The sequence below is a fragment of the Perognathus longimembris genome, chromosome 28, assembly GCF_023159225.1.
Source record: "Perognathus longimembris pacificus isolate PPM17 chromosome 28, ASM2315922v1, whole genome shotgun sequence".
NCBI lineage: Eukaryota > Metazoa > Chordata > Mammalia > Rodentia > Heteromyidae > Perognathus > Perognathus longimembris.
This window is the reverse complement of record NC_063188.1, coordinates 105,153,874-105,298,052: the sequence shown is the minus strand read 5'-3', so window position 1 is coordinate 105,298,052 and position 144,179 is coordinate 105,153,874. Positions and strand designations below refer to the sequence as shown.

The window sequence follows — 144,179 nt, the reverse complement described above, 5'->3', positions numbered from 1 at the left end:
AGTCCAAGGCCCAGGACTGGCCCAAAAAAAAAAAAAAAAAAAAAAAAAAAAAGAGTTCCAGAGAACTGAAAAAAGGTATAAGCAAGAAACTAAAGTGAAGCAAACTGAAGCTGTAGGACAGGTAATGTTTTCTTCCTTATACAAAAATGAAAGGCAAGGCAGTGCTGAGCTGCTGGAAACTTGCAAACAACTGAACAAGCTAATATACTACCCTGTTCATGTGGTAGCCCCATTTCCTCTTAGTACAACCAAGGCGGTATCTCAATACTTGAGGAGCTTCTGTTGCTGGTTTGGAGGCAGTTTACTTTGAATCTTAGAGACAGGAAGCCGTAGAAGCTTTCATTTGGTACTCAGTGCCTCCTCTCCCCTAAAGCAGCATCTGTCACTGAAGCAGTTTTGACCAGGAAACACTTAAGAATGTCTAAGGATCCTAGGGTATCATAAATGGAGAGTGTCACATGCTGTATCTAATAGGTCAACGCCATAGATGTTGATAAGCATCCTTGAGCACGCATGCGCACATGCACACGCACACACACACACACACACACACACACACACACACACACACACACACACACACATACTGCTTACCCCAGTGAAGAATGGTTGGCAAATCCTCTTTAGATGAAATAATATACTGAACACCTCTTTTCAAAGATGGGAACATATTGATGAACATAAAAGGAAAAGTCTTGCCAGCTGTTCATAGCTCAGTCCTGTAGCTATTCCAGAGGCTGAGATCTGAGGATTGTGGTTTGAAGACAGCCTGGGCAGGAAAGTCCTTGCGACTCTTATCTCTAATTAACTGGAAAATATGGAAATGGAGATATTGTTCAAATGATGGAGTACTAACCTTGAGCAGAAAAGCTAAGGGACAGTGCCCAGGCCCTGAGTTCAAGCTCCAGTACTGGTCATTTGGTGAAATGGGCTCTTCAAAATAGCCAAAAAGATGGCTCAATGGAGTTCTGAATTGATTCCTATCTTAAATTACTGGGTTTAAATATCTCCTAGAAAAATCAGACATTTGGCTCATAGCTAGAGCCAATAACTGAGTCTCATGCCATGAAATTTAGAAACTAAACAACCTTTCTTCCCCTGCCCGTAATGTCCTCAATCAACAATTAGGATCACTGAGCACTTTGCAATATGTCTGGACATCTATATTTTGGTTCTAAGTAGATACAGAAATATGGAAAACCTGAGGTGCTTCATTATTCAGCAACTAAATTGATTTGCTGAGAACCCACTAGCGTAGCCACTTTAACTGAACAGGTGCATTAGTATAATTTGAACTGCATAATAGCAAACGCAAAAAGCCATGCAATCATTGACTGATATAAGTAAGCCCAAGAAATTAAAAAAAGAACAGCCTGCCAGGAATACAACTTAAATATATATTGAAGAAATGAAATAGTATTCCTGAAAAAAACAGTGTTTTTGTCATTACAAGGATTTGAATTCAGGACTTTGCACTGGCTCTATTTGTATGCGCAGCTAGTGCTTTAGCACTTGAACAACACCTCCAGCTAAGTTTGTGTGGGTTGTTTTGAAGATTGAGTTTTGTTCACTTTTCTGCTCACTCTGGCTTCTAACAGTGATACTCCAGATCTTAACCTCCTAGGTAGCTAGGATTACAAGCATGAGTACCCAGTAGAAGGAACACAATTTTTGAAGACTGAGCAATTCTATAGTGTGCCAAGTAGCAGAATACCCCTGACCCTTAAATCATAAAATAAAAAGATTGGCCGGGTACAGGTGGCTCATGCCTGTAATTCTTGCTACTCAGGTGGCTGAGATCTGAGGATCATGGTTCAAAGCTAGCCTCAGGAAGGAAAGTCAATGAGACTCTTACCTCCAATTAACTACCAGAAAACTGGAAGTGGGTGCTGTGGCTTTAGGGGTAGAGCACAAGCCTTGAGCTGAAGAGCTCAGGGACAGCTCCCAGGCCCAGAGTTCAAGCCTCATAATAGACAAAAAAAAAAAAAAATAGAAGGTTGGATCTCTTATTTAAAAGTAAATGCTAAAGGAGAAGCAGGTCAGAGAGGCCACCCTTCAAAGAAAATTCCAGAATTTGCCTTCTGCATGAAGAAGAAAAAGGACAAAGGGATAAATATTTGTTTAGCGACCCACCTATGTACCAGACATTTTAAGGGTATAGTCAATTCTCATTATTTGGTGTAGTTATATTCTATAACATTACCATAAACACAAAATCAGAAAATATTGGGCCATTGTTCCTAGAGAAAGTATGCCATTAAGTTCCTGCACAAATCTGTTCACATTTTTATCAGCAAATCAACACACAGCCCTGTTCGGAATGTCACTCTTTAAAGACCTTGCTTATACTTAATAAATATTGTTGACTTAGTAACACTAACTTTATGATTCATAGTTCTATTAACTCATGCTTGAATGGTTTATGTAGCATATTTGTTTTCTTTGTGAGTCATATACTAAACCTTCTTGTATTTAGGTACACTAGACAACACTTTAGTACTATACTTCGGGGCCATTTTAAAAAGGAAAATAACCAATAAAATGGACCTAATAACCGACTTTGTTTATAAGAGCTGTAACGAGAAGGTAGTGCAGCGAAGAGTCATAAGTTTTAGTTTTGGAGTTACAAATAACTTTCTCAGGATTACAAAATTAATAACTGGTCAATCTGTTGATGAAGAATGACTGAGTTTTCATCACGCTGTGCTAGGACTTGAAGTACACTGAAGGTTATCCAATAGCAGCCGTCAGGCAAAGTGAAAAGGATGGGTGATGGAGCCCAAGAAGGCATCAGAAGGGCTAGGTTTGCTTGTATATACCAAAAGCTCTAGGGATTCTCTGAGCTTTTCCTCGAGTAACAGGAGGAAGTTGAGGAAATCATTGATTTTTGTCAATCCTGGGTGTGGGGTGAAGAGATACTGCTTTATAGCCACTATTTTGAGCTCTCATTTTACCACCAGGCCTAATGAAATGAGGGTCATGTGTACGAGGCCAGTAATAAGCTCTCCTGGATAACCCAGGAAGGTGTTTATTTATACTAAATGCAATAGAGAACCATTTCTTTTCAAGGCCCTCCAAGACACTATGTTTGTGTTCATCTGGGCAGAGTTCTCTGATTGATAAATTCTCATGGAAACCAGTTGGGGATTTAAGATTATAATGCATGGCTTTATTTCAGGGAAATGGAAAACAATTCATATTAGTTCATATCTGATGCCTACATTTCAAATGAGCCTTTTTTTAAAATCAAAGCAGTGGTAGTTTAAAGGAAATTGAGACTAAAGGAGATGACAGATGAAAGCAGATGCATTCAAAACCATTCTTTTTAAAATTAATTTATTTTACTATCTTTAATTGTACAAAGGGGTTGCTAATTAAAGCAATTTATAAATATAATACATCTTGATGAATGCCACCCTTTCAGCGTTCTCACCCATCCCTCCGGTACTTGTTTAAATTTTGTAGGATATATATTGTACTCTCAACTTCATTTTGCCACCTTCTCTTTATCAGTCTACCTCTCTCCTCTTGGTCCCATTCAATCCCTTACAAGTACCAATGTCGTGGTGCTTATTTTGTTACACTTTGACTTTACCTTTCTGAGGAATTATACTATTTGAGCTCTGCCTCGAATCTATCATATTCCAGTTAATACATTTGTAAACACTCATACATCACCTAATGTGTTCACTTATAGGTTTATAGGCTAATTCTAGTTTCTACATAAAGGGAAAACATGCAACCTTGTCTCTCTGGGCCTGACTTACTTCACTTAATATGATTTTTCCTAACTCTTTCCATTTCTTTACAAATGGTACAATATTGTTTTTCTAATGGATGATTAAAATTCTATTATGTATATATACAACATTTTACTGATCCATTCCTCCACTGAGGGACGTCTGGGATGATTCCATACCTTGGCTATGGTGACTAGTGCTGCAATGAATATTGCTGTGCTGGTGGTCTTATTGCAATGTTTTTCATATATTCTTGTTTGACACCTGACTTGGGACACGTTCTAATTTTTTATTATAGACTATATAACTTAGGAGAGTTAAAACTTTCCATAAATACTTAGTCCATATCTTTAAGAATGCTATGGAATAACTTCAGTAAAAATACATTTAGAAGGAACTAAATAAATCTTATTTGTTCAAATGGTGATTCTTACGAGATTACTATCTAGAGGTCTAAGCTCAAGAAATAAAGCAAAATATTTAAGAAAAGAAGTTTTACTTCTGAATTCTTTTTTTTTTTTTGGCCAGTCCTGGGCCTTGGACTCAGGGCCTGAGCACTGTCCCTGGCTTCTTCCCGCTCAAGGCTAGCACTCTGCCACTTGAGCCACAGCGCCGCTTCTGGCCGTTTTCTGTATATGTGGTGCTGGGGAATCGAACCTAGGGCCTCGTGTATCCGAGGCAGGCACTCTTGCCACTAGGCTATATCCCCAGCCCCTACTTCTGAATTCTTAAACCTATTGTGAATGGGAATACTAATGAGATATTTAAAACATATGTCTAGATTTAAGTACTACCTAACAGTTTTACATAATACATAGTGGTTCTTCTTATTTATCCTCTTTTGAAGAAGTGTTATAATTGAGATCACAATTAAACAAACGACTTTAAAAACTAAGCAACTAAGCCAGCTTTAATATCCTAAGGAGCCTTCATGCTTTTGTTTAGATACCTGCCTGTGAGATATTTAGGTCCATTCCTAACTGTTGTAATCAGTACAGAGAGAGTGTGTTCCTTTTTTGTCAAAGCTAAGTTGTAAAACAGCGAGTAATGTAGACTAGTTAGCCTGAAGACAAATCACAGGAAGCTCTGATTCTGCTACTACCTATTGACTCAGCAAACATTGCAGAACTCTTGTATCTAATTGGCTAAGAGCTGGGTCTTAAGGGTACATATGAATAAGCAATGAGCATCCCTATAAACACTTTTAGTCTAGGAATCATAAACATCTGTGTAAACAAATAGCACTATGATGAGAAACTTAAGCTATGATGAATGAACGTTCAATGTACAGTGGGACCCAAAGGAATCCATCATCAATTCTGTTTAGAGGATTAAAGCTTTTGAGAGAACATGAAAATTGAACAAAGCCTTGAGTAATGAATTGGTATCAAGGTAGCTGAAGCCCTTACAGTGAAGTACATTCTTCAAACTTGAGTGATACAAAGATAAAGGGGAGGGGTGTGGAAATGCACATCCATAAAACTATAAGTAAAATCTCTATGCTTTTATTCTATTAAAAATGAAGACAAATTTACAAATTAAATATCAAAACTACAATGCCAGTAGAATCTAAATCAGCCCCATTTCATTTCATGTAATGAATGATACTATTTTCTCATAACCAAATCGCTAAGATTGCTGATGGTGCACCTTGCCTTTCTTTGGCTTATCAAACAAATATGTGTAAAATAATTAAAAACCAAACAGGCATGGAAGAGCTTATGGTGAAAAACTATAGTTGCCTTTCCTAGAAAAGCTGTGGTTTCTACTTTTATTCCTCTGATAGTATGTATCTGTCAATAAATTATTTATACTGATAGTTTGACTTACGTATCAACCTTAAGCTTTTCTAATGACTTCTTGATTTTCAAATGTAGTTGGTCAACTTACCATCACTCCTCACTTCCCTTCTGTTTTACTCTTACAAGTGACAAAAGTGGTCACCTGTGTAACATTAAACGACATTTTAAACTTTTCTGTCTGAGATTATCAACCATCTATAGAAAATTTTCTTCTCTAATTTCTTTGCAAATTTATGCTTTCCAGTTTTCCTGTATTTTATTTTTTTGTGACAGTCCTGAGGCTTGAATTCAGGGCCTAAGCACTGTCCAGGAACATTTTTGCTCATGGTTAATGGTCTACCACTCGAGCCATATCTCACTTCTGAGTTTTTGGTAGTTAACTAAAGATAAGTCTCATACCTTTCCTACTTGGGTTGGTGTCAAACCACAATCCTCAGATCTCAACCTCCTAATTAGCTAGGATAACAAGTGTAAACCCACCAGATTTCAGCTATATAGTCTCACTTTCTTTCATTTCTAAATTTCTGACTTAGTTTACTGAGAACATACTTAGCTACTCACCAAAACAAGGGAATGCAGGAGGAAGAGGAATACAGTAAGGAAGTCAATTTTGGACAAATGCATTGCCAGTGGGCCAGGCCAACAAAGATAAAGACAATGCTTTCTATACTCACAAAAGATTTCTTCTCCTTTTATAAATCTTTAAGAAATAGGAGAGTGACCTAATCAAAGTTTTCCTGGAAAATTATAGTAATTTATTAATTATAATAATTTCTTGACAAATTATATGACTCCTATTGGTCAATATATGGCTATTCAATTACACAAAAAGTCTGCATATGTTAGTATTTTCCTAATATCTAGAATAATGAAATAGTAATATTCCTGGTATAGAAAATTTGGTATTCATTCCAAAGGCACAAAACTGGAGAATCAAACTGAAGGAGATTTTTTTTTTTTTGGACAGTCCTGGGCCTTGGACTCAGGGCCTGAGCACTGTCCCTGGCTTCTTTTTGCTCAAGGCTAGCATTCTACCACTTGAGCCACAGCGCCCCTGCTGGCCATTTTCTATATATGTGGTGCTGGGGAATTAATTGAACTCAGGGCTTCATGTATATGAGGCAAGCGCTCTTGCCACTAAGCTATATCCCCAGCCCCTGAAGAAGATGTTTAAAAGTCATGTCCCTTCCATACTTTTCCCCTCCTGTTCTAGCCTCATAATCACGCTTTATTGTAACCTTTTAGCCTGCCTTACAACATTCCAGCTACCTTGCAAAGTTTCAAATAGAGTATAAAAACATTCCAAGGTCATAAGACTTTTGTAGGTTATTATACCACTTGAAAGAGAGAAGTGGCTTGATACAATGAAATGTTGAAATGCCTTTCCTGAGACTCTACTGGAATTCTGTGGCCACAAGGGCACAAAAATGTTCTCTTTTACTAGAGTAAACTGGAGCTTTGGAGGACCCTAGTGGTTAAAACTTTAGCCCACAGGCATTTTAAGAGAATTCCTAAGGGCCTCTCCTTAGTATCCTTCGTACATTCCAAGTATTTCTTGTGTGACTTAGTGTTGCCATATCAATATACACACACCAGAATGTTTAAACAGGCTCCAGTTTGGCCAAGGAATCTATGGGCATTAAGAGATCCTAAAAATGAGCGGATTCAAAAGATGCTTGAGAATTAGCGGGGGACACTTGTAGCAGAACACCATCTATCTTGCATGAGATTGAATTGCTGAACCACAAGAAAGAAAAAATACATCGGTACCTAGGAAAAATAAGCTTTCCTTTGTGTGATAGAAAAGCAGTCTCTTATTATAGATGTGCATACTTGAAGAATGTTGTGTGGAACAGTGTGATGTCCTTCCTTACATCCCCATCTGCTGGGAGTATTATTGACCATTAGCCTTCATCAGGTAATCTCAACTGATTGCATCTAGTGCCTAATACACTAGGTTATGGCCAAACCTCATCAAGTGATAGTCTATTTAGGAGGAATAAAGGCTCAGAACCTGAGGTTGTCCTGGTTTATCTACAGCTTCCCTGGGACTACATGTCATGGGTCTGCTTGCTCCTAGTCCAGTCCTGCTTCCTTCCATAGACTTGCCTCTCAAAAATTCCTAATAATTACCTCTGGCCTGAACTCCATGCTCTCTCCAAGTCTGTTTCCTAGGCGACATAACTGGTAACAAATGGGAAGAGCTAATGTGTGTGCTTTGTCCAAGTGCATCCTGGTAACTTCAAATCTATGCAGACAACTTCTTAATGTTTGTGGGCATTTCCAAGTTTATTGAGTGCATTCCTCTCCTAAGAGTCTCTGATGCATGTTGCTGGTTAGCTGGAGATAGTGTCACGTGGATTTTCTCTGCCCAGCTGGCTTTGAACCAAGATTGTCAGTTCTCAAACTCATGGGCAGCTAGGATTACTGGTATGAGTATCACAAGCAAGCCAGGCCTCCCCCCCCCCCCCCCCCGGCCCCGTCTCTCTCTCCCTCTCCCTCTCCCCTCTCTCCCTGCTCCCTCTCCTCTCTCCTCTCTCCTCTCTCCCCTCTCTCTCTCCTTCTTCCTCTCCCTCTCTCTTCTCTCTCCCCCCTCTCTCCTCTCTCTCCTCTCTTCTCTGTCTCCTCTGTCCTCTCTCTCCCTCTCTCTCTCCCTCTCCCTCTCCTCCTCTCTCTCTCTCCCCCCTCCCTCCCTCCCTCCTTCTCTGTTTATGCCTGTAATTCCAGCTATTTCGAAGACAGAAATTAAGAGACTTCTAGTCCATGCTGGCTGGAGGGGGGGGGGGGGGGGGGGAAGAGACCCTAAGTGAAAACTAAAGCACAGGGGGATTGGAGGAGTGGCTCAAGTACTAAGAGCATCTGCCTAGCAAGTCCAAGGTTATGAGTTCAAACGCTAAGACCACCCAAGAAAACCAGGTTGAATGACTGGAGGCCTGAGCCTGATCCGATGAACCAGGAATGGGGCTGGGCAGGTGAAGACTCCCCTGGACCCCTCCTGTCTGTTCACTTGGTTCCGTCCCGGCTGAACCAGGCTATGGCCCAGCCCGCAGGGAGCAGCTCATCCACGGGCTCCGGGTCAGGCAGCCTCGGTGAAGTACTTCCGGGGTCGCCGGGCTTCTCGCGGCAGCAGCGGTAAAGGCCTAGTAGCCGACCATGGCCCCGTTTGCCATGGAGGAGCTCGATGACTTGAATGGGATGGGGCAGGCGCCGGCGGTGGCACTCGGTGGCTTCGGGGATGGCCCGGTACGCTGCTTGCCACGCCGCGGCCGCCATGGCTCCCCACCGCCATGGCCTCCGCGGGCTCCGAGCTCTCAAGCGCAGCCGCCGCGGAATCTCGCGACACTTCCCCGCTGCCGCCATCCTCTTTGAAAGAATCTTCCCTTTTGATTCTAGCTGAGGAACGTTATTTGTTGATCAGGATTTGTGGGATTCCTTTAGATCCACCAGAATAATCCCGGCTACTATTTTAAACTTCCATTTCCAGAACGAAATCCCTTCTGGATGAAGCTCCGTCATGGCGATAGCCAGGTTACTTTGGAATAGCCAGGATATCTAGAAACTTCTTTGGAATTCAGACCATGACATCTGATGACTTTTTCATATCTAAAGCAAATAGCCATCCCAAGACCCAGGAAGCAGGGGTGTGTCAGATCCATTTGGTCCTTCAAACTTTAGGTGCTGCTTCTAGATCACGACACTATAGTACACCAACACAATTACACACTGATGTTTACACCCAGCCCATTCCATCTCTTTTGTGATAACCTGAGGGGGCAGAATGTCCCCCGCTCCACACTGTCCCTCCCCACCCCATCCCCCACCCCCACTAGGGGAGTCAAAGGGGATCCGCCCCATGCTGAGGTCACCACCCCACTCTCCTGTTGGGGATCTGGAAGTGGATATAAGAAGATGGGGGTTCTGGTGGAGAGAGAGGCTGGGAGCAAGGAAGGCGGGCAGAGGCACCTCGTGGAGCTGAGCAGTGTCAGGACTCTCCTCAGGCCCAAGCCAGGGCCTGCAGACAAGAGAGGCCTGAGCCCTGGGCCTTCACAGCTGAGAGGCCCAAGTGTGGACCTGGGGAAAACAGAGGCCTGAGGCTTGACCTGTAGAGAGGCCTGAGGCTTGACCCGTAGAGAGGCCTGTGGAAAGGAAGAAAGGAAAAAACCTCGACCCACTGGAGCCTGCAGCTGCTCCTCATTCCAGGGTACCCGGGTAAGGCAGTTGCAGATTGACTAATAAAACTCATTTGTCAAGGCTGAAGACCAGGCTGAAGAAGGAGAGCTCTGATCTGTGTGAATTTGGATGCGCAGCTGAAGGATCTGGTGCTGAAGTTTGTGGTGGAGGCTGAGTGGCTGGTGGCTGGCAAGCTCAAGAAAGACATAAATGTGGTTGATGAGCAAGTATTAGATTCTGTGAAGATGAAGATCATTTTGCCTGAGGAGGCCAAGAACATCTAGGTGGACAGCCCCTAGGATATCAGCTAGGCCCTAGACACTTACTTGGACTCCTTTGGTCACCCCAGTGACTGTTGCCTACAAGAAGAATCTGCTTGAACAATCTCTGGCTATCTCCACTCTCAATAGTGGCAAGAAGAGCCTAGAGGTCTGAGCACAAAAGCTGTGATCAGTGAGATTTTCCATCTGGAGGTATTGGGCCTTACCCCCCTGGGAAAGCCCCTTTAGGGCCCCATGGTCTTTCTGCCACTCTGAAAGCCAGCTTGTGTCTTGGAGTCACTCAGAAATCTTCTCTAAATACGTCTCTGTCTTGTCTTCTGTCTGCATGTTTTCTGTATCTGTTTGGAACAGTGGAGATCAAGGGGGAGTTGGACACACTGAGTGGGAGTAGCAGATCCACTCCACAGACTCAGAATCCTACTAAGGATGAGCTGGGGGCCCACTAGGCCCCAACTCAGCCTTTGGTTTTTGTCTTTTTTTGTTTTGTTTTTAGGATTGGCACCAGTTTTAAACGTGGATCTGTATTTTTGTCCTTCATTTGGATATCTCTGGGGGAATCAAAATTCTAGCCTCTGTCTGGGCCCAGTCACAGGCCTGCTATGTCCCCCTCCCTGTGTGGTGGCAGTCAAGAGGAGGGGGGCAGGGGGTTGCAGGCCTGACTTGGTCCTCTAGCAATCTGGCTAGAGAGATGGCTGTGGGCCTGGTTCAGACATTTGGCTGGTCCTGGCAGTGTAAGAAGTTGTGAAGTGCTAGACAGGCTACACGGGAGTCCAGAAAGGTCTGTGCAGTTGTTAATTGTTAAGTGTTGTAGATATACTCCTGTTTGGAGTAAAATGTTGTTCTTAAGGACACTTAATTCTGGTAACCCCTTGGTAAATTAGGCTAAGGTTATAGGTTCCTGGTAAAGTAGGGTCAGCACCCCTGAGTCAACTTGAAGAAGTGAGAGAAGATGGATGATCTTCACCCATCAACCCCCTTTTAAAATCAAGGGACCAGAGTAAAATTCAGCAGGATAAAACAGGCTCAAGCCTTCTATGCCTATCTGTATATGGTTGTCACCCTGATAAATTGCACCCGGCCACTGCCTAGAACTCCCTTGAGAACCAGAGGAGCCTCAGCTTTCCAAGCCTAGGTAATATATCCTTAACCAGCTTATGTAGAAAAGTTGCAGGCAAACAGCATTGGATCCATCACTCTCAAGTGAAACCGGCAATGGGACAGTATCCAGAGCAAGAGGCCTGCAGAGAGGCTTGAGGAAAGGAGAAGCCTGTGGAAAGGAAGAAAGGAAAACAACTCAACCCCTTGGAGGCCGCAGCTGCTCCTGGTTTCAGGGGACCCCAGGGGTAAGGCAGTTGCAGACCAACTAATAAAACTCATTTGTCACTTTTACCCGTGCTTCGGTGGATGCTCTCTCTCCCAGATCATTATATCCTTCAGTGATGTCTCTTTACAAATCAAGTATCATCAACAGTTCCTCATGGGCAAAGTTTCCTAAATATTCTTAATGACACCACTCACCTATTTGCCACGATTCTTTCCATAGATCCTCATGCGCTGCATCTGAGATGTGAACCCATACATTCATATTTTTTGAAGTACCTCCAAGTCACCTTATCCTGTGATAAGTGGAATTTTTTTCACAAGGCTCAGGCTCTCTCCTACCACTAAGCCTCGGTATTGAGTTCTCTCTTTCCGGGTTGTAACTCCTCTTATTCTTTGCAACTTTGTCTTCTCCATCTTTCAAGTCTGTCTTCATGATTTTCTCTCTCAAAAGACCCTTCTCCGACCATCTTATCTACTTGAGACTGTCCCCTCCCTAATCATATCTCAGCCCTCATTTCCTATATGCTGCCGATCATAATCTGCACATATTTTGTTAAAGCATTTACTTGTCCCTGATATACCTCCCAAACCAGCATGTGATATGATATTGCACAGGACAGAGATACTTTTGTATCCATCTCTTTCTTATTAAGCTACTTGATGCTCCTTAAGTTTTCACTGAATGAATGAATGAATGAACAAACTGTAGCAAACTCATGATTTTGCCAAAGCTCATGAGAGCACAAATGTTCTCTAATGGTTCATCTGCTGATCTCTCTCCACTTCCCCAATAAAAATTTGTGAATAAATAACTTTGTCTAATTTGAATAAACTTTTGCAACGTACATTCAATAGTTATTGAACTTAGAAATGATTTGTGTAATGATAATGCAAAAGAAGCCATCTCATTTCATTTCATGAAGTTACTATTCAACCATATTACTATTCAACCATATGGTAACTGATTATCACAGTTCTTTGCTTAAATATGTACTCAGATGGGTGTGTGCATCCATGTAAACATCAGAGGAAAATCTAAATGTTGGACTAAAATCTCTTTCAGCAGCTTTTCTCTTGGTTATTGTAAGTTCTTTGGAGGACTCAGAGCTTCCATAAAACTGAGTCTGTTCGTGTACATTATAGGATTGATTCATGAGTGAGTGAACCAAGGAAGTAAGTTCCTGTTCTTCCAGTCCTCTGTGCCCCAGGAAGCTGAGTACTACGGGCTACAACAAGTGACCCTTTCTACCTCTGGCATCTTGTTGTTTTCATCTAATAGGAGGTAGTCAAGAGTGAGCAGGCCACAAGGGATTTTAAAAGATCAAAGTAACTATTCCCTTGGCTTTCTTCTAGCTCTATACTATTCTTCCGTGATCAAAGTTGCTTTTGATGGCCCCTCTTCCATGGGCCTACCTATCACTGGGCCCTAGTAGGTCTGTTCTCCTTTGTCTCATAACTTGAGGGTGCTAGCAGCTTCCTTAGGTTAGTATGCATTGTTGCCCAACATCCCTTAAATAATTGCTTAATTCTATCTACACCTCAAAATCATTCCTTCAGCAAAAAACATCTCTTCAAAATGTCCAGATGAGTATACTGTTTCCTGTATGATTATGATCTGTATACTCATTTTTCTTGTCCAGATTTCCATTTCTCTTGGAAATAAGAATGCAGAAGCTGAGAGAGCATACCTAAGATTGTCTCTTGCCTGCTATTTATGACCATCCAGGATGATAAGCAAATGTTTTCCACCCATCGTTTTCTCTGTCTTCATACTTTTGATTATTTAAAAGAGTGAAAAATACAATAGTTCATAATTGGACAAGGATTTTCTTTTCTGCTTAAGAGCTAAGAGTTTAAACCTAATTTGAATTTCTTTAAATGAGAAATTCCAGTATGAATACTTACTTTTGAAAGCTTAATTGTTCAGCTTTGGAACATTTTAATTTATTCTTGAATGATAATAAATCATGGAGCAGCCTGTTTTGCTTATAAAATGCTTCATTTGGCTGTATTTCAAGAAATTCAACATACAAAACAGTACTTGTACTATACATGGATCCGAAAACAAACAAAGATTGGATAAAGTCTCCATTCTTTGAATCACTATAAATGGGCCCTAACACTTGAACAAAACTCAGCAGATAAGTATTTACCCTTTTGCCTAATTGTAAAGAGGTCATTTTTGTATAAATGAGTTACAAAATGCCTTATACGTATTAATGTATTTCAGTTTTCACAGTAAAATTTTATAAAATGAGGTATTACATGGACAATTCTTTAGATTATAGGTGGAAATGAAATACCTTATGGTGGAAACACTAACATATACTTAGCAATGTCACATTCTAGAAATAAAAATTTCAACAAGTTACTTCACTTAATCATGATTCAGATTTCTCATCTTTAAGGCAATAGTAATAAGAGCTTCTGACGTTATACATATTGAAAGAGTTTGTATTTCTGATAAAGGAGAGCCTAAGACAAGGACTAGAGAAACAGGTAGTTTCCTTGGGAGGTAGCCCCAGAAAGCAGGAATAAGAGATCATGGTGAGTGAGTTAGGAGAGGAGAAAAACAGAATTAATTGTTCTTGGATGAGCTTGTTACTGATAGTAGCAGTTAGCCATGGGGCTATGCAGAGGAAACTTAAAATGGAGGATTCTTCAAGGCCTCCAGTCCTTGAGATGGAAAATATATTAGTTACCAGGTGCATGTATGTGATAACCACAAGAGGCAGAGATCACAAGGTCTCTGAGAGACTTACAGGTGACCAGCCTCTGTTAAGACCAAATTACCCTACCAAGGTCATATGATATCAAAAGGGTTTTTGAGTGTCATACCCACATGCAGATTAAGGAAGGGCTTTATTCAAGCCCAAGGTGGGTTGACAACAAGCAGTGCCTAAAACCATATATCATTAACTTCACAAAGCAGACACCCAGGCAGGTAACCTAGGCATTAGGTGGACCAGATACAAATTTAGATATTATAAATCTGTAAACTTTCTCTATACTCATGACACCTTGACCTCTGCCTGGTGGGCTAGTCCTGGTTAGGGACCAAATATTCCAAGTCTCTTCCACTTTAATAATAACCTGTGTCAGGGCAAAAATGGTCTTCTTTCTCTCCATACAAGTAACACACTCTCCGGCTATTGAAAGTATATTATTCTTTCCTAATAAACTTGCCTATGATTTTCATTGTATTTTGTGTCTTGCCTCTCACTCATCAAAAATATCTATATAGATGCACTGACCTTCCAGTAATCTTTTATTTTCACTATGGATAATGTGAATTCATATCTACCAGAGACTCCGAGCATCCATGAAGAATGTTCCTCAGAATAATTGTTTTGAAGCAATATGGGGGTGGGGGGTAGTGCTAGTGACTAAAACATTTTTCCAGAGACTTTGATTTCTTGAACATTACTATCAGATGTTACCTCCCTAGAACTCCATCAGTCCTTATCCAAGGGGGTCCTTTGGGACTACCTTGAATTTAGAGATTTTTTTTTTTTTTGCCAGTCCTGGGGCTTGAACTCGGGGCCTGGGGAATTGAACCCAGGGCTTCATGTATACAAGGCAAGCACTCTACCACTAGGCCATATTCCCATTCCCCAATTATAACAGCTTTTTTTTTTGCCAGTCCTGGGACTTGGACTCAGGGCCTGAGCACTGTCCCTGGCTTCTTTTTGCTCAAGGCTAGCACTCTACCACTTGAGCCACAGTGCCACCTCTGGCCGTTTTCTATATATGTGGTGCTGGGGAATCGAACCCAGGGCTTCATGCATAGGAGGCAAACACTCTTGCCACTAGGCCATAGTCCCAGCCCTTGAATTTAGGATATTGAAAACTGTCAACCCCCAGAAGTGTTGACACCAGGGGAATATAATATGGGAAGATGTGTACGTTACAGGAAATTTATTTTATTTTTGTTGGTTATGGGGCTTGAACTCAGGGCCTGAGAGCTGTCCCTGAGCTCTTTTGCTCAAGGCTAATACTTTGAACCACAGCACCACTTAAAGTTTTCTGATAGTTAAGTGAAGATAAGAGTCTCCCAGACTTTCCTGCCTGGGATGGCTTTGAACTGCAATTCTCAGATCTCAGCCTCCTGAGTAGCTAGGATTACAGGCATGAGGCACCAGCACCCAGCTCAGGAAATACATTTTAAGTGCTTTTAGATCTAAACTAAGACAGATGTGGTAGGGAAGAGGACAAAGTTTTCCAGAGACATCTGGGGTGGAAAATGACAAAGTTTATGGTGTTAAAAAAATGAACTGAACTTTATAATTTTAGTTAGTGCACAATCAACCAAGCTTGCTTTTTCATAGCAGAGGAGGTAGTAAGAGGAATCAGTGAAGAAGTTCCCCTGCTGAATGATATTTTTCTCAAGTAGAAAGACATCCATGAGTGGAGTCCTCCTGGCTTCCCCATCTGAGAATGGCTTCCCTGTTTGGCATGGGATAATGAATAGGCTTGCATACCCTATTCTTCCCTCATCCTCCTTTCTTAAGTTACTCTGCCTTCAGTGAGTATAGCATTTGAATCATTCTTATTAGATATCTTTGTAGTAGAAGCCAGTGGTTTTCAGAAACACTGATCACTTCATACATTAAACCTGTTAAGTTCTAGAGATCAGTGTTAAGAAGTCCACTTGTCTACAAACATAAATGACACTCTCCACTATCCTGTAGTTAGCTTTTTCTGTGGCTTTAGAACCTCAATATATTCTTGGTACTTCTTCAACCACTGAAGACCATGTACAAAGTACTACACATAAACTACAGCTCATTCTAGAAAGGTCAACAGACAGACATAGTAATTACTTATGAATTGGATAGGCTTTGGAAATGGATAAATAAGAGAATATTAAAAAAGGAACAAGCAGAAATCTGGACAGTGACCTTGACTGACCAAACATGACTATGATTATATTATAAATGTGTATATATATGATATATGTATATAATTGCAGTGCATAGATAGACTACAGTAGAATATTGTGAATACAAAGTGGTTAAAAAAAAGACAAGATATTTCTCATTAGAACAGAATGCTTTTATAGGCCATCAAATCCACTAAAAGGGTCAGTATTTTCTAGCTGCTTCTCTTTAAGGGTCAGACAACCAATTTTCCCTGTAAGCAAGCATCTTGACAGAATTACTGTCTCTTTGTGCTTGAAAGGTCTTTAGGTAATTAATCCAGCTCCCTTATTTTCTGTCCATCTAAACCAGAGTGGACAAAGCTTTTCATAAAGGGTCAGATTGTAAATATTTGGGGCACCATGGTGTTTCTGTCACAATTCAACTCTGTCATTCTAGCAATGAAAACGGTCATAGACATTATCCTAAGAGATTGAGTGTGTCTGTGTACCAAGAAAATATGATTTTAAAATATAGGCACTGTACTAGTTTGCTAACTTTTCTCTTAATATAGCTATTAGGTCTGGGAGGCTTTAGTCTGTGCATGAGGTGAATTCTTAGAAGTCACTAAGAGTTAGAATGACAAGCAAAGAGGTAATCAAGTTCTATTCACTTCTGAGCCAGGAACTGAACCAGACACCATAGTGTTGCCCCCCATGGGGCAGCTGGAGGTTTAAAGGGCTTTTGTGAGGCACGATTGTAGGAATGTATGTAGGTGGGAGGGGAAGGTGTGGAAGAGAAAGATCCCTTTGAAAGATAGTGTAGTGTGTAGCCCTGATTATGTTTGCATGCTGACCAAGGTGATATGTGATCCAGAGACATATCTTCAAAGTTTCCAAGTACTGTGATACTCTCAGAATAGATCATAGGAGTTACTCGCTGTGTCTGGAAAAGATAAGCAAGGTTAGGCAGGGATCCTGCCCAAAATGGAATCTTCCTATAAAATGGAGTTACTTAGGCCCATGTTTATTGGCCTTACATAGTCCACTGACTGGTACTTGTCCAATACAAATGTCTATTATTAGTCCATAGTGAGATAGGTCTAAAATTGATAGTAAGCATTTAAAAAGTCACACTTCAGTTTCACATTGTTGACATCTAAGCACATGAAACTTTTTTAGTAATCTTTCTTCCTGTATTTACCGAGTATTTGTTGATGATAAATCCAAAGTAAAATACTTAGACCTTCCTGGATACTGTTTCAGAATCAACTCTAAATCCCAAACTTGTCATCCTTTCCTTAGGTAGGCTAGGAGATTCAGAATATGTATCTGTTATCTAAGTCAGTTATAGGCAGTCAGAATTTAAAACGAATTTTCTTAGTTACTAGACCAGTAATATTTTCCCATGTGGCACAGATTTCACAAAACTTTTTGATAGTGACTTCAGCTTTTTAGCCTTCCTGCAATGCCATAATTATATTCTTGAGCGCTTTTAAACTTGCTTAGAATAATATACTATGTGATCTTGTCAAGGGGGTAGTAGAGCTCTTTAGCTTCTAAAGTCCAACTCCTATGCCTGCAATTTGGGCCCAGATGGTCACTCCATGCTATTCTGCCCTTTCCCAGCCTTAAGGCTAAATAGATATGAGAAAAAAAAACTAAAAATACATTCCAACTATTCCTTTTCATCTCTACTTCGTGCAAAATTGGTGGGTTGTAAGGAGAATATTATGGCTTGTAATTAAACAAAAAGCATATCGTTCCAAATACTATGTTTCCCTCTTATTCCCTATTATCCACCTAGAAGACTTTCAACCCTCAGTTACATGGAAAAAGTAGCTACTTATTATATACCCAAAGGAAGTCCAGCTAAATATTAAAAGCACAACAAGTAATGAAAGGGAAAATTTCACTAGATGCAATTTCAGTAGATGATAGAACAACTGACATAATTTGAAGAGGGCTCTAAGTGGCCTACAATGTAAATGATATCCAAAATTCATTGACTGTGTCAGCAAGATCAGCTTAAAGAATGGTTACTTTAAAATAAATGAAAAGATCGATTCAGAAATTAAAAAGATGAGCTGGCTGATATAAGTCAGCTGTAAGAGAAAATGGCTTTCCCATGATAGGTCAAGGATTGGTTTTAGACATAACTGATTCAGTTTTACTTAGAAGACATTTAGAAGCTTAGTAGTCACAATTTCAGATTTCACTGATTTAGTGTCATTGGTGACTGCTATAAGGCTAGGAGCAAATTTGGTATATGCCAAATGAATTCTGCATATATTGGAAACAATTAGATATTCATTATGGACTTAACACATACATATGGCCTTTTTTTCTTTCTGTTTGCCTTTCTATTTTTCTTTATTGTTTCTTGTAATGGGGTTTGAACTGAGGGCCTTGTACTTGCTTGCATTGCTTGCTCACAACTGGAACTCTACCACTTAAATTAATCCTCTACTTGGACTTTTTACGAGTTATTTTGGAGGAAGAGTTACTCAGACTTTTCTATTTAGACTAGCTTTGAACTGAGATCCTCTGAATCTCAGCCTCCCGATTATCTAGGATATTATGTGTGAGCCACTGGCTTTATACACCTATTTCTACTTCTATACCATTTTTGTTTTCCTTAAGTAGATCCCTGAAGAGGCTTTTCTAGGTGACATGACAAGTTGTTTTTATTTTGTTTCTCAATATGTACCTGAAATAAAAGGCTTTATTTTAAAGTCTCCCAAAATGTGAATATTGTTATGGTTGTGATGAGCCTTTTCATCTAATCAATCCAGATTTCCATTGATTAGGACTTTTTAAATCCCTGTATTGTTGATTTATTTAGGGAAATGAGAATATGTAGGCTTATACTTATTCAAATATATTCATCTTAAAAGTAGAGGTGTGGCTCAAGTGGTAGAGCACCATCCTTAAGTGGAAAACACAAGGCAACAGCATGTGTGAAGCCCTGAGTTCAAGCCCTACTATTGGCACATGCACACAAACACATCCCCCCTAAGATCCAAAATTACTCATAAACAGGCAACAAAAACAAAGGTATCATTCCTCTAAACAATATAGAAGGATCCCTTTCACCAAATTGAAAAGATCAGTATAATGTGATCCAACAATATCAATTGAGGATGTATCCAAAATAATTAGAAAAGGATTCTCATATTAATTTGAGTATTAGTCACAATAGCAAGATGTTAAGGCAATGCAAATTTCCATTTATGGATGAATGGATAAAGAAAATGCAGTTAATATATATGACAGAATATTTTTATCCTCAAAAAATGAAATCTTGTCACATGGCACAACATGGATGAATCTTAAAACTATAATGCTGAGTGAGATAAGCCCATCACAAAGAGACAACTAGTCTATTATTTCCCTTATGTAGAGTATCTATTACAGTAAAACTTAAAGGAGCAAAAAGTAGAATGGTCATTACTTGGGACTAGGAGGAGTAAGAAATTAGATATAAAGTTTCAATTAATATAGTTTCAATTTTGTAAGAATAAAAGTATTAGCTATTGATTTCACAGCAATGTAAATATAATTAGCACTATGAATCTATACATTTAAAAATGGCTAAAATGGCAAGTGTGTTTTCTATGCTAATTTTAGAAAGTAGACACCAAGCTTTTACACATGCACTCATAGAGGATTAGGAGGTAGTGTGTGGAGACATCACAGACAATAACATTGATAGACTAAGATTCAAATCTAGCCCTGACATTTAAAAGCTTTATTGCATCAAGTGAGGTGAAGTAAGCATAAGCTTCAGCTCCTTTACTTATGATACACTCATCTTGCAAGGATGTTGCTCCTATAAAAAGAGATCATCAGTAGAAAGGTTTTGGTGTGCTCCAAACACTAACAGAAGAAGGAGAAGGAGAAGAAGGAGGAGGAGGTGGGAGAGAAGGAGGAGGAGGAAGAAAGAAGGAAGAAGAGAGGAGGAGGAGGAGGAGGAGATGATGGTGATCCCAATCATTATTAATGATGATGACAATTTCAACCTTTGTGGGCCACACTATCTGTACCCAATTATTCAACTCCACCATTAAAAAGCAAAAACAGCCATTGACAATATAACAATAAATTCATGTTGAGGTATTTATAGACATTGAAATATGTTCAAGAAATGCCATATAGACACCAAAATATGAATTTCATTTTTAATTATTATTAAATATTCTGTTGAGAGTTTTTATTTAACACTTTTGAAAATATAACTTTCATTCTTAGCCAGAGATAGGCCAGATCTGAATTTTAGGCTATAGGTTCCTGATACCTGATCTAGGTTAATTGCCCTTTGAAATGTTGTCAGTATCAAAAAGATATCAGAAACATCTGTAAAATAAGATCCAAACATTTTTAAATAGCAAGATGTTTGTTATCTGGCCTGAAACTTTTCTGCCACTACCATGCTCCAGCCATCCTTTATCCACATGTATCTTTTTCCCATCATTCTAATTGCTATTTCACCATGAATTTTTCCCTTCCTTTCCCCCACCATGTGTACCTGGTAAAAGCTCACTCATACCCTAAGGTGCAATGGCAGTGCTATATTCTCATGAAAAGTTCCTTTGTGTCCTTCTTCCCCCATAAAATTTTCATATCCTTCTAGTTTATAGTTCTTTTTTAGAACTCTCCTATGACATACATACATACATGTCGTACTCTTTTACTATTTTTGCCTATATTCTCCTCAGATGGTCATCACTATGATGGCAGATAATGTGGCTCAGTAACAGTTAAGTATTTTTATAGAGAAAACTGAATTTCATGAGTTATTTTAAGCTGTACTCACTTTAACTACTTTTCAGATCATAAAATAAAAATTCACAAATCAACTGTAACCCTCCATAATACAACACAATAAGGCCCTCATTCCCCGCCTCCCCACCCAGTTACGTATTTTTAAACAATCAATTCTTAACCTAATGTAGTATTTGTTCAATAATAATTTGTTGCTGGACAGATTCAAGTAGTCAGACATCTAATTGAGAAGTTCTCTAAGCTGTGCATTTAAGTCCTTATATCCTTAATAGGATGAGGGCTGGAGGAGAGCTTTCCTCTGAAAAGTCAAAAATTCACGAGAAGCTGCCATTTTGTGCTACTTGTAATCTTAGACCTTACTTATGCTGGTGACAGTTTTTATGGCTTCTGAAATATGACTCACATTGCAAGGGAAATCTCTCAAGGAGAGATATAAGACCATCACCCAATTCCACTAGTCTTTAAGATGGAGCTCAGAGAGATTGCAGAATTTAATGAAACCACTCAGAGCTTGATCAAATTGCACTTGATTGAATATTTATTTTCATTCCTTCATGATAAACACTTAGAAGTGGAATTTGGGGGTTCCAAGTAGATGTATGAGGACTAGAGAGTGTGGCTCAAGTGATAGGGGCCTGCCTAGCAAGCACAAGGCCCTGAATATCAATACATAAATAAACAAACAAATAGAGATGTGTCTATAATTTTATATCTAAACTACATTTTCCCAGGTAGTTGGGTCATGGCACATTCTCTCTAGTAATGTATGAGAGATTCAGTTTGTCCATGCTATCCATACCCAGTCTGCTCAGTGCTGCATTTTTAGCCATTCCAGTGGGTCTGTAGTGTTATCTTATTTAGCTTTAACTTGCATTTTCCTGAAGATGAAGGATATTGAAAACTTTTTTGTGTGCTTCCTGGCCATTCATACACTGTCCTCAGTGAGGTGTCTGCTCAAGTCCTGTGGGTGGTTTTCATTAAGCTCTCTGTCTTTTCACTGGACTATCAAAGTGTCTGTTATGTTTTTAAAAGGCTCTTATGAATAGTTTTCAGAACATTTGACCAAAGTAAATATATTTTGGTTCACAAAATGCCATTAATGCCTTGCCCATATATACTATTTATACCCATCATCATGCTCCTAAGTAGCAGTACTATTTATATTTCTTTGCTCAGAAAAATGACATGTACTTCCCCCCTGCAGCTGAGTCACACAATTTCTGCCACTGATTGCCACAAGGAGCCACAATATTCCATTCTAATATACGAAAATAGATGTGGAGTATATTCAATTTCACATATTGTTATCAAGCCTGTTGACTGAAAGCTACTGGATTCATGAAGCCCTTCCTGAGTAGATAGGTCAGTGTTTATTTCCATGGATTTTGCTGTTCTAAATCAAATCAACTAGCCAACAAGCCTTTATTGAGTGCTCTAAGTCATCTCTGTAAGACATTACATATTAAATCCCAGTTCACAAATCCAATTCCTCTTTTTTGGCCCTAAGTTTTATTTGCTTTCTTTTTGAAAGCCTGTCTTAAGCCCTTTCATCATTTTTAGCAGCAAGACAGCAAATGGAGAAATCAAATTATTTCCTAGAAACTTGACACCATCATAATTCCAATATAAGTAACAATCATCATCATATTAATAAGATATTAACTTTTCATAATAATTCATAGCATAGGCATACAATTCAATTACACTTAACGACTACCCCCACAGAGCAGAAATTACCTTTCTGTTTCACTTACAAGGAAATTATTTCAAGAACTTAAAAAAAACTCATTTGAGGAAGACTTGAAGCAAGAAGGCATCTGAGTAAGATCCTCCAACAATTGATCATTTTCCTCATAACACACTAGTTAGTCACAAACCAAACTACACTCACAAGAGCTAAGAAAGCCAGATTAAATAATATAATGCCAGGTTTTCATGTAATAAAAGGAAAGGACGCGTTGAAGAATGCAAGAAAGAAAGAGCGGCGATAACTCCCCTCCCTTGACTCCGCTGAGTGGACAGAGTTACTTCTCACTTGAAGGAGGGAGAAGGAACTAAGTCTGGACCTTAGATTTGAAGCCTAGTACCAGACCTGTCATGGTGAAGCCAGGAGCAGGGTAGAGCCCTACAGCCGCTACCCCTATGCTAATACTCACGGACTGAGCCACTCAAACTGTGTTAGCTAAGCCATTGACAACCTCCACCATCCATCTCTCCCTGAGCATCAGGCAGCAAGGAGACTCATTAGAAGGCGTAAAGCTATCACAGGGCTTTGTCGTGGAGCTCAGTACGACAACTGCCATTGTAAGACTCAAGAGGAGGCAGAACCTAGTGGCCCGGCACATGGGCTAGAACTTGCAGACTGAGCTTCTAGACCTGCCTTTCCACCATGCACCAGTGGAACAAATGAGTTCGGGCCTTCAGCACTGCTAGCTTCAAGTGGTCCTAGAATATACTCCTTAACCCCCCAGACCCCCAAAACTGCAACGATTTCTGTAGCTGTGAAAATTAGATGTGACCAGGCTTAACATCACCTTCATAAAGGACAGGTATCCCTCAAGACATCTGACAATCAACCTCTTAAAGATAAAACAGGAGATGTTTGAGGCAATGAGAGAAAAGAAACATATAACACATAAGGATGTCTCAATTCACAGGAGGGGAGAAAGTACCATAAGGATTTCACGGTACTGAAGACCAAAAAAAGAAAAAAAAAGAGCTCTGTTAACTGAGAATACACTATCCAACCAACTCAGCCTTTGCAAATGAGGAAGACATAAAGACATTCCCAAATAAAAGCCCAAAGTATATAGCTCTATTAGACTTATCCTACAAGAAATGCTAAACAGAGTTCTTCAAACTGAAGGAATCATGTGTGAATGAGTGAAAAGAAAACACCAGAATGTCTAATATTCACTGGTAGGAGTAACTATTTAGACAAATTCATACTGCTCTAATATTGTAAAAATGATACACAAGCCATCCATTTTTTAATATGAATACTAAAGAAAAAGGAAGAAAACTATTAACTTCAATATTGTGTTAAATGATAGACAATACAGGGAAATATGAACTTGACATTAAAATTCATAATGTAGAGAAGAAATGGAATGCAACTATAGAATTTTTGTTCATATGTTTTCTGTTCCTCTTTGTCCCTTTCCTAGCTTTACAATTATGTTAAATTGCTATAATTTCATAAGAGCTTATTATAATCAAAAGATGTTACTTGTAAGCTTCATTGTATCCACCAAGGATAAATATATAATAGACAAACCAAAAATAATAAGCAAGGAATCAAAACACACAAGAAACTGTAAGAGAAGGAAATAGAAAGGAACTGTAATAAAAGTAAATATTGAAGATAAGAATCACACTTTCCTGCCGGGGGTGGCTTTAAACCTTGATCCTCAGATCTCAGCCTCCTGAGTAGCTAGGATTACAGGCCTGAGCCACTGGTGCCCCGCTCAAAGTTTTTAATATGTGCATATTGGTGATAATAATGTCTGATAGATTTCAAAATCACTAAAATGGGGTTTAACTATTCTCATTACCAAAAATAAAATAATGCCAGTAGTTCATGTCTATACTCCTACCTACTCAGGAGGCTGAAATCTGAGGACTAAGGTTCAAAGCCTGCCCAGAAGAAAAGTCAGAGAGACTCTTAACTTCCATTGAACAACAAAAAGGTAGATGTAAAGTTAAAAAAAAAAAAACTCTTTTTAACGATACTGGAACTTGAATTCAGGACCTTTTGTTCTTACATGGCTTACTTTCTGTTAGCAAATCTGGCTATTCACTGGCTGTTTGAAGATAAGAGTTTTTCAGACTTTCCTGCCTAGGGTGGCTTTGAACCACAACCAGCCTCCTGAGTATCTCAGATTACAGGCACAAACCATGAGCACACAGCTTATTTTTTACTTTTGTCTTTGTTATTACTTAGCTTTTGTTTAGAAGTTTACAGATATGTATCTTATTTTAAGTTTCAATTTTGATAAGTATAAATTTCATCTCTCTGAAGTCTTGTTATTTAATTTTTAAAACCTAAACCAGAACAATAGCTTGGAACAAATTCATGGAAGATAAGAGAAAATTCCCTCTCCTCTCATTCTCCAAATTTATTTTGCCTTGATATTTATCTGCTTCTGTGATTTTTTGACCCAAGTAATTATATTAAAAACGTTTATATCATTGTGCCAGGTAAAGTTAGATTTATCCTTGAGCTAGAAAATCCCAAATGGCTTAAACAAATAATGCTCACCCATTGACACCTCCCCCTGACCGGGTCTTGCCCTCAAAACTTCCAGCATTCATCACCAATAAGCCTGTCCCAGCCTTAAATCCAAAAAAGATGTCATTGACTCTAAAATCGTTTAGCAACATTGACTAATTTCATTATTCTCTAGAGACTTTGTTCAGAAGATACAGTTTTTTAAATAGAGATTTTAATGTTTTGTTAATTTCTTTCTTTGGTCTTTTCTGCCTTCACTCCCTCGAAGATAAAGTACACCTCAATTACATATTGGAAGAAAACTTTCAGCATTTTGTTCTACACTCTAAAGAGGGAAAACAAGACAATCAATTTTCAACAACATCTTTTCTCATTCTCTGCTAGAGCCAGAGGCACGTTACCATGAAAACTGTGTTGTCTCTATGAAAACAAAAATATGTATTCCATCAATGGACACAAGGGAGAAACTAATTAGCTTGCAACAGAAAACAACTATGTTTAATCTTCTTGGATAAAATTATGTGAACTAAACTCAATCAGTTCAGATTTGCTCAGCAGGCTCCTTGTGAATTTTTTCTTTTCCTTTTTCTTTTTTTTTATCTCATAAGAAGTTTGTTCTTGCTAATCTTTATTTGAAAAAAAATTCCCCAAAGGAATAGGGGCTGACTTCAGAGATGAAATTCTATGCATCCAAATTTGATTGATATTAAAAATATTTCATGATTATTCAGGCATGGGAACAGACTTCTCAGAATGAGAATAGCTGTAACCAATGTGTCCATTTGAGTGAGTAGTAGTCGAAAAGAGATTTCGCCTTATGGGAAGCCTCATCTCAAGAATGAAAGCCACATCTTGAGGCTTTTACCTCTTTTGTCTTTCTTTAAATTCTATGATTCCCTTTCCAGTTGACATTCTGTCACCATTTTAAAACTTCCTGTGCATTGTTAAAGAAAATGAACTGGAAGTTAAGAAATTAGAAGAGGTAGAAAAAGAGGAAATCATTTTAGGCAAGAATCTGAAATCAATTATTTCACAAGGCGTATAGTGATTATCAAAGTTTACTCAGAGTTCAATACCAAAAGACTGAAGAAACAACTGAGCATTCAAGTTTTCCTGAAGCAAAAGCAAAAACAGTTTTTAATGAGAAAAGCTGGGAGTAGGATTTGCTTAGTATCTTGATGCATAATACTGAATAGTGGAAAAGATAATCTCTCCACTTTTGTTGAAAAATAACACTAAGAAAAAATGTGGTATTACTTGTCTTTGTTTATTTTTCAAGACAATACGGTCTATATTTAATAGAACTAGTTTTCTGGGAAGCATTTATGTTTTCCAAACTTGCTTTATGGGCATCTACTTTCTTCTGCTCATAGTTATCAAGGCAACATGCCAACTCTTTTATGGACTCTTATTTGCTACTTAAATTCTCCAAGAAATTCTGTAGCTGTCAATTACCTATATCCCTGATTCTGCATGTATATGCACAAATACATGTAAGATACATGCATCAGTAAAATAATCTCTGTTGCTGTGATTATATGAAATCACTTGATTAAGGAAAAATTTCTCTTATTGAATATGAAACCCAGAGTCTGTGATGAACCAAGTAAATGCAACTCATTAATAAGCAAAATCAGGGTTATAATTAAGTAAAAAGTAGAGTTCTTCAACCTCAAAGGGTATAGACCTTCATCCACTTAAATCTTAGGTATACATTGTAATTGTAACAGATTTTGATTTTATGCCTCTATTGGGTGGGGTTTGAACTCAGAGCCTCCAGCTCTCACTGGGCCTTTCTTGTTCCTGGCCGTAACTCCATCACTTGAACTGTGTCTTCAAGCCTAGAATTTTGCTAGTTGATTGCAAATGGAGTCTTACAGACTTTTCTATCTAAGCTAGCTTTAAGCTTCAGTACTCCAGATCTCAGCCTTCTAAATATCATCATTTTGGCTATTTAGAACAACTTTTAGTGATTGCTCTCTATCTTATGTGTTAGATTTAAGCCTAATTTTGGTTTAGCTCAATTCATCTTCATAACAGCCTTATCAATTCCATACTGTAAGTTACCATTTTATAGATGAGAATACTGAGGCTCAGAAGTTAAAGTGGACCTAGAATGTAGAATTAGTGTGCAATGCTGGTTATCTAGTCCCTCCCAGTTTCAGAGTGCTAAAATGATCTGCTCAAGTCTGAGGATCCAACTTTGTCAGTATGGCACCCCTTTATTCTCCTGTTTATGGCATGACCAATTAGAAAAGGCCTAAAAGTGTATTTTACTTGGCAATCCTTTTTGTTTCTTATTTTTATTAGCATACATTAACTGGATGCAGGGGTTTCATTATAATATTTCCATATATGCATAGAATGCTCCCCAATCAAAACCATCCCCCCCCTTTTTTTTTGCCAGTCCTGGGCCTTGGACTCAGGGCCTGAGCACTGTCCCTGGCTTCTTCCCGCTCAAGGCTAGCACTCTGCCACTTGAGCCACAGCGCCGCTTCTGGCGGTTTTCTGTATATGTGGTGCTGGGGAATCGAACCTAGGGCCTCGTGTATCTAAGGCAGGCACTCTTGCCACTAGGCCATATCCCCAGCCCCAAAACCATCCCTTTTATCACTCTCTTTCTCACTCTCATGTCTTAGAGAAAATTCAACAAGTTTCATTGTTTTATTTTCATGCACATGTATACAAACTTTAACCATATTCACTGCTCCCCCATTCCCTTTCTTTTTCTCCTTTCCATTTCTGCTGTCACACATCTCCAAACAAAAGCTGTTTTAAATTTCTATCCTTCATTTTTAGGGCTACATTCTGCATATAAGAGAACACATATTGTGTGTGTGTGTGTGTGTGTGTGTGTGTGTGTGTGTGTGTGTGTGTGTGTATCAGTTTGGGGGCTTGAACTCAGGGCCTGGGCACTGTCCCTGAGTCTTTTTGTGCTCAAGGCTAGCACTATACCACTTGAGCCACAGCATCACTTCCGGTTTTTGAGTGGTTAATTGGAGATAAGAGTCTCACAGGGACTTTTTCTGCCCAGACTGGCTTTGAACCTTGAGTTTCAGATCTCAGCCCCCTGAGTAGCTAGATTATAGGCCTGAGCCACCAGTGCCTGGCCACATATTATATTTGACTTTTTCACATAGGTTTATTTCACATAACATGGTGATCTCTACTTCCATCCATTTTCCTGCAAGAAACAAAATTGTATTCTTATTTGTGACAGAAGGATACCATTTCGTGTATGTACCCACTTTTTTTATCCATTTATCAGTTGATTATCACATCTGTAGGATTTGAATTAGCAGAGAAAAGAAGGAATGGTCATCTAGAGGCATAAAGTTTAGTACCAGGAATCAAACATGTTAGTATTTAACAAGTGGCCTGGGTGTTCACTTTAAAAATATGATGTTACTGCTTTTCGAATGGTCCTAAGCTTTCTTTTCTCTTTCCAATAATTCTTATCATTTTACCAGCTTGCTGAAAAAACAATAAAGTCATTTTCTTCCCTGAAACAAATACCTGACAATTTAAAACATGGAATACTGTGAATGGTTAAAGAGAGAGAAAACAAAATGGACAACCAAGTCCTGTTCTGAACTCTTGAAGTCAAAACAATAAAAGTCTTCATACACAATCTGCAATAAATTTAGCCTGGAAGCTGAAAAGAATTTAGCATATTACTGTTCTTGATGCAATCAGTCTTATCAATTAGAGCCAGAGCAGCCCTGAGTACCTTGTGAAGAATTGCCAATAAAAATACTAAAATAAGCTTTGCACAAGCTGAGAGTATCATGACATCTGTTTTCCAAATTACTCTGCTGTAATTGTTGAATCTCATTATGGTTGGTAAAAATTGTATTCTTTCACCTGGGATAAGTACTTGTGATTTTTTAATAGCATCACCTCAGAAATGATGGCTGGGAATCCATGGTAATTTCATAGTTGTGCTGGGTTTGCTAAAAGTTGAGAAATCTTACCAAAGATTTGTATCACTCTGGATGCTCATGACAGTGGAGATTCATGAACTTTACATCAAAGATGACTCACACAGGGAGGTAATGTCATGGCTTGGGCAATTGAAAGTCCAAAAGCAAAGGAGCTTCAGCGATTCCACGATACCACTAAAGACTTGGGTTCTTTTATTTCTCTTCTCTGACAGTTCAATTTTTGCAGAAAGAATGAGTATCATGTCCTCAGTCCTGTGGAGTTGGCTTCATACTAAGGCATACTTGCCTTCTTGCTGTAGAACAACTGCAAATGATAACTATATCCCATCTACCCTTATTGATGTTGTCAGTGAAAGGGCGGTTTCTCATGGAATCTCCTAAGACTGAGGAAAGTCTCCATCCAGTTGCTTTCAACAAATTTCTCCTTGATACAAACTGGCTTAGGACTTCTCAGCCTTGAACTAATGATTGGCAAAGAGAATGGAATTTCCATGACTGGCTGGTTTGGAGACTAAATCACTGGGGTAGAATGAATTCTACACAGCTGACTCAAATACTGTAATATTTTAACTTAGTATTAAACCTTCTAAGGTACTAAGGAAGTCTGCTTCGGAAAGCAAAAATAATCCAGAAAGTATGATTTATTTGGGCAGACAGTTAAACTAAACCTGACAGTTTCTGCTGCATCTCAGCCACTAACACTAGAAGTAGGGATGTTTACCATTCCACCACTTTTTGTCATTCCAACCATTTTTTTGGTGATAAAAGAGGACATGTCTTGAGACATAGTCTCCCAAGCAAGAACAAAGGAATCTTCAGGAAGGCATGATGAGATAACAGCACCTAGGACAAAGGATGGGAAGAGGAAATAAAGCAACTAAGAAGGTAGGGTTGCAATTTTACATTGTATGTCTACAAAAATGTGGAATTGAAGTAGAGATACTGAATCTGCTTGGTGTTGTTCACAAGACTCAGCCCAACTTTCAGATGTAATGGATGACCTCAAGTTCAAGTTGCTTTAGCTTATTTATCCCTTTCATTTCCAAGTCCTAAATCTCATCTTCAGCAGCATACGTCTCATGGACTGCTAGATCATGAGACCAATTTTCCAGATGACCAGGCAGCTTTAATTCATTGCAGTGGTCAATTTGCTTATGTATGTTTCTACCAACACTGTGAATTGTGATGGCAGATGACACTCATTTTCTCTTGCTTTCTCCTGTGTTATTCTCAGTCATATACTTGACCTTGGTCTAAGGGGTCCTATAAGAGAGATTGAGACAACAAAGCCAGAAAGTACATCTTTCGCTCTCTCCATCTTCCTAAGCACAACTTTTCCACTCTCTTTACACACACACACACACACACACACACACACACACACACACACACACACACACTGTTTAGGAAGTAGAGAGGGGGTGTCTATTACTTCAAAACATCTTCTGGAGAGACCCCCTGAACTGAGAAAATTCTTGCTTCTCCTTATTAGACGAGCATTGGAGAGAATTATAAATTGGGAATGATTCCATTTCTCTCATCCAGTTGAGTGCCCCTTCCAAAATAAGCATTCCTTTTAAGCATTGATGAGAAATGTTCATCTAGTTTCTGCTTGGACTCCTCTGAGACTGCTCGTTCCATTTCTGAAGGGACAGCAAATTATTTGAGAAGTTCTGTCTTCTTAGCTGGGAACTGGCAACACTGTGTTACTTCCTTGGTCCTTGCTCTAACTTGTTTTTTTTTTCTTTAATTCTACTTGAAACTTCTTCCAAAAGTTAGACAGCTATCACTTTCCCTAAGCTTTCTCATTTCTCAGTGAGGCATGACTATCCTGTTAATGATTCTATGTTGAATATGATTTCTATGCTTAATTATCTTAGTAATCTTAACTGTCATTCTCTTATTTATCAGTATCATTTTCAATTCTTTGCCCAGGACATTACCTACCAAAGTTCAAACATTTGGACAAGTTGCTTCAAAACACTTTGCTAAGTATTAATCCAGGATAAGAATCATTCATGTGTTGTCTTGCTTTCATTCTTATTTAAATAGTCAACTCATACAGACTTTTGTAATACTTTGAGCTAAATAAAACATCTAGGGCCTTTAAAAAATCTTGAGCCTTTTCTTTTCCACAGGAACAGCTATTAAACCAGCCATTCTTCATCCCAGCAAGTCATTTTTGTAGTATAATAATTAAGGTACTTAGACTCAGAAAACATGTATTCAAGTTCTGATGCTTATGTTGACAGTCTTGGTTAAATCACTTTGTCCTATTTGAGCTTTTACTTTTTCGTCTTGAAAACAAAACTGTTCAGAAAATATACTTTATCTAACTGATGGATTTCTTTGGAAAATCAATTGGGACAATTCAAGTTGAAGACGTTTCTTGATTGGAAAGCATGACACAAATTTTAGTAATACCAGATTATTATTCCTTGCCTATATATTCCAGAATCTAGTTACTGAAGACACTAAGTTTACAGTAATGCAGGAAGATTATTTCTTGAACTCAGAAACACAAATGGATTTGTGTTTGAACAAAAGCTCTCACCCAGAATTTATTTAACCCAGAGTTTAATGTAGTTTATTCTAAATAACTTTTAGTATGATCACTCTCTTTTTATACTTATTGTTTTGGTTTTTAGGCTAGTGTTTCAAACAGAATCTAAATCTCAAAAGAGAGAGAGAGAGAGAGAGAGAGAGAGAGAGAGAGAGAGAGATGAAATACATTAAATAACCCAACCAGCAAATGCATAGCTTTGTATTGTTTTTATTTTGAGCATTATACATACATAATAAGTAGAATCTTGTGGATGAAGTTGTAAATCCTCCCTTTTCCTTCTTACTAGTCTTATGTGCAGCCCTTTCTGGGGTCAACTCCAGCATAGAGGATCATACATCTTCCCTGTTCATTTTTTATTTCAGTATAGAAATATCTGTAAACTACATGTCATAGTGCTTAGCATATTAAAATTGTGTGAACGTTGTTATGCCATGTGTATCTTACTGCAAATTTCTCTGCACCATAATGTATTTTAAAAATCTGTGTCTAACCAGTTTATTCTTAGTTTTTCTAACCAGTACACTCAGTCTAAATACAGAACATAATGTATCAGTTTCTTGTTGGCCAATAATCAGGGTGTTTCTTGGTATTTGGTATATTTATTTCTTGGTAGATTGTTTCTTGCAATTACAAATTAAGCTACAGTGCTCATTTTTATAGAGCTCTCCTGTTGCTCCTCTGCTAGATTTTTCTCAAGAGTTTATCCCTCAGAGTAAAAATGTCACGGTTTCAGGCCATGTACATTTTTAACAATAATAAATACTGTCAAATTTACATCCAAAATGCAACAATGAGAAATGATACTTTTCACCCCACATCCTTCCAACCCTTGGCATTGACAGATGTTTTTATGACAATCATTTCAATGGATTTGAAATGACATCTCATTGTAATGTGTCAATTTGAGTGTCTTTTCATGTAGTTACTAGGCATGTATGCTTCTTGTTCACCAAATTGCCCATCCCTCTCTGTATTATTGCCCAACTGCTTCTATAACAAATAACTCCAAACACAGTGGCTTTAAAATGACACAAATTTAATTTAGTCTTGTAATTTTAAAGATTAAGGTCCAAGATGAGTTAAAATGAGGACATTGGCATGGCTGTATTTCTGGCATCCGTTTCCCCTTTCTGGGGAAAGGCAATTTCTGTCTGCTGGCCTGCATATAGTATGTTTGGTAGCATCCCTGGCCTCTACTCATTAAAGCCAGTAACAAACCTCCCTGTTCTAACAACACCAAATGCCTTTAGACATAGATCATATCCCACAAGGGTCAAAATCACCCCTCATAGAGCGTTATGCTCTAATTCACATTCCTCTGTCTCTCATGATCTCACTGTTGGGGATGGAGATGAATGTACAGATAAAAAAGAGAAGATAGGGATGTACTGATAGGAATGCAAGGAGGAATGAGATTTTGAGAATTGGTTAAATGAGATAAACCATCCCAAAAGGCATAAAGGGCAACAGCAGCAACCTCAACAAAAATACAATTTATATTGTGGTCATATTTGAGAACATGAATATGGATATTCTAGTTGATGAACAGAAATGATAATTCCAGAAGTAAGACTTCTTTTATTTTCTAGGTGAACATTTTCTCAATATACTATATATATATATATTTAAAAGGAAATTTTTGCCACTTTCATCTACTCTTATTTTATATTTAACACAATTCATAGTCACATATGATGTATAGAGGACTAAAGTAGGTTTATTCCATCTTTACCATGAACCTGAAAATTGACTGAGAAAATACTTACAAGTCAAACAACAATTTCCATGTAATTATAAGGTCTTTTTTTTTTAATAATCTCTACACATTTTTTTAAAGTAAAAACTGCCTGTCATTGGTGGCTCATGCCTGTAATCCTAGTAACTCAGGAGGCTGAGATAGGAGGATCCTGTTTCGAATCCAATCTGGACAGGAGTCTGTGAGATTCTTATCTTCAATTAACCACCAAAATGCTGGAAGTAGAGATGTGGCTCAAGTAGTAGAGCAGTAGCCTTGAGCTCAAAAACTCAGAGACAATGTCAAGGCCCTGAGTTCAAGCCCCAGTACTTACACAAAACCAAAACAAACAAAAAAAAAACACAACAAATTTCATTTGATTTATCTCATTAAACTGTTCCAAAGACCCCATTACTCATGCAATTACAACTCTTATTTTCAATTGTTTCCTCAATTTCTTTCTTTTTTTTTTGCCAGTCCTGGGGCTTGGGACACAGGTCCTGAGCACTGTCCCTGGCTTCTTTTTGCTCAAGGCTAACACTATCTCTTGAGCCACAGGGACACTTTTAGCCTTTTCTGTTTATGTGGTGCCAAGAAATCAAACCCAGGGCCTTGTGCATGCTAGGCAAGCACTCTACCACTAAGCCACATTCCCAGCCCCCGTTTCCTCAATATTCAAGTAGATCCAACAGACCTAGATTGAGGCTTCTAGATAAATCTTTATTTTCTTGATCAAGCTGATTTTATATTTTATGATTGCAAATGTGTTTAGGTAAACTAGAGTGCACATAATTACATGCATCACTCAGAAACTTTTCTCATTCCTATAGAGCTCAATTCCAGAGGCAGTGGGGGACATGGTGAATAAGCTTGGGCATGCCTATAGGGCTAGAAGGAGAAGGTTGGAAGGAGTCACAGGCATTGTTTTTTGGATGCTGCTAGAATTTCCATCTCCTCCAGGTTTCTACTCCTGAGAAATGACAGAAGAGAGGCTATGGAAAACATGGATTCTAGATTTCATTTAGCTGTGTGCACAGGCCTAGGGGAGGATGAGAGCCCAGGCTGTAAACTCACTCTTGTGCGCCTTCTCTGAAAATAAGAAATGACCCTCATGTCGGGGAGAGTTAAGGGACTGAGAGCCGAACAGATATTTTTGTTGAGTGCTATTTTACTTTCTGATTCTCCAAGGATGGAAAAGCTCTTTAGGAAATGTTAACTCTAAGATTCATATGTCTAAAATGTTCTCCACTGAAAGAAATGATAACTCTCCTAAGGCCCACTTGTATTATCTACTCAGAGCAATAATAATACATGTTAAATATTAATAATGATTCATTTTTCTAAGGCCTCCTGCCCAAGTTCATTACCTGATGGAACTACCCATTCTTCAACCTGCTTAGACAGTTCAAATATACTATGCTGAAGGCTACAAGGGGGTTACAGAAGGAAAAAAGAGATCGGCACGCCTTAAACAAAGTTGAAATAGATATTTTTCATGAAGGAACACAGATAATATAGCTGTAATTGCTCTTGAGAGAAGTTGGAGAAACCCTGTAGGGATGCGGATAGAGATGGGATTGGCGTGACCAGATCAGACCGCTTCCTTAAGATCATAGGCATGGCTGTAAGTAGAGCATAGATTGACCAATCAGGAGATAGAAGCCCAGGTGGGAGCTGAAGGAGGGTATAGAAAGTAATATTCAATGAATGGATTCATGACCTCTCTGCAGAGGAAAAGAAAGGACTGATTGAGGTTGCTACTTACAAACGACCATCTCTGCTCTGACAGTTCTTGCCAGCTAAGCATCAGGCCTCTTTCTACGATGCTTCCGAGAACTCCAGTTATTTGCCCACTGCTATTCCTTTCTGCCTGCAGCTTAAGCTAGGGATGGAGAGTAGGTGTGAAGAGAAAGGCACAGAATGAGGGTCAGAAGCCCTGGTTTTGAACCTAATTTAATTATTCACAGGCTCTGAGTTCTTTGGAAAACAGCTTAGCTTTTCTATTGAAACTCTTTCGCTGCATCTATAAAGTGAATATTTCTCTTTACCTTACAACATAGTCTTTGGTGTGAGAGTTATAGATGATAGTGCTGTAAAACTGATAGAAAATAATCATCAGTTGGGTTCTGCTAATCTTACTTCCTTTTCTCCCTCTCTCTTCTCCATAAGTCTCTCCATACATACAGATACACAGATAAACAAACGATAACATCTGAACCTAAAAGAAAACAATGTGAACCAATCTTATCTTTGTCCCTAACTGGATCTATGATTATGGGCAAGTCATAGTTCCCTTGTTACTTGAATAGCTAATACATTTCCTATGAAGGATTAGAACTAACAACTTCTAAATAAATTCAGAGGGTTTTAACTGATTTGTGTGTCTTATTTAACCCACTCAAGAATCCCATAATGTAGGTACTTTTATTTCTATTCTCGTCTTCTTTATATGGAGAAGACTGAGGCACAGAGAAAGTAAATACCAAGCTCAAACCTACACGGCTGGATAGAGAGGCCAGGACTCTAATTCAAGCAGTCTGTTTCTAGTGCTAACCTCCATCGTTAGGCCTTCCTTCTAGCTATGATTATTATTTGCACATGGGCACTTGATTCTTGTTTAAAGAATTAAGGAGTATTTGTATCCTCCATTTTCATCTTTAACTCCCTTTGACAATTTGAAGCATTTAGATTTATCTCATTAATTTCCTTGGAATAATCTCTACATCAGTATTTCAGAGTTAAGCAAAATTTACAAAGACATATGAGTCATCGCTTCCTATTTCAAATTACTTGGTGCTTTGTGACTTCAACCACTTCTCTAGAGAGCTGAGTTTCTCATTTCATATCCCAGTAATTCCTTGAATGTAACTCATTTCTAGATCCATTCTCTCAATTTCCTTTATCTCTTGTTTGTAAGTAACAGTTATATTTTACCTTTCCTACATGCTCTCAAATATAATCACATAGTCAGTAGTCCCTCATCCTGGGAAACCACACTATTTTCCAATCTCTGCTCTAATATCTAAACATATTTCATTCAGTGAATACTTATTTTTTCCATGCTCTGTCACATGCATAAAATGCATATAATACATTGAATTTAAGCTCTTGAAAAGATTTTGGCTTCTCACTCTCCGCCTCCCTCTCTCTCTTTCTCTCTCTTTCACACACACACACACACGTGCACATATATGCACACAGACATGCACATACACAAGCAAACACACACACACATCAGGGACTGGTAAAAGGTCATCTAAAAGTCAGCAAAGGTGTCTGACAAGAAGTGGCGCTGTGGCTCAAGTGGCAGAGTGCTAGCCTTGAGCGGGAAGAAGCCAGGGACAGTGCTCAGGCCCTGAGTCCAAGGCCCAGGATTGCCAACAACAACAACAACAACAAAACCTCTCAGCAATTTCACAAACCGTGTTTAAATAGTACTTAACCCAGTATGGCACTTCCGGGGACATTTTTAATACCTGGAGACATGATTAGTTCTCACTGCTCTGGAGGAGCATGTGGTTGACATCAAGTGGGTAGAGGCACCAACATGACTAAACTCTTTGCAGCACACTAGTCAGCTCTGTGTGTTTTCTCTGACTCCACATGCCAAAAAACAAGTAGTCCAGCTTAAAATGACAACAAGTTCAAACTCAAGAGACCTTTAAAGGAACTATCAATAGTGATTACAAGTTATACTCGCACAATTCAGTGTCCTAAAGTGTGCTGTTCTAACAATTACATAACATTCGAGCCCACAGACAACTTTGGTGCACTGATGGTTCTCTTCCTATTTCCTTCATTCAGTGAGGATATAAAAACAAACTAGACTTAGGCCTCATATAGCCAGGAAAATCAACCACCCACAGCCCCATTTTTACTAAAATTTCACCTTTTTTTTTTTTTTACCAACAAGCCAACTTAATAAAGCAAGCCAAAGTTCTTTTCATCATTTAATTTCCTACTCTCAGAATATCATGTTTCTAAAGCATCGTGTCATCTAATCTGACTTTTGGCTTCATTTTGTGTTCCAATAAAAGGAGAGGTTATATCAGCCCTCTTGTTATATCAGGCTCCAAATGAGGCTATGTTGTGACATATGACATAGGAAAAAAAATTACACCTTCGGATGACATCCAAATCTGAATAATCAGAGATAAGCTATGCTGGCAAAGCTTGTCTTTTTATTTATACAGAAAAAAATGTGATTTATCCTTCCCAACCTCATTTCCACAATGAGTTACCCTAGGAAGAGAAGGGCGCCCCCGTCGGTTACTGACAGTCGCAGCTCTTTCAACCCAACTTAATGACCCTTGCTTGGCCAAGTGCCTCCAAGGACTGTTGGCTCGCTCCAAAATCAATCCTCTCAGCTCCTCTCTTATTTTCATTTAGTAAATTTAGAATATTATGAAGAGCCCTTCAACCCCTCTCTGGGATGATATCCAGGAGCCACTTTGCCTAAACAAAGTCATTGGTTTTAATGGAACAAATAAGAGAGCCAATTTGTATTGTGTGGCATTCTGACAAAAAAAATGCTAGGATTCATTTGTCCTAAATTCTATCTCTAATTATAATAACAACTCTACAACTGAAGGAGTCTTTCAAAAAATGAATTAGATCATATTACTCTAAGCTTAAACCTCAGCCATAGCTTTCCATTGCTGTTAGGATAAATTCCCAAATCTGTTGTACAGCCTGTAACAGGATTTTCTAATCCCTGCCTTTCTCACTAGTATTTTTTCCTAATTCCTTTTCCCCCGTTCTTTTTACTTTATTTTATTGTAAAGGTGATGTGCATAGGGGTTACTGATACGTAAGTGAGGTAATGAGTGTATTTCTTGTCAAACAGTGTTTCCTCCTCCCTCATTTTCTCCCGCTTTCCCTCCACCCAACTCCCACCCTCCCCCAAGTTGTAAACTTCATTTCCAACATAGTGTCTTGTGATTATAGCTGTTTCATTGCTTTCCCCTTTGTCACACTAGTGTTAATGCAATCCTTTCCCACTAAATTCTGATTCCCTATTTTCTGATTCCTTTTAGCTAGTCTTCTTCTGTCCTGGAAAACTCATACTGTCCACAAGGATTCCCTTGCTTTTGCTTTTGCTACATCTTTTCTTTCACATCTTAGCTTTACTTCATTTTCTCAAAGCAGCCTCTTTGGCTTTGCATTCTGTCTGCTAAAAATTCCATTGGCCAAAATAAGTCACATGGCCAATCCCAAATCAAAAGGTAAGAATACTTATATGCCAAGGCAAGAGTCTGGATAGCCATGCATAGAGGTTTAAAGCTGGAAACCAAGTTACTTGGGAAGCAGAGATCAGAAGGATCATGGTTCAATGCCAGCCTGGTCCCAGGTCAAGTTAGTGAGGCCCCATTTCAAGCAATAAGTATGGCACGCTAGTGTATGTATGTCATCCCAGCTAAGCAAGAAACACAAAGAGGATTACAGTCCAGGTTTGCTCAGGAAAGAACTCTATTTGAAAACAAAGCAAAAAAGTCTGGGGGTATAGCTCAAGTCGTAGAACACCTATCTAGCAAGTTCCAGTCCCCGAATGAATATCTGAGTACCACCAAAACATGTATGAAGGTAGGCAAGGGAAAGAATTGGAGCCAAGAAAGCAGTCACCACACTCCTCTTACGTATGTACAGGTGGTGATTAGACACATAACAGTGTTCATTTAGACATAGTTTATTTACAGATTTGAATGGCTATCTCTTTGCATTCCGTGTCTAGAAATGTCTTTCACCTGAAGACTCAGCACCCCCTACAGTACCCTAGTAAGGTCTACTAAAGTTCCTCTTTTTTTCCAACACATCTCAATGGTCAGTTCTTTCTGTGAAATTCTATTGAAAGTGAATCTGGTAAGGGCAGGTTCTAAAGCTCTCCTAAACAAGAAGGCATCATATGCTTGAGAAAGTAAAACTCAGCCCTTTTGCAGCAACACTGATGTACTACATGGACCATAAGCAACACTCACAAGACCTAAATTATATTCAAATAAAGACACTCTGTGACACAGCTGAAACAAAGCCAGCCCACCACCACAAAAAGGAAACCCATCTCTAGGCTGTTCAGCACTAGTGACTGCTGCTTCTTTAATATTGACGACTCATAGCTTGTGTTAATCCTCCTGCTTCCTGGACAAACATTATTAAGATACACAATCTCCAAATTGCCTCAGTTTCTTGATTAGAGACAAGCTAAAAAGAAGTTTTAATTCCTTAAATCTTCTTAGAGGATTGAACACAAACCCAGGCCCTGTGATGTGCCCCACCCTCCACCCCTTTAGAGGAAGGCCCTTCAGTGTTCTGGAGAGAAGGTATCCCTAATGGCAGCAAGTTTACTAAATCTACTTTGGAGTACTGATGTATTCTTAGGGGTGCAGGCTCTTTCTTTCTTTTTCCTTTCCCTCTTTTATTTCCTTTCTTCTCTCCCTCCTTCCTTCCTTCCTGCCTGCCTGCCTTCTTTTCAGTGCCAGTCCTGGGGCTTGAACTCACAACCTGAGCACTGTCCCTGAGTTTTCATTCTCTAGGCTAGTGTGCAACCACTTGAGCCACAGCTCCACTTCTGGCTTTTTGGTAGTTAATTGGACTTAAGAGTCTCATGGACTCTCCTGGGCTGTCAGGATCTCAGCCTCCTACACAGTTTTACGGGCTTGAGTGACCAGTGCCCAACAATTTATTTCTTCTTAATAGTCATTCGTATTAGCAGAGTTAAGTGCTCTGACATAGGCCTGTTTTAGAACATACTGCATTTCCAGCATAGCTCAGCAAAATAAAGAATCCTTAAATGATATCACCAACTGAATTGAGGATTTACCCAGACTTGGCAATGTGCTAGCTACTAGACAGGTGCACTTTACTGATAAAGCATGATGTTCCTCTTCTACAAATTCTGGGTAGAATAGTCAGTAATATAGTCCGAGTGACTGAATTTATCCTCTCATTAGTGCCTAGACTTCCCACAAGATAAAGGAAGGTTCTGCAGGAGAAAACGTCCCCACATAGTAGCTCCTTATCAAACTCAAATCTGAAGAGAGTAGGCAAGATCAGTTCTTACAGGGAGCTAGAGACCCATTTTTCACAGTTAGTTTGCCCTAAATTCCTGGTTCATTTACCTTTACTCATTTTTCCAGTGAGGATTTTGCCCCTTTTGTACGGCATGGCTTTCCCTTGCAGTCACTGAAAAGTGGAAATGAATAGCCAATTCTCACTTCTATCAGTTGTCTAGATCCTATCAGAGTCATACACTATGTTACTAGGAAACACACCACTGCAGCAATATCATTAATCGTATTATTATCCGTAATTGATAAATTTGGTTGAAATGAATTATTTGGAAATATAGATATATATTCAGCATCTTCTTGAAAACCCAATAAGAAATGTTAAACCCTATTGAAATGTTTTCCCAGGTAGTCAAATGGTTCTAGAAACTGTAACCTATTCTTTTCAGCATTGTCTAATTCATCTCCACACATAAAGATGACTATATTTTAGTCAGTTGAGAAAGGGGAGGGGCGAGTGATTTGCAAACATTGATTATGAGTTTATGAACTTTGTTATCAAAGACTGAGTTCTAGTTTTCTCACTTGGTATTTTTTTTCTTCCTTTTTAAAAAAATTTTTATTGTCAAAGTGATGTACAGAGCAGTTACAGTTTCATATGTTAGGCACTGGATACATTTCTTGTACTGTTTGTTGCCTCCTCCCTCATCCCTCCCTTCCCCTCCCCCTTTCCCTCCCCCCCCCATGAGTTGTTCAGTAGATTTACACTAAACAGTTTTGCAAGTATTGCTTTTGTAATCATTTGTCTTTTTTACCCTGTGTCTCTCGATTTTGGTATTCCCTTACAGTTTCCTAGTTCTAATACCTGTATACACAGTTTCCAATGGACTCAGATAAGATACAGAGAGAGTGCAGGTACAACCACAGGAAGGGGATACAAGAGGATCATCAATAATAGAAGCTATGTGGCATATGTTAGTGCTATTTGAAGATCTTCCTCTGGGCCCATATTCTGCTTATCTTTCCCCGCCCTCTCAAGCTCAGGTGGCTACCAGCTCCACTCTGATGCATGAAAATGCAAAAGATGTTCCATATTCCTTCTCAGAGAAGGGTTTTACATTGCCATTATGAAACTTCCCAGCATTTGATTGCTCGCACTGAGGATGGAGGGGGATTCCTGAGTGCACAGGCCACATCATCGTCCTGAGCCCGAGGATGATGAGATCTAGAGCAGCTCCCCCAGCCAACGCCTGGGGCTCATGTTTAATGTAGAAGGGGGATATAAATATGCATTGCCTAATGGACATTCTTCAGAGCAGTCATCAAGAGCATAGCCTAAGCAACAATAGAAGCCTACAGTTTCACTCTTTTATTAATGAAGTTGTGTAAACCATACAGGGAACTACTGTGGAACATTGTATCCCCTAGTTCTCTGTGGACACTAATATTAAAATGTAAATACAGTGAAAAATTCATTACCTCAGTGACCCTGCTCACTTTTCAACTGCTCAGTGGCCACGGTGGCTGCGGAACTGGAAAGCTCAGATACAGAGGACTCCCCTCGTCATAGAATGTTCTAGAGCACAGCAATGAGAAGCTAAATAGCGGAGTATCCAAGACACTGTCCATTCTCCTCTACCAAACCCACCTCCCCGTGAAGTTATCATTCTTTAGAAAGTTGCTGAATTAGCTCATTATTATAAAGTTTACGAAAAATTGTAATCGCTTCATTTTAATTGTTTTCATCTTTAAGTAGTTGTACAAATGATTCTCATTTCAACATGTCAGTATGTGAGTACAATGCATCTTGATCAATGTCATCCCTTCCTTCATATTCCCTCAGCTTTCCCAGCTCTACCCATCACCTCACGTTATCTGGTTCTATTTTCACGTATATACATTGAATATTATTAGTATGGTCTCCCAACTTTCATCTCTTTGTTCGTGTACCCATTTCCCCTTGACATCACCCTTAATTATCATCCTAGACCTTCATCTACATTTTATTACTTTTTATGGTTTTATGTTAAAGATATAATCCTATCTACCTATTTATATATAAATAGTGCCCCCCATTCCAATTCAACTACCAATATGTCCAGAAGAATATTATATATATGTACATATATATGTGTATTATATTTCACACTTTAACTACTTTTGCCTGTTGGACACTTACATGGCATCTAGAAATATCCTCTCATGACACATTGACTTGGATCTTTCTAATTCTTTGCTCAAGCTTAATATTTTTCTCAGCTTAGAAATGATAGAAACTACATGATAATCAACTTAAATAGCAATAAAGTTTAAATATTATGCCATTTATATTCTGAATCTTCTCTGATATTTTGTACTTTTGCTTTTACATATGGATCTTGAATCCCATTGAGATTTGTCTAGTAAATAAGTAATTTGTATAAATATATAAACATAAAATTATATAAATTTAGTGTCTAAAATATTATTTTCCATATAGATCAAATATGCCAATCTAGGGCTGGGGATATGGCCTAGTGGCAAGAGTGCTTGCCTCGTATACATGAGGCCCTGGGTTCAATTCCCCAGCACCACATATACAGAAAATGGCCAGAAGGGGCGCTGTGGCTCAAGTGGCAGAGTGCTAGCCTTGAGGAAAAAGAAGCCAGGGACAGTGCTCAGGCCCTGAGTTCAAGCCCAGGACTGGCCAAAAAAAAAAAAAAAAAAAAAGGAAAAAAAATATGCCAATCTATTTTTCTGACTTGTCCATCTCTTCCCAGTGAATGTAGATAGCCACTAATTGCAAGGAAATGTGTGTTAGTTCCTGAATTCTTTTTTTCTCTTTATCAATCTTTTTGTATTAAAGTACTGTAAGTTGTAGTTGAAGTCCTAAAGCTTCATAGCTTCATTAGATAATTTATAAAACAACTTATGATATGACAATTATCTTCAATATTCCTTATAAAAACTCAAAAATTATCTTTAAAATTCCTTGTAAAAATGATCTTGGTCCTTTTTCTACACATTTAAATTCTGTGTTGTGGAGAGATTAGATTGTCAATTTCCTTCTAGAAATTTTTACCAAAATTTTGAATTTGTAATTGTTGAACTTATAAATTTGGCAAATGCTTGCATCCATCCATTGAGTTATATCATCCAGGAACATAATATAACTGCATTTTTCAGACATTGTTAAGAATAATGCAATAGAGATTTTTTTTGTTTTCGTCATCTCAGTCTTGTAAACTGTGTTTCAATGTATACTAGTTTTGTTTTTAAATATATTCATTCTACTTTAATTTTAATTATTTTTACTTCCTTCAGGCTTTTCTGTTACTTTTTTATTGAGGCTTGCATCTCAGTGCTAATTTCATCCTCTCTGTGTGTTCATTGCTATATCTTGTTTCAAGTACTTCTTTGGCCATATCTTTCATAGTTTTGTGGGACTTTTTTGTTTTTCTCTTCATCAAAAGAGTAGTTTGGATTGTTTTGGTTATTTTGTCCTTAATTTCATTATGTTTTTATCAGAGAGTATGGCCTTTGTTTTCCGATTTGGAGAGTTGGTCAGAGTGTGTGTGTGTGTGTGTGTGTATGTGTGTGTGTGTGTGTGTGTATACTTAAGGCCTCAGTGCTGTCCCTTAGCTTTTTCACTTAAGATTGATACTCTTCCACTTGAGCTACAGCTCTACTTTTGGCTTTTTGGTTGTTAATTGGATATCAGAATCTCACAGACTTTACTGCCTAGAGTAGTTTTGAACTGTGATCCTCAGATCTCACCCTCCTCGGTGGCTAAGATTACAGATATGAGCCACTGGTGTCTAGCTCTCTTTTTACATGTTTATCTCCCATGTAATATTTAGAATTGAAAACTAATGCTGTATTCTTATAATCATTGTTTTATTGTTGCATCTTTAGTCATGTACAAAAACTAATAGCTCTTTCTGGACTGGCATTTGCTACTGGTATTCTATCACATCTTTCTCAGATTACATTTTCTATTTATTTATTTATGTTTATTTATTTCACAGTTTCAGAGGTGGGAAATCCAAGAGCAGATCACCAGCATCGGTGAGGCCTTCTTGCTGCTTCCTGTTTTGACAAGTGCTCTAGAGCAAGCCTATCTGACACACAATCAGAACAGATTCACTCCCTCCATAAGTCAATGACACATAAATTCCCGAGTCTAGGAATGGAATAATCCACTTATGAAGGCAGATCCAATCATCTTCTAAAGGTCTTACCTCCAGATACCATCAACAAATGAATTTAGGGAAAAAGCTGTTTCAACAATCCAAATTCGAGGCCATGTTCAAACCATATGCATCCTCTCATTCTAACATTACTAGTAGAAAGGCATCATTATAGAGAAGGAATCTCAGGCACAGAAAGAATATTCATCCTACTGTCATGTATTTCTGTTTTAAGGCAGAAATTGGGGGGAAGGGCAGCGGCATGAAGAGGTCATCCTAGACAACTAAGATAGACCTTATCTCAAAATAAAAACTAAATTAAAAGGGATTGGGCTGCAGTCAGGAGTAGAACTCTGCAGAACCCACAGGCTGCCCTACGTTCAGTCCTTAAACAAGGCAAGAGAAATCATGTCCCCAAGATCCATCTCTGTCAGTCAGTCCCCTGGACTCTCAGACCTGAACTTACTAGAAAAACTACAGCCCTGGAGAAAACATGGAACCACTAGGTGTTGGGCGCCCATGGCCCCTCCAGAGCCGGCCCTCCACCGCCAACGAAGTCCTCACGCTGCTCTCAGGCCCGCCTACATTTCACCCCCAGCCAATGGGCACCATCCTAAGCCTCAGACAGCCACCTAGAAACCGGAGGCAGACCTCTGCGGGCCAAGACCCTACTAGTGGCCGACTTGGAGCTCAAGGCCTCCCGGTGACTGGACGGAGGAGACCGGAGGCCGCTGCCCTGCCACGTGCCCCAACGACCTCACCAGCCTTCAGGTTACATTTGCATTGGGCTGCCATGTATCTTTATGGCATGCTTTCACTCTGAGCTTCTGCAGACTCCCCCACCCCCATGCCTTTGTTTTTCTTTTTACTTGAATAGTAGTTTGCCCTGGTTATAGAATTCAAAATTCAAAGTCAGTTCCCTCAGATTGAAAACCAAAAGCTGTATGCCACAAGAAATAGTGGAAGAAAACTACTATTTATCCAGGACCAGGCACTCAGCCAGCTACTTTCAATATCTCATTTCTTTACAATGAGAGCACCCTAAATTATTGGTATTCTTTTGCTCATTACGCGTAAGTGGCAACTGAAACTTAAAAAGGGATACTCCTGCCACAGTTATGAAGCAAAGAAGTGGCAAGGATGCCACTTTGGGTTGGATTGAAATCCAATAGCATTAGTTCTCAGAGCCCATGCTGAGAAGAAAAGACAGAGCATGTGGTGAAATAAGATTCTGCAGTGATGGTCCACCCCTGGAAATACTAATTTCAACAAGTATCTATCCACAAAAATGCCTCCACAAGAACTAAGGAAAAGGGGCTGGGAATATGGTCTAGTGGCAAGAGTGCTTGCCTGGTATACATGAAGCCCTGGGTTTGATTCCCCAGCACCACATATATAGAAAATGGCCAGAAGTGGTGCTGGGGCTCAAGTAAGCAAAAAGAAGCCAGGGACAGTGCTCAGGCCCTGAGCCCAAGGCCCAGGACTGGCCAAAAGAAAAAACAAAAGAAAGAAAGAACTAAGGAAAACTCATGAGGGATCCAAAGTGTTTGCCCAGAATCTAGACACTGCTTTCCAATGGAAATATAATGTGAGCCACCAAGTGATTTCTCATTTAATTTTAATGCATTATTTAGTCAAAGATTTACAAAATATTATCATTTTAACATTCAATCGCCAGCAAAAAAATATTAAGGAAATATTTGGCTCCCCCCTCCCCACTAAGTCTTTGAAACATGATAGTACAGCTAGAGATATGGTTCAAGTGGTAGGATACCAACTGACTAAGCAAGTCCAGTGTCACCGGGCACCCTGCTGTGCTCCTGTAATCCCAGCCACGCAGGAGGCCGAGATCTGAGAATCATGGATTAAAGCTTGATGCCCCCAGCCAAGGCAAATAAAACAGTCCGAGAGACTTATCTCCAGGGAACTTCCCAAACAGCTCCAGAAGTAGAGCTGTGGCTCAAGTGCTAGAACGCCAGTTTTGTGTGAAAAAGCTAAGAAACAGCATCCAGGCTCTAAGTTCAAGCCCTAGGGCTCACATGCACATACACACACACAATAAATGAATGAATAACAAATCTTAAAAAAAAAAAAAGTCCGTGTGAGGCCCTGAGTTCAAATCCTTGTACCAACAAAAAAAATACATGGTTGTATCCCTTTCCTTGAAGCATTCTTAATTCAGACAGATCATATTTCAAGTGCTCTGTAGCTACATGAGGCTACCACCATTTTGTGCAGGGCAGTTTTAGGCTATGCTGTTGTTGAAAGCAAATATTTTAATACTGTTGTTTGTTTTTTTTTGTTGTTGTTTTTAAAGATCCTATGTGGGTGATTTTTTTTTCCAATCCTAGTTTCAAATAAGGAAGTCTAGCTCTTCCTGGAAATAATTTTATCGCTATTTTGTGGTAATTGCAGATACACGATGAATTCCCCCTTGGTTCTCTCCTCATTATGTAGCAAAGCCTCTTCTCCTGATCTATGCAGCCAAGAGTCAGAAATGGCTTCTTGAAGCCAACTATTAATCCATTCAAAAGACAGATTAAACGTTTTCCTTATTTGATGCCAGCTGCATATATATTTCTATACACGCCTGAGTTACATTTCAGACAACTACCTGGCCCGAGTTCAGATAGGGCTTTTGAAATCACTCCTGAGACAGCAATGGGGTTGGGACAAGCATGTGATAGCTTTTCTTTATTCAGTCCCCAAGAGTGGTATGGGAAGGAAATAACATGCACACGCAGCAATTTATTTTAAATCTCTGAAGCATCCACCATTTCAGGTTCTCTTCTGCCAGTATTTCCACAAAAAATTAATCTCCCAGGCCCTTCACAGATGTTCCCTGGAGCCTCACAATTCCAGCAGCGTCAACAACTTAGAGATTGGTGTTTTAAATAATAAAAGATCCTCTCCCTCTTTCTATGGAGAATATAATAGCTTGACAGGCAGGGGCATTGAGGACTGAGTACCAGCATTTGGGAGCTCGAAATTGCAACTTGATTTATATGGCAAAACAGAAAATAGTTAAAAACTCAACCAGTGATCCTTAGGTTCAATATGCTGTAGCCATGTTTCATTTAAGAGCTTCAAGATCTTAGGCAAGGCACCTAATTTTCTAGTCATTTTATCCTTCATCTCAAAACAGAGACCATAATGCCTATTCCATGGATCTTTTAAGAATATGAAAGGATATAATCTATGGAAACTTTCATTATAATCTCTCAGTAACAATTAGTAGAATAAAATAAATTTAATATTTATACTGAAGCAATTATCTTAATGCTTAAGTTCAAATGATAGTTCTACTGTTTATTATTAGATTTTTAGGTATTAGATATGCTTCTTACTTTCCTTTTTTATTGTGATTGCAGAAGTGATATACAGAGAGTTTACAAGTAATGAGTACATTTCTTTTTTATTTTTTCTTCCAGTCCTGGGGCTTGGACTCAGGGCCTGAGCACTGTCCCTGGCTTCTTTTTGCTCAAGGCTAGCACTCTGCCACTTGAGCCACAGCACCACTTCTGGCCGTTTTCTATATATGTGGTGCTGGGGAATCAAACCCAGGGCTTCATGTATATGAGGCAAGCACTCTGGCCACTAGGCCATATGCCCAGCCCATTTCTTTTTGAACCATGTCCCTTCTTGCCTTGCTTTCTCCAAGTTCCCCCCAGCCTGTCTCCACCTACAAGATGTGCAGTTCATTTTCAACATAGTCTACTGAGTACCACTGTCGTATTTGTTCACCCTTTGTTCCACCTTTTCTATGTCTCTTTACCCTCCCAAATACAAACAGGGCAAAAGGAAAACAAAAGCAGCAACGAAAAACTCTCATGTTTCTTTTTCTTGGAGTTCATTTCATAAAACATTATTTTATATGATCATATGCCCATAGCTATTGAGCCTCAGTTCCCATATCTTTTACCTGCTAGGAAAAAGGTCTTGGTCTCACACGATTGTTAGAATTGTCTGTGGCAACATATGTAAAGCATCCTGACTACCACACCCTGAATGCTTTATAAATTGGAGCTCTTGTTGTAATAGCTTGATGTAATATTATGATGACAGTACTTCCATTATAATGTTTTGAGAAGCAAAGATTAAATCTAATTGAAGTTCTAGTTCTAATACAGTGACATACATCAAACTCTTTTTTTTTCATTTTTGTTGGCATTTGTTAGTGTACAGTTTTTACTGTTATATTTCTGTACATGCATGCAGTGTGTCCCCAGCCAAACTCATCCCTTCTATCAACCTCTTCATCCACTTCCCTCATCTTGGAATAATTTAACAGATTTCATTATTCTATTTTCATGCATGAGTATATAATACTCATTCTTTCTTTTTTTTTTTGGTCCTCCCCACTCCTATTGGCACATCTCTCCAAAATAAAATTTGTTTTACAGTCCTGTCCTCCATTTTAGGGCTGGATTTTGCATATGAGAGAACATATTGGTATTTGACTTCCTTAAGTTGGCTAACATATTTCAATTGACATGACAATCTCCAGTTCCACTCATTTGCCTACAAATGACATAATTCCATTCTTCTTTATGGCTGAATAATACTCAGTGTCTCTGTATAGCAAGTTTTCTGGATGGGCATCAAAATTGATTCCACGTATGGCCTATTGTGAATCATGATACAATAAACACGGGTTCACAAATACCAGACATCTCAACTGTTGACCTACAAGCAGACTTCAAATGTTTAAAGATATATATTAATCATCAGCTGTTGGCTGTTGTCGGACATATAGATGTAATTGCATTCCATTTATTTTGAGAGGACCTTATTATAACACTGGCAGAGAACACGCAAAGCCTTTAGGATGGCCTGATAGGAGGACACATACTGTGTGCCACCTGCAAGCAGCCTGCTGGAGTTGTCAGTGTGCCTGACATGCTCCATTCATGCTCTCCATCCTCACGCCTGCCTTTGGCCTCTTTTCCTTTTATGCTGAATGAGTTCTACTCTCATTGTTTAGCTGAACTCTTCCTCTGCTTTCTGCCTGACCCTAGTTGGCCATGAAGAACATATAGGCCCTTGGTGGATTTTCCTTCAGCCTTATGATTTCAAATATTTATTCCAGCAAATGAAAGGAAGTTCATTACCAAGCTATCAGAAAAACCAAATAAAGGGGCTGCAGGTCCAGAGAAATTTCAAGTTTGGGGCTCAAACTAGATCTTATACAACAAATGAGAAAAGGCTAAAATGTGGTAACTGATTTAAAAATCTTCTCTTTTTTCCCATAGTCCCTAGAAGACCCCCAAAAGCCAATGCCATTAGCCATGAAAATGCCTGTAGCAGAGGAGCAGCTTGTAAGAGGACACTGACAGCAGGATGTACATAAAATGCCTGATGAAAGTCAGGCTCCTCAAAACACAGGGCTTCCCCAGGGAAATTAGGGTTGGCAAGCTCAGGACTATACTCCATATGCCTTGTCTACCATCATCAGCCACGGCCACCTGTGACAAAATGTCCCCACCTTCTAATGTGCCTCAGGGCCAGGCTTTCCCCTTCTGTTTACTTCTCTTTTTTTCCTGTCTTCTCACTTGTAATCTCCTTTTTACTTTCTCTTCATCTGCTTCTTGTTCATTTAATTATTCATTTGATAAACATGCCGTTAACATGATGCAAGATCGTGTTCTCTCCACTTCTCAAAATAGTCTTTCTGATCCACCTGCATCACAATCAGGTAGAGACTGGAGCCCTCTCTTGGATGAGGCTCAGGGACTTGAATTAATGATATCCCATGCTAGCACTGTGTTACACAGGTTAGTGTGGAAATCATTTGCATGGAACTAACTTCCTAGCCACGTAATTCTTTTCTGCTTTACCTAGCTTCCTCTTAGCACAATCCTTCCAAGCATCCGTTTGTATTTCTCACATAGTCTTTCATAGCATCTACCAGACAAGCTAGCATTAAGCTACATGAACAGGTATCTCCACTCTGGTTTTGCAGATAAACCCAGTACTGATCTACTTCTTGCTCACTTAACTCTTCAGTGCAAGACAGCTACTCATTCACCTTTTCTCCAAGTGGCAATTAGGGGCCCAGACAACTTCGTCTTATTGTTGCACTGTCTTTAACATCCATAGCCCTAAGTATCCTATAGAAGTGCCCTCCATTCCAACCTGCTAGAAGAGGAAGAAAATGGAGAAACACAGTAGAGGCTTTCATGAACCAGGCCTGGATGTGGCATTGCCTTTCCCACTTCTTCTTGTATTGCACTGGTCATACTGGACCACATGGCTCTAATGAATCTCAAAGGATGCTTAATGGTTGTCTAGCTATATTCCCAAAGAGTGGAGGTTTCATCTATTTATATTTCTTCTGGTACTTTTTTTTTCCTGGAACCAATTGACTGGAGTTGCCAGGTAACAAAAACATACTGCGTCTTTCTTGCTTTGGAAAGACTAGGATGCTGTTTCTCCTATGACCCTGCTGTATCTCTTTGATTTAGAGAGAAGAGGTTTGAAAGAGAAGTTGTCAGTGTGCACTTCCTAGAACTCATTCAAAAACCCTTCAGCACCAGATGACAGTAGTCATAAGCATGCAAACTAGGAGCTATCCAAAGTCAAGAACTTCATTAAAATGCTTTGTGACTGCAAATTGCTGTACTCCTGCCACAGAATATAGACAAATCAATTCATTCCCTCTTCCCTACCCCTTTGCAGACTACTGAGATCACACTGGACACTAAAAGGGAGCTGAAGCCATACTATGATGCCCAGGCTCAGAAATCTCAGGAGTTTTCCAGATGGCTTTTCAAAACTTGCCAACTGAAAGTATGACCGTTGTTAATCCATATGTTGGGCCATCTTACTATTGTCTGGGAGAAGCATTTGAGTAAGGCTTGACTCTCAAAAGTGTGTATAATCAAGAGTCTGTTGCACTGGTAGAAATCATGTAGCAAATGCAAAGCCTAGAACATGGAAGGCTGCGAGAAAATGAGGCAATATTACAACCCAGAAAAAAAATCAAAACCCATTTTATCAATCCCTTCCCTCTGGGGCTATGAAAGGGATAAGAGGAAGACCTTTGGACTCAATTGTAAGGAAGGAAAAAATAGAAAGCAGGGTGATACCAGGCATGATGGGCTACATAGTAAGTCTGAGACCAATCTGGGCTACATATATAGTGAGACTGCTTAAAAAAAATAGTGAGGATTTGTCCTATGTGGCTCTCAACCATAGGAAGAACAGGTTAGTGAGAAAGGTACCAGGGTGCCATTATTTGATAATATTACAAACTAAAGTCTTCCAAGAGGAGTCTGTTTATATTTTTACTGCACTCAGAAAGATACAACAGCTCTATTTTGGCAAGAAATTGGAATAAATGGGCTTTATTTAAACCCCAGCTGCAATGCACATGTGTACAGATTAACAAACCATGCTGAACAGCTACACTGCTGCCAAAAAAGCAGGAACAGCAAAATATAATTAAATCCTCAGTCACCCAAAAATCAGCATTGCCAGTGACTCAATTTCTTGGTCAATCTCTGGTTTAAGACAAAGTGGTCTTTGGCCTTAGAAATATCTGAGCAAAAGAAATATCCCAGACTCCACCTCTGTAATAATAGTTTATGTTGGCAAAGAACTCCACTATTTATATAATACTTTCATTTTATGAACTAGATGGTTGCATGAATGAAATCAGAAAGGTGTGAAGCAAAGGTTCAGCTTCTTCATTACCTTTATTATCATTTGGATCAGAGACATCCACAACCGTGTTTCCATTTCACACATATACTGCTCTTTGCTAATCTTGGCTGGTAATGTCCCTTCTTATTCTCCACTTCATCCTAGACTTTCAGAATTGCATCCATCTTTTTTATCTTTTAATTCATCACGCTATTTCTGTATGTTTACCCTCTCCACCGTATCCTCTTTCCTCCCCTCTTTCCACTCCTCACTTTCAAACAGCATTTGGTGGGTTTCATTACACTGTTTTCATATTAATTTGTTCTGTATCTCCGTTTCCTCCCCTCATCCTCCCTCTTATCCATCTTGCAAGTTTCATCTCAATCGTTATCAATTCCTTCAACACAATTACCTCATAGATATTGTGTGGTTACCTGCTTTTTACTTTGTGAGATTTCGCATTTCTACAATTGGAATAAAATAATGAATGATTGTATAGATGAACAGATGTGTGAAGAGATAGATGGGTGGATAGGATAGATACATGGATAGAATAAATGGACGAAAAGTGACAGAACTGTAGAAAGGCACAAAGATAGGTTATATACTATTGCACTTAAATAATTGGTCTCTGGAGCCACCCTGAGTTCAAAAGGCAGCTGTGCCACTTACTTGCTATGTAACCTAGATTAAGTTATTCAACTACTTACTTAGTTCTTAGTTTCTTCATCTCTGCATTGGGTTAATAATATCCTCTTCTAGGCTTATGAGTAGGATTAAATGGATTAATTCATGTGAAGTGTTTGCTGTAGCACCCATTCAATAAGAGATGCTCTTATTTTGAAAATGAGTTTAAAATAAAATCATATGCTTTTGTTCCCAATCCACCAGACTGCAAGCTGACAAGAATTCACTCATGTTTTGGTGGAACTTTCAAGCACATCTTCTGGCTATGAGTCCCTTAAAACAGTGAATATTTTCTGTTCATCACTTTATAATCAGAACAGTGTCCTATACAGAGAATAAACTGAATAATTTGTTTTTAAAAAAAACAAATGAATGAATGTTATATTTAACTGAGAGACTATAAGAATGCTCTCAAAATTAATAAAAATTGATACCATTTTCAACTCTTCTCCCTTTCCTTCCTTAAGAATAATACTAACAAAACAAATGCCAAGGAATTTATTTGTGGAAATGAACTCCTTTTGCTTTAAGAATTATTAGAACTAGGTAATATCAATCAACCAAGTATCAATATTCTTGTTCTACCTTAAATTTTTTTCTCTCTTAATAGCAGATAAAGTGCCTTGACTTCAACTCTCTAAGAGTGGCGACATGTGAAACTAGTGCTACTTATTTCCCATGGGATACCATCCCATGATCAGAGTTTGTATATGAAGAATTCTGAAGCCAGGACCCAGTACTGACTACTCTTGTCTTCTTTTCTAGAAAACCATGAACTAGGTGTTCAGATGCTCTCCAGCATTGCTTACCCCTCCCCAATCATCTGCACAGGGAGCCACATGCTAACAGAGGAAACTCTGGTATCTATCTTTGAGGAGATTAAATTCAGAGTACCAGGATTATCAGGAGTCAGGAAGGTTTGCCTCACTCAGCTTCCCCAAATATCAGCACCTGAGGCAGGGTACTGCAGAGCTCCTGTCAAAGCAAGAATGAATAAGCAGAAATAATGGGACAGGAATGGAGGAAAAGTCAATCTCAAAGTGTATTACCAAAGGCACTGCTAGACTAGATGGGCATTATATGCTAAGAAACAAGCAGAAAAATGACTTCCCTAAAAAGAAGAAAGTGCAGTGTGTACTCACTGTACACACATCCCTCGTTGAAAGCTCCTGGAGATCCTTTCCTCATGTATGTTTCTCATTTGTGCTCATACATGGGACAAGGTGAGACAAAATGCCATAAGAAAGAAGGCAGGAATCTGTGTGCTTCAGGTGGGCCTAGTAGGATGGGGCATTTTCCTTCACCTCTGGGCCAGGAGTCCCAGAACTTCATCACGGATTTCTTCTTGAGGGAGTGGCTGTTTCCACTTCTTCATCCACCATTTGTTTTCAACTGTCCATGATCATAGGTCACATTCAATGAAGCTAAGTTGTTTGATTGTTGTATTGGTGATAGCCAAATCAGTTAGTCATTAGTTGGTTCTTATATGTTTGGTAATCATATCACATACACATTGTGGGACTAGATATGACTACCTGGAGAAGGGAGGTGTGAGTGGAGAGGGAGAGGAGACAAAGAGCTGAGTTCTTCACAGTTATGAAAAGGCATTAGTAAAATCAGCAAAACACGTTTCAGTTTGATGTCATTTTCTCATCTATGTACAACCTCCCTCCCTTCCCCATTTCTGTCTCCCTCTGAAACTCATGCTTTCACCTTGTCCCTCTGCTACATTATTGTCTACCAACCCATCATACTAATTAAATGATTTTTCTACAGAAAAGTCAGATCATCGTACTCAATTTGCACATTGTTCACTTGGAAGGAAGTATCAAATTTCTAGGCCTATGTTGGACACTCAAGTGATAGTTGTCTTATCTTCTCAAATAAAATAATACAGAAAAGCATGGGCTGAATTGAACATTCTGCGTGCATTGAGTTTCTGACTAAAGGACATGAGTGGGCAAAGTATAAGTTAAGTTGGGCATCTGATGAATTATCAAAAAGTTGTAATGATAAGCTTTGTTACATTACTGAGCTGCTGCAAAGAATGCATTGCTGTCTTATAATTTGTCCTAGAAAAGGCAACATTTATGACCCAGACATAACACACATGTAAGAGCCTGATATACAAGAGTCAGAGGTAAGGTAATAATCTAGTTTACAGTTTAGAAAGGATATGAACACACACACATGCACGCGTGTGCACACACATACACACACACACACACACACACACACACACACACACACACTCCGCCTCTAAGGTACATTCTTGGTCCTTGGCTTCTTTCCTACCTTTCCTCAACATGATACACTTTTTCTTTTTTCTTTTCTCTTGATGGTCTATATTTTGTTTCCTACTTAACTACCTTCACTTGGGCAATGCTTTTCCTACTATCTAAATATTCTATTGTCCCTCTTTCTGTCTGATCAGTTTCTACAATAGCCTTGTTTCTCTGTGCGTCGCCATTGCTGTATATCTCTTATGTAAGCATTGTCTGTTGTAAGAATTTGTTTGTATAGCTCTTCTACTAGACTGAGAACTATTTGGGAGTGGAGGTGTCTCGCCTATGTGCTTCTAGTACAGGTATGGTGTGGTATGCCACTTGATAGGGCTGTATAGTGGATAAAACTGTTAGGCCACACATTTCTAATATTGTGGTATTTTCTACAAATCATCCAACTAAGCCCAAGTATGGTGACTACTCAGAAAAGGTTTTGATAAAGAGATCAAAAGGCTCTTGCTTGCAATTAGAGCCAACCAAATTCTGATGACCATTTGACAGCCAAGAATTTCAGATGCAACCATGCTAAGACGCTTCATAAATGGATCATGTCAGTACTAATATAAACAGTTGGTGCTCTTAAATGAGGAGAAATTGTTTGAATTACAGTGATTGCCTCATTCCTGTGAATTCCCTCAGCAGCAACACAATCTGTTCACCAAAAGGGGGGCTTTTGAAAAACATTCCACATTGCAAGGCAATGCTTGATATGATGAATAAATTCACTGAGAAACATCTGTTAAGGTACAGCTACTACAAGGCAGAAATGATTTCTTTAAGAGTAGTGAAATACATGGAAATATTTCTCTCCAAATATTGTTGGACACTGAAAACCTCACGGTTTCTCTCTAAAATGTATAGCAATAAGAAGGGGAAAAAAGAAGGCAGAACAAGATTAGCATTTACTAAGTGTCTCATATTGGTGCTTAGACCTGGTATTTCCGTGGTGCTTAAATGCATTATTTATATATTCCACAGAACTACTTATAATTTCTTGTATGTGTATTCTCTTTCATGCTTGTGCCATTTGAAATTCACATTTAATCTTCTCCTAGTAGAATGTTGTGTTCTTTTAAGACACAGATCACTTGTAGCTTTTCTAAGAATCCAACTTAGGCTCCCTCCAGAGACCTTGTCTGTGCTCATTCAGCATCCCGTATACACCTCTATTACATTGCTATGTACAATTTTCCAAATCATGTTTGTCTCTTTTATTGAACTAGGGGATCCTTGCAAATAGAGTCAAAATTTTTAGATCTCTGGCAGTTAAAACAACAATTGCTAGGGGGTTTGGAAATGTTTGTGTGACTATATGCAGCTCTTCTGGGTGGTTTTTAGCCAGATAACACATGTCTCCTTTCACACCATGTTCGTGCTATGATGTTTAATTTTATCTCTCTACCTGACTAGAATATTAAATGTCTCCACATTTGGCCAAATGTTATTCTGGGTGTGTCTGTGAGGATGTTGCTTGATGAGATTAGGCTTCAAATCAGTAGAGTGAGTAAAGTAGACTGCCTTTTCTCACATGGACGGACACATCCAATTGTTTGAAGGACTGAACAGAACAAAAAGGCAGATTAAGATGGAATACGACTACCTGCAAAGTGGGTCATCACTGTTTGCCTGAGTTCATACTCAGACTGAAATACCAGTACTTCCTGGGTCTCCCCTTGCTGATCGTTGGACTACACCATTTCCTTTCTTGGGTTTCTAGCTTGATGACTGAAGATCTTGGGATTTATTAGTTTCCACAATCATAACAAATCAATCCTTATGACAAATCAATCAACATATTAATATATCCTTTATTTACTCACCCACCACTCCATCCATCCATTCATCCATTCATCAATCCACCCATCCAATTCTATCCATCCACTTACATACCCATCCATCCAACTTACTGGTTTTTGTTTCTCTAGAAAACCTTGACTAATGTACATACATTTTCTCTGGGTGCATTCTATAATTTTATCTTCAATATTTTACCAAAATTATAGACTCAAAATGAAGATCATTGGTTTGAAAATTCTACCTGAAACTGGACACTGATGATTCATGCTTATAATCATATTAGGAGGCCAGCCCAGGCAGAAAAGTTCCTGAGACCCTATACTAAAAATAATCAGCTGGCTGGGAATATGGCCTAGTGGTAGAGTGCTTGCCTCATATACATGAAGCCCTCAGAACCACATATATAGAAAATGGCCAGAAGTGGTGCTGTGGCTCAAGTGGCAGAGTGCTAGCCTTGAGCAAAAAGAAGCCAGGGACAGTGCTCAGGCTCTGAGTTCAAGGCCCAGGACTGGCAACCGTGTTTACTGGTATTGGAAGTAGGAAATTCAAAGGGAATACCAAATTTGAGAGACACAGGGTAAAAAAAGAGAAACAACTACAAAAGCAATACTTGCAAAACTGTTTGGTGTAAGTGAACTGAACACCTGGGGGGGAGGAATGGAAAGGGGGGGAGGGAGGGGGGTACCAGGGAGAAGGTAACAAACAGTACAAGAAATGTATCCAACGCCTAACGTATGAAACTGTAACCTCCCTGTACATCTGTTTGATAATAAAAATTTGAAAAAAAAATAATAATATTAATAATCAGCCCGTTGGGAATGTGTGGCTCATGCCTTTAATTCTAGAAATTCAGGAAGCTAAGATTTGAAGGGTGTGGTTTGAAACCAGACTCAGTAGAAAAGTCCATGAGACTCTATCTCTAGGTAACCAGCAAAAATGCTGGACCAGAAGTGTGGATCAAGTAGCAGAGCACTAGCAAGGAAGAAAATAGTCAAGCCCTGAGGGTCCTAGCGGCTGGGAAGCTTCTCGAGGGCTCCGGCCCCCAGCGAAAACGATGCCTAAGAGGCAGGTCAGCTTGGCCAAGGGGGCGGCAGTGAAGGACGAGCCCAAGGGGAGGTGGGCCTGCTTGTCGGGGAAGCCCGCTCTGGCTAAGGTGGAACCCAAGCCCCAAAAGCCCCGCGGGAAAGGATGAAGCTTTGGACAAGAAAGTGCAAACAAAAGGAAAACAAGGAGCAAAGGACACACAGGCCCAGGTGACCAGCCAGGACATGAAAGAAGATTTGCCGGGAGAAAATGGAGAAACTAAGAACAAGGAGCATGCAGAAGAGAAGGAAGCCACGTCTGACTAACCATACAGCATGTCTTACTGCTGCCTCCTGTCTTGTACAAACCAGAGGAATATGTTTATCAACTATTTTGTAAATGCAAGTTTTTTAGTAGCTCTAGAAACATTTTTAAGAAAGAGGGAGGGCTGGGGATATAGCCTAGTGGCAAGAGTGCCTGCCTCGGATACACGAGGCCCTAGGTTCGATTCCCCAGCACCACATATACAGAAAACGGCCAGAAGCGGTGCTGTGGCTCAAGTGGCAGAGTGCTAGCCTTGAGCGGGAAGAAGCCAGGGACAGTGCTCAGGCCCTGAGTCCAAGGCCCAGGACTGGCCAAAAAAAAAAAAAAAAAAAAAAAAAGAAAGAGGGAATCCCATCTCATCCCATTTTTAAGTGTAATTTTTTTAAGAAGTGAAATCATTTGCTGGTTGTTTAGTTTTTGGTACAACCAGAAATCAGTGAGCTCAATTATGGGAGGCCTCGGCTGTCTTCCATGCCAGCTTAACATAACAGTCCATAGGTGAGGGGTTAGTTTTCTATACTGCAATACAAAGCATTAGTAAATGGCAATTTTGGAGTCTCAGTTGTGCATTTCATGTCTTGAATATTTGAAATTCTAGTCCCGTGTTGTTTCAAGTAGAACTGTTTTCCTGAAGAAAACCACTCCTTGATCCTTCCTGTCAGAGCTCTGTGCTCTGTCACACCTCTGCTCCTGGTAGTCCAGTTTTCCTAATTGTTACTGTGCTGTGAACATTGGAAAACGTGTGTCGTGCGCACACTGTGTCCTTGTGACGTGACGTGGTGGAAGTTATGTCACAGGACCAACATTTGAAATATGAGTACTTGGTTTCCTCTTCAGGAAAATTCTCTTCCAGGTTTAAAGCTGGAATGTCACTGGAATACTTTTCAAAACAGTTCATGGCTTTCAACAATTGGTACGTGTGCTGAGAATTGTGTGCCCATCGAAATGTCTGTGTACTGATCCTTAACAGAACCAATAAAATTGCAATTATGAAAAAAAGAGTACAAGGCCCTGAGTTCAAGTACACACACACACACACACACACACACACACACATTAACCATCCAGCAAAAAGTAGGGCTGAAGGTGTGGCTCAAGCAATAGGGTACTAGACTAGTCAACAGAAGGCCTTGATTTCAAACCCAAGTAATACCAAAAAGAAAGAAAGAAAGAAATCTGCCCCAAATCTCTTGACAAGTAGTGCAAAATCATTTTATATGGAGAGTCTCAAAGAAATTGCTACCTTAGAATCCTAGCAGCTTAATCACTTGTTCTTCTTATGATTCAGGCATTCAGACTGATAAGACTAGGGTACTGCATTACTTCAAGAAACAGGAGAAACAGGTTTTGGTCCTATCCTCTGAAGAGCTTAACAAATATACTATGTGTTTAAAAGCTGCCTGATTAAAATGGTGTGTGAAACAAACACTACATGATAGACTTAAGAACTGTTGCATAATCAAAAATTCTCGATCTTTACAGTAAATTTTACTTTTCACTTTGCAATAACACATAGTACACAATGCCCAGTATCAGCATCGATGAGAAGTCAGGTAACATAGTCACTATATACATATTAATTAGGTTTCCATGGTTGAGTCATTTTTCCTCCTTTCATTCACTTTCAAGGACTTATAGAGGAATTCAATACATCTACTTTTAAAACGGCAGTGTTTTATATCCATCAGATTGATTCAGGCTGACATCTCTTGGGAGAAAAGAGAGTACTTATCCCCAGTGATCCCCTCCTCTTGAAATGATTTTCACCTTGACATCCAATGTAATGTATTTTAATATTTTGTGTGGTTGGTTATTTTTTTTAATGGTTGTACTGCAGTTTGACCTCAGGGTTATGTGCTTGCTAAGCAGATACTCTCCCACTTGAGCCATGCCTTAAGTTCATTTTGCTCTGGTTATTTTTGAGATGTAACTCTTGCTTTTGTGAATGCTGTGGTATTTGTATGTTGTAGGGTGTGTGTGTGTGTGTGTGTGTGTGTGTGTGTGTGTGTGTGTGTATGTATACACGTGCCAGTCATGGGGCTTGAACTCAAGTCATAGGCATTGTCCTTGAGCTCCATTGCTCAAGGCTAGTGCTTTAACACTTGAGCCACTGCTCTACTTCTGGCTTTTTGGTGGTTAATTGGAGATAATAATCTCACAGACTTTCCTGCCAGGAAATTGAACTCAGCCTCAGATCTCAGCCTACTGAGTAGATAAGATTACAGACACAAGCCACTAACCTGGTTGTCTTTGCTTTTTGCCTATGTCTATGGTCCTCGTAACTATGCATCCTGCCATAATTGTAAAGGACTTTCCATCTCAATTGCAGCAGAAATCAGGTAGGCCTAGCATGGACAGGCATGTACTATAGGCATCTTCCATAAAGGATGGGCAAGAGCCCTTGAACTTCACCAATGATTTCTTCTTGAAAGGGTGGCCATTTCTACTTCTTCATCTACCAATTGTTTCCAACTCCTCAGGGTCATGGTTCAGACTCGGTGAAGCTGAATTGCTATTTGATGACTGTATTGGTGACAAACAAATCAGGTAGTCCTTTGTTAGTTCTTATATGTTTGGGAGTCATTAGTATACAAATCTGTTTACATAATGGGGTTGAATTAGGTCACTTGAGGTTTTACAGATCATAAAGTATGTGGTGCAAGAATAAGTCATATTGATGAAGTGAACAGAGGCAAGGTACAGTCTAGGCAGTGACTGAAAGGATCTTCTAAATACCCATCTGAGCCCTATCATCTCTTCTTCCAACCTACAAAAATATCATTCCTCTGTGCTTTGAGGAGTTTCTTTTTCCCAGGACCTCTAATTACTTTGCTAGGAAATGTCTTGGGCTTTCATGAACAAATATCAGAGCAGGAATAGTTAGCAACCAGTAGACCATGAGATAGGTAGATAAATTGGCCATTGATTCTGTGGTGGGAAAAAATGCCACCAGAGGTGATTAAGGACAGCTACTCGTTACAAGTTTGTCCTACTTCTCAATCTGCTGTTAAGTCTAGCCTGTATGCCATTACCACCTCCAATAACTGTGAAAATGTGCTTCCTTATTTTCCTTCCATCCATTTCCTCATTGCTCCTTAGCTCTCGCTTTCCATAGGCAAGTCAGATTATGGCTAACTCTGACTTTACGTCAGGATTGGACTACTTTTGGAATATTTTTATCACCTAGCCACTCTAGTGTGTGTTATGACTGCATTCAAGGCTTTTGGTGAGTAGACTCTCAAAATAGCCTTAATCGGGAGGAGGAAGGTATCAGTTTGTGCAAGTGTATCATGATTGCTCTAGGAAGGGTCAAATTTAATTGATAGCATATTGATACTGTAATATAAGAATACTTAACTGAAGGAGCTCAAAATGTGGGTGATGCTGTGTCTGGGGTTTTTGGCCTCCCACGCTCTCCTGTCCTGAGGGAGAGAAGGAAAACACGCCCCACCCGGATGAGCCAAGAAGAAGAAAAGAGGACCGACAGACTGCCACCCCAGACCCCCTCTTGACAGAGGACACACAGACAGCCTGGGAGCTAAGACTCGTTTAATGGAGGCAATGAGCTGTTCTTTTAAAGGGGTCAGAGGGCGGTGGAAGGGAAGGGGTATGTGCACCTACATAGGGGCTGTGATTGGACGCCTGAGCTGTCCGTCAAGGGTGGAGCTCCGAGGGACCTCCCTAAGGGGCGGCCTACATCTATGTCATGGCCCACAGGACCGCCTCTGGGTTCACCACCAGCGGCCATCTTGGCTCACAGCAGTTGAGGCTGGGAGTCGGGCTGGTGCAGGGGGAGGGGGGCTACCAGCCACGTGGCCCCAGGGCTGGGAAAAATAGGCAGGCCAGATAGAACCTCCTCTTAAAGCTGCAGGCCGGTGCCCCACAATGCTGGAAAGAAACTTGAGATATTTTTTTCTCTGACATTGGCTGCCTCTTTTGTAACCATATGAGAGATGGAAGCAGAAATGAAACAAGTGATTTTTAAGAAATAATGTGAAGTTTGGATTCGAACTTTGTGTAGAAAATGGGCCCAAAGAGACGAAATGATATGCCTTCTCTTCCTTCTCCTACCTGTCCGCTTCTGTTCCTCCTTTAAAACGCTCATGTATCTCCACAAGCCTGACACTACTGGGCAGTGCTCTGTACCCTTCTGGGGTTGCCCACCCATGGCATTAGTCACATCCTGGGACAGATGGTTCTTTGCTGTGGAAGTTTGCTGGTACATTGCAAGATGCACCCTCTTGGTAATCCAAGATAGCTCCTGACATCATCAAATGTGCCTTGGGAAACTGGGGACCACTAAAGCCTCAAGAAGTCGAGGAACCCCAAAGGACTCAACTTCACTACTCAAAGTGAAAACAACAACAGTACGACTTGGTTACATGCTGGTTATTAGCACCGAATTTGGACCATTGATTTTGTTCCACAACCAAACTAGTAAGTGAAAGAGAAGTGAGGAGGAGGTATTTCTCAGCATATGGGGCATAGTTGAGCAGATTTGTTTGTTTGTTTTTTCCTAAATAGTTCCTTCAGTCAAAGGTACTAAGATTTCTGAATATCTAGGCCCTACAAACACATCTCCGGTTACATAGCAGAGAAGCTTCAGCATTGGTTCTGGTTCCCTGCTGTATTCATACATTTTCTAAAGCTTTCCTTTTATGACAAGTCCATTCCAGTCCATTTGTGACCTGCTAATAGGATGCATTTTTATATTTATGTGCTTCCACGTTATCTGTGGTCTCTTTGGGAATGCTCCCTGATTGCTCTCCAATCATTTCCCACCCCTTTGGAGAAAATTAGGTATTAATTCAGGCTTGTCAAATCTTATATGATATATTCCATTTAGGAGCTAATACCTCATCAACCTTACCTGGCACTAGAAAATTCAATTTCTCAAGATACCAGCTGTTATCCTGGAAACCTTGCATACCTGCATGAAATAACTAGTAGCAAATGTTCTTGCTGAGCTCATCATTTTGCAGCTAATAAAGTTTTATGATTTGTATGTGAAGTATAGCTCAATGAATCTTTAAGCATAAATAAAATGAATAACTTTATGGTATAGTAATGCAAGTGCTTCTTTGCTATCACTACAAATAATAATACATAACAATATAACAGCTATATATAAGTTGTAGGATTTTTATTATATTTTTCTGTGAAGGCTTGATTTTAAAGAGTACAATAAACTGCAGACTGATTTTTCAATAAGATTGGACACACATCATGTTGAATATCAAGCAACGTCAATTTGTTTTTTGTTTAATGGCTGCAAAAATTGAAAAGCCAATCTATAGTGATACATTGTGGCAAATAGAATTAAAATTTCCATAGTTCATTTGGCGAGGCCAATATAATCTCTTGAAGATACCAGAATGTTCTGTGTTAAACATTGGGTATGAAAATATTCAACTCCTCATTTGATCTGGATACAGGAAGACCATGATCACAGCAGGTTAACGACTCCAGAAATTTCTTATTTATTTATTCATTTAATTTTATTGTCAAGGTGATGTACCTAGGGGTTACAGTTACATACATAATGTAACCACTCCAGAAAGTTCAAAGCGATTACCATGAGAGATATTTCAGGATATTTCCAGCAACTGCAATCTGGCATAAAATTTCTATGGTACCTATAAATGACAAGAGTTAAAAATACTACTAAGAAATAGAAAAATGAACTCTAAGTTCACATGGAAGCCTAAAACACCATGAGTAGCTAAAGCAGTCCAGAACAGCAAGAGTAACATTAGAGGAATCACAATACCAAACTTCAAATTATACTACAGAGTCAAAGTAACAAAAACAGCATGGTGATGGCATAAAAATAAACAGAAGACCACAGGAACAGGATTCAAGATCCAGAAATAACACCACACAACTGAAGTCATCTAGTCTTAAATAAAAGAGCTAAAGCATACACTGGAGAAAAGACAGCCTCTTCCCCAAAGAGTGTTGGGAAAATTGGTTATCTACATATAGAACACTGAAATTAGACCCCTCTCTCTTAATCTGTACAAAAAATCCAACTCTGAAAGGATAGACGATCTGGATGCAAGGGGCAGAGAATGTGGCCTAGTGGTAAAGTGCTGCATGCATGAAACCCTGGGTTCAATTCCTCAGCACCACATATACAGAAAATGCCAGAAGTGGTGCTGTGGCTCAAGTGGTAGAGTTCTCACATTGACCAAATAGAAGCCAGGGACAGTACTCAGGCCCTGAGTTCAAGCCCCAAGACTGGCAAAGAAAAAAAAAAGAAGTTAAAAAAAATAAGATAACAGAATGGGAAAAAAATCTTGGACAACTATTCAATGAATAAGGGATTTGTACCCAGAATATAGAAAGAGCTTTAAAAATTTAAATGGAAAAAGAATGATCCATCTGATGAATAGGTAAATGAATTGGACAGATCTCAGAAATACAAATGGCTAACACATTCATGAAGAGAAATATTCAACATTCTTAACCATAAAGGAGATGCATATCGAAACCATAGTCCGATTGCAATCTCACTCTAGGCAAAAAGGCAAACAACAGGGCTCAGGCCTGTAATCCCAGCTGCTTGGGAGGCTCCAATTTAAAGGATCTATGTTCAAAGTCATCCTAGAAAGAAAAGTCTTTGAGACTCCATTTCAAGAAACATTAAAACAGGACTGGAAGTGTGACTCAAGTGGTAGAACTTGAGCCAACTGTAAAGCCCTCGGGCCGGGGGTGGGGGGGGGGCTGTATGGAGCCTGCTGGAGCAGCTTCGGAGGAGGAGATGGCAAGGATGCCAGTGGTTTGGGCTCTGTGGTGATGATTGTCTTGGCTCTAGACGGTGCCAAAGCTGGCAGAGGGCCTGATGCAGGCCAGGGTGGAGGACCAGGGACCAAGTCCTGCAGGTGTTCAGCCATTGAAATTCTCAGATAGTCATGCTGCTAAGATTCACATAGTCACCATTTCTTTATTTATTTATTTTTTTTTTGGCCAGTCCTGGGCCTTGAACTCAGGGCCTGAGCACTGTCCCTGGCTTCTTTTTGCTCAAGGCTAGCACTCTGCCACTTGAGCCACAGCCACACTTCTGGCCGTTTTCTATATATGTGGTGCTGGGGAATTGAACCCAGGGCTTCATGTATACGAGGCAAGCACTCTTGCCACTAGGCCATATTCCCAGCCCCCAAAGTCACCATTTCTAAGGGTCTTTGATGCTTTGTCTCTCCCAGAAGAAACTCCATCGACAGCCTTCTTCTCCTCCAGAATCTACAGGAACCAATGACAACTCCTCACAGTTCTCAAAGGATGAGGAGGGAAGGCCCATACCTCCCTCAGTCATGGCAGCACCAGGCTGCACTGGGGAGACAGGGGAGGAGCTGTCCACCTGGCAGGCAGAAGAGGTGGGGACCCCGAGACACTGCCTCCCCCCCCACCCCTCCCTGCCAGGTACCTACGGCTTACGACTTGCATTGTTAACCACGGGTATTAAGAAGGGGAAAGGCTGGTATTTCAAAAAGCCAAAGATTGACTGAGTAACTTGAGGGCAGAAGGGAGTCCCCCAAGTCTTGGTGTTCTCAGCCCCTGTCGCCTGATGGCCCCTGTGCCACGTACGAGCCTGCCACCGCCACCACTGATTCTGTGGCTGGCTACACATGGACTAAGGGGTCCCCAGGGAGGGGACCAGTACCTGTCACAGACAACACCACAGTCCCCCTGCCACCTGCTGAGTCTGCGTTGGGGGCTGGGGGTGGGCACGCGTTCCTCACCTCTGCCCCCTCCCCCCCACCCTTCCTGTCCCCTGCCACCCGTGAAAGGCCTCGGCACCCTGCGTGTCTACAGCGGCGGCAAGCGCTTTCCTTTCATGGTGGTTTTTGTTTGGAGACTGCTTCTGCCCTTTGGGAGGAGGGCGACCCCTGGTCACTTCTAGTAGTTTTCAGGGTACAGTGCGTGACCTGCAGATTGTCCTGCCCTAGCTATGTGAAGACACTACATGACTTGCTTGATGTGTACATAACTAGTTTTTTTTTTAAACTACATCTGAATTGTTTCATTTCTTGTTTACAGGAGAAATGTATGCCAAATGGTTACTGATTTTTTTAATGTAATATTTAAAGCCAGGCGCCCGTGGCTCACACCCATAATCTAGCTACTCAGGAGGCTGACATCTAAGGATCACAGTTCAAAGCCAGCCTGGGCAGGAAAGTCATGAGACTCTGATCTCCAATGAGCCACCAGAAAACCGGAAGTGGTGCTGTGGCCCAAGTGGTAGAGCGCTAGCCTTGAGCTGAAGAGCTCAGAGACAGCACCCAGGCCCAGAGTTCAAGCCTCACAACTGACAAAAAAAAAAAAACTATCTTAAGATTTTTGTAGCTCTGTAAACACCTTGAGATTGTGACCTACAGTAAAGAATTACAATTTCAAATTTAGAGTTCCTACTTGAAATCGCAATCTGTTCTGTGAGAGTTGATTTTAGCATGCTTGGAGTTTGCCTAAGCTGTTCTTTTGGAAAATGAGATCCATCGATATGACACTAACCCTTGACCAAAGCAAACCTATTTATTAATAGTGCTGCTGTGTAACAGTGAGTGTGAGGAGCTTAGGGGACATTATTTATTGATAACAGTGCCATTGATTATTTGTACTTGATCAGGGTGAGATTCTCTGAGGTCTCAGCTGTTAAGCTTATGTAGTAAGAAAAATGCATATGCAACTAGCAAAAAAAAATAGCTTTACAAAAACATCTAGCCAAGGCTTCATTTGAGGTTTCCTGGTCTCTAGGGATTATATGTACACATCTATGGCTCCTGTTCGGAAAGCAAGAATGGGTTCTGCCATGGCCTTTACATCCTGACCCTTGACCTCTCCAGATTCCTTAAGAGAGCCTTTGACTGCATTGTGTATCTTTATCTTAATGCCCTCAATGTACCCTTTTCCTGTAATAAATGACTGATTTTGAGCATGGTCACTTAGAGTCATTCCTCTTTAGCAATCATGTCCTGTTTAACTGTCACTGTTCTTAGTGTACACTTCCTACCCACAAATCTTCCTTCTCTTTGTCTCTGGTTTACTTGTCTCCGTGGCATTTATCCCTATCTCATATTATATATATATATATATATATAATTACATGTCTATTTGTTATTATTTTGCTTGTAACAGTTTTTATTGTCCTCTTGCTCAAAAATCCATGAGAGGAGCAGGGTTTCTGAATTCCTATTTTTACTGCAGTATCTCCATTGTCTGAAGCATAACAGACTTTCCACAAATATTCAATGAATAAATGAATGAATTAAAGAAAGAGGCAGAATCAAAAATCATTTAGAGTTCAAGGCTGTTTTGGCTCCTCTCTGAGGCTGGAAATCAATACATAGAAGCTTAGAAAGATGGACAACGATAAAGAGTGTGTTCACCTGCTGATTATACACAAATCAATTATCATAAGGGACAGAGATGTTAACTGACAGTCGGCTGCAATAGGAATTGATGCACATAATCTACATTGACTCAAAGACCAAAAACTGATGTCCATGAAGGGCGGCAAGTAGCTCAGGGCTTCACTTTCTGACAGCTATTTCAGCCTCTGTAGGCAATCAGAATCACCCAGGTGTGGCATCTCTTTCAGTTTCCCTAATACTTTCTGAAGCTTTTATTTTGCATGGAGTTGGCTCCAGAGGCTTGAGAACAAAATGGCTGGCACTTGGCGAGCACTGGGGGCTTTGTCAGTCAGTGACATTAGCAGTGAAGTTGGGAGCATCTCGAAGTTTGATGATGAACTGTTTTGATGGGCCACTGCTTCACAAGTTTGACTTCTCATCACTAGAAACACTCATGTGGAAGTGCCCCCATTTTAACTCCTGAGCTAGAAAACACAGATTATCTTTGAGTGCTGCCCAGTTGAACATTAACAAACTCTTTCCTTGCTCTAAAGAAATGATTTCTAAGCCTATGAGAATCATATGAGGAATTTTTTGAAGAACATAGATTTCATGGTCTTGCGATACAGTTCAGGAGTGCAGTAATATTACGTATGTATGTATAGATGAGTACTAATCGATGTGAATATATATATGCACATATATGAATATATACATACATATGAGTATTTGCATGTGTATGTGTATAAATATTCTGCACTCCCCATCCTGATTGAGAATCTAGTTCTGGGTAGAATCTGATGAATCAGTATTTTTCAGATATTTGTGTGTGATTTTACAATTTCACAACATCTGTTCTGAAATTGTATTATTATAAACAATTGGTACATGCAAAAATGATTAATGAGTTCAATGAACAACCTAGATTAATTTCTTTTGAATTATAGGGAAAATTTTTAACAAGCAAAGCAGAAGAGACTACAATTTACTCCAGGCTAGAGGAAATGTGTGCTGACATTTTGTTCCTGTCTTCCATCCATTGTCCCATGTTTAAACTTCCAGAAGACAAGTAGAAAAGGTGAAGACGAAAATATTCAACACTATAGGTTTGTTTTTGAGTTGGTTGGGAAGAAACTTGTACTTGATTGTTATTCATAAATTGTTATGAAGAGGGAGGAAGAGGCAGTTGGCACATGATTTGCCCAAGAATGAAACAGCTAATAACTGAAGAACTCTGGGATAGAAAGGAGCCAGATTTCTCCTCTAATACTCCATGCTCTCATCTCAAGACAGTTTCTCCCACAATTCCGTACTGCTACAATTGAAAAGTGACATGATAGGTCACATACAAATCACCTAGAATGACTAAATGAATTCTCCTCAAATTAAAGATGCTTATCCTCAGTTTGTAAAGGTGAAGGAAAGGGATATGACCAGAAAACCTCCCTCAACTCTTCTGGCCAGCTGGAACTTTTCTGAAGCAGTTGACAGAAGCTAGTCCTGGTACACATGGTCTAGCTAGCCCTAGAAGTCACCTGTGTCTGGAGTCCGCTGCTATTCACTTCTAAATGCTGATTGTGCAAATTCCTTCCTAAATTCTGCATTCAATGTCATCATGTTGGAGGTTAAAATTGGCCACTTTTTGACTCTAGACACTCACACAGTGAGACCAAAGGGTGATAGTCTTAGAAATGGATCACAAAGGTTCAATAGCTATGAGAATGCAATCACATAAAATGATATTTATCAAAATGAACTCCAAAAAAAGGGAAACATGAGGCTTTTTTGTTATTTTGCTTTTTGTTTTTGTTTGTTTTTTCACCTTTGTAGCTGCTTTTGATTTCTGTACCTTTTGTCTTATATGTAAGTTTATCTGTTTCAGGGAGGGTAAACGGGAGCACGGAAATGATGAGACAAAGGGTGAACAAATGCCGCAATGATACTCACTGGACATTGTGTTGAAAATGAACTCTACAACTATTAGGGGAGGAGATTAGGAGAGAAAAACTGGGAGAAACAAGGTAAGAGGCCACGCTGTTCAAAAATAAATGGCACTTATTACCTGACTTACGAAACTGTAACCCCTCTGCATATCACCTTTACAATAACAATAACATTGTAATTTAATATTTTTTTAAATTGAAAAAAAGAAATTCTCCACTATGGGTATATTTCCAACACAGACTTTGACAAACACTACATCAAAGACTGTTTTCCAGAATAAAATAGACAAAAAACCAAAATTACAATGCATTGTTCTATAGTCAGGCTCAATATATATATTTGGTCTTCTATGTTGACAGAGACTTATAAGTTATGCTTTTCATCACTAATAAACTAATTCAGAAAAGCCCACTATTCAGTGGCTTCCTACTTAAAAAGCATTCGTTTTCATCACTTCCTCCAGCACAGTACAGCTGAAAATCTCAAGAGAGAGTAAAATGTTCCTCCCTCCTGAAGTACTTCTCTCCAGTCCTGCCCTAAAAGGAAAATCACCTGAGACAAAAATTCACAGCCCAAGGAAAATGATTGGTCAGCCTCATTTAACAACCAATTTGGCATCACCACCACTGGTGAGGAGCCATTGTAGAACATCTGCCTTCAACCCACAGATCATAGACTAAAGACAGAAAAGTGTTTATTCACTCATCAGAGAGAAAGGTGGTCATCATTGGCCAGGCAAGGAGAGAGAGTACATTTAAAGGCCTAGACTCTCAGACCTCAGGGTTCCCACTGATTTGTTCCAAATTCTGGGTTGAGTCTCTTCCCTGTAGTTGCTATGGGTCCATGCTTGGTTTTTTCCTTTCTTTTTCTATTGAATCCTCCCACAGTACAATGCATTTTCACTAAACCCAGTAACATAGCAAGCCCTGGTGTCAGAGGCTATTGAAGAATCAAATTGCAAAATAATGTTTCCATAGGCTATCTATAGATTTTGCAGGAGGTTTTTTTTTTTCTCCATGTCTTTAATTAATCTGCAATAAAATATAAGCATAGAAATACAATTCTTGACAATATTTTTAGGAGAGATGCAGTGATATGAACTGAGCATATGTCTGACATGATATAAAGCAAGCACTTGCAAAATCTAATGAACTAAGGGATTTGTGTTTTCCTGGAAGTTTTTTGTGTATTTTTTTCATTACCAGCAGTTAGTTCCAAAGCATAACCAAAACACACCTTTGAAATACATTTCTTCTAACCCTACAGACAATGTTGGTTTTAGAAAACACAGGAAGGAAAGTGTACAAGGTGATCCTCTAGTTAATAAAAAAAAAAAAATCCTTCTAAGGAACCACTTTGACACTCGGTGCGGAGGGCGGTCAGCGGTTCCAGACGCTGGAGGAGGTGTTTGTTCGTCGAGGTGCAATGCTTGGCGCTGGTTGTGGGCGGCGGCAAGATCCGCAAGGCAAGCTCTTCCATTCCACAATTGCTGATGAAGGACATGGACTTTGGAGGATAGCAAGATGGTCTGCATTGTGCTTACAAAGACAAAGACCACCGCAGCCAACTGTTGGACTTCCCTTCTAGAATCTGAGTATGTGGCTGATCCCTGGGTACAAGACCAGATGCACAGAAAGCTTATGTTAGAGAGGTTCCAAAAAGAAAATCCTGGCTTTGACTTCAGCAGCGCTGAAATCTCAGGAAACTACACAAAAGGTGGACCAGATTTCTCAAACCTTGAAAAAGAACTGCAATTCTTTTTTTTTTTTTTTTTTTGGCCAGTCCTGGGCCTTGGACTCAGGGCCTGAGCACTGTCCCTGGCTTCTTCCCGCTCAAGGCTAGCACTCTGCCACTTGAGCAACAGCGCCGCTTCTGGCCGTTTTCTGTATATGTGGTGCTGGGGAATCGAACCTAGGGCCTCGTGTATCCGAGGCAGGCACTCTTGCCGCTAGGCTATATCCCCAGCCCAGAACTGCAATTCTTAAACAACAACAAAAAGAACTTTGGGCTTCATTGTATGGATCATAGCAGATACAATTTAATCTAAGCAGCAGATTATGTGATAGAAGAAAAATTCAATAACTACAGTTAACAAATTGCAAAACTATTTAAATATGGTTCTAAAAATTGCATTAAGATATGATTTACATAGAAAACGTGTACCATAGGAAATATTCTGTGGATATATGGTGACTTTTGGGGGCTTGTTTTTGCTCAGCATGATGCTTTATATTCTGCCTTTTACTAATTTCATATTTAATTGTATTTTACTATAAAAATACAAACCATATGAAATGAAGGGTGCCTTCAAGGAAAATTAAGTTTTTCTTAAGTGTGATGCGAGAATAATGTTCAATAAACTTTTCTAAGTAGGAAAAAAAAGAAACCACTTTCATCTCAGATTTTCACTCTTAGCTTTGTCTTGGAGAATTTCTAGATGATCCTTGGGTAGAAAAGGATACCAGTGATCCTTACTATTCAAGTGTGACTGCTTTCTATTAAAGCTTGACCAGTGTATCTATTATAGACTGCACCTATTGACTATTTCAGTTGGGTTCATGCCATCAGTCTTCCAGAGAGTAAAGACTCATTTACATTTGTGACACTCTCTCCATTCCCTCTCATGAGTAAGGGTATAAAGGACTACTGGCCATGTAAACATATTTGAAATGAAGGAATAGAAAAGCCATTAGGGGGCTGGGAATATGGTCTAGTGGCAAGAGTGCTTGCCTCATATACATGAAGCCCTGGGTTCGATTCCCCAGCACCACATATATAGAAAAAGGCCAGAAGTGGCGCTGTGGCTCAAGTGGTAGAGTGCTAGCCTTGAGCAAAAAGAAGCCAGGGACAGTGCTCAGGCCCTGAGTCCAAGGCCCAGGACTGGCAAAAAAAAAAGAAAGAAAGGAAGAAAGAAAAGCCATTAGACCCACTTATGACCAAGAACCTAGTATTCACAGTCTTTGTAGTCATTTGCTTCTAAGGACTAGAATGTACTCAAGCTAAAGGGTCTTGTGGAACAGGAATCCGTATAGATTCCTGTATAGATTCCATGTTGCAGAAAAGCAGAAATAAAGAAGACAGATTCAAGGAACCTAGAGATGATTGAATCTTTACTCTGATTTACCACCAGTGATTTGATTCATTGCTCATTTTCAGGATCACTGTATTGCTTTACTCTGGTTTTCTGGAGAAGGAATATAGTGAATTACTGGTAGACCTACAGATTCACTGTCCGGGGAATATTGTTCATTCTGGTCTCACAGTAGTTAAAACTATGTAGGACAGTTTCCCATTGTCAAGACTAACAGAGAACAATGTAAGATAGAAGAGAAAACTGGCCTTAGGAGACCAATTCCTGTACATCTTTACTTCTTAACAAACCAAAGAGAAGTACCATAGCCATTAGTTGATTTTTTAAGTCAAGTATGATCTAGATTTGTAAGCAATGGAATGGATCTCTGTAAATTTGTAAATTGGGCTGGATTGTATTTAAAATGAATATATATTGATATATATATATGTATATATCCATGCACAAAGCTAAGAGAGTCAGCTATTCATTCATTCCATCATTATGTAAAAAAAAATCAACAGATTCCAAAATGGTTGATCTACTGACCTAGAGTAGACCCAGACTGAAAGGAACAGAGAATATGATATTTGTGTTACAGGAAAAACGATTGTAATATTAATTATACTTGCTTCTCACCATGAGGTTAATGGTTCTGCTCCTCACTGCTAATTCTAGGTCAGGGGTCAGAAAACCATTTTTCTGTAAAGGACTAGATAATATATAATTTAGGTTTTTCAGGCCCTGTAGTCTCTTCCACCACTTACCTCTGCTGTTGTACCCAAGCAGCCATAGACAATAGGCAAACAAATAGATGAGGTTGTGTTTTATGCACAAAAATGAAAGCAAGGATGTACTAAACATTGTTAACCCACCTCTGTCTTAGATCATTTCTTTTCCTCTTTCCTCAGGCACTTACCTTCTTGTAAATACATACCATCAGAAGATGCAGCTTACCACCCCTCTTTGTTGTGCCATTCAAGAAATATCTGATTTTTTAACTCAAGTCTCCATTTTTTCTTCATCTTTTATGCTCAAAACCATTAGTGGAAACTTTTACCTTGTATTTGCCTTGTATGCTAATCTGTGAAGTTCCTTCAAGTCTTACCTTTCAGTGATCTTTTCTTCTGCTCCACTCAGTCCACTCACTTTCTCCTAAATGCTGGCATTTCCCATGACAGCTAGCTCTAAAATCTTGAGTTCATGCTTCTCACTATCAATCCTTCCTTTCATTCTCTCATTTTAGTGCTCCAGATTCCAATAGTTCTTTGACTCATCTAGGCCATTGGGACCTCACATGTATCACCCACTACTTTTTTTTATTCTCATCTACTTTTTTATTGTTCATCGGCCTTGCCCTCCCAAGTTCTCTTATCTCTTTTTGTCCAGTTTAGACACCAACCATACACTTGAACACTTCCTTCATTCCACTTGCTCACACTCCATTCTCCATCTATGCCATAGATATACCTAAAGCACTGAGTGTGGCTGGAAAAAAATGTGACCACAATTCTCATGTGGATACTCAGAATACTTAAGGATCTTACCATATTTTTCTACTCAAGTTAATTTTTCCACTCTTGGAGACAATTGCTTTACATCCTTTCTATCCCCCCAATCACCCTCCCATACTTACTCTTCCTATGTGAAATTATACCTCCTAGATCTCAGTAATATTTGTGTTACCATGAAAGGCTGTGGTTCTCTAAAAGCTGAGTACCTGGGGCTGGGAATATGGCCTAGTGGCAAGGGTGCTTGCCTCCTACACATGAAGCTCTCGGTTCGATTCCCCAGCATCACATATATGGAAAATGGCCAGAAGAGGCACTGTGGATCAGGTGGCAGAGTGCTAGCCTTGAGAGGGAAGAAGCCAGGGAGGGTGCCCAGGCCCTGAGTTCAAGGCCCAGGACTGGCCTAAATAAATAAATAAATAAATAATAAAAAAATAAATAAAAGCTGAGTACCCACTCTCTTAGGTTGATTTTCTGAAATTTACCAAGGGCATTGTGTTAGGGTTTTCCCCAAGCTAAAAGGAAGAGACCATAAACATGAGGGGATCCTAATTCTCCTAGATTGAAAGGGAACTTGGGTTTGGAATAGGTCTCAGAAGATGATTATGTCCTCTTCTCACACAACACCTTGGAAAGGTGTCCTAGGATTAATAGGAAATAGGTATAGAGAGTCTCTCTGAGTCTCAGACATGAGGGCTCCCAATCTCAGTCCAAACATTAGCTTGTATATAACACCGATTGAGTTTCTCCTGCATCCATGGCACATAAGCCTTGACAACCAACTTCATCAATAATCAGAGGGCCCTTCTTGAATGCTATGAGCAACATAAGGCCCTTGAGATCACTGCTTAAACCCTTCAGAAGGTCTGTATTATGACTGAGGTTGAATATCCAGCCATACTGATGGTGTTCAGGATCCATCAATTCAGTTCAGAGAATTAAAATAAAACATTCTTTATACCCTATATTAAAAGGTAAAATGTAAACCCACTACACCTGACTCTGCAAAAGTAAATCAGAGGAATATATTTCTGCTGGTGATTCTCTGAAGTTCATTCTTTTTTAAGTGAAATGCCCAAGATGTGAATTGAATGAAAAGTAAGGTGATAAAGAATAAGGATTTCTTCTGCTATTCAAAGTGGACAGATGCTGATTACAGCAATTCCTTGCTACTATTGCAGCTTCACTGCTGGCGGCCATCACTTTCTCTCGTGAACTGGATGAATGAAGTCTATAGACAAAGCATGTGTGAAAAGAACCTTAAAAATGGCTACTCCTGTGCCCCCTGGTAGCTGCATGTAGGGGGGTGTTTATACTGCTCTAAGTGGTTGCCTCTATGCAAATGAGGGATAGGATAGCCGACCAATCAGAGCAAATCAGTGATGCCATAGATTGGATGTGGCTTTTCTCCTATTATAATTGTTCTGAAGGTGACTTTTTATTGGTCAGGTCCTGTGACACTTTGATTGTTAATTCCCAGTCTGTTCAGTTCTGCAAATTCCTCTCCTCCCATGCTTCCTTCTTCCCACAAGGCCCTAGGTAGACTACATAAACTTGAGCAAGTAGAAGGGACTGGGGAGGCAGAGGCAGGATGTTTTATTTCCTGTTGTGATTTCTTTTGAAACAATTTTGGTTTTTTTGTTGTCTGATCTCAGCTGGCCAGACCAAAATATTCCCAGAGACCCTGGGACCTAACTAATTCACCCTTTCAATATTATTCTCATACTTATGGGTGTGACCCAATGTTTATGATGTAAATATTTAGGCTTCCAACTATGATATAACTGAAGTATCTTCTTTGACCCATGAAACTTAAACACCTAGAATATCACGTTAATATTTCTACATAGACCTATGGAATCATCTGATTTCGGTCTACTCAAAAAAAAAAAAAAGAAAAGAAATTAAAAAAAACCCAAGCTTTTCAAAAGGGCATAGAAAGTTAGAGAATTTCATCCCCGCAGGAGTGAGCAAAGAGGCCTTGGGTGGGGAGGAAAGTGAGCAGAAATCAATTTTACTTGCTTTGGTCTCACATTGGATTTGGCAAAGTAAAGGGTAGAAAATCAATCTTGTCAAATCAGTGAGAATTTATACACTTGAAGGAGTCTAAAGGTCTTAGAGAGCTTATTAGGCAGTAGAACATTCCTGTCCCCTATCACATTGTAGAGGTTATAAAGAGGTTGAATTCTTCTGTACTGAGAAAACAGTGACAAGAAATTTGCCATGTTCCTCATCATGAGGAGACCAAGATAGAAGCCAGATCCAAGACTGATTTCCTCAGTCCCAGCCCAAATACCTTGAAGGATATGCTGGGAACAAGACAAAGCAAGCTCCATGTGTGATAGTTCTTGAGTCACCATAAAAGCTTCCAGATTGTACTGTATAAAGGTCTCCTTATCTTGCCTCTGAAGGTTCATGCATTGGGGCTGGGTCATCTCACTCCTCAGATCACAATCAATGCCAGCAAAAGTAAGACCTAATCATTCCCAGGGATTCACACAGGAAACCAGAGTATGGAAGGTGAACCTTGAACAGAAGGGAAGGCCTGGCCCTCTCTTATTTTCACTCCCCTGGGTATGGAAGAAACATCACAAGTCTGGAAAGGTCAGGAGAGGTAATGGACCTTGTCCTTTGTCTTGGGTTGCTGGTCACTAGCTAGGCCAGTAGGTGGACTTATAGCAGAGCTGCATTTTCGTAAACACATTACTCAGCTTCCCTTTAGCTTCCATAAACTTCAGTGACACTTGTAAAACATCTGGATAATCACAACTGCCCTACTTAAATGTACAGAAGAATCACCATGAAGGCCAGCATGAAAGAGAGCAGCACTTGATGACATACCTAACCTTCTAGGTGGGCATGTCCATGGCCTTATTCTTCTTAAGAGAGCCCCAAAGGAAACTCAATCAAGGCTAAGAAGTACCACTTCCTGATCCCACATGGACCTTCATTATTTAGTGCCAAAATTAATTATCTAGGCTTGACTTGATTAAAAAGAAATTGGAGCCAGAACCAGTGACTAGTTTCTCAAGCTGAAATTTGAAACATCACAATTCAAGATCATTCTAGGCAAAAATATTCTATAGATTCTTTCTCCAAAGTAACCATCAAAAAGTAGGGCTGAAGGTGTGACTCAAGTGGTAAAATACCTGCTTAGCAAGCATGAAGTTCTGAATTCAAACCCTAGTTCTTCCATTTGGTCCCTGACAGAGCTATATGACCTTAAGGATGTTACCTGACTTCTCAGTGCCTCAGCTTATCTAGCTGTAAAATGGGCATAAGCATTTATATCATAAAGTATTACAACAATAATGTGGGTTGATGATTGTAAAAATCCTGCAGCCATGTGCAGCATAAAGTCATCGATAAAGTATTATACAGATATTTCATAAAATAAAAGTAATTATTTTTGTGCTATTATATATTGAGCATCAGATAAAGCAACATAAAATGGATCACTATTTGTCATTAGCAATACAGCAGGACGAATTATAAGATGCCTTCAGATTTTAGGGCTCTGAGATAGATAGATAGATAGATAGATAGATAGACAGATAGATAGGCATGCAGGCAGACAGACAGAGGTATGTATACCAATTATTCAATCAAACATTAACCTAAGTACTTCTTTGAAAGGATTTTGCAGAGGTAATAATGAAGATACATTATCCAGTAGGCCTGAAATAATCAGACAAGCTTTATAGAAGCAAATTTTTCAAGGAAATGCGTTCCGCCTGGCATACTGGACTTTTCTATGCAGAATACTATATGGAAAGAAATGGTGATTTCTAGATGCTGAAGAAGTCCCTGGATGAAAACCAAGAGGAAAAAGGAAACCCCAATCCTTCAAGTTCAAGGCTGATTTCTGTCAACAACCAGTGAGCTTGGAAAAAGACCCACAAGCCCTAGCTAAAAAACATTGCCCAAGCTGGGTGCTGCTGGCTCACACCTATAATCCTAGCTACTCAGGAGACTGAGACCAAAAGATTGTGGTTCAAAGCCAACCAAGGCAGACAACTCTGAAAGATTCCTGTCTCCAATCAACTAGAAAAAGCCTGAAGTGGTGATGTGGCTCAGTGGTTAAAAAAAAATGAGACCCTGAACAGAGAATCACTAACCTCATGCCTAAAATTCTGACCTACTTTTGTTGGTCAGACAAAATTGTGACAGGACCAGTATTGTATCAAGCCACTAAATTTTGTGATAATCTGTTATGTAGCAATAGAAAACTATTACAGGAAGGAAATGCAAAAACAATTCAAACATATACAATAAATAAATGAGAAAACAAAATGTCCAAAACCAAGGCAGCTACTTCACATTACAGGGAAAGATTTTTGTCACTGACAAAGTCTCTCCAAAGTACTCATCATTCAGGAAACAAGATTAAACAATGCCTCCCCCCAAATAAAAACATAAGCAATTGGTTGGTAATGACAAGCTTAGACTTATGGGAAGGTGTTGTTTTATGACTTATCAGACTGACTGAAGGGCAAAGTCTAACTTTCTTATCCCAAGAGGCAACAGATTCAGTGTTGCCCAGACTAGCTTGTGTGATCAGGGATAAAGACTAGGTAATGTCCAGGCTTAACCTTGACACAAGTTTCAAATGTCCCAGTAGGACCTTTGTCATGCAGGATTGGGTCTAAATCTACTTTCCAAGTCTTCTTAGAGAATTAGAAGATTTTAGAACCTGGACTGGAAACCAAAAACTTCAGATTGATTAAAAGAGAAAGCAGAACAAGTAATGGTTAACAGCACTGACTTCTGCATTAACTTCTGATTTTACCATCACAGGTTGACACTTTGCAAGTTCCTTAACTGCAAACATGTCTGTGAAATGGGGATACGAGTTATGAGGATGCCTATGAATCACTAATGCATTATTATACCTAGCTTTTAGTGAGCCCTCTGCAATGACAGTCATTATTTAGTTGCTTTGGATGCTGACTGGATCTTCCACTGAAACCCTAATGCTGGGCTTTTTATCACATTATAAATGCCCAACTCTGTGCTCTAGAATAGAGAGCCGGATACATCTTGGCCTCTTATTTCTGAGCCCTTAATATCTACTTAATGACTGACCACTCCAGCTAGGTACACTGACCATCAGGCCATGTCCATCAGCCCATTACAGACTCAAAGTAGAAAAGCCATTCTTCTCTGACCCCAACTGGCTAGAGTTTTGTTCAATGAAACCAAGGAAAATGTAGTAAAAATGACCAAATAAAGTGAGTCTACACAAATCAGTAAGTTTTCAGTCTAAAAACATGAAATGATCACTATGTTTTAAAGCTAGGCTGTTTGTGTCCATCATTCAGTAAGCTGGTGAGGGGGTCACTGAACCAGCTTTGATGGCAGAATAATAAAGCATTCAAAGACCTATTCCATTTATAATCACATCTATACTGAAGAGACTAGATTCTTCTTTCTGAGCATAGCTAAGTGAGGTAATTTTAAATTATATTAAATCACAACGAAGGAAATGGTGGTACTATTTTTTCTCATTTGTGAGGGTGACTGTCTATTATATGGATTTGCAAATTGGCTAATTGCCTGGAATATTTAAGAAGAAAACTGCTGTTCTGGTAATTCTGTTATGGTTTTGGATTAAACTCACTGGATTTGGCTGAGTGGATTTAACTAAACATAAGCAAGTGTCTGTCATATTTTATATGAGAAACCTGATTATTTTTAACTCACATTTATTTTCAAAAGGAAAGCTACAGCAAAATGGCTACAATTCCTTACTCTCAGGGAAGAGAGTCCTTCACTAGAATGTAAGATACAAGAAGTGAAATATCTTTGCAACACTGGTGCCTAGAATAGTGTCTGGCAAAGACACAGACACTTACTTACTAGGTAACTCCTAAATAAATGAACTCAATGACTTAATGATATGAAGTGAATTAGCAAGTGACTAGACACTGATGTTCATTAACTAAATTCTGAACAGTCAGTGTAAACATGACCACATTACGTCAAAATTAAGCAAGAAGCCAGGTGCCACTGGCTCATATCTGTAATTCTAGCCACTCAGGAGGCTGAGATCTGAGGATCACAATTAGAAGCCAGCCTGGGAAATAAGAGTCTATGAGACTTTTCTCCAATAAGACACAAAAAGCCAGAAGTGGAGCTGTGGCTCAAATGGTAGAGCGCTAGCCTTGTGCAAAAAGCGCTCAGGACAGCACCCAGGCTCCGAGTTCAAGCTCTAGTACCGGCACAAAAAAGAAGAGAAGCAGAAGGTGAGGTTTTGCAGTCATATTTCATTTTAATTACTAGACACCCTAGAATAGAAGGATCCCCAGTGTCCGTGGAATCTATCTCCACAAACTTTTCATTCGTGAATGGAAATTTCCAGACTCTTTTTATAAATCATTTTATGATGGGTCATTTGTGAGACGCAACTCTTTTGTCTGAGTATGTGGCAACAGTGCCATCTTCTGGGAGAAATGGTCAGACATTTTTACAATAACATCCTGTACTTTTTTTTCCTATAGCAAATTAAATTTGGAATCACAGAAAATATTATATTGGAAATATCTTTCGGGATAATCCAGGCCATAATGTCATCTTACAGGTTACGAGTGTCCTTACATAGTTAACAATGTTTTCTTTCTCAATGTAGGGGCCCTTAAAGTCATCTCTCAGAGATTACTGATACTGTAACTATCAACACTAAACCATATCACAGGTTTCCTATAAACCTGGAACTGAAAAGCAGTTAAACTTTATTCTCTGAGCATCTAAAGAATGCTGTCTAAATAGAAGTGGTTATGATCTATATATATGCGGCCAATACACTAAACCAGTAGTCATGTGTGGTTATTAAATACTGGCAGTGTGGCTAATGACAGGAACTGGGTATTTTTATCTCATTGTAACTCACTCAAAAATTTAGACATACGTATGTGGTGTAAGGTTTCTTACCCTAAGCATTATTTGTATTTTGAGCTAGATAATTCTTTCCTATGTATGCGAGACTGTCCTGTCCCTCACTTATTTTTTATTTATTTTTTGCCACCTATCTAGGGCTTGAACTCAGGGTCTGGGTACTGTCCCTGAGCCTCTTTATGCTCATGACTACTGTTCTACCACTTGAGTCACCGCTCTACTTCCAGCCTTTTGTGGCTCCTTGGGAAAAAGTCTCATTGATTCTTCCTGTCCAGACTGGTCTTGAACTGTGATCCTCAGATCTCAACTTCCTGACTAGCTAAGATTGCAGGCATGAGCCACCAGTACCCAGCTCTTCCCTTACTTTTGACAGTCAAAAATGTCCCCTGGGAAGGAAAGGGGCAAAAATCACCCACACTTCACAACCACTTGGACTAGTGACTATTGTATGGGGCAATTTCTTTTTTTTTTTTTTCTTTCTTTTTTTTTTTTTTTTTTTTTTGAATCGGGGTCTCTAGCCTCCCACGCTCTCCTGACCTGCAGGAGAGATGGGGAAACACGCCCCGACTATATGGGACAATTTCTAAAATATGATTCTGATGGAGGAGAAAGTACTTGCCTATGTACTCTATAAAGTAGTAGTGTTGTCCTAAAACCAAGAAATATTAGGAAAATACATGTGATCAGGAGATGTCTTTCTTCTGCTTCCACGTCGTAGAGATGAAGCCAGGATAGCACTATTAGAAAATTCTGCTCAGTCGAAACTCTCCAGTGTAACAGCAAAGACCCTTTATTGCATCTGGTTTCTGTACCATTGATGTGGGTACACTAAACACATTGATCACATTGTGTCTCAGTGTGTTCTCTGGAAAAGGTAGCAAATAGCACTCACCTAAGCACGTTTGTTATCAGGGCTAAATTAAATGATACCCAAAGTGTTCATTGCTTAGTGCATGTCAAATGTGCAGCAGATGTTCAATAGTTGTTATTTTTAAACCTTTTCTGCCAAGCAGGGGAAGGAAAGACAGTCTTTATGCTTTTGAAGTTACAATAGTGAATATCAGTGTGTTTCCATTAAAAATACAAACCCATTAAAACCAACTAGCCAAGCTCCTTTAGGTCTAGCTTTATTTGACGTTCAGGACACAATATTTGGTACTGTTTTCCAGTTGTTTACTAGCCATCGTCGTCACAATTAAATGTGCAAGAGATATTCTTTCAGCTCTTCTGGGAGGAAAAGTGTGGCTATCTTATAATGTTGGTGGCTACAAAAGCATTTCCGAATTCTCAGCCGACACAACTGCATTAAAGAAGGAGGCCCTGGAGAAAGATCATAAGAAAAGTAACACACTCATTTCAGTGATTTATGACTCTATCCTTTTTTAAAGCATACAGGATACAACATTGTTATAAAGCAATAATATGTTTAAGATCATTTCTGGTTTTTTTTTATTGGAGGCATTTATAGGCCATGCTTTCTTCTCTTCTGATATCTAAGTGAAGTAAGCTCACTGGATTTTAATTTAGAACAAAATGAAAGAAATTTAAGGCTTAGCCTCACTAACAGAGGATTAAGGAAAAACTAACTTGGTAATTACACAGCTACATAAAACTTCTAATAATGAAAAATACACACCTAATGATTTTCTTCTCTTTTACCTTAAAAAGAAAGGTCATACTTCTACATGTAAGCATGTTTCTTTTGTAATCTTAGGAGATTTAAGATGGTTAAAGATAATGAACTATCAATGAATCATCAAGTCATATCTGTTTTTATACATTTTATTCAGAGCTTCAGCTCATGGGTAAAAAGTAAACCAATATAAACTTTCCCATAGGGAACACCCAAAAGTTTTATACTTCAAGATGATGGCTCTCACCAAAGGGTAGGTGGGGGATTGAAGGAAGAAAGAGAAAAGATTTTGCCCTCCAGAGTACTTTGGGCACTGAAGTATTTGGGGATGTCACAGTTTAGGGGAAGGTGTTACTGGCATCTAGTGGGTGGAGGGTCAGGAGATGACTAAATACTGTCCAGTGCATAAGACAGTCCCAACTGGCCCAAACTGTCAATAATGCTAAGACTGAGAAACCCCTTTATAGGGTAAAAGTATAAAAAATTACTTTTCACACTTACTTCCACTCCTTATATCAGATTATAATGGAGATGGTCTTTTCATTTTTTTTTATTTTTAAGAAAACTATAAGCCAGGTGCAGGTACCTCATGCCTGTAATACTAGCGACTCAGGAATTTGAGATCTGAGGATCTTGGTTCAAAGCTAACCCCAGGCCAGAAGTAGAGATGTTGTTCAAGTGGTAGAATGCAAGCCTTGAGCAAAAGAAAATGCCAACTCAGAGTAGGAGGCCAGCCCCAGGAACACACACACACACACACACACACACACACACACACACACACACACACACATAGAATCCCCTAAATCAGTGGTCCCGAGTCCAGGCTACAATTCAGAATGGTCTGCACTGTGGGCAGATGCTGAGTCTTGCCCTAGAAATGTTATTTTGATCATTGTAAGCTAGGCCTGTGTACATAGATTTTGTTAACTACATGGGCCCCTTATCATTCTCTTAGGTGGGAGAATACAGTCAAGCAGATAACTTATGCACAAGGCATAAGTAGTTCTATATCTCTTGAGTAAAAGAGAACAGGGGAGGTATAAATAGAGAAACATAACCCAAGAAATGACCATCTGTCGCTAACAGCACTCTCAGAAGGGCTTTATTGGAATTTAGAACACCTTTCAAATTTTGCCCAATGTGCTTAAGGCACATACTAAAGCACTAACAAAAACTACACTATGAGGAAACAATGTTATCTAACTTTACTGAGGAATTGTGAAGGATGTGACTAATAGTGTGTCAAGGGCAACTCTAGGAGGTACTGAGAAAGCATTCTGAAGAACAAGACCTCCCAGCAAGCCTGATGGTTTTGAAAAGTAAGGTGTCATATTAAGCTCACTTTAACTATTGATGCCAAATGAATAGCTGCTATTGATGATGAGAAAGAGCAGTGTGTAACAAGTCCATCTCTAAATGCCTGTCAACACAGCTGAACAGCCTCTGTAGCTTTGCAGCCACTTGCTGCCACCTGAGGGCATGAGATTGCTTTACTTAATAATACAATCAGCAATTATATATGTATGGATTGATATAGTCCTATGAATCTTGATTGCTTTTCTCTCTCAATGGAACATTCATGATACTTCAAGGCCAAAAGTGCATTCAGCGGGGAGGGGCTCTGCTGGGTGGAGCTGGGCCAAAAAAGCAATTTTTAGCTTTCATTGTGTGCCATGAGCAAACACAAGTTTCAGGGCTGAGATGCAGCTCAGTGGCAAAGTGCTTGCCTATCAAGTGCAACGTCCTGGGTTCGATCCCCAGTACCAAAAAGAGAAAAAAAGAAAAGACAAACCCAAGTTTCAGTGATTATTAAAGGTAGGGGAATATTCTGGAAATCCTTTCCTTTCTCCCTCCAGAGAAGGGAAAATGTCTTTCCAAATGATCACATAAAGCATAATGCAAAACATGGCTGGGTTTTACCTAACAGTATCAAGTCACCACACCACTGACAGAGGAAAACAACTTCATTAAGTCACTTCCCTGGGCACAAAGAAACAATTGGTCTAGATTGGCAAGGACACCCACAGCCACTGTGTATGCAGGTCTGATTTACTGTGCTTGCCTGGGACCATTTCGGGTGGGTTTCCAGCCTGCTGAGAAATGAGCTCACTCAGATCCCCAAAGTGACTTATGGTAGTCCAACAAGCAGCAATTTTCTCCTGTGGCAAATGACTCTCTTTTTCTTGTCTTTCCATTTTCTTTTCTTCAGTGATGGGAAATCAACTCCAAGAGCTCATGCATATTAAGCATACACACTGTATTAGTGAACTACACCCCCTGAGACCCTAAATTATACTTTATAAACTACTAGGATCCTTCCTTGGCCACACCATCACTATGCAAAATGTCTTATAAAGGAATTAAAAGTAACCTGGGTTTCTAGAAATATCTCTGGGAAATGAAGTGGAAAGAAAAAGGCAATTTGAAAATCTTATGAGACTATGAAGGGGGAAGAGATATATATATATATATATATACACACATATATATGTATATATCTCCTATGTTATGACTTTAAGGGGTCCTAAGGAACATTTGCCTTGAGGATAACTTTCCCCAATAAAATATGTTTTAAAAATTACATTTTCCAACGGTGTTGGTATAAAAACAAATATAATCCAGGGTGAGTTTTATTCGTTTCCTTCTTCCTTTTGATCTTAAAAAGAAATGAATATATTTCTGTGGGCCCTGAACCACAGCAGAAATGAGGTCCATAGACACACAGACAGAAAGATAGTATTTGGGGACTGTATGCTGGAACCGGAGCTTGATCTAGGTGCCTCACGCTTTCACTCAGCTTGCTTGCTCATGGCTGGCACTTTACCACTTAAACTATGCTTCAGCTCGGTTATTGGAGATAAATGTTCATGATTTTTCTGCCAGGGCTAGCTTCAAACCACGATCTTCTGTTCTTAGTCCCTCGAGTAGCTAAGATTAGAGCTGTGAGCCACCTACTCAAGCAAAATACATTTTTTTGCAAAAAAGAAATCCTCCAAATGTCGGTATAATTGTCCAGTGATCATCCCACTAGTTATCATGAAGAGATCTGCAATGTACTATTCCTTTTGTCTAGCCCTGCTGGCAATGCTAGAGAGTTCAGGTCTCCACAAGTACCCCCGAAGCAGTAGGAGGAGGAAGAATTCTTTGTCCCAGTTTATAGTTCTGCCCAGAGCCAATTCTACATCTCAATACATGGAGAGAGAATAAGCAGATGACACAAGAGCTCTTCTGAAAGGGAGGCCTGTGTCAAAGTCCCACCACCCTATCACAGCCAATACTCAAGAAAGCAAGCAATACTAACATGGCTGCAGGAACTGCGTGCAGACAATGAATATTGCAATCAAGTCTCTCCAAAAACCAAGGGGTCTTTGTTCCCCCAGTCCCAGCCCACACTCTAGAAAACTACCCCCTCTTTCAGGCACATGGCTCAACTACAGTGTTTAGTTTTGGGGGTCAGGAATATCCGTTCTAATTTATGGAGGAGTATGTGCTTTTCACTGGTTAACTTGTAATAGTAAGTACTGGGGTGAATCCCTAAACCCTTAACTGAGGTTTAACCCCGGAAATGTCTAGTAGTTTAATTCATTCACAGTACAACAAGACAGCCTTGAGTACTACACAACAGCAAAAGGCTTTTGCTCTTTTGTTCTCAAATGTACTTCAGAAACCTTAATTTCTTGAGGTATCAGTATTAGAACTTGAGCTCAGTTCCTGGGCACTGTCCCTTAGCTTGTTTGTTCAAGCCTGGCACTCTAGCACTTGAACCACAGGGCTACTTCCAGCTTTTTGCTGGATAACTGGAGATAACAGTCTCACAAAGTTTCCTGTGCATGCTGGTATCAAACCATAATCCTCAGATCTCAGCCTCTGAAGCTAGGATTCTAAGTGTGAGCCACCAGCAGCCAGCTTAATATTAAATTTTTAAATAATATTTTAACCCTTTCAAAACTAGCTTACCCCCTATATGAGTATTAGGTCACCCAAACAATCTGTCTCCAGTGTGCTACTTCCTGACCAGTACTATACCATATTGAATAGCAAACTGACTCGGCCTTGGTGATGGACAGAGAGCATCTGCCTCCTACGAGAGTACAAACGATGTCTACAGATTAAAGTTTAGATATGGACAAAAGAGTAGCACCTTCTCTCTCCATGAATATCTGCGTCACAGGGCTTTCTGGAGGCACCAGATCTGCAGGACGTTTGCCTTCGATGTCTTTGGCTTGCATGTCAGCTCCAAAATCCATAAGCATAGATGTCATCTTCTCATTGGACACTCTGGCCACGACATGAAGAGGGGAATCCAGTCCTCTGCCTAAGTTAACATTGGCTCCTAAAGAGTCATAAGAACAAAAGGGGATTAGCTAAGTACCAGAGTCCAACCATCCTTCCCAAATCATTGAGTCTCAAACTTCCCTAACAAAAAAGGATCCATGTGAGCATGGCAACTCTGTGAAAACAGGAAATAAGTGGACTGCAGTTAATAATATAAGGAAAATGCCATTTAACAATGGGACAGAAAGGACAGCATGGCATGGGGTAATATAGCATAGGAAAATTTTTAAAAAATCACCACTGAGGATTAAATACATTCACATTACATATGTATGTACACATATATATCTATATCTTCTGGTATCATGAATATCATCAAAGCTGCACACTCATTAGTAATAGAGTCTAAGTATTAGCCAGTACAGACTGAGAATGCTAAAATGACGAAATCCTAAATACATTGAAAGCAGCTGGAATCAGATCTAGGACTTCAGACTCTGATCTGGGCTGTGAAGCATAACTACTTCTTCTAGGTTGGAATGTCTAATCCCAAGATCACAGGGAAGGTGGCCAAGTTCTTTTCTTGAGATGTAAGGTAGAATTTTAAGGTCCTCCTCACACCAATTCCACCCCTACACTCTTGGTAAGTTCCTACCAAACCCAGAGCCTAGTGTCAATGGGAAATGTGGAGGCATGCGGCTTTGCTTGAGCTACTCTTCCTCCAGCAAAATAAGAATGTGTCGACTCAACAAATATTAACTGAATTGGTTTTATGTTGTTTTTGAGGTTGTGAGAGAAGCCAAAATGGAAATTTCCTAGCTAGGGGTTTTAAAATGAATAAGAGCTTCCAATCTACTTGGTAATAGAAATAGTGAGACAACAGGGCAAGGGTAAGAGAATGAGAGAAACTAGCAAATTACTGCAAGGAATTAAGAACTATAAGACTAGCTGGGATAGATTCTGGATTCTTGACTATTGAATGGGGTTTCTAGACTTAAAGAGGTGATAAAATGGCGTTCCAGCTGTTCAGAAGGGGACTGGAAATCCTAGGAACATGAAAGAGAATGAGAATCTGTATGCCTTTCCAAGGAAAAGATAACTATTCAAAACAAGCTGGAAATGGGGCAAGCCAATTTCCCTAGTTATAGAGAAATGAAGAAGAGTCCCACATAGGAAGATTACCCTCAGATCCAGCAGTTTTGCAAGTTTTGCAAGACCTCATCACATGATTGGCTAGAAGAACAGAGGCAGAGGGAAAGAGAAGAGAAACTAATGCTCATTGAGGATTACCCTGGGAAGATACCACCATCATCACCACCATCATCATCATCATCGTCATCATCATCATCATCATCGTTACAAGTGAAAAAATTAAGCTTCTAACTGTTAAAACAAACAAACAAAAACTCTTCTTATGGGAACAATCTGCAAACTCTGAGCCCAACACCATTGTCCATGCTCTTCCATCAACTATAATACAAGGGTTTTAAACATACATTTAATTTACTTTTTGTTTTTCTTTCCTTGTTTTGCTTTTTCTTACCTGACTGCAGAAGCCTCTTGGCACAGGCTATCTGCTGATGTTTACAAGCTTGGTAAAGAGGAGTGCCAAGGTGGTTGATGTTGTGGTCAATGTCTCCCCCGTAAGTTATCAAAGATTCTATGCATTCTAAGTGCCCTGTAGCCAGAAACAGGAGAATGAGGTTAGAGCAAAATTCCTTTAGCTAAAGAAGCAACAGTATCTCCATTTCTTGCATGTTTAAATTGGTCAACACATTCAAGTATCAGAAGTCATTACCTTGGAATAGGAAATGATTTTAAATACTGCCCTCAGTTAATGAATTGGCTACACAATGTGATCTCCAACTCTGACAGGAACTATATTGGAGTTCACTACTCATGGTAAGCAACCTTTTTCAAATGCCTGAGGTTTTCTAATTAGTCTGTGTTGAGGAGAGCTATAGAGGAACAGAGATAAATGTATCCCTAAAGAAGAAAGGAAAGGGTATAGGGCCCCATAGGACAAGATGGAAAGTTACAATCTCACCAAGGTAAGGTCTGGGAGACAGAGGTGACAGCCAATACATATAAGGCTTAGAAGGAGATGCTAAATCCAATAGGACCAGGGTCTAGCCCAACAAAAGAGAGTGGGTGAAACTTCTAGTATCCACCTTGGTCCAGAATGGCATCAAGTAAGCATTGCTCCTTTATGTTCCCTTTTACCACTTTAGTGATAGGTATCTAGTAAATATGATGAGTTAGCATGTCAATGACTACGGAGATAATGTCAATGACTAGGGGTTTATCTAGTCAAATGAAAAGCCAATCTATGAAAGCCATTGAGGAGGTACTTTCTGACAAAGGATGATGATGATGATGATGATGATGATGATGATGATGATGATGATGAAGAAGACAGTGGAAGTAGTAGTGATGGTGGTGATAAGACACCAGAGAAAATGAAACTTGCACGTCTAGTTTTTCCTCAGAGTTAAAACCATCAGGAAACTAGTAGCTTTATGAAAATAATTTCTCAACCCACAACTGTATATAACATCTAGAGTTTGCCAAATTGAACATTTTTTTCACTTGGAAGACTTGAGTGACCCTCAGAAACTTGCCTTAAGGCCTTCAAAATAGAAGAATGGAGGGCAAAAACTGAGAGTGAGTAAATAAAGCAAGGGGCGACATTGTCCAAAAAGAAATGTACTCCTTATCTGTCTTATGTAACTGTAACCTCTCTATACATCACCTTTATAATAACAATGAAAATTATTAAAACTTTAAATAGAAGGATGTAGTGACTTCTGAGGTCACATGTTCAACAATACAAATATATTAGATATTCAACACAAGCAGATGATTGACTAGTATGTGTTAAGCCCCATTCCAGAAATACAGGGGAATTCTCAATGTTATTTGTATCTGAATTCCTTGGAGGGCTTGTTAAAACAAATGCAGATTTTCTAGGTCACATCTCCCAAATGACAGATTGAATGAAGCTGGAGTGGGCCCAGTCATTTGTATGTGCAGGTCCTGACATGCAGATGTTTCTAGTACCAGGACCTTGCTTTGAGAGCCACTGCTCTCAAAGATGCCTCTTCTTCTCTGTTTCTCAACATTCCATGAAACACTGAAATGCCTCAACCCATTTACCTCTTTTGGCAGCTTCATGCATAGGGGATGCCACATCATTCACAGGGTGTGGGCTGGCCCCATGCCGAAGCAGCAGATCCACACACTCCCGGTTGCCGTTGACACAAGCATTATACAGGGGAGTATGCCAGTCGACAGTGGTGCCATTCACCTAGGAGAAAAATAAAGCTCCAGGATACAGATAGACAGTGGGTGTCCTGATTTCCAACTTCAAACGCTTCTACATTTCAGAGGGTGATTTCAGGTCTCTGAACTTTAAACTCCATGGGGATAAAATGGGGAAGAAAAAGAATCCCAAATTCTAGAAGATTGCTTTAAACAGTGGAATGAGGCTCAGAATGAAAGCTAGCAAGGATGTTACTGCAGGTTCTGTCCCCTCCACACCCACCCTGGGAATGGGAGTGCTGAAATTAACTTAGGATAATTTTCATAGTATGAGAACTCATCTCCTTCTATTAAACTTCCATCCTCAATCAATCGAGTTTCCTCACAGCAGCCAGAGGAATCTTCTAGAAATTGTTCAAATCTCATTTTTTTTCATTAAAAGCATGACTGTTAATATAAATACACAGCTAATACATGCCAACGATTTTGCTCAACTGATTCACTAATAAGGGAATCAGTGAAATGGTAAGGCTGGCTCCAAAGAGAATTGATGTAGTTCATCACTAGACTGCTAAAATATATTTGTGTTTACATGTAAAGCTGGTTAATGTCCTATAAAACTATAAAGCTATGACTTTTAGGGCTATCTTTTCTAATGTTGGAAATCAGGCAGAAATGTACAAATTAACATCTTAATATCACAAAGTTTAAACTACAGTGCAACAGTAAGTAACAAAGCCAAATGAAGATGGATTCATCTCTATGGTTAAATAATTCTTTGGTGACTCAAATGATATCGTGAAGTCAATCAGCAAGTACAGGACATGAATGTGGCACAAAAGATGCCCTAAGCACAAACTTCAAGGAGATACCCACTTTCACAGAAGTCCATAGGAGCCTAGAGTGAGAAGCTTTTTAAAGTTTGCATCCTAGATGCCTCTCTTGCTTCTTCACCTTAGCCCTATCATTGTTTCCATGGTTCCCGAACCAGCAAGAAATCTGATGATGGAGTCACCTCTGGTTCTATAGTAATCGGAAATATTGTGCGAACTGTACTTACCCGAGCTCCATGACTGAGCAGAAGATTGACGCAAGATGCATGGCCTCCGAGACAGGCTTCATGAAGGGGTGACACTTGGTCTGCAGTGATGAGGTTCACAGGCCATCCCTAGCACAGGGAAGTTGTCAGAGTAAGAGGGTACACAGCACCAGTACCCTGGTATTCATTTTGCAACTGATTTGAATAATATAATTCTTTTGGGAATTATTTTCTATTGCCAGACAGTACATGAAAGTATTGAGTATTGAAAGTGATGCAACAAAGAAGGAACCATCCTAGGCTGCAAGGGAGAGTACCATAGTATCTACTGTGTGCCTAAAATTGTACTACACTCTGGTATGATGCCAGCTTCTGAAGAAGAAACCAGATAGTTAGGATGCGATTCACCTCACTTTTCTTCTCTTTTTTTTTCTTTCTTTTTATGTTGTTGTTGGTTGTGGATGCTGTCCATGAACTGTTTTGCTCAAGACTAGTACTCTACCACTTTGAGTCACAGCAAAACTTCCAGTTTTCTGGTGGTTAACTGGAGGCAAGAGTCTCATGCATTTTTCTGCCAGGACTGGCTTTGAACCAAAGTCCTCAGATGGCAGCCTCCTGAGCAGCTAGGATCACAGACTTGAGCCACTGGCATCTGGCTTCACCTCATTTTTCTTAAGAAGAAATATCTGTCTTACTATCAGTTCATGATTTCTTTTTCTACATCATTTGGTGTAGTAATACAATGTGCTTAATATTTACCACTTTAGGTACATATACACAATGGAATTTTATGCCTCTATCAGAAAGAATGACATTGTATCATTCGTAAGGAAATGGAAGGACTTGGAAAAAATTATACTAAGTGAAGTGAGCCAGACCCAAAGAAACATGGACTCTATGGTCTCCCTCATAGGGAATAATTAGCACAGGTTTAGGCAAGTCATAGCAGAGCATCACAAGGCCCAATAGCTATACCCTTATGAACACATAAGATGATGCTAAGTGAAATGAACTCCATGTTATGGAAACGATTGTTATATCACAGTTGTAACTACTTTCAACATCCCATGGGTATCTGTAGCTTCTATTATTGATGATGTTCTTGTATCACCTTCCTGTGGTTGTACCTACACTATCTCTGTAATCTTATCTGAATATATTGGAAACCGTGTATACTGGTATTAGAACTAGGAAATTGAAAGGGAATACCAAAATTGAGAGACACGGGGTAAAAAAAGACAAACAACTACAAAATCAATACTTGCAAAACTGTTTGGTGTAGGGCTGGGGATATAGCCTAGTGGCAAGAGTGCCTGCCTCGGATACACGAGGCCCTAGGTTCGATTCCCCAGCACCACATATACAGAAAACGGCCAGAAGCGGCGCTGTGGCTCAAGTGGCAGAGTGCTAGCCTTGAGCGGGAAGAAGCCAGGGACAGTGCTCAGGCCCTGAGTCCAAGGCCCAGGACTGGCCAAAAAAAAAAAAAAACTGTTTGGTGTAAGTGAACTGAACACCTGGGGGGGGGAAGGGAAAGGGGGAGGAGAGAGGGGGGTATGAGGGACAAGTTAACAAACAGTACAAGTAATGTATCCAATGCCTAACGTATGAAACTGTAACCTCTCTGTACATCAGTTTGATAGTAAAAATTTGAAAAAAAATATTTACCACTTTAAAAAACAGGAAGGAAGGAAGGAAGGAAGGAAGGAAGGAAGGAAGGAAGGAAAGAAGGAAGGAAGGAAGGAAGGAGCTACCTGGCTCAGGAGGTTCCGCAGGGACAGCAGGCGTCCGTGGATGGCAGCATCATGCATCGGGGACCAATCAGATACGACATCTGTATGGAAAGGGTGGAGTGAGTTATTGCCTGCAAAGTCACTTAAGCTGCAGGTTAATCCTTGCCTACACTAAGAGCCTATTGGGTCCTGAATGGAAGAGTCACTCAACCAAACTTGCCTTCAGCATTTCCCCTCTCTAGTGATGCATCTTTCCATTCTTTCTTTTTTCTTTTCTTTCCTTTCTCCTCTGTGAACACAGGGTCTTGTAATTAGCAAGCAAGAGATCTACCGCTTCCGTCATGCTCTTTGTCATAGTGATATTTCCCGTTCAGTTTATTGGAAATGGAACCACAGTGGGTGCCCAAACTAAGGACAACAGGCGTGGCCTCCAAAAACATGATAAGGGAAATAAGCCAAGCAGAGAAAGACAAGTATCGCATGATATCACTCAATCAAAACTAGTTAATCTCAGAGAATTTAAAATAGAATGATGCCTACCAGAAGCAGGGAGAATAGGACGGGGAAGGGGGCGGAATGGGAGAGGGTTGATCAATGGGTACTAACAATTAGATAGGAGAAAGCAGCCCTGTTGTTTCATTGCTTAGTAAGGTAACTGTAGATTAACAATGACTGTACAAGAGCCTGGAAAAAGGATTTTCAATGCATTCACTGATGGATAAGAAACTAAAAGCATTCACCTTCCCTTTGACAGCCATACACTAGCACAGTTCTTACTGTGACCCCCCCCCCCACCTCACCCCATGAATCATCTCCCCTCCCTTTCCCTCTGAACAAACATACCCAGCAGTCTTGGGAGAGAGCTTGAGATCAAGGCCACTTCTGGCACTGATGTCCCTGGTGGACACAGATGCTGTTGAAACCTTGAAACTTCCCATTCAAGATAAGATTGCTCTCCCTTCCCTCCTCCATCTCACCCGCTTCCGGCTGCCCCCAACCCACCTTCCCTTTTGCTGCCTAATAAAAAGAGATTCTAGTTGTAAGGGGGCACACCATTTCCTCTTCAGCCCTGTTGAAGGAGGCTTGGTTGCCTTTCCCAGGTTTTCAGCCTGAATCAAACCTGTTAGTCTGGTGAGTTCATCTTTCTGCTCTTTTTCTTTCCTTACATTCACCATAAATTTGGGGCTGGGAATATGGCCTAGTGGAAAGAGCGCTTGCCTCATATACATGAAGCCCTGGGTTCGATTCCCCAGCACCACATAAACACAATATGGTTCAAGTGGCAGAGTGCTAGCCTTGAGCAAAAAGAAGCCAGGGGCAGTGCTCAGGCCCTGAATCCAAGGCCCAGGACTGGCAAAAAAAAAAAAAAAAAAAGAAAGAAAGAAAGAAAGAAAAAAGAAATACTGGAGAAATGATATTTGAGGAAGTAGGTACATTTCACCTGATATTAAACACTACATCATGTATACTTGAATCATAACATCATAGTCATCGATATGTACAATGTTGTTTTATCGTACCAGTTACAAATTAATTTAAATTAAATGTTAAAAAAAACAAATAGGGATGTTAGGATGACAGATGACTTCACCTACATTTTCACACTGGCTTCAAAGGCAAATGACCCAGTTCCTTAAGTGAGCACTTTGTTAATTACCAGCATTGGTGTGTTCAGCTGTGGTTGCCAGTCTAGTTTCCTGCATGAAACCAACTTTGGCAACCCAGCAAACAGTGCTATATACTAATAGTAGTAATCCTGTAATTACATACACCATTAGGTTTGGAATCAAAGTTAAACTAAATTATGCCTATTTATAGATTACTCCATGTCCTGATATTAAGCACAAATCAGAGTTCAGTGTGACCCTGAAAAAGGACCTTTATTAATCCCCAAAGGCCATATGTCAATTCATTTAAAAGCAAGCCCTGGATTCAGACCCATCGGGCATCTTCTGAGTTTTGGGTTCCTCCCAGAGCTCAAACCTTCAGCTTCTCTTCTGATAAAGTGAGGCCAGTAATATGCTTATCCATCGCTCAGTACATATTCAGCTGCTACTATTATCTTGTCCTGATACTAAACAGAGTCTAAGTTACACCCCCTAATTCTTGCCATTTAAAATAGCAAAGTTGTCCTACAGCCATGTAGGAGGAATACAAATTCTCAAGAAAGAATCCTGTAAACTGTATTCCAAACATGAAGTGCTTTCCTCTCTCCTAATTATTAAAAGTAGATATAACATCACCTAGACTTGTTTTCTCATCTTCTGCTGCATCTGATTTCCAGAGTACACAGACGCAACAAGTCAGAAAATGGGAAAGCTTGTCTGAGCTTGCGTAAGCTCCAGCTCTACCTGCTTTGGTCAACACGTGACATATCAAAAGGTCTCATCCAAGTTTTTCCTTGTACAGGAACTAAGAGCTCCTAAAAGCTGAGGAAGCCTGGAGACACAGGATAGTTACGAATGCCATGCATACTCAACGGCCTTGACGGAAACAGGAACATTTTGTACTTACATGTGTTGGCTAAGGCCTGCCTGCCACCTGGAGCCATCAATGCCCTGGAAAATCTGTCCCAGTGAGCAAATGATCATCCTTCCAGATGGATTCACTTAGCATTGAGTGCATGAAAGGAAGCTGAATGAGCCGCCTACACACTGCCCATCCAATACTTTCTGTCTGGAGTCACTAAGGTCTTAAGGCACCTCAAGTAAAATAGCTTTTCCTATCTACCAAACATGAGACCCAATAGGTACTCTATTAGGGTCCTTACAATATTCCCACTTCTCTCAGGAAAAAAAATATGGCTGTTTTCGGGGCTTAGCATCCAAAGTCTAGACTCCAGATATGGAAAGATTTAGCTACAAATTCAAATGAAAACGACAAGGAATTCCATCCAGGTACTGCTGATACTGCAAATATGCATTCACACGAAATCTGGAAGAAGAAGATCCAAAAATGGAAAAAGGTTTTGAAAAGCTACTTTAAATAGATTTGCAAATGTGCTCTAATGGATGGCTATGTATGATGATTAGCCCGTATTTTTTTCCTTTCAAGTGTTCTGCTAAGAAATATAACTTCCATACTCCTCATCTTTCTTTTCTTAAATTAATTAATTGTCAATCCTAATCTTTCTTAAAGCTACTTAAGATTATTGGGGTTGACAACCTAAATAGGTCAGAGAGGTAATTTGGGTCCTAAGCTGTAACTCTGTTCAGATTTCATTAATATTCTACATTTAATATATTGCTAAACGTACTGATTTACCATAGAATCATTATTCCTCCTAGCTAGCACAAATGAAGAATCATGCACTTCTCCAAGAGAAAATTAAAGGCAACCTGATGTTTTACACCCATGCAGAGTGTAGCACTGACAGGGATAGCCCGTGTATCTCAGTACAGAGTATTGTTTCCCTGGAACACACAGAAGGAGGCTGACAACAGTAATACCTGTAACTAGTTAGCAAACGAACACCTTCATTGAGCTTAACTCACATACCATACAACTTACCACTTGAAAGTGGACACTTCCGTGCTTTTTGTTATCTTCCCATTATACAATCAACACCACAATCAATGGTAGATGATTTTAGAATTCACTCCTCATTTCTATTTCCCCCAGACCCTGGTAATTGTCTTTACAGATATGCTTATTCTAGACATCTCCTAGAAGTGAAAGCATATATGTGTGATCTCTTATGAATTGTTCTATTCATTCTGCAAGTTTCAAGATGTACCCACACTGTAACACATATTATTACTTCTTCACTTCTTCGGTCAAATGACCATTGTAAGGATTATTTATTAATTCATCCATTGATGGCAATTTGTGTTGCTTCTATTTTTGGCTAGCATTAATGATGCTGCTACAAACACGCAAGTACAAGTTTTGGGGTAGATGTATGGTTTCAGTTCCTTAGAGTAGAACTGCTATATGATAGTAACACAGTGTTTATCAGCTTTTTGAGACTACTTCTCACTTTATACTCCCATCCGCAATGTGTGAGGCTTACCCAACTAATTTAAAGGCATTTCAGTCTAGGATTTGTTAAGCCTATCACAGTATGCTTAGCTCTTGCCCAGAAGAAAAACATGGATCCTGGTAAATTCTAAATCTATCTCAAATTTATAAAAAGGTCTTTAGCCCCAGCAGGTGTGAACAATTGATTATATAACCTAAAATAGTGAAAATAAGTATGCTAATATGTTAGCATCTTGTAATATTCAGATAGCCTATGTATACACACACAGTCCAGCAAATGCTATAATTTGGAATGGTCTACATCTCTTTGTTTTGCTCTAGAAAGCAGTGAAGAGCTATGAAATCTACCTTGTAAGAACCCAAATGAGAGGTTGCATAGAAGCACCGGTAGGCTCAACACAAGCCCATTTAAACCCCTAAAGAGCTTCATCTTCTTTCCTGCTGACAGCTGGAAAGAAGAAACTAAGCAGGGAAGGGAGGGAGCTGATTTCCTAACAGAGCACGGATAATGCTCACAGAGGATACTGCTCAACAGATGTAGGGACCCAAGACTACAATATTCTTTTCCACTGACTCCACAAAAGTCTTTGAAAGTCATCATTATCTATATGAAACATATTGTATAAGCCTTTGGCACACCCATTACCTATTGGTTTTTCTGCCAAAAACAGGTGCCAAATGGGGTTGATAGCAATACCAAGGACCCAGTAGAATTCCTTATGGGTAAAACAGAGGAGAGCACTCTCATAATAATAAAAAAAAGAATTCCACAAGTCTTCCAATCAGTGACATTAACCTTACCTAAAAAATGTGTCTTTCTCAAACCTGCAACACATTAGGAAGGTTGCAATTTTATTTTTATTGCACTTTCTGGAATGATTTCTAAAATTACCATTATTTCAGGAGAGACTTTAAATGCACTAATTGGTACATTCTGAAAAGAGCTATTAACGAAACTCTGAGAGCTCTAGCGAATACTGGGCAGTAGTATATATCTAACCACCGTAGGAAACATTTTGAAAGGCCAAGAGGAGAAAAAAGAGAAGCTGGGGGACAACATAAAGATGGATTCAATGGCACAAACCAACACTAGAGAGGAACGGCAACTTTGGTAACAATTATGATAGACCCCTGTTTTGACTGCAGGACAAACAGAAAAAATGAGAGAGGGTGAAATAGAGATGGGGAGGGAGAGAAAGGGAGGGGGGAAGAGAGAGAGAGAGAGAGAGAGAGAGAGAGAGAGAGAACAGAGAAATGGAGTTTCAAATTCAGAAAGAAGCAAGCACAGATGCTGAGTAAGACAACTCTTGGACAAGTTATTCTGGTCCACTACAGTTCTTTTCTCAGCTCCATCACCTAGCACCTCTCTCCTTTCCTCCTTTCCCCACTCCTATTCTCCTCCTCTCCTATTCTGCTGCCTCCTTCTATCTTCCACAGAGCCCTCACATTACCACGTATTCCATTGAACTGGCAGGATTTCCTTAGAAATCACTCCCTCCTTAGAATCATTCTCCGCTACTTGAAAGTTCACCACTGAGGAATAAAATTGTTCCCTTTCTATACTTGTTCTTTCTTCACTTGTACAAAGCAAGGTCAGTTTTGGGAAGAAACTATAAAGAGTACCCATCTTCCTATCTCTATAGGTGTGAGCTCTAAGAAAAATCCTAAAGGATAGACACAAAGGCCAGATACCAAAATGGGGGCAGGGTTACTATATCCCTCCATGTATTTTCTTAGTTTTCTGGAGTTATCATAACCAAATACCACCAATTAGGAGGCTCAAGACAACACAAATGTATTGCCAAACAGTTATACAAGCTAGAAGTCAGCAAGCCCATGATCTTTCCAAATATTCTAGGAAATAGGGCTGGTAATATGGCCTAGTGGCAAGAGTGCTCGCCTCATATACATGAAGCCCTGGGTTCGATTCCTCAGCACTACATATATAGAAAATCACCAGAAGTGGCGCTGTGGCTCAAGTGGCAGAGTGCTAGCATTGAGCAAAAAAGAAGCCAGGGACAGTGCTCAGGCCCTGAGTCCAAGCCCAGGACTGGCAAAAAAAAAATATTCTAGGAAATAATCCTTCCTCTTCTCTTTGGATTCTAGCATTAGACACCAATTGCGTGGTACTCCTTGGCTTGTAGATACTTCATTCTCATCTCTGCCTCTGTTGGCACATAGCATTCTTCCTGTTGGTTTTCTCTTCTTTCCTTCTTAAAATGCTAATTGTATGGGATTAAGGGGCATAACACTGCTGTGAGACCTTGTTTTAATTTATTATATCTACAATACTACTGTGTTCAAATAAGGCTGAGGTACAGGAAGTTATTAGGACTTCAATGTGCCATTTTGGGCCAGGGGGATATAATTCCCTCCTAACAAGGTACTCTTCAAGGTTAAAATATATTCTTTCTCTGCTCTTGGGAATAGAAGAAGCAAACATTTAGCAAATGTCTGTAGAGGCAGCTGCCAGTCTTTATATAACTTTTGCCTTTGGGGGAAGGCGGGATCCGCAGAATTACCAAGATGAATATCACCTGTCCCTATTTGCCCACTAGCTTGTCCTGGCCAGGGGGGCATGATTTATCTGCACTGACTTTCCTGGCATAGCCAATCAGAAACAGCCTTCTGAGTATTCTACATTCCAGACCTTACCAAGGTCAGTACTTCCAAAGCATAAAGAAATGTACCCAGCTAGAACTCAGGTTTTACCTGAGGTATCAGAATGATATAAAGCAGAGAATGAATGGCTCCACTTGGGTAGAAAAAGAGAAAAGGCCTAAGAGTCAGTCAGCTTCGTGTAGAAGGTGACTAGGAGGTGGTTAGTCCTATTCAGAGAAGGAGGAGGTAAGAAAGCAGAGCTGTCTCCAGTCATCTACCCTTAGGACTTTCAGTTCTTTGAAAACTTCTCTTAAACCTTGTGTAATTCCAATCTCCAGAATTTCTTCCTGCCTCTCTGTCCTTACTCATCCATGTTTGGCTGTCCCAGGGCTCTGTCGCTGGCTCTCAGGTCTTGGCCATCAAAAAATTTCTCCTCTAACTAGGTTTCAACCACAGCTCCTCTGCAGAACATTCTGAGGTTTCTAACTCCCATCCTGTACTCATTTCCAACCTCAATCCCGTGTCATCCTGCTATGTATACACTGGGCATAGTTACTGGTAATTTTATGTTCAAAACAGAACACCAACATCCCTTCTTTTTTACTCTATCCCAATCCAGCTTCCCTCCTGTCTAGCTCTTCTGACATTGACTTTGTGCTGTCTTCTCTCCTTTAGCCCTTATATCTATTTAAACAGCAGAGCCTGATTCCCCTTTCCTTTGACATTGGCACTCCTTTTCCATCCCCTTTTCTGTATTTGTAGTTGGATGAGCGCAGTGGATCTCAAACTGTGATCCCTGACTATTCCTGTCAGCATCACTGGGGCCCTGCTGACAGTGAACGTTCCTAGGCCTACTCTGGACCTACCATTTTCTTTTTTCCTTTTTCTTTTTGGAGAGCTAAGGACCAAACGCAAGGCTTTGTATTGGCCCAAGTGTTCTTCCACTGAGCTAAAGCCCCAACACCTAGACCGGCCATTTTCATCAGAAGTGGCTTCCAAGTGCATTTTTACCAAGCCCTGAGGCAACCTCCTATAATGCCACTGAAGTTCACCCCGACTTGTGTACTATTTTGATTTACATACCGCCTTCATTACTGTCAGGTCTCTACTCCATTGCCACCAATGGCTGTCAGCTCCCTGATTAACAAAGGTTAATCTCTTCCATGCAGCTTTTAAAGCCTCTCTATCCAGCTCCATCTCTATAGACTTGCTCTTACTAGACTTGAACAGAAATACTCTGTCTTTTGGCTGCAACAACAGGTTCCATTTAGAATCAGCAAATCTCTGAATGTAACATCTACCCACAGTGAAAAGTGGCAACTTCACTTCTCTCATATAGAAACAAAATCAAAAATACACTTAGCTGTAAAATAATTGTGCCAAAGTCAACCAAATTACCAATCATTTTCTATAAGGATTGGCTTGGTGCTTTAAAATGTTATTTTTGAAAATAGGTTCTTCTTGCCACAATGCTTTCTTATTGCTTCAAACTTGTGTTCACCATATAATGAGCAATTCTATTCTGCTCTTTGTGAGTCCAAGCACACTCACCCAAGGAGTGAGTATGAGGAAAAAAATGAACAAATGAGTAAATGAAATGAGCAGGTTTGCCTCCTCAACCTGAAATAAGGTATTTTAGGTTATGGATCAAATAGTAGAACATCATCGGTAAGCAACATGAGGGAAAGGCCTGCGTTCAAGCCCCAGCACCAGCCAAAAAAGAAAAGAAATGCATTTTGTCTTTTATTTCTTTTTTCCTTTCTCTACCTGTACATTCCTAGATTCATAAGTCTCATATGGCTGTAGAGCTCTCATGACAAGTGTTGCTACCAGCCTACAGGGACACTGAATTTAATATCTGCTTAAACCATTTTCAGGATCTTTTCAGCCAGAGGCATATTCTAAATGCTCACAAGGGTGACAGTGACCTAATATGTGGGACTCTATCCATTAGCAAATGTACAAGTGGAGAGTTCAATCTTATACGTGTAAGAAACCTCTTCAAAATTTAAGAGTCTTCTTTCAAGACGATTCATTCAGAGCCAGAGGCCACTGGCTCATACTTGTAATCTTAGCTACTTAGGAGGCTGAGTTCTGTCGATCAGGATTCAAAGCCTGCTTAGCCAAGAAAGTCAAAGACAGCCCACAGCCCTAGCAGGAAAGGGGAGGAGACTCTTATCTCCAATAAGCCACCAATAAGCCAGAAGTGAAGATGTGGCTCAAGTGCTAGAGCATCAGCCGTGAATGACAAAGCTAAGTGACCGTGGCCAGGCCCGGAGTCCAAGCCTAATACCAGCATACATTTTTATTTAAAAACCAAGGTTTAGGAGCTGGGAATATGGCCTAGTGGCAAGAGCGCTTGCCTGGTATACATGAAACCCTGGGTTCCATTCCCAAGCACCACATATATAGAAAATGGCCAAAAGTGGAACTGTGGCTCAAGTGGCAGAGTGCTAGCCTTGAGCAAAAAGAAGCCAGGGACAGTTCTTAGGCCCTGAGTCCAAGGCCCAGGACTGGCTAAATAAATAAATAAATAAAAATAAAAATCAAGGTTTAATGTTTGAACATCATTTATAAACCCTAACCCCACCTAAATGCCAAATATCTAAGTGGTTTTTTTGCCAGTCCTGGGGCTAGAACTCTGGGTCTGGGTGCTGTCCCTGAGTTTTTTTGCTCAAGGCTAGCATTCTACCACTTGAGCCACAGTGCCACTTCTGGCTTTCTCTGAGTAGCTTGTTTATTGGAGATAATAGTCTCACAGACATTCCTGTTCAGGCTGGTTTCTCCGATCTCAGCTTCCTGAGTAGCTAGAATCGTAGGCCCAAACCACCAAAGCCCAGCATAAAGTATCTTTTTTTTTTTTCAGTTATGGGGCTTGAATTCAGGGCCTGGGCGCTGTCCCTGAGCTCTTTTGTTCAAGACTAGCCTCACTCTGAGCCAAAGCACCACTTCCACTTTTCTGATGGTTAATCGGAGTTTCATGGACTTTCCTACCCAGGCTGGCTTTGAACCATGATCCTCAGATTGCAGCCTTCTGAGTAGTTAGGATTACAGGCACAAACCAACAGTGCCTGGCTTAAGGTATTTATTTTTTAAAAAGGAGCATTTTAGCACTAAGGATTTCCTATTTATAAGTAACTTTTAAACCTCCTATTTAATAAGTAATGCATCTGAATCACAAAGAATGTTTCTTTTGAAACTGAAGTTCTCCCTTGAGAATAATCTCACCGTGTCTCATCTGCAGAACTCTGCAGGTTAAAGGTAGACACATTTTGTAACAATCCTGTGAAGGATATATACCAGGGAGGTGGGAGTCATCTTTTTAATTAACTCCCCCACGGACTCTCCTCAAAATCAGCCCAGCCCTCTCCTCTCCTAAGCCTGTGAGCCATCCTCTCCCAGCACTTGGGATTTCAAGGTGCCTCCAACTCACCGCCCATCAACGGACTTGTGAAGAGTATGGTGTCCGAAGTGCTTCCCAGCCTCAGGGTCCGACCGCCGCTTCTGGCACCTTGTTGGTCATCCATTGTGCTCTCTCTATTGGACTTGTATATTCCACGCTCTACTTAGTTGTTCAGAAAAGTCCAAATTCCATATCCCCCTCCGTGTGCTCTTGAGAATTTGGATTTTGTAGCTGGCTGAACTATACACGCCCAGGCCCTGGCAGGCGATCTGCAACAGAGAACAGTACAGGCAGGGTAATCTGAGTACCACCTGTGGTCAGTCGGGCGCGCGCACTCGCGAGCACACACACACACACACCCAACGCACACTACCTAGCTGGCTGGAAGCAATCCAGAGCCCACAATAGCCCCTCCCCAAGCCTAATATTGCTGATGTCACGTCCTTTCCAAAACTGAGACCAATCAGTGAGGAAACGTTGGGAGTTTATCAGGAAGGAAACTCACACTTTGTAACTTGTCGAAGCTAGGGAACCAGTGATGGAAGGGAAAAAAAAACAACACCAAACAAACAGCTCATTTGTTTCAAAGTTTTGCAGGCTGGGCAGAGCAATTTGCTACTTAGAGCCTTCTTGGTATTGAAATAAGGCCTCCAACCCCTGGTTGAAAAGCAAGGAAACTCATTTGTTTGCAGCCTTTGCTGACTTAGCTTGCACAGTGCCATGCACAATATACCCTGACCATCTGCACACGTGGTTTCAATTTTGCTGGGAGTCCCTAATGGAAAAATGTGTCTATATGTTACCAAAATGCAAGGGTGGGGGTGGGGTGGGGAGGACTTCTGTTTTCTTCCTTTGAACTACAAGCATCTCATTAAACGTCCTAATTCATTCTTCCTCCACACTTTTTGCTTCTAAATGAAAAATGAATGATTATAATTGGATAAATGGATTGCTGGATTCTGTAGGGTATAAAAGAGATATGCCGTTTTCCAATCAATTATAAACATGGTTATTTTGTTGAGATTTCATCATTTGCCTAGACCAAAATATTTGGTCTTGGGGCTGGGAATATGGCCTAGTGGCAAGAGTGCTTGCCTTGTGTACATGAAGCCCTAGGTTCAATTCCTCAGCACCACATATGTAGAAAACGGCCGGAAGTGGTGCTGTGGCTCAAGTGGTAGAGTGCTAGCCTTGAGCAAGAAAGCCAGGGACAGTGCTCAGGCCCTGAGTCCAAGCCCCAGGACTGGCAAAAACAAATTGGTCTTTCTATATATGTGACTTATTACCAGATTTTTAGTTGTTCAATTTTAATGCACATCATTTAATTCATCACATTGAAACTACTATCATTTGATGGTGCAATTGATACAAAACATTAATATAATGTTCTGCAGTTTTCTGCATGTCTTTTATTCTTATGGCACATTGTAATTTGGACATTTCACCTGCTTAGTAGACACATGTGGTTAATAAACAGATATGTCTAACAGACAAGGTCTAGAACACTTTTCTTTATAGGTTCACTTCATGCCATTTACTAATACAAGGAAGGTTTCTTCCTTTTATTTTTCAGTTTCTATTCTCTACTGAGGCAGGCTAGATGAGGGGAAGGATTCAGAGATAAGTAGTGCTTGATTAGAAGCACACAAACTGTTATTTTTTGCCTCAAATTTTACATTATATCAGTAAGTATACCATTTAGTAACAAGAAACTGCAAAACTTAGAACTGTCTCCCAACTGATCTTGCCTTTGTGCCAAGGTACAAAGTGAAAACATACATATTCTGGGGGGGAAAATGACTCCTTTGGGTACAAAAAGTGTTTATCTATCTGAAAAATACACAATTGTCTTGAAAAGTGCAGGACACAATCCATACTTTGAAGAAAAGTTCAGATACCAGTGACTTAAATTTAGAGAAAACAATCCCAACTATACCAATACCTACATTTAGCAGGCTAACATTGAGGTCTCTATAGCCAGTTGATAAAAATGTCCCAACAAGGATGACAAAATGTACCAGGTGTCACAACAAAAGGTAAATTTGACCAAATCTCAAATCCTAGTGTCAGAATAGCTTGTGATGTCTCCTGTGAAGTCTCCACTCTCTGCCTACTAGAGTATTTTCTTACTCACTGTAGCTCTGCCAGTTTCCCTACCATTGTTAACATGTTCTCCAATTCTTATTCTGTGATGCAAGTAAAGGACCTGAAACAAAAACCCGAGTGGAGAATCTCTATTTCTTTACTTTTATTTTTTGTACCAGACACAGAGCTTGAACTCAGGGCCTGGGCACTGTCCCTGAGATTTTGGTGCTCAAGACTACCACTCTACTATTTGAGCCACAGCTCCACTTCCAGCTATTTTTTTTTTTTTTTGGTGGTTAATTGAAGAGTATCATGGACTTTCCTGCCTGGGATGACTTCGAACTGGAGCCCTCATAGCTTAGCCTTCTGAGTAGTTAGGATTACAAGTGTGAGCCACCAGCAGCCGGCTGGATCCCTATTTTTTTTTTTTTTGTTTTTCTTTTTGCCAGTCCTGGGCCTTGCCTCAGGGCCTGAGCACTGTCCCTGGCTTCTTTTTGCTCAAGGCTAGCACTCTGCCACTTGAGCCACAGCACCACTTCTGGCCATTTTCTATATATGTGGTGCTGGGGAATCAAACCCAGGGGCTTCATGTATACGAGGCAAGCGCTCTTGCCACTAGGCCATATTCCCAGCCCCTGGATCCCTATTTCTAAAGGGAATTTTCACTAACCTTCACCTGGCATTGCCTGAGGTACTTTAGCCCAAACCTTTACAAACTAGTGTTCTTCATGTTTTTTAATTTATTCTCTTATGCTTCTTCTGCTCAAGGAAGGCTAGCACTCTATCACTTTGAGTCACAGCACAACTTTCAGCTTTCTGGTGGATAACTGGAGATAAGAATCTCGTGGACTTTTCTACATGGCCTGGCTTTGAGCCATGAGCCTCAGATCTCAGCCTCCTGAGTAGCTAAGATTATAGGTGTGAGCCCCCTGGCATCTGGGTCTGTTCAAAGTTTTTGTTTTTGCTGGTCCTGGGGCTTGAACTCAGGGCCTGGGCACTGTCCCTGAGCCTCTTTGTGCTCAAGGCTAGTGCTCTCCCGGTTGAACCACGGCACCAATTCTGGATTTTTCTGAGTAGTTTATTGGAGATAAGAGTCTCACAGACTTTTCTGCCCAGGCTGACTTCAAACCACGATCCTCAGATATCAGCCTCCAGAGTAACTAGGATGACAGGCGTGAGCCATCTGTACCTAGCTGTTCTAAGTGTTTTTACACTCATTTTGTTTGGGAGATTTTCCATTTTAGCAGTATAGCTATGTTCCTTTCTTTATTCACTACTACATTCTGTACTGTGCAAATACAGACTGCAGTAGTGAATTTCCTTATTCTCCCAATGATGCAAGTTGAATATTACCATTTTTACTACTACAAAACGACTATAGTCCATAGTTTTTATTTTATGTTTAGTAATTGGACAAAGGGGTTTCAATTCAATACATCAGTTTGTAAGTGCAATACATCATAACTAATGTCACCTTTTCCATTAGTCGCCCCCATTTTCCCCAATACAGTCCATATTTGTGTACGTATGGCTTGTGCATATATGCAAATATTTCTAAAGAAGAGATTCCTAAGAGTAAAAATGCTGAGTCAAAGATGTGCTTTTATTGCCAGGCGTTGGTGGTCCACATCTGTAACCCTAGCTACTCAGAAGGCTGAGATCTGAGGATCATAGTTCAAAGCCAGCCCAGGCAGGAAAGTCTGAGACTCTTATCTCCAATTAACCACCAGAAAATCAGAAGTGGAGCTGTGGCTCAAAGTGGTAGAGCACTAGCCTTCAGTGAAAGGGCTCAGGGACAGTGCCTAAGACCTGAGTTCAAGACCCACAACTGACAAAAAAATGCACTTTCATATGTGTAATAAATTGTGCAGAACTAAGCACACAAGATTAAGGAAAACTGAAGAATTCAAAAGATCACTAGTTTGTATCAGTGTTGATTTCTGCTTGTCATATTGTGTTACAGTTTTGCAAAAGATTACCATTGACATAAACAGAGCTAAGTAAGTGTTCTAGAGAGTTCTCTTTATTTTTTCTTAGACCTGCATGTGAATCTATAATTATCTCAATACAATTTTAATTTGAAAAAGAGGCTTCTCATTTAAAACTGAGATAAACACTGCCAAATTGCTCATCATCTCTGTTTGCAGAATTAACTGAGAAGGCCATCGCATACAAACTCCTCATTAATCTATCAGGAGAGACTTGAAGGAGGATAAATACGGTGGCTGAAAGTGAGACAATTTCTCTGAAGATAGACTGGATGAGGTAGGTTTAAGCAGAGAGGAGCATGATGGGAAATGACTGATGTTTGCTCCTGGTAAAATCTCAGTACAGATTCTCTATTCACTCTCCACTAAATTCCAAAACATGAGAAAATTCTACATTCAAATTTAAATTCCCAAATGACAATAGAGACTATTTCTTGGCTTTTTGCCCTAGTACCTAGGACTTGTCAGCATTCCCTCCATCTCAGGTTCTCAGCCCCTCCCTCAAAATCAGTTGATCTTGGCCAGGCCTGACTGCAGCTGGCCTTCATCCCTGGCCGTTCCTCCCACTTCTCCTGAAGCCGTGTTTTACCCCTAGCCCTCAGCTGCCTCAGGGGAATGCTGCCTATCTGTAACTGTTACATCAGAAAACCCCGCCCCAGCTATGCGCCATCTTTAGCATTCAGCTGCGCATGCGCAAGCAGAGTACTGGCCTTACTTCCTGCCTCTAGCTCTGTGACTATAAATGTGGCCGCAAACAACGGATGGGCACCATTTCTCCCTCTCCCGTGGGGGAGGTGGCTTTATCACCCTCGGCTGGCAAATAAACTTGTCCTGTATGTGACTGTATCTGCCTGGTCTTCTGGGATGGGTTCTAACAGGACTCAGCTTTTAATCTTCTCATTATATTTAGCATATTGGTCACCCACCAATTAATAAATAGTATGGGAAATCGATTTTTTCTAGGAGGTGCAAGTAGCGGGGCTTGAAGTCAGGTTCTGGGCACTGTCCCGGAACTTTTGTGCTCAAGGCTGGCACTCAACCACTTGAACCACAGTTCCACTTTCAGCTTTTTCCTGGTGAAGTGGACCTAAGAGTCTCAGACTTACCTGTCCAAGCTGTCTTCCAACTTTGGTCCTCAGATCTCAGCCTCCTGTGTAGCTAGGATTACTTTGGTGTGAGTCACCACAGTCCATCTGGGAGCTGGATGGCTTTTATTTTTGTTTGTTTTTGCAGAGCTGAGGAATGAACTCTGGGTCTTGCACTTTCCAGGCAAGTGCTCTTCTACTGAGCTAATTCCCCAACCCCAACAAATAGCTCTTTACAAGAAATGTTCATGCATTTTTAAATATTAGGATGAGGAGAAAATTGAATTACATGGATATAAGCTGTGATTATAGAGAAATAGGGTAGCTGACTATAAGCCATAAGAAAATAGTGATCTTATTAACTGCCTATCATTGTGTGTGTGTGTGTGTGTGATCACCAAAAAGGGCTCAGATATGAGAAGAAAAGTAAAGAATGATGGATTGCAGCAGATGGAAGGCCACAATCATTCATTCTAGCGCAGTGTGAATATGAGCCTGTAGCTCTGCCCTATCCTCAGGTAGGTGCCCAAGTTACACCCCACTCATGGATTATAACTCTGCTCCTGAGGCCTTGGGAGCCCTGAAAGTCACTTCCAATTAGTCAAAATTGGCCCAAGAGCTGAAACCTCTTATTATTCCAGCCAGCAATTTTCCTAGGACAAATGACATCCCAGGTAATTTGGAATTCTCTGAATCTCATGCAAACCTAGTGTCTGTTTGTGTTTTTCTGGCAGAACTGGTTCTGCATGCTGAACTATCTGATGCCCCTTTAGAGAGCAATCACGCATTCCTACTGCATGGGGTAGAACAAGAAGATAAAAATAAGAATTCAAAAAAATCTGGCGTAATAAATAGATTTGAGAAAGGAAGGGAATCAAAATGAAGAGATAGCCAGGCATAGGTGGCTCAGATCTGTGTAATCCTAGCTACTCACGAGTCTGAGATCCAAGGATCAAAGTGTGAAGCTAGCCTGGGCAGGAAGGTTTGTAAAACTCTTATCTCCAATTAACTACCAAAAAGTTGGAAGTGGAGCTGTAGCTCAAATAGTAGAGTGCCAGCCTTAGGCAAAGAAGCTCAGGGAACGGGAACGTGTTCTAGCCCTGAGTTCAAGCCCCATTATACACACACACACACACACACACACACACACACACACACACACCACTCACACAAAACCCTGGAGGCAGTAATCATAACATGAGACCATAACAATGGGACTACACTCTTCAGGCATATCAGAGGTGTAAAAGACAAAAGTGAGGAGGAGAATGTTTCTAAATTCTAAATGTAATTCTAAATGTAAAGAGCCTCAATGTCTAGGTTTGAATGGCTCAATTCAAAGGGTTATCATTCATGGGCTCCTGAATGGTGGAACAAGACAGAGAAGCCACAAGTGTAGAAACATAAATGAGGATGCATGTTGTATAGCTATAGTTCATTGGTTCCCACTGAATTGTAGTTGATGAGAGAAGCTGTGCTCTTTGGAGCTGTGTGATACCATGCCTAATACACAATCATGGGAGGCCGTGAGGACAAGGGGTGAATATGTGTCTATCTACAAATGCTGCACTAGCTGAGAGAAGCTAAGATACATTTTCTAGTCAAAACATGTAAGTCTATCTAAAGCCTAGATTCACCAATCTGTTCCTCACTATTGTCTTTCCTCAGAAACATAAGGGCCACATGTCCCAGGACCATGGGCCTGAAAACATGATGGGAATTGCATAATAATGGAGGGCCATGAAACAGTAGCCTGTCATCAGTAAAGGTTTTGATAACTGGCCTATTATGAGGTATTTGCCCTAACCTGGCCTGTTAGCATTTCCCTAGCCTCGGGTCCTCAGCTCCTCCCACTAGCCCCCAGATCCACCCATACCTAATGAGCCACTCCTACTCACTACCTGCCTACTTCCCCTTTACCCCCAGAGAGAAGCTGCCACCTGGATAAGGTGCAGACGCCAGGTAGCTCCCTCTCCCTTGGGAACTATGGCCCCGCTAATAAACCTCCTTATGAACCTTCTTCTCCTGCCTGTGATTATCTCTGCATGGTCCTCTGGGATGGCCGGGACAGATCCTTTCATTGCCTTTTCAAAGCACTGCATTAAAATCTTTACCTTGGAAAGTGAGTTTGAGGGGCAGGAGCTATTTAATTTTTGTTTGCCAAGATTACTTTATCCTAACCCCTGGCAAAGAATCACAATGCCTGTGACTGACAAAGAACTCATTCCAAAAATACATGCATATGTATTCATCATGTATGGATCCACACATATGAATACATGTGACTTAAGTGCACATTTCATAAGTGGAGAAACACACATATGCATGGGCCCGTGTGTATATGTGACCACAAGTATGGATGGGAGATCTCATGAATAATTCATGAGACGCCAAGGTAGCAAAATGCTAACAACTTGGTAAATTGGGGTGATGCGTACAAAAGTATTCATTGCATTGTTTCTGCAGTTTGTAAGCTGGAAGTTTTTTTTTAAAGACCTAACAATGGTGAAGAATGAGAAAAATTAGACTGTAATCCCCGCCCTCTTGTTTAACAGGTTAAATTTGTTAAGACGGGAAACTACTATTCCAAGTGTTCATGCCGGTACAGACTGTTGAGGGAAGGAGAAGATATATTCCATATGCAAATAGAATACATCTGTGCAAGAGCAGGCCTTGGCAGTGATTTGTGATGAGAGAAAACGTGAGGGGGGGGTAGAGTATCCTCCCCTGACAAGCTGTGGCTATTCAGCTATTCATCCCTCACCATGGCAGCTCCAGGCAATGTCTCTGAAGTGTCAGCTATTCTCTTTGTGTTCCATGCATAAATCTCAGCAGGGAGCATTGTTACTGGAAAAGAAATCTCTACAAACCTCATGTTTATATGGCATGGGGTTATTAGAAATACAAGGAAGGAAAATTACTTTAGTTGGCAACAAGCCTTTAAAAAAATGGAAACAAAAAAATGAGATCCCCCCCCAAAGTACATAGTAAAATATTTAAATGAGTTAACAGAACTTTGAAAGCATTGAGCCTCAAAATTTCAAGTGATACAGGCAAGATTAGTTTGTAAAATGATAGCCACACAGATGGCATATGAATATATTAGTCATGTATATCTGTGTTGTTAGAAGTAGGCACAAGTATATATATACGTGTGTGTGTATATATATATATATGGATAGGTAAGTAATAGAGGAAGGGACTATATAGATAAGTAATGCTGGTTATCCATTTGTCTATGAAAAAGGGTTTGTCTTAATATTATTTTGTGTTCATAAGTTCTTTTAAGCTATTACTTTAAGTCATGCTGTTAATACCTAAATCTCACTTCTGAAAATAGAAGAAATTTTTCAAGCATTTTTTGGTAGTATTGGCATTTGAACTCAGAGCCTTGTATTCACTATGCAGGTGCTCTCCCATTGTGCCATGATTCCAGCTCTGGTTTTTACAGGTTACTTTGGGGATACAGTCTCCCTTCCTACCTGGGTGCATGCCTGATCCTCAATTGCCTGTTAGGCTTCTTATAGTTGCTAGGATCCCAGCCACTGTGTCCAGCTATCTGCCATTAGCATGGAATCTGCCAGACATTTCTGTCCAGGCTGGTCTGGAACTGTGATCCTTCGAAGCCTGGCCTCCCACAAAGCTTGGGATGACAGACCACCGAACCACTGTGTTCAGGTAATGGTTAACCCAGCCTGTTCAAACATCGTAAAAGGTTTATTTAAAAAATTAAGTTTAGCCTGGTGCCAGTGACTCACGCCTGTAATCCTAGCTACTCAGGAAGCTGAGATCTGAGGATCACAGAAGCCAGCCTGAGCAGAAAAATCAGTGAGACTGTTATCTCCAATAAACTACTTAGAAAAAGCCAGAAGGGGCACTGTAGCTCAAATGGTAGAGTGCTAGTTTTGAGCACAAAGTGGCAGGGCCCAAATTCAAGCCCCAGAACTGGGTAGGGTGGGGGGTTGTTAGCCAGATGCCAGTAGGCTGAGATCTGAGGATTATAGTTCAAAGCCAGCCAGGGCAGACAAATCCTCGAGATTCATTTCCAATTAACCAGCAGAAAAGCAGAAACGAGAGGTCTGGGTCAAGTGGTTAGAATACCCAGATATGAACAAAAAAGCCAAGGGTAAGCCTGGAGTTTGAGCCCCAGTATCAGCAGGAAAGGAATCCATTTTTTGTTGTTGTTGTTCGCTGTGCTTGAACTCAGGGCCTGGGCTCTGTTCCTGAGCTTTTTCTGCGCAAGGCTAGCACTCTACCACTTTGAGCCACAGCACCACTTCAGTTTTCTGGCGGTTAATGGGCATTAAGAGTCTCACAGACGTTCCTGCCCAGGCTGGCTTTTACCACAATCCTCAGATCTCAGCCTCCTGAGTAGCTAGGATTACAGGCATGAGCCCCCAGATCACAAATACTTTTATCATAAGTTATCTACATTAAATCAGAAAAAATAAATAAAAGATCACACTATACACTACAAAATCTTCACCCCATCCCTGCTAAGCACTTACGTAGTCCTTTTGGTTGAAAAGCCAGGAGGGGGACAATGGTGCCGCTTCTGCTGCAGCAGCCGGTGAGTAGCAGCTGAGAGCTATGTCACAATGGCTACATTATTTACCTCACTTCATCTCATCATTACGTCATCTCACCTGGTCACTAGAAAATGGAGGATGAACACAGTCCAGTAGGATACTTTTAGAGGTTATATTCATGAGATTTTATTACAAGAAATCATTAACACTGTTCTATTTTACTGTTGGTGATTATTGCTAAATGTTATTGAGCTTAATTTATAAATCAGACTTCATCATAGGTGTATATATATAGGGAAAAAGCCCAGTATACATTGTATTCATACTACTGTACAAAACCCAGTGCTGATAAGGGAAACTGGAAATACGCTGAAACCTATTACTAAGACCTTAACAGTAAAACAAAAATAAGTACCATATACAGAATAAAAATGTTTAAGTTCAGTCACTCCAGGGACTTTGTCTAATCAACTTATCTAAAATAGTAGCTGACCACTTGCTTCCTGAGTCAGCCTTCTTTTTTTTTTTTTTTTTTTTTTTTTTTTTTTTTGGCCAGTCGTGGGCCTTGGACTCAGGGCCTGAGCACTGTCCCTGGCTTCTTCCCGCTCAAGGCTAGCACTCTGCCACTTGAGCCACAGCGCCGCTTCTGGCCGTTTTCTGTGTATGTGGTGCTGGGGAATCGAACCTAGGGCCTCGTGTATCCGATCAGCCTTCTTTTTGTTCTTAGTCTTTCCTGACCTAATGTTACATATTTATGTTGTTTATTCCCTGCTGTCCCACTAATACGTAGGTTTTCCAAGGGCAGGGATTCTGTCTGACTCTCATACTATTCTATAGTGTCCAGCACATAACAGATACTGAATTAAATGTGTTAAATAAATTGGGAAGTAATCTTAGAGTTCTTCAAATATGACCAAAAACTTTTTTTTTTTGGCCAGTCTTGGGCCTTGGACTCAGGGTCTGAGCACCGTCCCTGGTTTCTTCCTGCTCAAGGCTAGCACTCTGCCACCTGAGCCACAGCGCCCCTTCTGGCTGTTTTCTATATACGTGGTGCTGGGGAATCGAACCCAGGGCTTCATGTATACAAGGCAAGCACTCTTGCCACTAGGCCATATCCCCAGCCCCGACTAAAAAACATTTTTAAAAACTATTTTGGAGGTAAAGCATGGTATATAGTGTGACAAATGAAATGATCTATATAAGTAGTTGATAAACTGCAGACAACCTCATAATGAACAAGCCAAGCACCAGTGGCTCATGGCCTGTAATCCTAGCTGTTTGGGAGTCCAAGATTGGGAGGATCATGGTTCCAGACCAACTCAGATAGAAACGTTCATGACACCCCTTCTCTGGGCATAATGGTATGCATGCAGTAGTCATCCTAAGCTATGTGGAAAGCTGATTGTGGTTCTAGGCCAGCCCAGGCAAAAAAGCCCGAGAGCCTCCATCTTTACCCAGGGAAGCTGGATGCGGTGGCAAACGCCTGTCATCCCAGCAATGATGAGAAGCCTAAACAGGTGGACCACAGTCTTAGCATGTACTTGTACAAGAAGCAAGACTCTGTCTTAAAAATAATCAGTGAGCCATTTGCTAGTGTCTCTTGCCTGTAATCATAGCTACTTGGGAGGCTGAAATCAGAAGACCTCAGTTCAAAGCCAGCCAGAGCAAGAAAGTCTGAGATTCTTTTCTCCAATTAATCACCCAAAACCAAGAAGTGAAGCTGTGTCTCAAGTGGTAGAGAAGTAGCCTTGAGCAAAAGAAGCTTAGGAACAGCACCTAGACTCTGAGCAGCTCTGGGATCAACACAAAAAAATAATAATCAGTGAAAAGCAGGATGAAAGTCATGGCTCAGTGGTACAGTACCTGCCTAACATGTGTAAGGCCTTTAGTTCAAACCCCAATACCACCAAAAAAAAAATCTAAAAATCAGATGACCAGTCCAATGGTATAAATATATTTTAATGAAATATAGGGCTAAAAGAAAATTTAAAGATTGTTTTATGTTCAATAAATCATAATGTATCAACAATTCACAAGACTCAGGGACTTGGATTATCAAATGACTTTGATGAGTGGTTGCTAAGTACCTCGTTTAGGATTTGTGTATACACACACACACACACACACACACACACACACACACACACACCAGAGTTGGAAGTTTCATACAAATGACTTTTGGTATCTACAGTCTACAGTTTCAGAAAGCAATGAAAAGTTATTTGGAAGGCAGAGATCTGAGGATTGTGGTTTGAAGCCAACCTAGACAGGAAAGTCCATGAGACTCTTATCTCCAATTAACCACTAAAAAGTTGAAAGTCGAGCTGTGGCTCAAGTGGCAGAGTGCTATCCTTCAGCAAAAAAGCTCAAGGACAGTTCCCAGGCCCTGAGTTCAAGCCCCAGGACTGGTTAAAAAAAAAGAGAGAAAAGAAGAAGCAATGAAACAGCAAATCCTCAATTCCCTTGAAGACACAGGCATTTTAAATATCCTAGAGTGGGCTTAAGTTTAACACTGAGCTCAGGAATTCAACAAGATCCTGGTTGAACAATAAATGCACTCATGATAACATTTTCAAGAGAGGAGACCCCGATTACTGAATGTTCTGTGCTAACATTTATATTTATTAAACTGGATTATTCCTATCAATTTATAACTAAAACATTTATATGCTGAAACATAGGCATTCGTGAGGCTACTCTTCCCTTTACTGTTTGCAACAGGTGGAACTCTACTTTCTTTCAAGAACTTTAGATTATCTCAAGATCTGTGAGCATTGTCCTCACTAACATTTGTGAAAATTCCAGAGTTTATGTTTTACTTGCTGCATTCATTATTCACAAAAGAGGTGCCATCTCACATGCCACAGGCAAGTTTGCATATTTTTGCCACCAAGTAATGTAACACATAGTATTTCATGTGCAGCCTTGAAAATACCTTTCTTCTTTCTCTTTTCTTCTTTTCTTACCAGTGCTGGGGATTGAACACGGGATTTCCCACCTGCTAGGCAGGCACTCTACCACTTGAGCTATTCCCCCCAGTTCTTTACTTTTGATTTTGCTTTTGAGACAAAGTCTCCCTACAACTTTGCCCGGGCTAGACTCAAACTAACAATACTCAAGCCTTGGTCTCCTAAATAGCTGGGATTACAGATGCGTACTACTACACACAGTTTTTTGTGGGTGTTTTTTTTTTTTTTGCCAGTCCTGGGGTTTGGACTCAGGGCCTGAAAACTGTCCCTGAGCTTCTTTACTCAAGGCTAGCACTCTACCTCTTGAGCCACAGGGCCACTTCTGGCTTTTTCTGTTTAGCTGGAGCTGAGGAATTGAACCCAGGGCTTTGTGCATGCTAGGCAAGCACTCTACCGCTAAGCCACGTTCCCAGCCCCTACACACAGTCTTGATACTACCTTGATGGCTAACATCGAGGTAAATTTATTTCCAAACTACTTAAAGGTCTTGATGTTGAAAATAAACTAATGCTTAAATTGCAACATCAGACAGTTCATATGAATTCAGATCATTGGGGGTACATAGTGTTGCTCAGTCCTAGTACTGCTTACTTGGAAAAAGAATTTGGTATCAGAAGTGATGTGCTATAGAATTCCACCTGTGAGGGAGCTAATCTGTTATCCACCAGGATCTCAGTAACTAAATAACTGTAATGTTTCCAATGTATTTAGCTTTCTATGTATTAAAAAGGCAGAGACATCAATATCATAGCAGAGATTTATTCAAGGAATACAAAGAGCTGTAGAAGAGAAGTAAATCAATGGCACACCTTGGAATACTTTATATGCATTATAATCTTGGGCATTAGACCTAATAATCAGAAATGTTGTCTCCTAGGTACTAGAGGAGTCTAATTCATCAGAAAAGAGCGCTACTTCATAGTTTTAAGAAGAATTATTATTTAGAATAGTTAATAATTAAAAGGTTTCTAGTTGCCCTTTGGTTAATGAGAACACTAAGCTAATTAGGAGTTTGCCTGTCTCAAATGTTTCAGTGTGCTGGGGAATTACTCTAATGGGCTGAACTCATTAGAAGATGCGGAAAGGCTAGCTGTTGAATGTCTATACTAAATACCCGAGGTGCAGAAAACAACCTAGTTACTTCCAAGTATCTTCCTGCAGACAATTGCTCCTATTGGTACAGCAGGAATCTTTCCAGGGGCTCTGGCAGGTGCAGCTGGCTGACGGTTTGACGATAGGATCGGCCCAAGCACTTCCGGATGCGGAGGCGGCAGAGCTGAGCAAGAGTGGGTGGGCCTGAGAAAAGAAATCAAAATGGTGGGCGTCTCCCAGAAGAGGCTGAAAGTCTCTACACATAGAAGACAAGCTGGATTCGTGTCCGAGTACAATACGGACGGGATCTGAATGGCCCGTTAGGAGCAGAGGTTTTTCTTCCAGTTGATTCCCCTATGGTGATTGTATTACTCAGAATGAAAAATATGGCAACCCAGAGGCAAGTTAGGCTAGAAGTGGTGGTGCCTACAGCGAATGCACCTCATTCATTCATTCATTATTGCCTGTGCTGAGAGCAAATAGTCTAGATGAGGAGAAAATGTAAGGGAAAACACGACACAAGCAAGACCCCAAAATTGTTTCACAGCAGAGGGACAACAGTAACTTAAATTGTGTGGGCACAGAGGCTGTGCTAGGAAATAGTCCAGGGCTACATAGCTCTTAACGTTCTCCCCACGATTCTCCCACTGTCAGCTTCCCATGAGGTAGTACTGCGTGAGTCCTGCTTCACATCTGTTGGGGCCTCTATTATTGTAAAAATTCTAGTTTTATAGAGATATATAGACAGGATTCAAATCACTTCGATAACATATTCGCTGAACAAGTCTTGTGGAGCTTCATCATATTGTGACTCAGGATAGTTTTGAATCCTTAAGGATTCAAAAAGATGGTTGAGGAATTGGAAGTGTGGCTCAGTTGGTAAAGCACTAGCCAAGGAACAAAAGTATCAGGTACTGAGTTCGAGTTCCAGTCTTGAACAACAACAAAAAAAAATGGTTGAGAGTCCAAAATATAATTTAACAGGATTATGTCTTGAATACCAGTTATACAGGGACATTTATATTTTTCCATTGTTCCCTGACCCGACTGACTCTAAGCACAAATTTTCTCCAGAAGATCTAATTACTGGCCTGAACACACTTTAGAAGAATCTCCTACTGTAACATTATTTTATACCCCACAAAAAATGGAGGACTGTGTATGCAAATATCCAAGTGACATTTAAAGTTGACATTAACAAGGAGTATCTAAATCATAATTGGTAGCTACCTAAAGTACCAAACATTTATCTTTAGTTAAAATCTTGGGGATTGAAAATAGAAATCATCTTTACCTGTTGCCCCTGAGGTCTGGGATCAGTCTTTTAAATTAAAAAAAAGAAACTAAATAACTAAGGTTATCCACAGAATAATAATGCAAATAAATTGTCTAATTTGCCTAGAGAAGTTCAGACACCAGAGTGAACTCTGCTGCAGCTGACATTTATCCTGGGAGAGCATGTTAACAAAGACAGAGGACAGAGAATTTTATTTCTAAGGGATGTAAATCCGAGACCTAAAACAGAAAATGTGCAAACTGCAATAGACTACATTTATTAGCTAATTAACTATGGCATGGATCCTTTACAAACTAGATCTTGTTAAGAAACATCATACTTCTTCCGGTAGAAATTCAAATCAAACAGAAACATTAATGATTGAGACCACTGAAAAGAATCAAGGCCAACAGTACTCAAAATATATCCCTTGGCTAGTAGCAGCAACATTGCTTGGGAGCTTGCTACAGTCTCATCCCAGCATCTTTAATCAGTATCTGAAATTTAACATGATACTCTGATGATTTATATGCACATTAAATCTCAAGATGACTATTCCTAAAACAAGGAAGCAAAGAAAACCACTTGGCAAGCATATAAGACAGGAGAATCGTTTCACCAAATGAAACCAGTCCATGACATGAGATTCCCCCCGCCCCCCCCTGCTTATTAGAAATTGTTTCCAAAGAGTTAGCAAACAAGGGCTGAGAATGTAGCTTAGTGGTACAGTGCTTGCCTGGCATGCATGAAGCCCTGGGTTCAATTCCTCAGCACCACATACACAGAAAAATACGGAAGTAGCGCTGTGGCTCAAGTGGTAGAGTGCTAGCCTGGAGCAAAAAGAAGCCAGGGACAGTGCTCAGTTCAAGCCTGAGTTCAAGCCCCAGGATTGGCAAAAAAAAGAGTTAGAAAACAAGTTTTGAGAATCAGATGGTTTAGTTAGAATCACAGTCACACTTCCTAGTAGCTATGCCATCCTCTGTAAGCTAGTCTCTCTATGCTGTTCCTCATTTGTGTCCGGTATAGCATCAGCTACTATAAGATTCTCATAGCTTTCAAGTTTTAAGAATGTAGTGATATTAAACTATATAAAGGTAAGTCATTAAAAAGATCTTGAATATTTTCCTCAGTATCAAAATGATCAACCAAGGTTCAGAAAAAAAATACTCATTTCTCTATAGACATCTAAATGATTCTCTGTTGAATTCAGGACCTGAAGCATTTCAGAAAATCACCATTCTTCCCCTGGTATCTCTCTAGTTGCTCTTAACATCCATCATGGAAGTGGGAATGAGGAAATGAGAATGAAGTCCCATCTACTCCCAGATCTGGAGAATAGGCATGTAGCTTTATCATTTAGTTAGGTTTCTGAAATACAGTTTCTGTCTTCCCCCTACTTCATCTAACTCAAATACAGCCTCATGTCACATAACAACTGGATCCATTCTGAGAAGTGTGTCGTCATTAGGCGAGTTTATTACTATGCACACAGCATAGAGTATCCTGACATAAATTAAGATGGCTACGACGTCTCCAGGTTACATGATCTCATGATACATGGCACATGTGTGCAGCTATCACCAATGCCCTTAGGCAAGTACATTCCTGCATGTCTAATGTGCCCTGCATTGTCTCCTACTGTTTCAAAGAAAAGTAGTAGTTTGCTCTGTCATGTGATTGCACCAGAATAGATATAATTTTTGGATGATTCATAATGAATGCAAGATAGTCTGATCCTATTGATATGGAAAATATAAAGTACTGATTTGGTTCTGTGTATGAGTGTGTGTGTTGTGTGTACATGTGTACATTGGTTATTAGAGACTAACCACAGTATGTGAAATATCCCAGAACCTATGGCACTGATGCCAGATCTTGTCCCCTCTTACAATAGCACTGCAGAGAAAAAGAGAAGGAAAATATTCTAGAGATGAGGCAGAAAGGAGAGAGGGCTGTGAGCTCAGAAAGGAGAAGGGAAGCCTCAGCCCTTCCTTACCTTCACAGAGAATAAGTGCCTGCTCCACGCTGCTTTTGGGAGCTGCCAAATCAAGTGGAACTTTGCCATGTGCGTTTCTGAGTCTCAGGTTAGCTCCATAGTCAACCAGCATGTGGATGATCTCCAAGTTGGACTGCTTGGCTGCGGCATGGAGCGGGGTGTTCAGCCATTGGCCCTGATCAGGATTGGCTCCTTAATAAAGCAGGTGGCCGCAATTGAACAGAGTACAAATGTAAAACACAATGAGCCTACAGCACATTGAACAGACCTTGGAAGACACTATGACTTAGAACCTCAGCAATGCCACTAAGATCATTCCAAAGTATTTTGGGAAGAAAAGTGAGATTAGACATTTCTACGCCTTTTAAATCATTTAGTTGCTTTCTTGTACAAAATGTGGGGGAATGAGGGAGGAGGTAACAAACAGTACAAGAAATGTATCCAAGGCCTAACGTATGAAACTCTAACCTCTCTGTACATCCCTTTGACAATAAATAAGACGAAAAAAAATGTGTGACATACAAAAACTGTATTTGAAGCTCCTGTTATGGAGTCATTTTGATTTGTTTTGTAGAAAAAGATTATTTGAAACTCAAAAAAAGATGTCTGAACTCAGCATTAGAAAATTGCAAATGATGGGAACTTAAAAATTCTGAGCCAGGTGCCAGTGGCTCACATTTGCAATCCTAGAGACAAAGATCTGACGATCCCAGTTCAAAGCCAGCCGGGCAGGAAAGCTTGTGAGATTCTTATCTCCAATTAACTACCAAAAAAGCTGGGAGCGGAGCTATAGCTCAAGTAGTAGAGGGCTACCATTGATGAAAAAGAGCTTAGTGACAGCATCCAAGCCTTGAATTCAAGCCCCCAGACAAGCGTGCATACACGCATGCAAGTGTGCACACACACACATTAAAAATACTAAAAATAGACAGACATGGGTGATTCACACCTGTAATCCTAGCTACTCGGGAGGCTGAGATCTGAGGATCAGGATTTGAAGCCAGCCCTTGCAGGAAAGTCCATGAGACTCTTATCTCCAATAAACTACTCAAAAAAGCTGGAAATTGCACTGTGGCTCTAGTGGTAGAGTGCTCACCTAGAGCAAAAGAAGCTCAGAGACAGGGCCTAGGCCCAGAGTTCAAGCCCCAGGACTAGAAGAAAAGCCTAAAAATTATAAACTAAAAACTATTGCTACAGCTTCCATATTTATGGCTAAATGTGTTAAATCTTTAACCAAGTGATAGTTTCAAGGTATTTTACTTTCCTCCGAAACAGTTTGTATACATATCATTTAAAAACTTTAAAATGACTAAATCATTTATCAAAATATATGTATAACAATCTGTAACAAATGTGTAGTGTTTTTAAAAATCCACCACCATCTTCCTGGTAACTTCATCCAGATGTTTCTCTAGGGAAGCATCTTCTTGTGATTCTCAGTTCATGTGTTTCTAGAGAGGTCTAATAAGTGCAGAATAATCTGAAATGCCAGTCTAAGCCAATCAGTATATTGTATTCTCTTAGCCAACACAACTGGATAGAAATGAATGTGTGACTCGAAAAGAGCCAATGCTCTTTCTGGCTGCATTTGGATGAGGAAGGCTACAAGCTCAGGTATTGCTGGCAGCCATTTTGAGACCACCAGGGAAACAATACTGGTAAGTGGAACCACCATCAAACATAGCAGAACTGAGAAATACTGATACTTCTCATGGAAAACATCTGTTTTTAGCATTCAGATACTAAATGTGATCTGAATAGTTTTCTAGCCTGATAAGAGTTTCATTCTTGAAGCCATTAGAAAGCAAGTTCTGCTGCTTTTCCAGGTAATTACCTAATTCCAGAAGCTTCTTCAGACAATCTTTCCTCTCGTAGGTACAGGCCACATACAGAGGAGTTCCAAGCTGAGGCAACTCTTGGTCAATGTTGACATTATTCGCCAGCAGAATCTCCATGCACTCAATGTGACCTGGTGAAGCACAAAATAACTTCACTCAAGTAAGGAATGCATTGAAGTATTCACAGAATTACAGGACTGCTTCTTTGGACTGGGTTTTAGACATAACCTAGGTATATTTTCTTTTGGAAGTTGTAGGTAGAAATCCCCAGAACAAACCACTACAAGTAGAAATGTGACTATATGCCTCTGAGCCCAATTATTGGTTGAAATGGAGTTTCCTAAACTTTTATGCCTTGGCTGACATCGAACCATTCACAATCCCCTGATCTCCAACTCTAGGTTACATGCTTGAGCCACCACACTTGGCTCAACAACAGCTACTTATTGATGTTTAGTCTGGGAATATTTTATACATTCCTTAAAATTACTCTTTCTTCAGTTCAAGAGGAATTGATCATACAGAAGGAGTCTTGAGTCAGCTTCAAGATTTCCAATACTCTTTTTCTTGTTGCAATTTTTATCAAGAATGATACCTTAAAGTCCTTAGCTCATTTACAGCATATTACTTATGGGCAGTTAGTAGTCCATTAGCCATGTCATCTTTGGCTTTCAGACACTGCCATGGTTTATCGTTTGCTAGTGGTTGGTGTTTTCTGGGCTTCCAGGATGAACTATTTCACTTCTGAAGCAGAGACGCCAGCCCAGCAGAGTTCCTCGGGACACAATGGCTGTCTTGGCTTTACCAGCTGACTTCACAGTACCAGTGAAGAAACTTAGAGAAAGGCATGCTGAACAATGGTGCCCCCAAAATGGGATATTGGGGAATATTTAAAAAAAAAAAAAAGGCTTCCAAGGTATTGAAAAGGTTGTTTTGTGGCACTGTGGGATTGTTGGAAGATTGAAAGTTCCTGCTGTGGGATTTCTAAGCCCCCTATATTTTAATGGTGAGAACATCTGAGTGACTCTTGCGTAACCTACATTAGCATGTTGATTCATGAATATTAGGGTGAGCCCACCAATATTTTGTATGCAGTGTGGTAGTTCCTTTATCTCTTTCTCTCTCTCTCTCTCTTTTTTGCCAGTCCTGGGCCTTAAACTCAGGGCCTGAGCACTGTCCCTGGCTTCTTTTTACTCAAGGCTAGCACTCTGCCACTTGAGCCACAGCGCCCCTTCTGGCTGTTTTCTATATATGTGGTGCTGGGGAACCAAACCCAGGGCTTCATGTATACGATGCAAGCACTCTTGCCACTAGGCCATATTCCCAGTCCCCTTTACCTCTCTTCACTGCCTCATGGATGGGTGAACACAGATGCATGTCGAGCTGGGCCTTGGCGCCATGCTCCAGCAACAGGCTGACACACGCAGCACTGCCACTGCAGCAAGCATTATAAAGAGGTGTAGCTCCATGGATTGTCACGCCATTGACCTAATGAGAGGCAAAGAGAAACCAAGAGGATTTATTACAGTCCAACTGGATATTCCTATGTATATTCCTGGGGAACTTCCCCATGATAATGAAGGAAGGAAGGAACTCCATATTATTAAAATAATTGTAGCCAGGTATCAATGGTTCATGCCTCTAATCCTAGCTCCGCAGGAGATTGAGATATGAGGATTTCTATTTGAAACCAGCCCAGGCCAGAAAGTCCATGAGACACTTTATCTCCAGTTAACCACCAAAAAGCTGGAAGTGGAGCTGTGGCTTACATGGTAGAGCACTAGTCTTGAGCAAAAAGGCTCACAGACCTAAGCCCTGGGTTCAAGCCTCAGGACCAGAACAACAAAATAAAATAACAGCATGAAGTTATTGATAGAACAAGTGAGTTGCTATATGTTCAATACTTATTAGACTTATTAGACTGGTACCCAGGAAGCAGTGAATAAACACCTGTAACAATTATTTCCATTTTTCATTAATATGCAGCTCATCACCCCTCCATTCCCAATTTTGACCCAATATGGCAAGAACCAAAAGTATTAGAGAAATCACCTAGCTCTGGATCCCAAATGCTAGGCTTGAAATAAATCTCCTTAGCAACTCCCTATAAGCCTACAGTCTTTGCTGCTACAATTTTCTGCTGTGGTTTAATTGATATAAATTGCATTCGCATCCCCCAAGCAGTGATTCCCAAAGAGATCATGGCAAGGCTAAAGACTCATAGAAAATAGCATCAGCACGGTATCTCCAACCATCCTGGGTACCTCCTAGGGATATGGGAGGTAAACGAGGACCAGCAGGGCTGAGGAGAATCAACAAGTATCTAGAAAAGACTGGAAAGAACATTGGGAGATCCAGACAGCAAGGGCTTGATAGCAGGCCATTTTACTCAATAACTAGATAGCTGCTCACAATAATCAAGATTCTGGGGGCTGGGAATATGGCCTAACGGCAAGAGTGCTTGCCTTGGGTACACAAATCCCTGGGTTCGATTCCTCAGCACCACATATATAGAAAATGGCCAGAAGTGGTGTTGTGGCCCAAGTGGTAGAGTGCTAGCCTTGAGCAAAAAGAAGCCAGGGACAGTGCTCAGGCCCTGAGTTCAAGGCCCAGGACTGGCAAAAAAATAATAATAATCAGGATTGTGACTTCTTTTGCTTTGGAAATAAAACTGCATATAGGGTCTTCATTGTACTGAAAATCTAAAGATGACTCTGCAAATATGGCAGAGGCAGACAAGGACAGTCAAATGTGTGTTAAATCCACATGCTAGGGATTTGAAATTTATTTTTACTTCGACTCTAACTGGTTTGATGTTTATTTTCTAAGTCTCCCTCCTTACCCCCCACCCCTACACACACACTGCCAAGTCTGGGAAATCTTCATGTTTTGATTTTCTGTCATTTTTCTCCTAGTTCGTATCAGCAAGTAATGTAGAAAGAAAGATGAGTGAAACTCATCTCTTGAGCAGGTCGAATTTCATTAGGAAGGATGAACACAAAAGGTGATACCTTTGCTACAGTAATAAGTGCTACAGCTCAGTATGGGAGAACAAAGGAGACCTTAGACTTCAGAAATAGGAAGTAAAATTATCAATATTTTTGTGGTTAATTAGATGGAGCAATAGCAAAGATAAGATGACTTCCAAGCTTGAGAAACTAGAAGAATGTTGTGTTCAGTCTCTGAAACTGGAAATCCAATATAAGGTGAAAGTCTCAGAGGGCAGAACAGGATAAGCACAGCTTCAGATGTGTTGCGTTTAAGGTATCAATGAGACTACCAATTATTAGGGACTTTCTGCTGACTGACTCACTATTTCCTATTCCTGTTGCTGATTTAAAGGTTAAAGGGTAGAATATAGAATTTATTGGCTGCTCCTCTGTAAAAAGGCCAAAGACCAGGGGCCACTGTTGTATTCTTCTCTTTGATAGCCACTAGAACTCTTTTCTTGGAAAAGATAAATGGTTAACATTTTTCTACCAGTACTCTGCAGGTGACTCCAATCATATAGTTTAGGAGGAAAAGGCCCTACCCAGCCTCATCTTCATCACCACCTGTCAATACTCACGAGTTTAACTTAGGTAACACAAGATAACCTAGAGCAGCACCACCTAACAACAGTACATGAATCATTACAGTGGAATTGGAAATACCAGTTTGTGTCAGGAAGACATATAGAAACACAACTTCCAGAGCTGGGCACTGGTGGCTCATGCCTGAAATCCTAGCTACTCAGAAGGCTGAGATCTGAGATCATGGTTCAAAGCCAGCCTGGGCAGAAAAGTCTGTGAGTCTAATCTCCAACTAACCACCTAAAAACTGGAAATGGAGCTGTGGCTCAAAGTGATAGAGCACTAGGCTTGAGCAAAAAAGGCTCAGTGCTCAGGCCCTGAATTCAAAGCACACAGTCAACAAAGAAAAAAAAATTACATATAAAACTTACATATAAATCTACTTACATATAAAATCTAGAAAGCTTATCATCAAGCAATTTGAGAGCTTATAGCTCATGGAATAAATAATGCAAAGACGTGATTAAACAAGGAGAATGGCAGCAATGCATATGGCAACCAAATATGGATGTCACTGAGAAATTTTCAGAAGTTTGATTTTTATAAGTTGAAAAAATTAGGATGTAAGCTAAAAATAAGATAAAGTTTAATTTGTGGAGAATGGTTGTGCACAGATGTGTCAGTATGGGGGCTTGAACTCAGGGCCTGAGCACTATCCCTTAGCTCTTTCACTCTATCACTTGAGCCACACCTCCCCTTCTGACCTTTTGGTGGTTAATTAGAGACACAAGTCTCATGGACTTTCCTGCCTAGGCTGGCTTTGAGCCATGATCCTCAGATCTCAGCCTCCTGAACAGTGAGGATTACAGGCCCGAACCAACAGCACCCAGCTAATTGTGGGGTTTTTATGTATTATTAATTAAGAGCTCATTTAAATGGATGGGTTTGAGCAGTTAAAATAATGATTGTTTGGAGGTTATAAGTTAAGAGTGGTTTTTATTATTCTGTTGAATTGTTTAAGTCCTCATCATAGTTTAGAAAGATTCCCATGAATGCCACATTTGGATGCTCACACCTGTAACAGGCTGTAGAGGGAAGACTAATCCGAATAATAGAATATGGACATGGATGGGGCCAGACTTTTCCATACCATACTGAATAAGCAGTCTGGAAGGAAATGTCTTAGGTATTTACAGATGCACTTGGGCAGACACACCCAAGGGTACAGAGCCAGTACTCACCTGTGCGCCATTTTCAAGCAAGGCTCTAGCACAGGCCACGTGACCTCCAAGGCAAGCCTCATGGAGTGAAGAGACATGGTTAAGTGTCAGAAGGTTCACATTGGCACCCTATAATTTGGAGAGAAGAGAGTTAAAGGTTGCATTCATTATGGCAGTGAGAGCAATGTGGTTCAACAGGTTTCTGAAGTTTTCACAATCTGTGAGTGCATTATTAACACAAGATAGGAACAGAAGTCATGGCCTGGAGAGTAAACACAGCATGAGAGCCTCAAAGTCATTTATACAACATTTGGTTTCATTCAGTATTTTGAGGTAGATAATTTGTTAGAATCTAGGTTTTCAAAACCTTTGACCTGAGTGTCTCCCTTCAGAAGCCCACTGAAGAGGTAGAAATGAAAAACAACAGAGGAAGTAGATGGTTATGCTAGAAGTATGTTCAAATTGCACTTGGAAGTATGAAATATCCTTGAGTCTGGCTTAGGAAGTAAGAAAAAACCACAAATTGTGGAAGTATGTATGTGTGACTTGAAGCACCGAAACTTCCAAACTAAGAAGACAAGAAAATGGCCTACCTTTTGGGAAGGAATGGAATATGCAAATACTGGATGCTAGCAGGAACACCAATGATTGGTTATTTTAGGATGAGAAAAAGCCCAGAGAATGGGGAAGTAGGAGATAGAGGAGATTGAGCGTTTGGAGAAAGCTAGAGCCAGATCATGAAAGGCTTTGATTTCCAAACAGGGAGTACATGTCTTCTAGGAAATGAGATACCTATAAATCTGTTGAGCTGTAGAAGATCTGAAGCTAACACATCAGCCATTTTAAAGAATCATGCCGGAGGCAACAACATAGATAGAAAAGGAAGGATGTGAAACAGACGCATAGAGAGCCATGGAGGCCTTGCTATGTGTTCGTTCATGCAGAGGCCTGGCTTGGGCCTGCTGTGGGTAGAAAGATGATTGGCTATGAAGAGCAGGTGATGGAGTGCAAAGAGGTTCAGAAGACATAACTGCATGTGGAAAGAAGGATGACTGCTGCACTTGAGAGTAGAAAGTTCACAGCTGGGTGCTGCTGATGGCTCACACCGATATTCCTAGCTACTCAGGAAACTGAGATCTGAGGATTGTGGTTGGAAATAAAGTTCCAGAGAGATTCTTGTTTTCTATTAACCAGCAAAAAGCCAAAAGTGGAGGTGTGGCTCAAGTGTTAAAATACCAGCTATGAGCAAAAAAAACCAACCCTAAGTAGAATGTGAAGCCCTGAGTTAAAGCCCTAGTACTAGTGCGCATGTACACGTGCACCCCCCCCCCCCCCCCCCAAAGAGTAGAAATTCACCCAGGTGTGAATGTCACCACCATGTCTATTCCCGCTCCCCAAACTTGCGCATTACACTTTCCTCCCCCTGGAGCTCATGAGGCAGATGACAAGGTCAGCCTATCAGCTGGACATCTCTCACTTCTTACCCTGACTTTTAACAACTTGGCTCTTACGATTTCCCCCATGATTACTACTTTCTATCCTGAGAAAGAATTCGATCTCTTGTCTGTTGTCCATGACAAATCCTGCTTTTGATACTTGCCTTGGAACTGGTCTGCTGAAATCTTCCCAAATCTAGTACCTAAACCTCAGCCTGCAACCCAGGAGTCACCGGGTCCGGCCAGATCTCCATAGTACTGGCTGCACCTTTGCTGTGGCCCAAAGCATAAGTTTCCCTGTTCTTTACTCCACTTCTTGGGTCCTTTGCATTTTCACGTCCTGGATATGATATACTCCTCTAGCTCATAGTTAAAATTGAGCATCTAATATAGGCCCAAACTCTTTTCCACTTCCTTTTTCCATATATAATTTCCTTTAAAGAAATGACCATTTTGCTAGGCTCTGGATGCTGTGCCCTCAACCTAAACCTTACAAGGAAAGACTATGCCTGTCATACTATTGTGTATAAGTTATGACTCAAAGTTTAAATACTTGACAAACCTAAAGCACTGCAAAAATCTATTTTATGAATTTACTAAACACCGTGTGCAAGAACTGGCCACATAGAAATTGCCTGCTTTATTCTGACAGAATCTGAGGGTATTGGGAAAGGCTTGAGTTCCTTATGCTCTATTACATAATGCTATTCATGATTAAACAAATTTTAACAAAATTCCTCACAATGGATCCTTGGAATGCATGAGCTAGATTCATGTTAAAAATGATTCTGTTCTCATTTTGAGTGTGGTTTTGTTTTCTGGACTAAATGATTAGGACTAGAATAAATTAGAAATGGTGATCTAATAGTTGAATTTCCTATTTGTATTTTATTTTCTAGAATCCTTTCTCATTGTTATTTGTTCAAAAAGATTTAAAATCATTGCACTTTGGTCAGAAGAAAATAATAAGTATATCATAAATTTAAGGAAAAAAAAGTCTAGTCCACAAGGTGGCAACACTTTGTTTGAGAAAAGAAGCCTGCCATAGTGCAGAAATCCCAGAATCTTTGAAACTGAAGAAATGTGTACTGGACAGGCCTGCATGGCCGTGTAGGGTACATGAGATACATTATGCATGAGAAAGTAGACAAGCAGAGAACACAAATTATGCCTAAATCTTAAGGCTCCCTAGCTGTTGGTGATAGCCAGTATTATATGTACTCGAGGTGGTTTAATGTTTTACTCACATTTTCCACTTACTTAAATTTGAAATGAAGTTTTTAAAAGTGGAATATATACAGTGACAGTGCAAGGGTTTGAACTCAGGACTTGGGCACTGTCCTTTTGCTTTTTCACTCAAAGCTGGCATCCTAAAACTTGAGCCATGGCTCCGCGCCTGGCTTCGGGTGGTTAATTGGAGATAGGAGTTTCATGGAGTTCTCCTTGCCCAGGCTGGCTTCAAACTGTGATCCTCAGAGCTCAGCCTCTTGAGTAGCTAGGATTACAGGCATGAGCCACCAGCTCTAGGCTAGAAAAGTGTTTTTGACTAGTGTTAAGCATAAGGTGGTGATGTAGCAAGACAAAAATTGAACTTTTCTCTAGAATGCTCTTTTACATTTAACCATACTATTGAAGCTAATATGCTAACGGATACAGTTCAAAGCAACGTTCCAAAGTTAATAGACTATGTCTCAGAAAATAAAAATCAAGATGGATGAGGTGGCTCATGCTTGTGTTCCTAGCCACTTGATAGACTAAGATCAGGAAGATCACAGTTTGAAGCTTAGCCCTCCCCAAAAGTTAATGCAACCTCATCTCAACCAATGAAATGCTGGGCTTGGTAGCACACACCTCTCATTGCAGCTATGTAGGAAGCATAAATAGGAGGATAATGGTCTAAGGCAGGCTCTGGCATAAAAATGAGACCCTACTTAGAAAATAACTAAAGCCAAAATGACTGGGGGTGTTACTCAAGTTACAGAGCACCTGCTTAGCAAGTACAAGGCCCTGAGTTCAAATGTGAGTGCTACCAATAAAAAGCACTAAATGAACAGGGAGCTGGTGCCTCATACCTGTAATCCTTGCCACTCAGGAGGCTGGGATGTGAGGATCACGGTTTGAAGCCCACCCGGGCAAAAAAGTCCCCATAAGAGTCTTATCTCCAATTAACTACTCAGAAAACCAGAAGTGGAGCTGTGGCTCAAAGTGGTAGAGTGCTAGCCTTGAGCAAAAGAGCTCAGAGACAGTGCCCAGGCCCCTGAGTTCAAGCCCCACAGCCGACAAAAAAAAAAAAAAAGCATTAAATGCAATGTGGGATCTTTTTTCTTTGCAGGTGTATATAGGCTACTTTTTTGATAAAAAAATTAGTTTATTTATTGTCAATGTGGAAATTTAGGATCTTAGAATAGAAAAAAAGACACTAGTGGAATGACTGGTAAAATCCTAATCATCTGAATTATTTGATGGTATTGTACCAATGCAAAAATCTTACTTTTTAAACAGATGTACCATGGTGTAGGGCAAGTCAAGTACTTGAGAACTCTCTGAACTATCTTTGTAATGCTCAAAAATTATTTCAAAATAAAAAGTTTACAAAGGTACTAATAAAAATGGCTAACAGTGGAAGACTGAGAGAAAATTGGTACATGAAAGACTTTTCATGCAAGACTTTTATATCATTTTAATTTCTCTCTCTCTCTCTTTCTTTCTTTCTATTTTTTTTTTTTTGCCAGTCCTAAAGGCTTGAACTCAGGGCCTGGGTGCTGACCATGAGTTTTCTTGTTTAAGGCTAGTGCTCTATCTCTTGAGCCACAGCCCCCCCCTTCTAGCTTTTGGGTGCTGAATTGGAGTTGAGTTTCACAAACTTTCCTGCCCAGGCTGGCTTTGAACTTCTATCCTTAGGTCTCAGCCTCCTTAGTAGCTAGGACCCTTTTAATTTTTGAACGGTGTGACTCTATCACATATTTTAAAATTATCAAGTCAGATGAAAAAAAACAGCAAGTGATAAAAATCAGTCATAAACCCCATCACTCTGGACACTACTAGTTTCTCTTTGTTTCTACTGATCACTGTTTTGTTTTGAGTTTGTTTGTATTTTGTTTTGCTGTGCTTTTTTACATACTGGGATTTGAACTCCTTCTACTTGCTAGACAGGTATTTATTTACCTCTCTATATATTTTGCAATGTTGAAGATCAAGCCAGGACTTGTCATTTACTGTCCACTTACTGTCTTAAAAAAATAACACAACTCAGCAAGGCACTGGTGGCTCACGCCTGTAATCTTAGCTACTCAAGAGGCTGAGATCTGAGGATCATGGTTTGAAGCCAGCCCAGGCAGAAAAGTCTCTTTGAGAATTTTATCTCCAGCTAACCTCGCAAAAACCAGAAGTGGCGCTGTGGTTCAAGTGGTAGAGCACAAAGAGGCTCAGGGAGAGTGCCCAGGTCCTGAGTTCAAGCCCCACAAGCAACCAAAAAAAAAAACTAATAAGGAAAATATATACCTATACCAAAAGAAAAGTACACCTAGTTGTTTAAGTTCAAAATGATAAAGAGTTCTAAAAGTAGTTAGGTGATAGCTAGGATGTGGAAAAAAAAGACACAGTGACTGACCTCCTTTGTAGATATATAAAAAAATTACAAAGAAAGCAAATGATATATGTACTTTTATTCATTTCCCAAATATCTACTAGGCCTCTACCTATAGTCATAAATACAAATACAGACTCCCTTAGTAACTAAGACTTTCATAAATCTTCCCAAAGAAATAAGATTCATTTCTTTGTCTAATTATTTTAAGGCTTGTTCTTCAAATAGTATTTCATTGGGCGAGACCTCTCAGATAGTCCCCAATGATTTCCAATTCCTTACCTTGTCTCATTTGTTCAATGATTTCCCTTTGTGTGTGATTCACTGACATGTAATGAGTAGTATATGGTAGAAAAGATGAGATGTCACTTCAAGGATTAGGTTCTTAAAACACACACACACACACACACACACACACACACACACACACACACACCCTGTCACTTCCTTCTTCGGCAGTCTCTCTGCTAAAGGCCAGCTGCGGTCTCATGACCCAGACTTGTGGAGAGCCCATGTGTCAAGGAATTAAACTTGGTCAACAATCACATGAGGGAATTTGAAAGTAGATCCTCTTGCAGTTGTGCCGTGAGATGCCGGCAGCTCTGGCTGACACCGTGCAGTCTGGGAGCTGTTCCTTGACCCAGGGAAACTTCAAGGCTCTAAATGGCTGTTCTTTTGAGCCACTGGGCTTGAAGTTGATTTGTTATACAGCAACAGTTGATAAATCTAACTTCAGTCCTCACATCACTAATGTCCACTGGGGGGATGAGGTGAGTTAGCACAAACACAAATTTGAGGATATCTTTCACCATCTCTCACACAAATTGTCTCTGAAGTAAACAAAGGGCTAAAAAGGAAAGCAAGGGACTAGACAGAAAACAAGGCAGTTCAGGAAAGGAGAAGGAAGATGAGAAGCAAAAGGAGACATATACCTGAAAAGACAATATTGAGACCTAAGTTCAGTGGCTCATGCCTGTCATCCTAGCTATTCAGGAGTCTGAAATCTGAGGATTGTGGTAAAGCCAGCTTGAGGAAGAAAGTCCATGAGATGCTTATTTCCAACTAACCAGTAAAAAGCCAAAAGAGGAAGTGTGGCTCAAAAGATAGAGTGCTAGAATTGAGAAAAAATGCTAGGTTTTGAGTTCAAGCCCCAACAGTAGCAATATACACAAAAAAGAATGATACTTGATTATAGCATAGCCTAGAATCAGGTCCTCAGTTTACTTACTCGTGAAATTAAAGTTCTCAGGGCCAGTAAACGTCCCTGGGCCGCAGCTTCATGAAGTGGGGAGCGATCAGCCCAGCAGTCTGAAACATAAACCAAGTCAAGAGTTAAGTCTAGAAACTTCTAGCTTGTTTGCACCGCCCATCCACTGTAAAGGGGTGGAAGAGGTTGAGATATGAAGTGGAAAGCAGGTACCAGGCATCAGGTTTTCTTGTCCACTGCTTTCAGAGGTGACAAGAGAAAGTAGAAAGTCCATTAGTTTGGTGGAGGAAGCTTGGTATAGTCTCTCTTAGGCTTTTGAATGTCAGTTTTAACAAGCAATAGATTTAATTAAAATAAATAGTGTCCAGCTCTTGGCTCCAATAGCTCTAAGGAAGATAAAGCGAGGAACAAAAGAGATCAATGAGCTTCCATTTTCATCCTTCCCCTGCCTCTCACCCCCATCCATACCCGAAAGATCCAACCACCCATAAACTGGTAAGAAATCAGGGGAAATATATTTCCTACTTTTTCTGTTTCATTGATAATGAAATAGATATGCAGAATATTAATTTTCAGAGGATAGAATGCTCTAAAATTATTTCTTTTTTTTATTTTTTTGCCAGTCTTGGCCTTGGACTCAGGGCCTGAGCACTGTCCCTGGCTTCTTTTTGCTCAAGGCTAGCACTCTGCCACTTGAGCCACAGCGCCGCTTCTGGCCGTTTTCTATATATGTGGTGCTGGGGAATTGAACCCAGGGCTTTTTGTATATGAGGCAAGCACTCTTGCCACTAGGCCATATTCCCAGCCCTAAAATTATTTCTTAAACAGCTTCGATATGGGAAGTTTAGGGTAATGGCTGAGCATGGGTCCTATGGAGTCAGACTGCCTGGGTTCAAGTTCTACCATCATCACTCTATTTGACAGTCAGGAAGTGGCTAAAAGTCTTTAAATTTCAATTTCCTTATCTGTAAAATTAGCAAATAGTAATCTATGTTAAAAGCACCTCAGTCTCTAAGAAGGCCAAGTATATAATGAAATACAAACATGAGGATAAATGCTATCAAATAAAATAGGAAGTTCTAAGTCCTCACTGATATATATATATACATATATATATACTGTACTATATATATATATATATATATATATACACTGAAATATGGAAAAGAGAAACTGCTCCCTCATGATAGACCTCCATCTTAGAAATGGAAAAGACACGCTGGGGATATGGCTTAGTGGCAAGAGTGCTTGCCTCGTATACATGAAGCCCTGGGTTCAATTCCCCAGCACCACATATATAGAAAACGGCCAGAAGGGGCGCTGTGGCTCAAGTGGCAGAGTGCTAGCCCTGAGCAAAAAAGAAGCCAGGGACAGTGCTCAGGTCCTGAGTCCAAGGCCCAGGACTGGCCAAAAAAAAAAAAAAAAAGACTCTATCTGGGCTGGGAATATAGCCTAGTGGCAAGAGTGCTTGCCTCATATACATGAAGCCCTGGGTTCGATTCCCCAGCACCACATACACAGAAAACGGCCAGAAGTGGCACTGTGGCTCAAGTGGCAGAGTGCTAGCCTTGAGCAAAGAGAAGCCAGGGACAGTGCTCAGGCCCTGAACCCAAGCCCCAAGACTGGCCAATATATATACACAAATAAATAAATAAACCTCACTTTAAAAAAAAAAAAAGAAAAAGACACACTAGAATCACCCTCCAATTATCACCCCCTGACACACAACGTAATTACTGATTACAATATACAGTGAAGCAAAACTGTAGGAATTTTGTCTAGGCGATTAAAGTTAACAGAGACAGAACAAAGAGGCCCTGAGCACCATGTGATAGCATGCAGTGAGCCTCACCACGTGCCATCAGAGGGAACACAGTGTGCAGAACACACCGTCTCTTCTGAAATATTCCTGACTCCCAAAGCATAACCTGACTCTGATCAGGACACAGTGCACCAGCTCAAACTGAGGAGGCATTCTACAAAAGAATGGATCTATAACTAGTTTAAGAAAATACTGAGGCCTTGTTCTAAATTCAAGGGGAATAACAAGACACATCATTTAAACACTTGACCTTAAATGGGTTCCAAAGACATGTGTGAAGGATTGACTAAATACAAATAGAAACCGTGGGAAAGGAGAAGTCAGCATTTTTGTAATGCTCTTATACTTTTAAGTCAATTGAAATCAGTTCCAAAATGTAAAAAAAAGAGTTTTTTAAAAAAACAGAATTGTGTGATTCCTTCCTGAAATGAATGTGTAATGCTTTCATTAGTTCTTGTGCCAGTACTGGTGCTTGAACTTGGGACCTGAGTACATTCCCTTAGCTTATTCATTCAAGGATGGCACTCTATCTTGTGAGCTTCACCTCCACTTCTGGCTGTTTGCTGCTTCGTTAGAGGTAAGAGTCTTGTCAGCTTTTCTGCCCAGGTTGGCTTCGAGCCATAATTCTCAGATCTCAGCCTCCTATGTGGATAGGTTTACAGCTGTAAAGCACTGGCACTAGGTTGTAATGCTTGTATAATGAAGAAAACATACAAATTTTAATACAGTATACAGTGTTTCTCCATTGGTTTCTGAGTTAGTTAAAAGTTAATAAGCAGAATATTTTAAAACTTCTTTGGGTGGGCTAGGAATGAGGCTTAGCGGTAGAGAGTTTGCCTTGTATACATGAAGCCCTGGGTTCAATTCCTCAGCACCACATATATAGAAAAGGCCGAAGTGGCCCTGTGGCTCAAGTGGCAGAGTGCTAGCCTTGAGTAAAAAGAAGCCAGGGACAGTGCTCAGGCCCTGAGTCCAAGCCCTAGGACTGGAAACAAACTGGAGCTGGCATGGCGGTGCATGCCCTGAATCGAGCTACTGTGAAAGTGGAAATCAGGTTTTGTGGTTTGAGGCCAGTCTCCAGCACCAATTGCAACACACGAGCCAGACATGGTGTTGCATTTCTGTGATCTAATGTATGTGGGAAATACAGGAGAATCACAGTTGGAAGCTGGCTCTTGGTAAAAATTCAAGCCTGTAGCAGAGAATAACAAAAAAGCAAGGGGAAAAGGGCTGGGGGTGGGGCTCACATGGTAGAGCGCCTGCATAGCAACTGCAAAGCCCTGTTTCAAAACCTAGTATTGCCTCCCCCCAAAGGAAACCCCACCTCTTTAGACATTTATTTGCATGAGTTGGAAATGAGATAATACAGCAGCTCAGTTTAATAAGGAAGACATAGTAACCTCTGATTAGTCCACCTCTACTGCTGAAGCAGGCACTGAAGTTGGGAGGAGAGTCTACCCCCTCATGGCTGGAGCAACGGAAGAGGCAAATTCTATTTTGTTATTCTGCTTTACTATCAATAGCTAGTTGATTGGAGTTATACAACAATACTACAACATGAACATCTCTAATTTGATCATAGAAACCCAAAATGCTCCACAGTGTGAAACTTTTTCAGTGCTAACCTGAGCCCAGGAGTGGACATTTACACACTGGAAACTACTTCATGCCCCAATTTAAAATATTGCATAAAGTGAGCTTCAGGCTATGTGAATAAGGCATAATAATAAGACATAAATGAATTTTGTGGTTAGATTGAGAGTCCACTCACAAGATCTGCGTGTACTTATATATATATATGCAAATATATACAATATATGTGCAAATATTCGAAATTGCTGGCACTGGGCCTGGCCACTGTCGCTTAGATTTTTGTTTAAGGTTAGCACACCCTACCACTTAAACTGCACCTCCACTTCTGGTTTTTCTTTTCCTGGTTAATTGGAGAAAAGTATCTCATGGATTTTCCTGCCAGGACTGGCTTTGAACCATGAGCCTCAGATCTCAGCCTGTTGAGTAGTTGGGTTTATAGGCCAGATCCACCAGCACCTGGATCAATATTCCAAAACTTATCTTTTAAATGGGGAAATGGGAAACCCTTCTGGAGGCAAATATTTTCTGTCATGGCTAACTCAACCTGTTCAGGTAGTCTATTAAAACATAAAAACAATACGTCAGTAGCAAGTGGCTTCCCCCTCATGAAGTGGCTTTATTACCACTAAACTTTACCTCTATGTGAGGTGTTGACTTCTCCTAGTGGGAAGCCAGAGCCTTCACCACAAGACTCCCTTCATTTCAGACTCCTTCCTAACTTTCTGCAACTCACCAGCCCGAAGACCCAATTCACAGAGAGAACATGGATACACCTCACAGGTCCAATGCCGGATGAATTCAAGAAGAGGGCGCAAAAGCACATTTTCTGTACGATTCCATTCTGCAGAGAAGCGAAACACTTTTGGAAAGAAGGAGGGGAACTCACCGTAGGCATTAGGAGTCAAAAGCAATTGCAGCAGTGGCGGGGCCTGGTGGGAATTGGGTACAGTCGGAGTCATCCCGACAGCAGTCAAAGGCTCTTGCTCTTGCCCGCTGGTCTTCTAATGTGTTCACCCAGCTGTCCGCTAAGCATTTGTACCTTTCTTAATTTACGTCATACTTTCATGAAAGTTTCAAAAATGACTCATCACCACCCCCACATAGAAAAAAAATGTCATTGTTTGTCCCCTTCAGAGCTCCCGTCCACTCCCCACTCCCCCCTCGCAGAGTAGGATGCGGCTCTCTCTGGCCCAAGTACAGAATGTTCTTCACACGCCTCCTGCCTCCTAGTCCTAGGTGCCAGCTCCCCTGGTACTCCGTGGATTGGGGAGAAGGGAGAAGAACAGGGGCAATCTCTCCCCAGATAACAGCAGAGGGATGAGATTCCTACTCGCTGGCTCTCAACTGCAGGCTTCTTTTGAGGCCTGTGAGTTCTTCATGCTCAGGTTAACGCCTTGGCATTATTGTCACCTCACCTAGGGTCTTCCATCAATGCCAAATCTTCTGATGTCCTGAATCCTCATCACATGCTCCCGAGGTCATCATGGTAAGCCTAAGGTGCCATCTTTCATTGCATCAAGAAAGAAGCTGGGTGCCAGTGGCTCACGCCTGTCATTCTAACTACTCTGGAGGCTGAGATCTGAGGACTGTGGTTTCAAAGCCATCCAGGGCAGGAAAGTCCATGAGATTCTTATCTCCAAAACTTGAAGTAGAGCTGTGATTCGAAGTGGTAGAGTGCTAGCCTTAAGCAAAGTTGCTCAGGGACAGTATCCAGTCCCTGAATTCAATCCCTATGACAAAGAAAGAGAGGGGAGGGAGGGAGGGAGGGAGGGAGGGAGGGAGGGAGGGAGGGAGGGAGGGAGGGAGGGAGGAAAAAGAGAAAAATGGAGGGAGGGGAGAGAGAAAGAAAAAGAAAGAAGGAAGGAAGGAATGAAAGAGAAAGAAAGAGGGAAGGGTGGCTGTCCTGAGCTGTTTCCTGACGACACTTCTCCTTTCCAACTCTCTTTCCCCCTGGTTGAGTAGTATTGTAGGCCAACTCAGCAAGTCATTTGCCTAAACTGATTTCTAACTCAAGAGCTGAAATACCCAGTCACTGGTGGCTCACACCTGTAATCCTGGCTATTCAGGAGGCTGAGATCTGAGGATCATGGTTCAAAGCCAGCTTGAGCTGACAAACCCAAGAGACTCATATGTTCAGTTAACTAGCAAAAAAACCAGAAGAGGAACTGTAGCTTAAGTGGGAGAGCACCCTGAGTTCAAACTCCCATAACTGGCACACACAAACACCAGAGTTGAAATACCAGATTGCCCTTATCCAAGCATATATTTATCTTACATCCTAATGAGTGAAGAGATTGTCTTGCTTGATAAGTGAGCACACCCAAAATGCATGACAGCCACTTTGCTCCACTGGAAGAGGTCTCATGTTTAGTGTCAGAAGAAGAAGGTATGAAAAATCAAGTTTGGGGACTTCAAAAAATAGCTTGCTCTGGTATGAAGAACAGTCAGTTTCTAAATTCTGCCTCTACTCATGGTAGAATTACTTGTCTTAGGATACTGTGACATCCACCTTCTCTCTATAAAGAGTGTGCAATAAATCAATTGCCTTCCAAACTGGCACCAGAACCATTCTCAGAAGTAACCTTTCGGGCTGGGGATATAGCCTAGTGGCAAGAGTGCCTGCCTCGGATACACGAGGCCCTAGGTTCGATTCCCCAGCACCACATATACAGAAAACGGCCAGAAGCGGCGCTGTGGCTCAAGAGGCAGAGTGCTAGCCTTGAGCGGGAAGAAGCCAGGGACGGTGCTCAGGCCCTGAGTCCAAGGCCCAGGACTGGCCAAAAAAAAAAAAAGGAAGTAACCTTTCAATCAAGGCACTGGTGGCTCATGCCTATAATCCTAACTACTCAGAAGGCTGAGATCTGAGACCAGTTTGAAGCCAGCCCAGGTGAGAAAGTCTGTGACACTCTTGCCTCCCGTTAACCACCAAAGGCCCGAAGTGGTGGTAAAGAATCACCCTTGAGCAAAAAAATGAAGGGCCAGAGCCTACGCCCTGGGTTCAAGCCCCAGCATCAGCACACACACAGAGAAAAAGCAACCTTTCCAGTACTATTGTTGCCCACCACTTGTTTCAAAGAACCATAAAGGGCTTTCACATACAATCATTTTCTTGCAACTGCCACAGTGAACGTTTTTCTCATCTTGTTCCCAACACAGTATCTCATTCTTATCATCCTTCTTTTTTTTTTGTTGCCATTCCTGGGCCTTGGACTCAGGGCCTGAGAACTGTCCCTGGCTTCTTTTTGCTCAAGGCTAGCACTCTGCCACTTGAGCCACAGTGCCACTTCTGGCCATTTTCTATATATGGGGTGCTGGAGAATCGAACCCAGGGCTTCATGTATACGAGGCAAGCACTCTTGCCACTAGGCCATATTCCCAGCCCATCATCCTTCGTTTGTGAATTGGAGCTAATTGTGAAAAATAAGAGGATAAAAGTTAGTTGGCAGGTTGGGAATTTTTCCATTCCCATTCCCAGGAAATAATGCAGCTAAGCTCTTCAAATAAATGAATACTTAAGCAGGACCCAATCATTCTCTTCTAAGGCAATCTATTTTTACTTATTTGGCAGATTGCCTGGGTCATAGGGCTGCAAACACATTAGGAAGATAGTTTATTTTTCAAATATGTTTGCTTATTCCTGATGAAATACACAAAACGTGTTTGAGTACTTTTTCATTTCCCTCTGAATTTTTCTCAGAAAGGGATTTATATCTCAAATTCCCAGTTGCTTCGAATAATAATTTCATGATGATTTCTATAAGTACATAGTTCAGTAAAAATTGTTTCAGCTAGAATACAACTGTTTACATTTCAAGTATTCAAGATAAAGGCCAATCATTCCTTTAACTTTTTAAACATGAGTTGCCTTGTCTGATTTCTATAAGAATTTGAGATTACTGGCCTATTTTTCTAAGAGATCACCTAACTACAATCTCTGAGGTACATATAACCATCTTTTTTATTCGTCTTGAAATTATATGATGAAATATGTCTCTCTCTATATATCCCATAGTATTTTATGAAAGAGAAAAAAACCCATAAGGAAATTCATGTTTTAAGCAAAATAAAAGCAAGAACCTAGGAGAACTGATAATATGTTGGAGAAAACAACAGTCTTTGGGAAAATCCATAAAATTTCTGAGTTATCTAAAATATTCGAATAAAATGAAGTTATAATGATTATTTTCTAGAATGTCCAGTTCTGGACAGGAGATAAAGCTCAGTCAATGAACTGTGTTCAGCACAATGTCCATGTGAGAAAGAAGGCTCCTTTGAACCCATTAAGGGCAGTGGAGCTGAGCTAATGGTTACAGGTGGGGAAGCAGAACCTCTGCCAAGAACTAGTTGTTCCAGCACCACCTGAGATAAGAAAGCACTTCCAGGATGCTTAGGCAAAAGCAGGAGGAAACAAGCAGCAGAACTAAATAAGAGCAGAAGGCCAGGTAATGTTTGGGCAAAACTGAAACAAAGGCAAGAAAATCTTTGTGGAATAGACAGGATGGGAAAAAGCAGTTGGGAAGATAGGTCCAGAAGAGAAACAGCAGTCACATGACAGCTAGTTCCCTCTATCTAGAACAAAGACAACTGATTAGTCTAACAGTTTTACAACTGATCAGATTGCCGTTTCTGGTGTGTGGAGTTGGAAATGTTTCTCTTGTCTATTTCTCCCTAAAAATATGCTTCAATTAAAAAAAAATAGAACTGATCTTTTAGATTCAACTATTTTAAATTAGCTAAACAGGGTACAATAGCACTACAATTGAAAAAATCCCCCAAATTCTAGAAAGCAAGTTTATCTCCAAACTGTAAAAGAAATGTATCCAGTGCCTAACGTATGAAACTGTAATCTTTCTGTACATCAGTTTGATTAAAAAAAAATTGAAAAAAAAAAGAAAAAAAATACATGGCCAGGACTCAGTTTAAAAGTTTATTATATTTATTTGTATTTTTAGTTAGTATAACTATGTTTGCAGGCTGGGTAACCTCTTACCATCAAACCTCATGAATTCTAAAACATGTCTGAACCAAAGGTTGTAGATGAAAGATTAGATAAGCTATCTCCGCATATTATTTTTATCAACTTTCATGATCAAGTTTGGTACAGGACATATAAATTAACAACGGATGAAAAAATCATGTAACAGCTCTCTTTAGAGAAAGAGAATACTTGCAGAAATAACTGTGATCTGAAGGGGAGATTCACTAAGACATCTGATGTTAGAGGACTAAGAACTGAATATAATACTTCATTTATATTATACATATATTATTATCGACAAAACATACAAAGAAGCTTGAAAGATCAAAACTATACCAGGTAGCCATAGCTTAACTCAATTGATGAATCACATACAAATATAATCATCTAAACCATAAAGACATACTAAATAATGAGTCTCTAATATGAAATTCAAAGAACAAAATTTGAAGAGATTTTTACAGTCCACAAAAATGGCATTTAAAGAGGTCTGTGATACCAGACACAGCTTTTAAAAGCCACAGTGCGCAGGACCTTAGAAAGACTAAACTCTGCCCTGGCTGAGGTTTCTACTGCCCTTGTTTTTGACATTGCCATTAACAGTTTACAGGAATGGACTATACTACCAGAATTAAGACATTTAACCTTGAGCTGAGATTTTTTGTAAACACTACTGTCGCCTCTGCTTCTTGTTAATAATAACTGAAAACATGTCCTTGACTTTATAACACAATTAACTGCAGATTAAAAGAGCATTATCATAGAAGCTGAAAGAAGTAAAAAGGGATGTTAGAATGAGTGGATCTATTTAAGATTTTTGAATGCTAGCTCCAGGCTTAAATTCAAGCCAGGCTTACATGGGCTCTGATTACTATAAAACCTTTTCAACAGTATCCCCCTCATACAACTAATGTATACATATTTTAAAAACCTTTAAAAAAAAAAAAGGAGTGAACTTCACAAAGGTCCACAAAGATAGGAATCACACACAGTAGCAATAGGGAAAGTTTTGTTTACACTCTGCTTATATTGATTTTGTTGGGCATTACCTAATTTAAACCTTGAGGATGTTACATCTATGAGAACACAAAACTTATTAGTGAATATTGTGGAAAATCCATGCTCAAACTTACATATTAAAATAGAAAATAACTTGCCAGAGATAAACTGAAAACGAGAGACATTCTTTTTTTCCTATCAAAATAACATACCTCCCTGAAATGTGTGACAAATGTAATTCCCAAAAGAAATCTCTTTCCACAGTCCAGTCCATTTGATACTTCCAGAAACTTCAAAATTCTTCTCACTTTTCCCAGTTAATGGAAGCATTTTGATGCTTCCTCTCAGGTAAGATGGCTGATGTCTACTGTTTTCTGAGTTGGCTAGTGTATTAGAATCACAAAACATAAGTCTATTTTGAAAGAGAATCCTTGGTGTAAATTGAAACAGACACTAGATAAGGAATGATGTAATCCTGGAACCTCTACAAACACTAAAAATACATATGGAAATTCTGCACTGTTTATGAATAAATATGAAGCAACAATTCCAGCAGAGACAGGGGTATCTGACACATTTACTTTTGCAGCAGCTCACAATTAAGGTGGACTGGTTATTGAAAGAAATACAGACTAATCCCTAAATGTTACTTTAAGATGTTTTACTCAAAATGTGGCATTTCTAAGCTTATTAACTTTGCTTGTGGTGCTTTGCATAGAGCCATGTACAAATAGGTTTAGGAAAAAGGTTTTCATGACAGTGACAACTATTTACAAATAATAAAACTGTCATGTCACATTTAGTAATTGCTACTTTATCCTGAGGAAAACTACGTTAGAATGCTCTTTTTATTATTAGTTGGACTAAAGACTAAACACAATAATGCTATGTAAGTAATTCTCCTAGCCAAAAGACATGAAGTTTCTCAAAAAGTTCTTTTTAAAAGCCACATTTCCTTCTAAAATAATAACTAGTAAAAAATCAAGCTGAAACTCTTTCACAAGCTGATGTAGCCAATATCATCCATTCAAAACATAAATATAAATAAAATCTCTATTTTTAAAACATAGCTTATATGAATCATCTAGGAAGCTTTGTAAGTACCAGGAATAAATTCATGTATTTTTTTTTTACCTGAAATTCCACCATAGATCTCTTCTGCTATCCTAGCTGCTTCCTTTCTATTTCCTTTGACGATATAAAAATGGGTAAGGAGAGCCAAAAAAACTTTGATTAAAAGCTTGAAGAAAAAAAAGGTAGCAAACATAGTAATAAAAATGTTTTTGAAGCCATAGAAAACAGGACCATCTTCCATTTTGGTTTATGCTCTTCATAGGTCCTTAGGACTGCAAAATTTCACTGAGTTATAATTGGTATCATATGACATCTATTTTAAACCTCATAACACTCAGTGCTCCTGTTACTCAGAACTCAGTTTGTAGGTTCTAATCTAACTCAGATTTGGCAACTGAAAGTGTTGACATCCGTGGCAATGTTATCCTTTCCTTTTAACTAGAAACACTCAGTAGTCCTAAACTGTATTATTTCAGTAGTAATCAACAAATAGTATTCACATCCTATCTTTTTATAAAACTCCCAATCCCCTATGTTTGGTGTATTTGAAAAGGCAGGATTAGAAAAATAAAATGAAATATATCTCTGACTCCATAGGAACAAAGCACGTTCTTTGGCACCCAGGCAAACAAGTGTGACTATACCCAGAATTTATAGTGGGAAATATACTCTCTTCACTGTGAGGCTAATGAAGGAGTAAGCCCAATTCTAAAATATGACCAGTTTAAAAAATGTTTTTTAATAGCCAGTCAGTGATGGCTCACATCTATAATCCTAGCTACATAGAAGGCTGAGATCTGAGGAATGTGGTTTGAAGCCAGCTAGGACAAG

At 40.1% G+C, this 144,179-nt stretch overlaps 2 protein-coding genes and 1 pseudogene across 5 annotated transcripts; 1 reads left to right on the top strand and 2 right to left on the bottom strand.

The window, feature by feature from the left end:
• Positions 1-58,075: 58,075 nt before the first annotated feature.
• LOC125344243 lies at positions 58,076-58,370 on the top strand (annotated as a pseudogene).
• Positions 58,371-82,243: 23,873 nt separating this feature from the next.
• Asb9 (ankyrin repeat and SOCS box containing 9) lies at positions 82,244-103,427 on the bottom strand. 3 transcript variants are annotated; one of them, XM_048336537.1, is made up of 8 exons: positions 103,094-103,427; positions 93,922-93,975; positions 93,100-93,179; positions 91,370-91,477; positions 90,205-90,355; positions 88,592-88,726; positions 86,915-87,106; positions 82,244-82,457 (listed from the first exon to the last, which is right to left on the bottom strand). In XM_048336537.1, the coding sequence occupies exons 1-8, from the start codon at positions 103,185-103,187 to the stop codon at positions 82,333-82,335; spliced, it is 939 nt and encodes a 312-aa protein (XP_048192494.1). In that variant the 5' UTR covers positions 103,188-103,427; the 3' UTR covers positions 82,244-82,332. The 3 variants fall into 3 exon arrangements, with proteins under 3 accessions (XP_048192494.1, XP_048192495.1, XP_048192497.1); XM_048336538.1 differs by lacking the exon at positions 93,922-93,975 and having other exon boundaries at positions 93,100-93,209; XM_048336540.1 differs by lacking the exon at positions 93,922-93,975.
• Positions 103,428-116,462: 13,035 nt separating this feature from the next.
• On the bottom strand, positions 116,463-143,851 carry Asb11 (ankyrin repeat and SOCS box containing 11). Of its 2 annotated transcripts, none has more exons than XM_048336798.1 (7): positions 143,409-143,851; positions 132,904-132,983; positions 126,675-126,782; positions 123,259-123,409; positions 121,918-122,052; positions 120,084-120,275; positions 116,463-117,015 (listed from the first exon to the last, which is right to left on the bottom strand). In XM_048336798.1, the coding sequence occupies exons 1-7, from the start codon at positions 143,587-143,589 to the stop codon at positions 116,891-116,893; spliced, it is 972 nt and encodes a 323-aa protein (XP_048192755.1). In that variant the 5' UTR covers positions 143,590-143,851; the 3' UTR covers positions 116,463-116,890. The 2 variants fall into 2 exon arrangements, with proteins under 2 accessions (XP_048192755.1, XP_048192754.1); XM_048336797.1 differs by lacking the exon at positions 143,409-143,851 and adding an exon at positions 142,487-142,816.
• Between the last annotated feature and the right edge of the window lie 328 nt (positions 143,852-144,179).

Excerpts from the sequence above, each read along its gene's own strand:
- Asb11 (XM_048336797.1), bottom strand. The coding sequence starts at position 142,682 with ATGTTTTGTGATTCTAATACACTAGCCAACTCAGAAAACAGTAGACAT. Across the intron at positions 126,783-132,903 it reads TGAGAACTTTAATTTCACGA|GGTGCCAATGTGAACCTTCT; the intron begins GTAAGTAAACTG and ends TCCAAATTATAG. Across the intron at positions 117,016-120,083 it reads GGCACTTATTCTCTGTGAAG|GCCCACCCACTCTTGCTCAG; the intron begins GTAAGGAAGGGC and ends TTCTTTTCTCAG.
- Asb9 (XM_048336537.1), bottom strand. The coding sequence starts at position 103,187 with ATGGATGACCAACAAGGTGCCAGAAGCGGCGGTCGGACCCTGAGGCTG. Across the intron at positions 87,107-88,591 it reads CAAGAGGCTTCTGCAGTCAG|GAGCCAATGTTAACTTAGGC; the intron begins GTAAGAAAAAGC and ends ATGACTCTTTAG. Across the intron at positions 82,458-86,914 it reads GATATTCATGGAGAGAGAAG|GGCCTCCTTCTTTAATGCAG; the intron begins GTGCTACTCTTT and ends ATCTTTCTCCAG.